This window comes from Bos taurus, chromosome 7 (genome assembly GCF_002263795.3).
Source record: "Bos taurus isolate L1 Dominette 01449 registration number 42190680 breed Hereford chromosome 7, ARS-UCD2.0, whole genome shotgun sequence".
Taxonomy (NCBI): Eukaryota; Metazoa; Chordata; class Mammalia; order Artiodactyla; family Bovidae; genus Bos; species Bos taurus.
Window position 1 is genome coordinate 65,250,374 of NC_037334.1, and position 144,179 is coordinate 65,394,552.

General features: G+C 42.5%; 2 protein-coding genes, 1 long non-coding RNA gene and 1 other non-coding gene across 9 annotated transcripts; 2 read left to right on the forward strand and 2 right to left on the reverse strand.

The window, feature by feature from the left end:
• Positions 1 to 24,056: 24,056 nt before the first annotated feature.
• On the forward strand, positions 24,057 to 46,182 carry LOC104969225 (uncharacterized). 2 transcript variants are annotated; one of them, XR_807954.4, is made up of 5 exons: positions 24,057 to 24,146; positions 24,302 to 24,411; positions 29,982 to 30,076; positions 33,844 to 33,985; positions 34,628 to 46,182. It is a non-coding gene; the product is annotated as an uncharacterized lncRNA (long non-coding RNA). The 2 variants fall into 2 exon arrangements; XR_009495326.1 differs by having other exon boundaries at positions 24,302 to 30,076.
• On the reverse strand, positions 45,075 to 80,030 carry FAM114A2 (family with sequence similarity 114 member A2). Of its 4 annotated transcripts, none has more exons than XM_005209651.5 (14): positions 79,976 to 80,030; positions 74,914 to 75,155; positions 74,508 to 74,607; positions 74,016 to 74,108; positions 70,880 to 70,971; positions 69,609 to 69,743; positions 68,946 to 69,104; positions 68,199 to 68,322; positions 63,950 to 64,029; positions 56,225 to 56,347; positions 55,580 to 55,719; positions 51,894 to 51,966; positions 48,290 to 48,343; positions 45,075 to 46,242 (listed from the first exon to the last, which is right to left on the reverse strand). In XM_005209651.5, the coding sequence occupies exons 2-14, from the start codon at positions 75,139 to 75,141 to the stop codon at positions 46,141 to 46,143; spliced, it is 1,503 nt and encodes a 500-aa protein (XP_005209708.1). In that variant the 5' UTR covers positions 75,142 to 75,155; positions 79,976 to 80,030; the 3' UTR covers positions 45,075 to 46,140.
• Positions 78,382 to 78,484, reverse strand: LOC112447577 (U6 spliceosomal RNA). The gene has a single exon (XR_003035777.1). It is a non-coding gene; the product is annotated as a U6 spliceosomal RNA (small nuclear RNA).
• Positions 80,031 to 80,059: 29 nt separating the features above from the next.
• MFAP3 (microfibril associated protein 3) lies at positions 80,060 to 97,128 on the forward strand. 2 transcript variants are annotated; one of them, XM_005209650.5, is made up of 3 exons: positions 80,060 to 80,112; positions 89,530 to 90,018; positions 92,870 to 97,128. In XM_005209650.5, the coding sequence occupies exons 2-3, from the start codon at positions 89,724 to 89,726 to the stop codon at positions 93,661 to 93,663; spliced, it is 1,089 nt and encodes a 362-aa protein (XP_005209707.1). In that variant the 5' UTR covers positions 80,060 to 80,112; positions 89,530 to 89,723; the 3' UTR covers positions 93,664 to 97,128. The 2 variants fall into 2 exon arrangements, with proteins under 2 accessions (XP_005209707.1, NP_001159991.1); NM_001166519.1 differs by lacking the exon at positions 80,060 to 80,112 and having other exon boundaries at positions 89,709 to 90,018.
• Positions 97,129 to 144,179: the final 47,051 nt, after the last annotated feature.

The window sequence follows — 144,179 nt, forward strand, 5'->3', positions numbered from 1 at the left end:
GAGGGATATTCGAGACTGATTGGCAGCCAACTCTCTAGAAAGGGACAGCCTATCAGCAAATCATGAATGGAGCCAATGTATCTTCAGCTCATTTAGCCACTTTCTGGAACTTTCCCTTCTTGAACTCTTCAAGCACCAGGCATCAATCTGACACCTGTGTGATTCTATGATAGAAGCCCAATTTACAGAGATGGGTAAATCGTGGTCCCCATTCCAAGGAGCCCCAGGCCTACAGACACCCATGTACAGTGCTGAGAATGCTGACAGGCAAGGGCAAGGATGTTTTGGTATCACTCTCCATCCAGTGTCTAGCAAAATACCTGATACTCAATAAATAGTAGGTACTCAACAAAGGTTTGTAGAATGAATAAATGAACCTAACAGAATGCAGAAGGGGGAGTAATTAATTTTGACTGGTTGTAGATGGAAGAGCAAGCACCTGGAACTATATGACTTATTCATTGAAAGACTCTGATAAGGTATAAAATGCCTGATGAGATTTGTTGCCGTTCTAAGTAGCTATTCACCTTTTCAGAATGCAGGCAGGAAATTTAAGCCAAAGGAATAAATCTCTAATGGCAAAAGTACAAACACAGCTGAGTAGGGTTTCTGAGGGTTGATTTGTTTAGTTTTTAGGGTAGAAAAGAGAACACTGAAATTTAACTCAAAATCTAATATTTGCCCCATGGAGCACCCCTTTTTTTTGCATTGCCCTCAACCCTGCCTTCCAGGAATATGTACCTATTGCAATGCTAAGTCACTTCAGTCGTGTCCGACTCTGTGTGACCCCATAGATGGCAGCCCACCAGGCTCCGCCGTCCCTGGGATTCTCCAGGCAAGAATACTGGAGTGGGTTGCCATTTCCTTCTCCAATGCATGAAAGTGAAAAGTGAAAGTGAAGTCGCTCAGTCGTGTCCGACTCTTAGCGACCTCATGGACTGCAGCCTACCAGGCTCCTCTGTCCATGGATTTTCCAGGCAAGAGTACTGGAGTGGGGTGCCATTGCCTTAATTGTTTAAAATTTGATGCCAAACACATTCACTTATTGAGATGCGCCAAAACACCAGAACATCAAAAATATGATTAATCAATTCCAGTTTACTCAAACCTTCCTCTCCAAGTATAATTAAGGATGTTGACAAAATACTAGATTGCAGATAAAATACTGAATATCCAGTTAATAATAATTTCAAACAATGAATACTCTTTTGTTCAAGTATGTCCTAAATACTGCATATAACATACATAACCTCACAGAACAGCTAAGTCCATCAATCCCAGTTGAAGGGAGAGTAATTAAACACAGTGGAGAGCTGTGTCCTTAATGAAAGTTACCATTAATCCCAATTCTCATGTGTTAATTGTTCCACACTTTCCCATATAGTCCCATATCCTTGAAATTTCATTAGTCCTACAAACATTTACCTCTCTGGGATATTCTTGTGAAATCCTTGACCAAAATGGAATGAGTCCAGATAGACAGTCCTAAGGTAAAAAGTTTAGTAGAGTTTGACTGATAAAGACAGCCTGTTACAAGCAGCCCACAGCCTGGCTCATAATAGTAACTATGGACCCCTTCGAGGTGTCCACAAACACTTCAAAGTCCCCTTAACTACTCCACAGGCCACAGGTCCCCACAAGCTGTGCCTTCTACAGCATGGACCTGCCCCCAAGACACAGTGGTTTGGAACTTTTGAAAATTTGGAAATAAGACTGAGAGATTCTAATTCAGTCTAGGCTAGGCTCTTGAATAGAGGAGATGCAAATTCAGGAACTGTCCCATGGCTACAATCTTGCATTCCCGTGGTCCAAGAAGAGGAAACTGGTCTTTAGGATTAATACAAAATAATAGACAAAAGCAGATGTTCAGAAAGGAAGAAAAAGCCCAAAAACCTTTCATTCCCCTTCCTAAAGTCCAGCTACATCTCTGTGATTTCCACAGAAACAACCCACAGCCTTACAATAAGTTCCACCCTTGTATTTAATCTAGTTCAAGTCAGTTTTTATCAACATTATGGAAAGAGTTCTAGCTAATAACTGCAATTAATCCTTTTTTTTTAACCTGTCTCTTTTCACAAGGGGTTTCAGGCACCCATGAATAAAGAATGGATGATCAGATGGATAGAGGAAGACAGACTGATTTCCTCCTAAAAGGGCAGTCTCTGATGGGTGAAGCAGCTAAAGCACCCATCCTCCTTCCCCAAACCATCTCTTCATTTCAAAACACATCAGTTGAGCACCTACTTGACTTTGAGGTCTGTTTTAAGTGCGGGAACACAGCAGTCAGTAGATTACCAAAGACTGCCCTCTTAGAATTGTTTGTATACACACATACTCACACATAGGCATGCACAGACACATACACACATGTGTGTGCACACACAGACATGCACAAGGTGGCAGTAATTCAGACCTAGATGATGATGGAAAAAGAAAGTCAAGTTCTAATCCAAACTATGACTCAAAGGAAGAAACTGAACAAGTTGACCCACTGAATGTATGGAATGAGAAAATACAGATGAAATTATTTTCATGGCCTTTGTCCAGGAGAATGTAGGTGCCATTTTAAAAAAAAACAACTATAAATCAGAAAATGTTGAAACTAATCTCCTGTTAAGCTCCATGTACAGCACAACTGTTTCTACTGCTATCTTCAAATTATCAGCCGTCCTCCATCTTTCAACAAAGTCATGTTTTCCCTAAATTTCAAAAAGGTAATTCAAAAACTAATTCAGATAACTCAGATCTAATCAGAAAAAAGAAAACATTCATAGAGATGAAAACTGATAGAATCAACTATTTAAAGAGAAAAATAAATGGAGCTCATAGGAAATGATAACTATCTCACTGTAAGCACACCAAGGGCTTCCCTGGTGGCACACCAATAAAGAATCCACCTGCAATGCAGGAAACTCAGGTTCATTCCCTTGGTCAGGAAGATCCCTTGGAGGAGGAAATGGCAACCCACTCTAGTATTCTTGCTTGGGAAATCCCATGGACAGAGGAGCCTGATGGGCCCCAGCTCAAGGGGTTGCAAGAGTCAGACATGACTTAGAGACTAAGCCACTACCAACCATAAGCATACCAAAAGAAAATTGGACCACATACGGACAAGGAAGTATAAAATAGCTAACTAGTGGCATATAGTTGCAACTACAATAGATATGCTCACAATAGAAGAAAAGAAACCTCTTCAACAATAGATTAATTTGGAGATTGATCAAATAAACTAGGTATCTATCTGTACAATGAAATCCTACCCAAAGAGTTAATATGATAATGTAAGTCTTCATATAACTACTGGAATGAAAGAGATGTCTACAGTCTGCTACATGAAACAAAGCAGTTACAAAATATCTTGGAAATTGCTGTCCCACTTTTCTCACTTTTGATGTAGGTTCCTATTTGTATGTATATTTATGTTCAGGAGAAAAAAACCTGTAAGGATATTCACAATTCACAACAATAACACATATTTTGTTGGTTGGATAATGATTGCTACTTGTTTTCTCTTTTTAAAATGTATCTTCATCTTCTGATTTTTTTTCAAAGAGAAATCTTATTAGAAAAATAGATATTAAACATCATTACTATATAAAGAACTCACTCAGTAATAGGAAAATACTATAATTCCAATAGAAATAATTGGCCAAGGATATCAGAGAGCAATTCATAAAAGAAGCTTAAATAGCATGCAAACATATGGAAAAATATTCAGCTTTACAAGTAATCAAAGAGGTGAAAATTAAAATATTTATCCCTTTCAATTTAGCAAAGGTGTTTTTTTTTGTCTTGTTTAGAATATACAGTGCAGGCAAGAGGCATTTAAGCAAACATGATCAAATACCGTTAATGGACATGTAAAGTGATACCATCCTTTTAGAAAGCAATTTTGCAATATTTTTCAAAAATCATTAAATCTTTAATTTATCCATAAACTTTGATGTAATATTTATATTTTGAGTAGTATTTTAAGACAAATCTAAGTACAAATACATATATATATATTTGTAAAATGTTTGCCATTCATTCATCTACATGCAAAATGCTTATCAAATCATGTTTATTATAAGTAGAAATTTTAAAACTAAATATCTAGCAACTAGGCTGTGGCTTGGTGTATTTTAGAATGTCATGAGACATTGTTGTTGCTGTTCGGTTCCTAAGCCATGTTTAACTCCTTAAGACCCCATGGACTGCAGCACACCAGGCTTCCCTGTCCTTCACTGTCTCCCAGAGTTTGTTCAAGCTCAAGTCCATTGAGTCAGTGATGCCATCCAACCATGTCATCCTCTGTTTTCCCCTTCTTATCTATTATATTTATGAAGAGTTCAGGATAATGCAAAGTACTTAGATTTTTAAAACATGTTAAAAAGTTGAATATATATATTTTACATATATAAGTTATATATGCATAAAAACTAAATAAAATAAGAAAAACTATAACAAATTAAAAATATCAGTGAGTAGTAGATTACTCACAGAACTGTAGGTAACTATAAGTACTTTTTTCTTCTGATGTTTAACTGTATTTTCTAAATGTTATACCATGAAGATAAACTATTGTTATAATTAAATTTTCTCCCTTTCTTCTCTAGGTTTGGTAGGTTTTCTACCCAGCACTTGAAAATTCAGTTTACCAAGAATCATTGTCATGTCATTAGCTTGTCAAAAAACCTCCTCTAGTTCCTCATTGCCTATGATACCAACTTGAAAGGCCACATTGGCATGACTTCCAAAGACTCAGTAAGCTGTACTAACCGTCTGACCTGCCTCATGTCTTACTCATCTCATAATGGCACCTATATGGTCATTCCTATTCATTCCTGGCCTCAAAACTTGGTCCAGGTTCTCTCTCCACCTAAACGGTCTATCACCTCTACCTCTCTGAGAACTATCACTCCTTGTAAGGTTCAGACAAGGTCCCACTCCTTGGGGGAGCTGGCCATGATTACTCTGGCTATTCTGATCCAGACCTTGTCTAATTCAGTCTATACTGCTTACAACTTACTTTGTCCCTTACCTTATACTTCCTTGTCTAGTTAATTGAGATGGCAATTTTCAGGTGGGCTGTATATTGGCAGGAAGAGACTCCACATAACGATGCTCACTGAAAATTTCTGGATATTTGCTAAAACAAATCAAAAATGCAAGTGCAACTGTTAGTCGCTCAGTCATGTCTGACTCTTTGAGACCCCATGGACTGTAGCCCTCCAGTCTCCTCTGCTCATGGAATTCTCCAGGCAAGAATACTGGAGTAGGTAGACATTCCCTTCTCCAGGGGATCTTCCCAACCCAGGGATCGAACCCAGGTCTCCTACATTGCAGCTGATTCTTTACCATTTGAGTCACAAGCAAAAACTTAAACCAAAGCAAAGTGGTCATGCAGAGCAAAAACCAAAGCAGCACCTCTCAGATGTGTCCCAGATAGGACCCTCAGCTACCTATAACTTTCTCCATCAAAGCTAGGCTCTTCCCTGACCTGAAAAACTTAATTTTAGATGTATTCAAGTCTCTTTGAACTACAGCCCTACATCACCATTCAGGAAGAATTTACTCAAATAATCTGTGCATGTAATGATTCCAAATGTGAGAAAATGTCACTAGATATTAGATTCTCCTGGTCCTTAAAATAATCTTAGTATCAGTGAGACCCTATTTCATCCAGGAGGGAGAAAAATGTCTTCCATACCCAGAAATCCTAGTTCTTTCAAGCACCCCAGGTAGCCACTTCCCTTTCCTTGGTTATTGGATAATTTATAAGCATAAGGCTTCATCTCCTGTGAGACTGTAAGGGTGAAAGAATGAGAACCAGTGCTCATTGATCACTCATTGTAATCATCAGGACCACCAGCATAGTAAGCATCACCAATTTTGAGCCCCTTACGTGAGCCAAGAATGTGGCATATATTATCCTCTCCTCCCAACAATGCTGTGAGGTAGATATATCACTTATGCTTTTCCAGATGCAGATACAGGGTTTTAAGGTCACTATCTCACCCAAGTTTGCAAATCTCAAAAGCAGTATGTCTGGTCACAGCCTTCAAAGCCTGTGATCTTTCCAGTACTCCATGGGCCTCTCTGTAAATCCCTCACATTCATTCCAGTGTGTGAAAGACCATCTCAGACAAGTAATCCTCCCATCTGTCTGACTGAATTCCTTCAAGCTGCTGCTTCAGATCCTCCCTTCCTCTTCTGTTCTTGGAGCAACTGGTCCCCAGATTTTAACTGCTCTTCTGCTAAAACTGTTAAATCACCCCTTGACCATCTTTTAGACTGAATCATTCTAAAAGTTTCCTAGGCCTGATTTGGAGGGGCCATTAATCATTTCCATTCTCTTGACCTCAACACTCTTTTGATTGTCTGCAGCCATCTGACATACTCTTTCCAGTTTGAAAGGTTCTTGAAATTGCCCAGGTGTTTTTAGGGGGAGGTGGGCCATGGCATTCGAGGGTAGAGAATCTTCCCATTTGTCTAAATAGAATGCCTTGTTCCTGAGAGAAGAGAGATTATAAGAAAGCTCAGAGGGCTGGGCCTAGGGAAACAGCATAGAAAATGAAAATAGATGAGTTCAAATGAAGATGAATCAGAAACATGGGATTAAATTTCCCTGAGGCCTTCAATCTTACCAGGAAATGTGCCAGATAAAATAGATTTGGATTTGATTTATCAAATGCAAAATGATTTCTTCCTTTAAAAAAAAATTAGGTAAGATGCTGAGTACCCTTCCAGATTACTCACTGTTGGAATTAAACACCACAAAGCAAGCACTGCTCCCTGACTGAGTAGGAGTCGGGTCAAGGCTGGATGCCTGCCTGTGTCTCCCTGGAGCCAGCAGTTTCCAGCAACCTGCCTCCCGTGTATGTCAGCAGAGGAGGCAGCAGGCATGTAGAAATAAGAACACCATGCTGGGACATGAATGGACCCAGAGAGTGTCACACTGAGTGCAGTAAGTCAGACAGAGAAGGAGAAATATTGTATGACATCCCTTATATGTGGAATCTAAAAAGAAGTGGTACAGATGAACTTAAGTACAAAACAGAAACAGACTCAGACTTTGAGAACGAGCTTATGGTTGCTGGGGGAATGGATGGGGAGAAGGAATAGTTAGGGAGTTGGGATAGACAAGTACACACCGCTGTATTTTAAATGGATAACCAACAAGGACCTACCGTATAGCACGTGAAACTCTGTTCAATGTTATGTGGCAGCCTGGATGGGAGAGGAGTTGGGGGAGAATGGATATATGTATATGTTTGGCTGAGTTCCTTCACTGTTCCCTGGAAACTATCACAACACTGATTGTTAATCTGCTCTACCCCAATACAAAATTAAAAGTTTTTTTTTTTTTTTTAAAGAAAGAAAGAAAGAAAAGAATACCATGCTGGGAATCAGAAGACCTGGGTTCTAGCCCCAGCTCTTTTTAACAAGTGGATAATCCTGGCAAGCCCCTTCAACCTCCCTGAGCCTCAATTTCCCAAATTTAAATCCAAGGGCTTCAGACTAATGAATCTCAAGCATCCTTTCCAGATCTCATACTTTATAATTCTCCATTGAGTATCAACAGAACTCAAAATGGGGTCCACCAAACACTGAACCAAAGAGATGCTCAGTGAAAAGATAGCTAAGTGGTCCCCTAGGTTTGGGAAATGCTGTCTATGTGAATTTCCCCTTAGAGATTCACAGTGGATATTAGCACATTAAAGATACTGTGAAACCTAATGTAAAACAAAACCCCAAATATGCCTAACTCAACCCAACAGTTCCCTAATCTTACACCACAGAACTCCTTGAGGTATTACCTCTTACCTTACAGAATACATTTTGGGAAACACTGATAAGTAAACTCCTATACCTCCTCCATCCTCACCTCCAGGGTTTGAGCCTCATGTGTACCTGTCCTGCCCAGGCACGGACAGGGGGAGCTGGAGGCTCTGAGCACTGGTGTCCTGAGTGGAACGTGTTGAGGAGCACACAGCCCCAGGATAGCCACGTGCTTGCAAACAGAACCAGGGCTAAATGGCAGGACGGTGAACTGGCTGTGTTTGGGTGCTCCTGGCGCCCTAGAGGGAAGCTGCAGGTGCTTCTTGCTGTTGTTCAGTCACTAAGTTGTGCCGACTCTTTGCGACCCCATGAACTGCAGGTGCTTACCTGTCTCTGAACATCACCTCACAGGACGGTCCTTTTCCTCAGGGCCTTGGGCGTTTCTGGGCAAACGAAGCAGGGTGGCCATCAGAAGAATGACGTTTTGAAAAACTCAGCCTTACTGAAAAAACCCACCAGGTGGCGCTAGTAGTAAAGAACCCGCATGCCAATGCAGGAGATACAAGAGACCCGGGTTCGATCCCTGGGTGGGGAAGATCCCCTGGAGGAGGGCATGCCAACCTATTCCAGTATTCTTGCTTAGACAATCCCATGGACGGAGGAGCCTGGCGGGCCACAGTCCAGGGGGTCACAAAGAGTCAGACCCTACTGAGCGACTAAGCACACACACACAGCTTCACTGAGGTGGTGCGTTAGTCTGCCAGGCTGACAGAATAAAATATTACAGACTGGGGGCTTAAACAACAGAAGCTTATTTTCTCACAGTTCTGGCAGCTGGAAGTCGGAGATCAGGGTGCCGTCAGAGCTGGTTTCTGATGAGACTTCATTTCCAGGCTTGCAGACAGTCGCTTTCTCCCAGTGTCCTCACTTGGCCTCTTGTCTGTGCCCACAAATCCCTGGTGTCCCTTTCTCTTAAGAATGTCATTAGGGGCTTCCCTGATGGTCCGGTAGTTAAGAATCTTTTTCACAATGCAGGGGATACTGATTTGTTCCCTGGTCAGGGAAGATCCCACATGCTGCGAGGCAGCCCATGCACCACAACTAATGAGCCTGAGCCCTGGAGCCTGTGAGCCACAAATATTAAAGCCTTCACACCCAGAGCCCCGTGCTCCACAACAGAAGTCACCCAATGAGAAGCCCTAGCACGGTAACTAGAGAGTAGCCCCCGCTTGTCCCAACTAGAGAAAGCCTGCTCAGCAACAAAGACCCAGCACAGCCAAAACTAACTAAATAATAACTTAAAAAAAAAAAAATGCCATTAAGGCCCCACGTTAAAAGACACTTGCTCCTTGGAAGAAAAGCTATGACAAACCTAGATAGCATATTAAAAAGCAGAGACGTTACTTTGCCAACAAAGGCCTGTCTAGTCAAAGCTATGGTTTTTCCAGTAGTCATGTATACATGTGAGAGCTGGACTATAAAGAAAGCTGAGTGCTGAAGAACTGATGCTTTTGAACTGTGGTGTTGGAGAAGACTCTTGAGAGTCTATTGGACTGCAAGGCGATCAAGCCAGTCAATCCTAAAGGAAATCAACCCTGAATATTCACTGGAAGGACTGATGCTGAAGCTGAAGCTCCAATACTTTGGCCACCTTATGCGAAAAACTGACTCATTGGAAAAGACCCTGATTCTGGGAAAGATTGAGGGCAGGAGGAGAAGGGGATGACAGAGGATGAGATGGCTGGATGGCATCACCGACTCAATGGACATGAGTTTGAGTAAACTCCGGGAGTTGGTGATGGACAGGGAAGCCTGGCGTGCTACAGTCCATAGGGTCACAAAGAGTAGGACATGAGTGAGCAACTGAACTGAACTGAAAGCCCCCGCCCTAATGACCCATTTCAACCTTAATTACTTCCTTAAAGGCCCCATCTCCAAATAGAGTCACTGATAGGGGAGTGGTAGGAAGTAGGGATTCAATTTAGGAATTTAAGAGTGGGACACAATTCAACCTGTAACAGGGGGATTCCTCTGAATTGTCACTCAGAGGGAGAGAGAAAGGTGAGTGTGGGAGTTTGAGAAACAGAAAGACTCAGAAAAGGAAGCAATAGGAAATGCCTTCCAGGGCTGAGAGGATCAAGTGGTCTGCAGGTGCCTCCTGCCCTCGCAGGCAGTGAGGCGCTTGGAGATCAAAGGGGATGTCTTGCGACATACCTTGAGAGGCTGTGCCCTGTGTGCTTTCCAGGAGCCAGCGAGGCACAGAAGATAGACAGTCACGCGCTTTCAAGACCCCGTAGGCTTGAACAACGAAGGATCAGCTGCAAGTGTGTGGACACAAGGTCTGAGCCATACACACCGCCCCCCACCAACCCCTGGTACACAAGACCTCAGGACATGCCAGGGACAAGGAAGGGCCTGAGCGATGACTGCAACGGAATCACCCACCACCCAGAACCATGGAATCTTGCAGCAGATTCAACCCGTTTTAGAAACATGAACTAGCTATTGCACACACCTGTGTTTGGAGTAAAGTTCACACCTGACACTGACATTACTAGCTGGGGGCCGGGGTATAATCCATGGGGAGTAGAGTGAGAAGCAAGGTCTCAGGGGCAGGTCCAAGCCTGGGAGAGAGAGATCTGGAGGATTTCCAGCAAGGCTGGACCACAAGAATTCGGACCAGTCAAAATTCATGACACAGGATTTGTAATAAGCAATAGAGTAAATGCTGACTCCTGCGGGACAATCAAGCCCAGTAACCCAGTAACTCCTGCGGGACAATCAAGCCCAGTAACTGAGTCCGGCTTAGCTGCCCTCTTTGACTTAGTGAAGGGAATATTAGTTTCCTGATATAAAAAATTATCACAAACTTGACGACTGAAAACAACAGGAATTCTTTCACAGTTCTGGAGGCCAGAACTCCAAAATGAAGGGTCACCTGATTTTGTTGACAAAAAAAGGGTGTTGACAGGGCCACCCTCCCTCCAAACGCTCCTGGGAGAATCTGTTCTTTGCCTCGTCCAGCCCATGGAGGCTGCAAGTGTTCCGTGCCTTGAGGCTGCATCACTCCAGTCTCAGCCTCCATCTTCACACCACCTCCTCCTCCTCAGTGTGTCTCTCAAAACTCTCCCTGCCTCCCTCTTGTAAGGATGTATGTGACTGCATCGACGGTCCACTGGATACTTCAGGGAAAATGCCCCCTCTCCAGATCTGTAGCTGAATCACAGTGTCTGCAAAATGAGGTCCATTCACAAGTTTAAGAGCTTTGACACGGATATCTGTTGCAAGGTCATTTTCAGCCCACTACAGGAGGGTCGAGACCTTGGGAAGCTTGCGACCCACCCCCTCCCCCCTCACCATAGCTCCCAGGACAAGGCCTGGGACATAGTGTGGTGGACTCTTGAGATTTGCTGAGTGAATAGTTTGTTGGAAGCAATGTGATGAGAAGTAAAGCCACGGGCTAGGCTCACCCTTGAAAGGACTTATCGGTGGACTCTAATTTTTTAAATTTTTAACTAGATAAACCTACATACAAACACAGAAGTTGAAAGTGGGGTCATGCACGGAAGGGCCCCCACCTAGAACTTCCAGGCTTTTCAATTGCTATGTGAGGAGATGAAAGAAAATGCCATTTACTTTCATAATCATTTCATAAAAGAAAGAACATTTTAACACCAAAAGGAAGGTCATTGCCTCAGAATAAAAGACAGTCCTTGAAATTAAATAAACCCAGCCTCATTAAAAATTCACACAAAGTCCTTTTTTTTTTTTTCTTTCTCAGTTTGCCACAGACAAATGAAAATTCCATCATAGACCCATTCCAGTTTGCAGATGGGCGTCTGGAAGCAATGACAGAGGAAAAACGTTAGAAGAGAAAAAGCTGAACCCAAGCAGGCCCCTGTGGGGCTCCTGGGCACAAAAGCCTTTCCTTATCCCTCGTTTCTTGCTTGTAGGAAACAGGCTTCATTCAGCCTCCATGACCTTTCCTGAGTTCCAAAGGAAGGACAGGTTCAAACAGTTGCTAATCACAGAGGGAGAGGATGAAGAGACAAGGGAGGAGCAGTGAAGAAACCCCAGCATGGGGCATGGTCCCGGTTCCTCCTCGAGGGACATACATTAACAGTATCTTTGAGCTGTTCTGCAGACACTGAAGCCCCCACCAGGTGGAAGAAGTTAACTGTACGCTGTCCACAAGCATGGAGACCACAGACCGGCTGGAACCAGAAGGTTGATGATGCTGACTTCCAATTACTTCACCACCAACCAATCAGAAGAATGTCCATGAGCTGATCACGCCCTCCTCTCTGAACCACTGCTATAAACCTCACTACCACCCTCCAGGGGGCATGCACAGTTTTGAGGGCATTAGCCTGCTGTGGCCCTTTTTCCTGGGGAAACAATCAAGCTATTCTTTTCTACTTCATCCCAGACTTTGTCTCTGAGATTCTATTTAGTACCAGGGTACAGAGGCCGAATTTCAGCTACAAATCTACTCAATTCTAAGAACGAAGGAATGAGCGTGTGTTGTTCAGACTGCCTCCTTCTCCCCACAATGCCATCAGAACTCCAGGGCATCAGCCTATCTGTGCCCTTTTCTGCCATGAAGCAGATGTGTACATTCTTCAGGAGCCTCTCCTCTTGCCAGGGTCCACCCCAGGGTTGTGCCAGCAGCATCTGCTTCTTAAGGACCTGTCTGTTCCCCATCCCTGGGCCCATGTGAGGTGAGCTCCAGGTGCTACTGTCGGGGAAGCCACTAAGGAAGGAGGTGCATTCCCCCAGGTGCTATGTGGCCAGGGGGATTTCACAACACCTCAGAGAAAGAAGCCACTGGAACCTAAGAGTCAAGCCTGTGAAGTCCCTGGAGTGATGCCAGAGGTCGCCTCTGATCCCTGGGAAGAACTCAGGACTCTGCCTGGGAATTTACACAACCATCAGGGCTTCTCAGGTGGCACAATGGTAAATAATCCGCCTGCCAAAGCAGGAGATGCAGGAGACAAGGGTTCGACCCCTGGGTCAGGAAGATCCCTTGGAGAAAGGAATGGCTACCCACTCCAGTATTCTTGCCTGGAGAATCCCCATGGACAGAGGAGCCTGGCAGCTACAGTCCATGTGGTTGCAAAGAGTCAGACATGACTGAGCATGCATGCACGCATGCTAGAGGACAAAAAAAGACCAAGTTCCTTGGAAATGAGCCGGATGAGGGGCGAAAGGAGGAGGACAAGCTAGGTGCTGTCCAGTGTGTATAAGCCTTCAGTTATGCTCAGATAGATTGCCTATTTCCATGGCACATTAAAAAAAATTCAATTATGTAAGATGAGTAAGTTATAGAGATCTGTACCTACAGTTAACTATACTGTATGTACACTTAAACATTTGTTGAGGTAGGCCTCATTATCTATTCTAACCACAATTTTTAAAAATAAAGAAAATAATTTTTTAAGCTAGACTCTTTAACCCAGTAACCCTACTGCCAGGAATTATGAGAAAACACCAGAGATCCACCTGCATTTTAGGTGTAAGACTGTTCGCTCTAGTTACATGTAACAGGAAAGCACTGGGGAAACCGGAAATGCCAACGTGCTGGATTATCTTACAGCTAATACAGGTTACCCTGTAAAAAAAGAATTCTTAATTACGTTTAGAAAACAGTGACAGAATAATAAGTTGAGATACTCTCTGGTGGTGTTGTCACTGTGTAGAAGCATTGGCGAGGACAGAAGCTACTGTGGCTTGCTCTCCCTGCGTTCCTTCCTTGCCCACACAAGCCGCGGCTCCGCTTGCTGGCCTCAGGGGAGACTGGTGATGCAAGGCAACCTCCTTTCTGGGTTTTAGTTCTAAATTCTAAAGTCACTGGGGCGATCTGCAGGGGGAAAGGGAGAAGCTGTTGACAGGGAGAGAGAAGTGAGAGGAGAGAGGGGAGACCAGGTTTTGCAGGTGCTCGTTGCCCCTCCTCGCTTCCCGGGTCTCCCCTCCTCTGCACCACAGGGCGTGGGAGGCACCGGGAGAAGGGTGGCAGCCTGCCCCGGGGGCTTTCCCTGAGTTCCAGCCCCGCACTGTCAGTCTTGACGAAAGTTCCCTGAGCAAACCCAGCACAGAACCTGCAGCAGGCTCACCATGAAGGGACACCTGGCAATGGGCCCATAGCCCAGCAAAGGACCCGGGACAAGACTCATTATTTCCAGGCCAGTCCTAGGGAGGCCCAAGGTGCGGACATGGAGAGCCCACCAATGGGGCAGGGTGGATATGCTAAAGGAGAAAATATTTGATTTAAAGATCTAATCTGCCTCTGCTTACATGCCCAGGTTTATGGAATAACATCCATACTGACTGCAGTAGTAAAGTGAAAAACACACGTCATAAAATAGTGTGACCTGCATCATCCCATGAGAAAGATGATGCCATTTTCTCCATTTCACAGATGGAGGCACAAGGAAATCAAGCAGCTCCCTGGATGGAGGCCATGCAGCTGCCAAGTGTCAGAACCAGGTTTTGAACCCAGGTTGTCCAAGTCGAGTGCCCCTCACCCTCCACAGTCCCTACCTCACACGCATGCAAGTGCACCCCACAGAAACATATGGACTACAAGGGTCATAGTCTAACCTCGTTAGCTATTTTTTATAACAAACATACATTTCTTTCACAGTTAGAGAAAATTCAGTTCAGTTCAGTTCAGTCGCTCAGTCGTGTCCAACTCTTTGCGACCCCATGAATCGTAGCACACCAGGCCTCCCTGTCCATCACCAACTCCAAGCTATATTTAAAATAAGGAGTGGGGGGGGAGGCCTCTGTGTTCTCTGAAGTCCCAGGAAGCACCCAGAGCTCAGAACAGCCCCAAGGGAGAGCAAGTCGTAAGTCGGCACACCCTACCCCTACTCCTGCAGGCTCGGGACCCTGCTCCTTCCCCAGCAGGATGAGTCCAGCTGCCTCTTTGGGGCCCAGGAGAGAAAGTCACATGGACACAGAGGTCAGCTGAGCTGCCTTCTCCCCTCAAGAACCCACCTGCCAATGCAGGAGGCATAAGAGACAAGGGTTTGATCCCTGGAGGAGGGCATGGTGATCCATTCCAGTACTCTTGCCTGGAGAATCCCATGGACAGTGGAGCCTGGCAGGCTACAGTCCATGGGGTCACAAAGAGTCAGACATGACTGAAGCGACTTAGCTCACAAAAGGGACCCCAAAAGGCAGCTCCACAGCACTTCTTCCCCTCTATGCTCCAGACTCCAGGCCCTGAATCTGCTGGCTCACTGGCTGGGTGGGAGGACTCCTGGGGGCCCTCGGGATGCATAACATTTGGCTGTGCAGGAGCTGCCCTCCCAGCCCAGCTCCAGCCCTGATGTCAAATCCCAGTCAATGAGACCAGAGCTGGTGAAGGAGGCTCAGATTCCACTGAGGGGGGAAGGTCTACTAAATGCCCCCTTGAGAGGGGAGGGCAGAAACTTCCCTGATAGCCAGGAACCAGGTCAGCCCCAGGGCAGAGATATGTCAAGAGCCCGTTGACTGCCAGTTCCATTCAGCCTCTGACAGCTCGGTCCTCCTGTAGCAGCCTCAGTGGGCCCTTCTTGGCTGCCCTATCTCTTCACAGCTGGGATGGCTCTCTGACTTGTTCTAATAGGCTTTCTCTCCTCCTCCTGATGGACAGTCTGTCCTAAGCACCCATTCCAGGAGTTCCCAGAGCACAGGAGCCTTTTCCTGCCTCAGAGCCTCTGCTGGACCTCCTGCTTGGCACACATCGTAGGACAGGCTGGGTCTTCAGGTCTCAGCTTGGAGTTACCGCCACCACAGCCCCCTGAACACCCTAAGTAGGGAGCCAGGTCCTGAGTGCAACATTCCCTGGCCAGACATCACCAACTCAAAGATGAAACTGGTCCAGAGTTGGTGGGTGAATGGCTATGGCACTGGACTCCTGGGCTAGACGATGCTGGGGAGTAATGGGAACGGTATTAGACCAGAGAATGGGTGCCTAATCCAAAAGGGACAGCCAGCATCAGCCTCAGTCAGGGTGCTGCCTTGTAGAAATGTAAGCTATGCTGTTGAATTTCTAGTTCTCAAGAGGAGTCAGAAACCTGGATTTCCATGGGAACCCCTTAGGTAATTTCTATCGGCTTCAAGCACTGCCGAAGGCACCAGCAGGTTCCCCTGAGTCTCTAGGGTTGAGCCCCACCACTGCAGCCAGGGCTTCCCCCCGGGATCAGGCCCCTTACCCATCTCCTCGCCACTGTCCTTGGCTCCACACCCCACCCCCAGGATGTGCGTGGTGGTCCCCACACTGGCCTCGCTGACCCCACTGTTCAGACGGTAAAGCTGGTGGCCCCACCTCTTACCCTACTGAAGGAAAGACCCTTACAGGATTTTTCCAAGTCTGCCAACACCGTACAAGTGCCCAGGAGCATCGGTGCCAAATCACCAGGGAACACAGACAAATGCCACCCCCACCCCTCGAGTTGGTGAGCTGTTTCCTACCACATCCTGCCCTCCCACCCACAATCTGCAAACCAGCATAGTCTGGAGCAGATCCCAGCATTTTTCCCAGTTCTGGAACTCAGTTCCTAAACTCCCTGGGAAGGGACTTCCAGCTGGAATAAGGCTGTCCATCTCCCCACCTCTTCAGGTTCTTCATCCACGACTCCACAGAAAGATAGCCAAGGTTCCAGCTGCAGAGCATACAGCAGGGGCACAGTGGCACCTTCTCTGGCTGGCCGGTCTAGTGAGGAGATGTCCCATCCCCAACACCAGCTTCCAGGCTGAAATCGATGTGCAAAGACGGGGTTCATCCATTAGTTCAAAAATTTCAGCAAACCCATTTGGCAGGGGCTGAGCCATGCCCAGCACCAGGTGGGCTGTACTAGCTAGCTGGGTAAGGTCAGCTGACACTACCATCTCCTTTCACAAATGAGGAAACTGAGGTACAAGCTTTAAGTAACTTTCCCAAAGTCACACGGCCAGTAAGTGGCAGAAGTGGTATTGAACCCCAGCCCATGGAGGCTCTCATGCTTTAATGCTGCCCAGTACTTGTCACAAAACTACTGGGGCACTTCTACACTTATCCACGTAGAAACATGCTCACGATCTGTTATAAAGAGAAAGTGGCAGAAGAATACACAGAGATCAATCCCTTTGGGAGAAATACACACATATGAACATGCAGTTGCACAGGCTAGAACATGAAAAGTCATGTCCCAGTGACAAGGCGGCGGAGGACCGTGGGCCAGACAGACCTTAGCTGGGTCCTTGCTACTCCATTCTCTCCTCCTGTGCCAGCTGCCCACAAGTCACTTACCCTTGCAAAGCCTCAGTTTCCTCATCTGTAAATGAGAAGCATCTATCACCATTCGTGTTGATAAAGACCATCTAGCACACTGCTTCATTTACATGAAATGTCCAGAAAAAGTAAAACTATGGAAAGAGCAAATAGATTAGTGGCTGCCTGGGGCTGAAGGTTGGGAATGAGGATTAACTATAACCAGTCCTGAGGGATTTTACTGGGGCACTGGAAGTATTCAACAATTGGACTGTGCTGATGGTTGTACAACTCTGTAAATTTACTTAAAAGTCTCTGCATTAAAATGACTGATTAATTAAAATGTGTGGATTTTATGGCATATAAATCATACCTCAATAAAGTTCTTAAAAAATTATATGGAGTGGTGCACAGCAGACCCTCAGCATGTAGAGGTGGTTACTGCCATTATGATTGTTAACTGAATTGTTGACAGGCTTATGAAGTGGTATTCCAAGTGAATTAAAATGTTTCTGCTTATCCATATTTTTTTATGTTTGTACAATAAACACGTATTTCTTGAATAATAAAAAGAGAAAGAGAAAAACAGTTACACTAAAATATCCTTGAAGAGAAGGATCCTATTATCATGGGGTTGATTTTAATTTTCTTCCTTTGGTTTATTTTCTCTTTGGCAACAGTGACTATGTACTGCTTGGGTAAAACACTGTTGTTTTCACATAGAGCTTATTTTATGTTCAACCCCAGGCTAGACACTGTGATGTACGCACACAGGAAGGTGAGAGAATGTCTGCTAGGGTCTTTTCATCTGGAGTGGAGGCAGGACAGGTAAAGGACAGATCTAGAAAGTTGAAGAACAAGAAGACAGCCTGTGCTAAGAAGCCAATGTGTGCCCCTGGCAGGGCTAGAGGACCCCACCGAGGAGAAACTCCTGCAGGCCGAGAGCTGAGCGGCCAGGGAAGAGGGCCTGGAAGACAGCCAAAGAAGAGTAATGTCTATTCCCTCCATAAATATTAACTGAGCACTGATTGTATTCTAGACCACGTTATGAGCTGGGAATTCATGATGACAGGACTGACAGGCTCACTGCCCCACGATGCCATCCCTGCGCCCGGCCACACCAGCCCGGTTCTGAACACTGCTGCTACTGCTGCCAAGTCGCTTCAGTCGTGTCTGACTCTATGTGACCCCATAGACGGCAGCCCACCAGGCTCCCCGTCCCTGGGATTCTCCAGGCAAGAACACTGGAGTGGGTTGCCATTTCCTTCTCCAATACATGAAAGTGAAACCGTGAAAGTAAAGTCGCTCAGTCGTGTCCAACTCTTAGCAACCCCACAGACCGCAGCCTACCAGGCTCCTCCGTCCATGGGATTTTCCAGGCAAGAGTACTGGAGTGGGGTGCCATTGCCTTCTCCAGGCTCTGAACACAGCACCCGCCAAACATCCTGTGCCTGGAGACGGGGAGGGCAGGGACTCCCCCACTCATCCACAGCTGCCGGAGGCCTGAGAATAAGAGGAGGCCCAGAATTATGAGATGGCCTGAATTCACAAGCCAGCAATGCTGCTAATTCCCCGATGTATATCTCTTCCTTCTCCACGCATCACTTTCCCCATCAGTTTAAATGAGAGGGTAAAGATTAAGTGCGCAGCTCCGAAGCCAGAAACCTGCAGGTCCCAGCCGGGCTCTGCCAGTGAACCAGCACCCTGACCTTCACCAGGCGGCTTAGCTTCTCGGAGCTCCAGTTTCCTCCTCTGAACAAATAGGTGACATGACAGCACCTAACTCGGAGAGGGCTTGGGGGTAGAGGGAATTAAACTAGGTAACGCATAGAAAGCATGTCGGGAAGCCAGATGAATAACTGGGCAAACGTAGAGCACAGCTGCAGCTGGCTTCTACCAGATGAGGGTTAGAGGAGACCCGGAATTCCTGGGGCAGCCCAGCCACGAAGATCAGATCTGAGGTAACAGACAGCATCAGCTCAGCAAATGCAGATTTAATAGCCTAGTTTGGCTAGAATGTGGGAGGGAAACAGGCTGCAAAGCCACCTGAGGAAAACAATAGAGGATGGTTCTCCAGTTAGCGGTTCCTCTTCCCCCTCCCCCGCCCCTCTTACCCACGAACTCAGTCCAGCACTGCCCCCTGCTGGAGCTTTGCAGGAAAGACACCTTCCCACTGGTTGTTGAGTCGCCCGGTCCTGCCGGACTCTGCGACCCCATGGACTGCAGCACACCAGGCCTCCCTGTCCCTCACCATCTCCCGGAGTTTGCCCAAGTTCATGTCTATTGCATCAATGATGCCATCCATCCATCTCGTCCTCTGACGCCCTCTTCTCCTTCTGCCCTCAATCCTTCCCAACATCAGGGGCTTTTCCACTGAGTCCGCGGGTCCTCCGATTAGCCGCTCCCACCCTTGCCCACATACTCAGTCCAACACTGCCACCTGCTGGAGCTCTGCAAGAACGACACCTTTCCCATTGGCTGGAGATCTTTAATTCCAGCCTGAAAAGATGGAGTCGGAGATGCGGGAGGAGGGGGTCATGCAGATAATTCCATCAGAAGAGATTTGAGCTCCGGAGCTGAGAGACTCAAGTTCAAAGACAGACTTTTGTAGTTGCCAGCCATGAGACTTTGGATAAACTATTTAACTTCCCTAAGACTCAATTTTCTCAACTATGCAACAGGAATAACAATGTCTCCTTGTAGGAAGACAATGCATGTAAAGTACCTGATCCAATGAGAACTCAATAAAGGGTTTTTTTCCCGTTGGATTTCTCCTCCCACCACACCACACCTCTGGGGTTTAGAAAGTGAGGTATAGTGCAGGGGTGTATCATCATCCCTGAATGCTTGTCAAAAACACAGATGCTCCAATTATTAGAGAAATGCAAGCCAAAACTACAATAAGGTACCGCCTCACACCAGTCAGAATGGCCATCATTAACGAGTCTTCAAATAAAAGCTGGAGAGGATGTGGATAAAAGGGAACCTTCCTACACTGTTGGTGGGAATGTAAGTTGGTGCAACCACTGTGGAAAACAGTGTAGAAGTCCTCAGAAAACTAAAAACAGAACCAACATATGATCTCGCAATCCCACTCTTGGGCACATATCCAGAGAAAACAGGAATTTGAAAAGATATATGCGCCCCAGCGTTCACTGCAGCACTGTTTACAATAGCCAAGACATAGAAGCAACCTAAACGTCCATCGACAGATGGAGAAAGATGTGGTATATATATAGATGTGTCTATATATATATGAATATTACTCAGCCTTAAAAAATGCCATTTGCAGCAACATGGTTGCAGCTAGAGATTATCATACTAAGTGAGTCAGAAAGAGAAAGACAAATACCATATTACACCACTTACGCATGGAATTTAAAATATGACGCAGATGAACCTAAGAAAGAGAAACAGAATCACGGGCACAGAACAGCAGACTGGTAGCTGCCGAGGGGGAGAGGGGTGGAGGAGGGGTGGAGTGGGAGATTGGAGTTGGCAGATGCAGGCTTTCAAAGATGGAATGGATAAGCAGCAAGTGCCTACTATATGACACAGAGAACTATGTTCAATATCTTATGATAAATTATAATGGAAAAAGAATATTTTATATATATGTATTTGAGGCACTTTGCTATATAGCAGTAATTAACACAACACTGTAAGTCAACTATACTTCAGTTAGAAGAAATACAGATGCTCAGGCACCACTGAAGTTGCTCTGGATCTCCTTTCTGGGGATGATGGCCTAAGAATCTGCATTTTAGCTAAGTCTCATGTAACTCTTACACTCCAAGGTTTAGAGTCACCAGCATGGTGCAAAGAATACCAGGGCAGGAGTTGTAGTTCTACCAGAAGGGCATGTCCTTTGGCCTCTCTCAGCTTCTGTTTCCCTGCCCATGAAATGTGGCCAAGAGTCCTGGCCAGCAGTCCTCACAGTGGGGGGCAGGAGGATGCCCTTTGGAGACTGTGGTGCCCATATTAGCAAGAGAAGCAGGGGTGGTCAGGATAGCAGGGGCTGACAGCTGATGGGGAGAGGAGGAGCAGGCACAGCTCATTGACCTCTCTTTCCAGGAAGGGCCAGAAAGCCTGGGTATGCAGGCACATGAGCCTGACTCTCAGCCCCCACAGAGCCTGTCACCTGCAAGCTACGTAACCCATCCCACCAGGTAAAAGGTAGGAGACAGAATTCCACCTTTGGCACGCCAGCCCCCTCCAGCAGCCACCACAGTAGGCTGGTCCTTTCTGAGAAGCGGGTCAGAAGCGAGGGGAAGAATCTGGGGTGTGCCTGGGTTATGCTGCCAGGGAGAGCAGCAGCCCCTCCACTTCCCTGCACCCTCCCAGGTCACCTTCCTCTCCCCCATCTCCTGGCTGGACTCACAGCCTCCCTGAACCCTGGAGACAGATGGAGTATTCACTTTGCAAATAGTAAAATCAAGGCCCACAAAAGGGATAAGAGGCCCTTGCCCAGCACACTGGCCTGGGACAGGAAGCAAGCTAGATTCCAGAATCTATGTGCTTTCTGGTACAGGGGTCGCCACTTATCCATGGGGGATTCATTCCAAGAGCCCCAGGGATGCCTGAAACCAGATAGTACCAAATCCTGTACATATCAATACTATGATTTTTCCTATGACTACATACCTATGATAAAGTTTAGGCACAGGAAGAGATTAGCAATAACTAGCAATAAAATAGAACAATTATAACAATATACTGTAATAAAAGTTACATGAACGTGGCCTTACTCTCTCTCAAAATATCTTATTGGACAAGTTTAACGCGTTTTCCATCTTAACTGAGCACTTATCCCGCACTGTGGTAGCAAAATTTGCAATTTGAGGCACAACAGTAAAACTAGCACAAATTGCTTTTTCCTTCTTCTCAATTTCACGGATAGAAGATTCATTCTTACCACAGATATTAGCAACCTCAGCAAACAATTGCATCTTTATTAAGTCAAGACATTTCCCCTTTTCCCTTAAACAGAGCATTTTATCACTTCACTTTGGTATATCCGAATTGCCAGCATCACTGCTCTGGGGCTTTGGGGTCATTAGTAAGTCAAATAAGGATGACTTGGACACAAGCACCGAGAGACCGCAAAGTGGTCTGAAGCGAAGTTGGTTACTGAGTGACTAATGGACAAGTTAGCTGAACACAAGGGTGATTCACACGCTGAGCAGGACAGAGAGGGACAACCCGAGATTTCGCCACACTACTCGGGACAGCATGCAATTCAAAACTTATGAGTTATTTACTTCCGGAATTTTCCATTTAATATTTTTGGACCTCAGTTGACCACAGAAAGGAAACTGCTGCAAGTAAAAGCGAGGATAATGGGGGACTGTACACAAATGACATGTAATTTTCAAAGTTACTCAGAAATACTTACTTAGAAGGCTCCTCTACTGCTGGTCTGGCTCGTGGCCACTGTCCTGACTTGCCGCCGTCCTGGGTACCCAGACGCCCTCCTGGTGTTCAGGCGACTCGGACACTCCCGGACCCCTGATTCTGTAGAAACCCACTTCAAGTCTTCACCATCATCAAAAGCTCCATGTGAAAATGACAGGTTTTCTGGAGGGGTTTGCTCCTTGGTAGATTCATGGCTCAGTGCCAGAACAAAGCCCTGGGCAAATGGAAAGTACAGCGTGGAGAAAGGGGCTGGAGAAGAGGCAGGCACCCATTCACCCAGTGAAGCCTGAAGGTCCCTCTGCAGGTTTTGGGTACAGTGAGAACAACACAATCCCCAGAGTCCAAGACACAGATGCTGCCTCCCTCCCAAGTTAGCTGTGGGGGAGGAGAGCACAGGAGGGCTCCTCCTACCCAGGGACCCTGGTGGTCCCACTGGCTTGGAGTCCCTCTCAGCCACAAGCTCCATTCATCACCCCTTGTCACCCTTCTAGGTCCAGCTCTTAGTGGACCTTCCCTGGAGTGGCCTCCCAGAATCCCAGTTCTCCTCCCACCCCACCCCAGAGCTGGATATGAGCTCTCCTTCCATCCTGCATCCCTCCCCCTCCCCTGTGTATCCATCACATCCACCCAGAGCCCAGGTCTGATCCCCTCAGGGACCTCTCAGGGTCTTGGAGATGCAAAAAAATTTTTTCTAAAAGCGTGAGTGAGCGAGTGAGGTCAGTCAAGGATAGAAGGGGCTAGCTATTCCACAGTCCTGACTCTGTAAAGGAAGCTGATTGGTGACAGGGTGAATCCAGGCAGGTGAATGCGAGTAATTTGGGTTTATCTTGTCTACCTGAGAAGCCACCTGGCAGGCAGCACCACCAAATGCAGGTGGCCGGGTATGAGACCACAGGAAGAGTGAACAACTGGAGATCATGGTCAGTGGTGGCTGGGTTACCCAGTGGGTTCAGGCAGTGTTTCTACACAACGGGTCCATGGAAGCCCAATTTGAGAGATGATCTGTAAGAACAGAGGCCACGGTTAGATTTGTTTAGTGAATGCAGCACATTCCTCCTCTTTTTACAGACCCACAGCACTAAGGTACTGAGCAGTTGTGCTGCAAAGTCAGCAGTTTAACCACATTGAATTATTTTTGCTTGTTTGTTTGTTTCAGTAAAATCTGTTTCACATCCCAAGGAACTAGTGTGTCCACAGGACACACCCAGAACACAAGAGAGTGCTAGTTATTTAGGTGTCTGTCTTTCAAGGAGGCAATCTATGATGGTCTGGAACATGTTTCTTCCTCTGTCAAAAAAGAAAAAGAAAGAAACAAAAATCTGTATTTTACAAGAATTACCGCTTTAAAACAAAAGGACAAAATTCCAATGGTGGACGGTTAGGTACCAGTCAGCCACGTGGGAAGGGGAAGGAATCTGCCATAAAAGCTCTTTTGCCCTCTGTCCTTGACTGTAGATGTGGCCTTTTAACAAGTGACTTTTCTGGGCCCCCTGTTCCTGTTTTGTAAACAGTCACAAGGATCAAATGAGTTACTCGTGACTAGCTCTTATTGTCGCAAACATACAAATTTAGTGATTTCCTTTTCCATTCACATGATAAGCTTGATAGGCTTATAACTTAGTAAAATAGCCCTTTGTGTGACATAATTTTGGAACAGAGAACATTTACAAAGGGAGGATTCATCTGAGTCTGGGTTGCTGCTAGGAAGACTTTCTGGAGGAGTGGAAAGGTGAGTAGGGTGTGGCCTGGGTAGGGAGGACGGTACCCAATAAATAAATAAATAAGAAAGGACTGTCCCCGGAAGGGAAGGGTGTCAAGTGAATACAGGCATGGAGGTGCCGATGAAAAGAACCTGGGCCTTGTTCACTCAGCTGTCGTTCTCAGTCAGAGTCCGCTCCCAGGAAGACTGCTGCTGACCAGAGGCGAGCCGACCACTGGGAGCTGGCAGCTCTGCTCTGTCTGCTGAAAAAGAGAACCATCTCCAAGTTGAGGAGGTAACGAGCACTGACAGGTGGTCCCCTGAGCAGAAGGCAGCGTTTGCTCCCCCAGTGTGCAGCATTTGCTCCCAGGCAGCTCTGTGAGCTTCCCACCGCCACCCCCTCCCAGAAACCCCTCCAGGGCCAGGCTGGTTGGGAACTGCATCACTGAGAGAGGCAGAAATCCAGTGGAGCTCACTCAAGTGAAAGGTGGTTGGGGAGAGATTCGGGGCATCTCGGGGAAGGCAGACAAGGGCAGGGGGCAGCGAGACTTTGGGGAAGAATGGAAAAATACTGAGTGCCAGGGGCTCTGTCTGACTTCTTCTCTTTCATTGTCTAAGTCAATCTCCGTCCCCTCTCTCTCCCTCCCTCTCTCTCACACGTCTCTATTCCAGTCCCTCCCTCCATGTCTCTCTGTGTTTTTATCCCCGTATTTCTATCTCTTTGTGTATATGTATGTGTGTGTATCTCTGTCTCTCTCTGATGTTTGTTGCAATCTTTTTCACTCTCTAAGTGCCCCTCTTTCCCTCTCCCTCTCTCTCACTGCACAGTCTCCCACCTCTAGTTTCTCTCTGCTGGTCCTCTTCCTCTATTTGCTCCTCAGCATACGTGGTACACACATCACCACCACAACCCCCAACCCTGGAGTCTGCTTGACCTCTTAGCCCAGTGCTGAAGAGCATCAGTGACCCACTGTCTTTCAAGAGAAAATCTGAATGACCCAACTCAGAGAGCTCTGCTGGCCAGGGAGAATCCCGTGATGACACCATGATGGCTTCTTTTAAGAAGGGGTCTCAGAGGGGTGTTGGCCTTCAGTGTGGCTTTTCCAGCAGGACAGAACTGCACTGCACAGTGGGAATGGCACCCACCAGGAGTCATGGGATTGGGTCTCCTATGGGCACCCATGGAACAGCCGTGTGAGCTGAGGCAAGCCACTGCCCTCTCTGGGTCTCAAATATCCCATCTATAAAAGGAGCAGTTGGATAAGGTGTTCTGTTAAGAATACTTCCAGACCCCAAATTCTATGATGTTCTCTTTACAAAACAGGTCTGGAGACCAGGAAAAAGACAGGAGAACCTGAAAAGTGACAGAAGAGTGTTAAGAAAAGAAAAACTATGTCCTATCAGAAACGATTGGTTAGTGTGTGTCCAGGGCAGGCTTTGAGGATGGCAGGGCAGGAGGTGGGGGCAGGGGGTCAGGGCCAATGGTAACAGCTGTCATTCCCAGTGTGGAGAGGGGGGCCAATGGCTCCTCTTCACCTGCCGAGGCTGTTGTAGGTGCAGATTCCAGGCCTCTCCCCACTGGTCTGATGCAATGCGTCACCCTTTGTGACTATGGTACAGGAGGTCTCAGAACCACCCTTTCCAATCACTGAGTGGGACTTTTTGAAGGGTTAGAGCTGCTTGAGGAGAAACTGGGCTTCCTAGAAAAGGTAGTGATCCCTCCACCTTTGGGAGTATGCAAGCAAGGCAAGGCTGCTCTAGATGACCTCATCTCTAGATGCTAGACCTGTAGATCTAGACTTCAACTCTAGATGCTCTAGATGACCTCAACAGGGCTGCTCTAGAGGACCATCTTGCCTCCTGTTTCCTCAACACTCTGAAGTGCAAACAGAATCAAGACTGTACTGGGAACTCAAGACTCAGGTGGAAAAAAAACTTTCCTTTCTTTCTGAGGCTGCTTATCTAGATCTCACTCATCCAAGCGAGAGCCCGTGGATCTTTAAAAAAAAAAAAAAAAACACTTATTAATTTGGCTGCAGCAGGTCTTAGCTGCAGCACATGGGATCTTAGATCTTCGTTGCAGCCTGAAAGATTTTCAGTTGCAGCCTGTGGAATCTTTAACTGTGGCATGTGGGATCTAGTCCCCTGACCAGGGATTAAACCTGAGCCCCGTCCCCCACCCTGCATTGAGAGCATGGAGTCTTAGCCACAGGACCACCAGGGAAGACCCAAGGCCATGGATCTTATGTCCAGACAAGGGGCAGGAAGAGAGTTGGCTAAACTGATCCTCCTCTGCCTCTCCCATTATAGCTCCTGAGCTTTCAAAGCCTAGAATCCAGGTCAGTGGGGAGTAACTCTAAGATACTGTCTTGGACTAGGACTCACTCATCTTTCAGAAATAAGCAGAATCTGGGTGGAAGGAGGGAGTTCAGCTATAGACTCTGTCCTGCGATCCTGAAGCCAGGACATTAGAAGAATGGCTCATCTCCCGTCTCCAAGGCGGGCCCCACGGCCTGTGCACTAACTGGGCTCCAGCTAGCACCTGGCATCCTATGTGGCTTGGGAGGACCTAAATAGAGGCGGTAACTTAAAGCTCTTTATTAAAGGGCTCAAGAACTCACAAAGCACCTCACACCAACTAATCCGTTTAATCTTCTCAGGAATCTGGTATAGGGGTTGGTTGAGTGTCGGAAGGGGAAACTGAGGTTCAGAGAGGCTGGGAGTGGTACAGATCTGAAAGAGACACAGATCTCCACCTCCCTCTTTCTTCTGTGCCCCCTACTCCTCCAGGAAAGCCCTGGCATGGAGAGGTAGATGGACACCCCACCCAGTCAGAGCAGAAGCTGGGACCAGGAGAGAGTGGATCCCATGGAAGCAAGTGGATGGAGCAGCGTGCTTATTAAGTAGATAGGCCTGTCTCAGGAGGACAAGGAGAGTGACCAGCTGGGATGGAATCCTTGGAGAAAGGGGTAGGAGTCAGCTAGGCAGACAGGAGGCCCGAGGGTTTGGGTGTCAGGGGACCTGGGACCTATGTGTGATGCGTGTAGCCTGGAGCAAGTCCCTACTTCTTCCCAGACCTCCGTGTCCCCACCTGTTCTTTGGAGTGGCTGGACTCCATGGTCTCCACTGTCCATCCTTCTCTGGCACTGGGGATTTTCCCTCCCTGAGTCATCACCCACCCACTAGCAGCATAAGGCCAGTGTGACTCAGAGGCCACAGAAATTCCCTGGGCTTTCAGGTCACCTCTGGTTCTGCCCGCAGGCATCCCTAATCCCCAGAGCGACGACCAGAAGTTTCCTAGAAGCCTCAGTATTACCTGAAGTCCGTAGTGGATGGACACACTGCCAAAGGCTGCAGTGATGGGGATTGGCCAGAAGATGGAGCCAAATGCCCTGAAAACCTAAGTTTGACCTTGTGAGTTTTTGTTTCTAGCAGTACAGGTGCAGAAACTAAACCATAAACACTGTAAGAGATGTACTTAAGGCATTCTACCTGCTCACTGGCAGAACTGGAAACCAAGCCCCTCTCTCCTACCCTTGGATCTTTCTACCCTCCCTTCATCTCTGCTTATGCCGCAGGATTCTGGTTGAGTTGAGTTCATCCCAAGACGCCCTGATCTAGTTGTAGCTCATTTGCGTTAGGTTTATGGCACTGGAGAGGCCCTGAGGGAGAGACAGTGAACCTTTAAGTGGATGGGGTCTGGCTTTCATGTTTCATGTGGATAGGCAATATGTTCATACACACTCATATAGCCCACCCACTCCACCACTGTGTTAACTTTGGGAAGTCTCTGATGCTCCTTAAACCTGTTTTTCTCATCTATAATTTAGAATTTCTCATCTATAATTATAGATGTATTGTGTTGTGATGTTAAGTAATTGAGAAGCACTCTAGGCACCCTGCCTATGATATAGTTGGGGCAGTAAGGACCAGGAAAGTGGACACTGCAACAAAGAGACATAGATTTTAGTCCAAATTCTGACACTAGCTTCTTGAAGTCTCTGACCTTAACTATAAATGGCTGCTGTCAGATTCCTTCTAGAGAGCTGGTAAAGGTGTAAGGAAGAACCCCTACCCTCAGCATCAAAGGCTACAAGGGGAGGATCGAGGAGGAAGAAGTAAGCAGAGAAAAAGGATGGGGTGGCATCACAATTTTCCTACTGTAAGACCTCTCCAAGAGCTGCCCAAGGCAGAAGGCAGCTGCATCCATTAATCTGCTTCTTCACACGCTTCAAAGAGAAGTTGGTTAGGAAAGTAAATTTCTAGAGGAAAGGGAGAATGTTATTTGGGGATGCTGCTGCTTGGACATAGGACTCAGGCCAGTGACTCTTTGAGGAAGCTAGGACCGTGCCCCTGCCCGGCTGAGGTGAGGCTGGAGAGGAATCAGGAGCAGATTCCTTGGTCTGATACGAGGAATCACAAGGACTGAATCAGACCAGTCCTTGGTCTGAGAACAAGGACAGCATCCTGTAAATCAACATGCCTTATGAAGCCCACAGTCCTGCTTCCCCAGCCTCTCAACCCTACTCAGTAATTTGTATGTGGTTTTTGAGTCCTCTTATACAGCCATTTGACATTGACAGGTCCATTCACAAAGTACTGAAGTCAATTCACAGTTGGCCAACAACTTCCTTTCTGGGTCCTCTTATCCCTGAGCATAGCCAGCCTCCCCCACTCCAGGACATCTGCTGGCCAGGAGAAGCTTAAAGCTGGACAGCACAGTCACCCCAGAGAGAGTGTCCACATGAACTGTGGGCCCGGCAAGTCTCATTTCCTGAGTTCTGACACAGAGAGGGTACAGGGGCCTCTCCACCTTCTCAACCTTCTGCTGCTACTTCTCACAGGACATACTCTTCAGCTTCCCCTTCTCTTTCTCATGCTCCTTCTCTTTCATCATCTTTGCCAAACTCTGGAGCGGGTGGTGGAGAGAAAGCATGCACAGATGAGACACTGGCTTGACAGTGTGACCTGAACTCATCAGGGTCTGTTCCTCCCATGCCTACCTCTCCTGTGCCCCTTCCCCCTCTCACATGCTCAGTTTTTGCAACTTTCTCAGAGCACTTTCATACCGAGTATCACATCTGAGCCCTACTGCCATTTTCAGAAGTGGGTAGGATGGGGATTATGGACCCATTTCACGGAGATATAAACCGAGATCCAAGGAAGAAAAGTGGCATCTGTAAAAGCAAGAAAGGAAATTGGTGCCATGGGGGAACTAGAATCTAGGATTTCTCCCACACGGTCCAGGGTCCTTCCCCAACTAAGTAGACCATGATGGTTGTTGAGGGAAACAGCCAGCTCCCCCATCAACATTGACTGGTGGCCCTAGTTAAGCACCTCCCCAGGTAGGACCTGGAGTCTCTGCCTGTGAGGGAAACTTTGAGGTCAGCCTTTGGGCTCCTGCAGGCTGTGGGAAGGGATGCTGGGTGCCTGGTATATGTAATGACAAGTGAGTGTCCACGGGTGATGTGTGTGCACGTAGCATGCCCGAGCTCGGCCATTCACCCTTCAACAACCCACGTGTGTATGTCCCCGTGCCCATTTCTGCTCATGGCTGGCATGGCCTCTCACTCCAGTATTGTTCGTCCGGGGCTCCAGACTTCCTGATAAACATTTGTTGTCATTGTTTAGCCGCTCAGTGATTTCTGATTCTTTTGTGGCCCCATGGACTGTATCCCGCCAGGCTCCTCCATCCATGGGATTCTCCAAGCAAGAATACTGGAGTGGGTTGCCATTTCCTTCTCCAGGGGATCTTCCTGACCCAGGGATCGAAACTGCGTCTCCTGCACTGGCAGGCTAATTCTTCACCACTGAGCCACCAGTGAAGCCCCTGATAAACATTATTTTTTTCTAAATGCTAATCAGACCTCAGAAACCCTGGGAAGAGTCTGCTGAGCTGGCTGTTTCTCCCACCAGCCCCGCAGAAGGTCATGCCCAGGATACAGAGAAAAAAATCCCAGGTAAGGAGTAACTCGCACTTTAGGACAAAATCTATCTTGAGTGAAATTTCTTGCTTCTCTGCACACCAACCTGAGAACAAATAGATGGACAGCAACTGGCATCTTCCTGGCACATTCTAGCTTACAGAGGGTGTTTATGGATATTGTCTATGATGGGCAGCCGTATGAGGTCAGCATTGCTAGCCCCACTCGACAGATGAGGAAACAGAGGCCCAGGGAGGTGAGAGGAATTTCCCAAGAACCCATGGAATCAGTGCTCACATACAGTTCTCTTTGCCTAAAACCTCTGATATCTCTCAACAAAGGAAGGAGCTGCGTCAGGTGGAGAGCCAGGCTGGGGTGCAGAATAAGGACCATTTGCCACTCTTTGTGTTCCTTTTCTCTGCCTCCCTGAGCCAGGCCTCCAACAGCCCGGAAGCCTGGAGGACCCCCCTGTTTATATGAAGCCCCATGGGGAGGTTGCCTCCAGGCCCAAGTGCACATTCTCCAGGGACGACTGCCAGGAAAGGCTACCCCTCCATTCCTCATGACTCATCCCTGCCCGGTGCCCATGAGACTGCTCTGCTTCTCAGCCGTGGTCTCAGGATTCTCTGAGAACGTTGACACCTCCCTTCTTTCCACCTCCACCAGACAACTTACTAGAGCAGCAAAGACAAGGCCAGATCAGACAGCACTGGGCTTTAAATATGGGATTTCAGACTGCAGAGGACTGGAAATGATAGTTGTGTGGATGTGAAAACTGAGGCCCGAGTGGGCAGGGACTTGCTGAGAATCTGTTGGGAGCTTAAAGGCAGAGCTGGGCTGGAACCCAGGTCCAGGAACCCACCACCAGCACACCTGGCCAGACATTGGCCCTGCTTCCCACCATCCTGTGATCACAGGAACTGATTTTCACAGCCTCTCGTGAGCTGCCCAAGGACTTCTCTTCCTCCCCAGGGAATCTGCCCTCTGGTTTGGGGACACCTCCGCTTAGGTTTGGAAGGAGGCATCTACCCTGGTGAGAAGAGGAAATTAGTTTCTCAAAGCCCCAGCCAGTTCAGAGACCTAGGGGCTCCTTTCCAATGCACCTTTGACTCACAAACTCTCATGGGTGCATACTTCTCAAGTCTCCCTGCCCATAGACGCCTGGAGGAACTGGACTTTCTCTGCACAGCCCTGGTGGACAGAACTAGGGCCAGTAGGTGGAGTTTATACAGAGGCAGATTCCAGCTCCACATAAAACAGAACTTTGTATAATCAGAACTGTTCCCAAATGGAATGGGCTGTCTCCTGAGGTGGTGAGCTCCCCAACACTAGAGGCAACCAACCTGCTAGGGGATCCTACTAATAGAATAGAGTTCCTCAAAGTGTAGCCCACCTGTATCAGAATGAATTATCTGGGATTATTCTTAAAAGGGCAAAGTCCTGGGACCCACTCAACAATCACTGAATCAGGCTGAGTGTGGGCTAGGATCTACCTTTCTAACAAGCTCCCAGGTACTTCTGATGTAGGATTCTGGTTCACAAATGAATGTTTGAGAATCCCTGCTCCAGAAGAATAGCAGATGGAATCTACTCCCTTTCGCCTCTGAAATTCTATGATTCTATCCTCTGAAATGCATATCTCCCCTCCTTATTTGTGTTGTACAAGGACCATCCTAAAGACAGATTATTAAGTTACAAAGTCACAGCTCCATGATGGGAAATGGCTGGCAGGGGAAGTGTGTGGGGGCAGACCAACCACAAAGGCAGCTGTTAATTCTCTGCCCCCCAACCCAGTGCTGACCTGAAGTGATAGCCTAATATTGCAGATCCTTGACTATCTAAGACTCCATGGTCCCACTCAATTTTATCTCAACACCATAGTATCTAAGGCCCAAATTCACTAGTCATAGCAGAAGCCAAGAGAACAGAGGAAATATCCACTTACCAATCTGGAGCTCGAGGGCAAACTGGTCTCTTTGCTGCGCTGGCAGATACTTTCCTGGGCGTCTCTATTTTGCATGCTTTCTACGCTTCCTTTTTTCAGCCCTGAGGTGAACTAACTCATTGTTCATACTTCGTAAGGCATCACAGTCATATCATGACAGATGTTTCCAGCCAAAGCCTGGGGCTCAGTTCCACCCCTTTGGTCTCCCTGTCAGTGGCAAGCACACCCTCCATAAATTGGGGATGAATTTTATGCCAGCCTTCACACTGCTCTCCCCTCTGACCCAGGAAATAATCACTTATGTGTTCAAAGATGCATATAAAATGGTAACAACTATAGCATTATCAAAATAATAGGCCTAAAAGAATAACCTTCGCTAACACACATACAGTACTTGTTTCATTTCCTAAACACTTTATAATAATTTATTTATTTAATAATTTATTTAATAATTTATTTAATCAGCACTATGACCCATGAGCCAAGTATTGTGATTATCCCCAGGTTAGAACTTGTACATTCCCTTCAAGAAACTGAAAAATAATTTGAAACAACCTGAGTATCTGACAATAAGGGATTTGCCAAATAAACTATGGAACTTCTCTAAAATAGAATATTATGAAGCTATTATAAATGAGGTTAAAAATGTTTAATAAGCCACAAATATGCTTATATATTTGGTAGTATAAAAAGCACAAGAAATAAAACTACATATAACTGAATTTGGGGTGAATGTGCATATGAAATAAAAGCATATTGTGGTTAGGTCCTTGGCAGGGAAGGCTTCCTGGAGGAGGCTGGCATGGAGCTGGGGTTTGTTCAGAAAGCTGGTAGGGGGCTGGGGCAAGGGCTGTGCTCCTGAGGGGAGACGTCCTGATGGGAAAAGCATGAGCTGTTGCCACTCACAATCTCAGGTAACAATGTCAGAGGACGCGCAGGACTTAAGATGCTTAACACTGCCTAAGAGTTTGGAGATCACGGTTCACTTCTGACTGTTACCAGCTGCACAGTGAACATGGCCAAGTACTATCCCTTCTCTGGGCCTCAGTTTCCCCATTGGTACAAAGGTGATAATAACACTTTTCCAACTCTCCTATGAACCAGGCTGGAAATGCAAAGCTCAAGTGAGGACTTAAGCTTGAGAATTCCTAATGAGCCATAGCAAAGCTGGACTCTCTCTCCTAACCACTTACTGAGGGCTTACTGTGGACCACAGACCAGGCCAAAGGCTTGTCGGCACATACAGGGCCAGCTTCATGGGTGTGTGATCAGTTCAACGCACAAGGCCCATGCTCAGAAGGGCCTGTGCTTGGGGGTTTAATGCTCTGTGGCTACCATCGTGAAATGCTTAATAATTTTATCTTTGGACTGGACTCTTAGAAGCAATGTCAGATGGACAATGAACATGTGCTGGGGTCTTGGAGCCTCCACTAACACATGGCCCAACTCACTTTGTCTCAGGGCTTCCCCTGTGGCTCAGTTGGTAAAGAATCCGCGTGCAACGCGGGAGACCTGGGTTCGATCCCTGGGTGGGAAGATTCCCTGGAGAAGGGAAAGGCTACCCACTCCAGTATTCTGGCCTGGAGAATTCCGTGGACTGTATAGCCCATGGGGTCACGAAGAGTCGGACATGACTGAGCGATTTTCACTTATTCACTTGCACTTGGGGCCCCAGGCGCCTGTGAGGGTCTACGCTAGCCTGCCAAGTATCCTTGTGCTTGATTCAACACCAAAATAAAACACCATGGCATGCTGAGAGAGGAACCATGGGCGCCTGCCTGCTCAGTTGTGTCTGACTCTGCGACCCCATGGACTGTATTAAAGCCTACCAGGCTCCTTCATCCATGGAATTTTCCAGGCAAGAACAGTGGAGTAAGTTGCCATTTCCTCCTCCATGGGGATCCTCCCGACCCAGGAATCTAAGCCACGTCTCCTGCATTGGCGAGTGGATTCTTTATCACTGGAACTACCCAGGAAGCCCTGAAGAACCATGGAAGAAGGTAAAAAGCTCTATTCTTGCTTTTTGAACAGAGAAGCCCATTTCCATTTTGCACTGGAGCCCATAAATTAAATTGCCTGGGAAAATCCAGACATTCCTATAAGGAATGTGCTTGTTTTCTTCCATTTCACAGACAAGGAAGTTGCTCTTAAGAGTTTATGGGGCCTAAGGTAACATAGCTGGAAGTATTAATAGCTTAGACAGAATTTGAACCCAAGTCAATTGGAGTCCAGAGCCTGGACTGGACTCCAGCCCGGGTGGGGAGCCCCTCCAGAACAGTAGTCCCTGATGCCCTCTAACCACAATCAAGGCCATCACAATTCATACCAGGGTCAGCGTCTCACCTAGATGGAGAAGGCAGAGACCCCCTAGAGGCAATGAGAGGCTTAGGAAAGCGTTCACACCTTGAAATACTCTTCATTAGCTGAGATAGTCTGACCCAACCTCAGCTGGCTGTATGAGATTCCTCTGCCTCCTGGGGAAGCTGAGCAGAACCCAGAAAAACCCACATTTCAGCAGAGCCACCTACAACCGAGCAAACAGACACTCCTCTCAACCCCTCCAGACCTCAGATACCCCACCTTAAAACAGGTGTGAGGCTTCTCTGGTGGCACAGTGGATAAGAATCTGCCTGCCAATACAGGAGACATGGGTTCAGTGCCTGGTCGGGGAAGATCCCACATGCCGTGGAACAACTGAGCCCATGCACCACAACTACTGAGCCTGTGCTATGGAGCCCAGGGGCTGCAGCAGCTGAGCCCGTGTGCTGCAACTACTGAAGCCTGCACCCTACAGCCAGTTCTCTGCAACAAGGGAAGCCACCACAATGAGAAGTCCACCCACGGCAACTAGAGAGTAACCCCCACTCGCCACACCTGAGTAAAGCCTGAGGATCAACGAAGACCCAGCACAGCCAAAAATAAGTAAAATTATTTCTTTCAAACGGGTGTGGAAATACTTTTGTGCAAGTTTTATACACAGGGAAGGTGATACAGTCATTGCCATATGACTTTGCCCACATCAGCAAGGACTTGCCAGAAGCTGACTGCTTTTATGGTCCTGATGATTTGTCTAGGTGTGTGGTATTATGGGCACTGGGACTGAAAATATGAGCCAGGGCATCTTTTGGGGTAGGGAGGAGAGCAGAAGGCAAGAAGGAGACTTTGGAGAAACCCAGAATTCAGAGGAATATCATTTGGTTTGCAAATGCTTTGTTTGAGATCCCAGAGCTCTTCCTGCTAGTCTCTACGTTAAATCTCACTATTGTGGGGTGGGGATCTGAAGTCCGCCCAGCAGCCTGAATTCAGGATGAGGGAAATAAGCAGATCTAGCTGATTCAGACTGGTTGGGATGGCCAGAATGAAGCTTGTTCTGGCGTTTACTTCCCCTGCTGCATCTCTCAAGCTTGCAAACCAGAGATGTTGGCTCCTTTAATCAGGAAACAGGACCACAGATGGGGACAGTGTGGGGAGCAGATTCTGCACTGGAACTGAGTTCCAAGGGCTTTATCACCTCAGTCCTCACTCTGGAAGTTAGGGATTACTGCCCGTATTCCACAGTGGAAGAGACAGTCTCAGAATGGGAATCATTTACTCAAGAATATCTTTTAACATTCTAGGCCCCATGGTGCCAATTCTTCTTTAAGTGCTCTCATATACAGTGTCTTAAGAGATGCACAAAGGTGTTATGAGATGAACAGAGGCAGATCCTAGTATTCCCATATTATAGGTGAGGAAGCTGAGACTCAAAAAGAAAAACTAACGGACTAAGGCAAGAAGTCCCGTTTCTCCATTCTCTGCCCCCTGGAGGTCCTAGAGCCTAATGAAGACAAAAACTACTCTGGCTTGCAGAATACCAGGAAGCTTTGGGGACCTTATAATATCCGCAGACATCTTAGAGTCATAATCATTGGAGCTAACATTTATGGAGGGATTTCTGTGGCCAGGCACTGTGCCAAGCACCTGTGTAACACCTCACCCAACTCTGGGATGGATGCCAACCCGATATTACAGGGCATGAAACAGCAGAGAGGTTCAACAACTTGTCAGGTCACAAAGCCTGGGGCTGGGAAATGAACTGAGGCTCTGTGGCTCCAGGGCTCACCCTTGCTCTAAAACATCTTGCCATTCTGCCTCCTCAGGGAAAGTGATCAGGGTAAGGATTGCAAGCTGAAGTGGATTTTAAGCAGCTGCTGACAGCCGATGGGCCCGCCCACTCTAGGGAGAAGCGTTCTCTCACCCTAATTTCATTTGAGTGACCCCCTTTTTAAGACATGCTAACCCTGAAGTATAGAACCAAAAACCACCCAAAGGTAGTCTCCTTAAGCCCAGAGGAACTTCGAAATGCAGAAGAAAACCCCTCAGCAGTAATTCTGCTTGTTTGTGGTGTTGTATGTTATCTGTCCTCTCCTGTTGGATCTTGGTATTTATCTTGGCTAACAGGGGTCCTATCCTGGTTTCCTTCCTATGGTATATTAACAGCACCAGCTGCTTTTCCAGGAGGGCTTAATGTGAAATTGAATGAACCAGAATACCAATATTTTATCATCCTATTGCTTGTCTTGGAGAAGGCAATGGCACCCCACTCCAGTACTCTTGCCTGGAAAATCCCATGGACGCAGGAGCCTGGTAGGTTGCAGTCCATGGGGCCACTAAGAGTCGGACACGACTAAGCGACTTCACTTTCACTTTTCACTTTCATGCACTTTTCACTTTCATTCTCCAGTGTTCTTGCCTGGAGAATCCCAGGGACGGGGCAGCCTGGTGGGCTGCCGTCCATGGGGTCACAGAGAGTCGGACACGACTGAGGTGACTTAGCAGCAGCAGCAGCACTGCTTGTCTTTCAAGTAATCAAGAGACAGGCTATGATATACATTCAACCATCAGGACTCTTTAGAGATCCTAAGTCTACTGGAGAGAGAGGGCTTATTATTCAGATTTAATTAGGCTATAACAGGAAGTCCTAAGTCAGTCACATCCCTTTGAAGGGTAAAAAATAATTTCCTTACCCTCTCTGACCCTCAGCCTGCCCAGACTTATCTTCTTCCCTGTAGGGCAAGATTGGCAGTTCTTACATTATTTCCTTACTACCCCCTGATAGGTTCAGGTGAGAACTAGCTAATTGGCTCAGCATCCATTAGAGCCATGGAGAATCCAGACCCAACAACCCAATCTCCTCTTTTCACGGCTGAGAACCAAGCTGCCATCGGTGCAGTGGCTATAAAGGCAGGCAGAGCTGGTGGTGAGTCTGCTTGCCACACCAACCCCCCAACCCCCACCACACACCATATAACCTCAGGCTAATGTCTTCACCTCTGCAGGCCATCATAACAGTTCTGGCTTTGTTGGGCTGTTGTGAAAATAAATAGCATAATGTACTTAAAACCTTCAGCACACTAGCCTGACACATAGTAATCACTGTTAACATTATCTATTATCAAGATTAATACACTGAAAGTGTCTCCATATAAATCTTGAGTTAGAAACTAAACCAGCATTACAATCCCGCTGTCCTGGGTAGCTTCTGTTCAAACCTTTGTTTATAAATAACTTTAATTCATAATGCTTCTTTCACCCATTTGATGCAGAATCTGGCTTTGATAATGCTGGAAGCAGAATTCCACAAATATCTTTTCGACTAAATGGGTGGATTTCAATGAACAGTTCAGTCGCTCAGTTGTGTATGACTCTGTGACCCCATGGACTGAAGCATTCCAGGCTTCCCTGTCCATCACCAACTCCCGGAGCTTGTTCAAACTCATGTTCATCAGGTCAGTGATGCCATCCAACCATCTCATCCTGTCGTCCCCTTCTCCTCCTGCCTTCAATCTTTCCCTGCATCAGCGTCTTTTCCAATGAGTCGGTTCTTCGCATCAGGTGACCAAAGTATTGGAGCTTCAGCATCAGTCCTTGCAAAGAATATTCAGCACTGATTTCCCTTAGGATTGACAGGTTTGATCTCCTTGTAGTCTAAGGGACTTGCAAGAGTCTTCTCCAGCACTACAGTTCGAAAGCATGAATTCTTTGGCGCTCAGCTTTCTTCATGGTCCAACCCTCATATCCATACATGACTACTGGAAAAACCATAGCATTGACTAGACAGACCTTTGTTGGTAATGTCTCTGCTTTTTCATATGCTATCTAGGTTTGTCATAGCTTTTCTTCCAAGGAGCACGTGTCTTTTAATTTCATGGCTGCAGTCACCATCTGCAGTGACAATGGATTAAAATTATCCCAAGAAACTTCTCAAACACTTTCCACTTTGGAACCTGCTCCCCAAGGACCTGCTTATGAAGAGGAGCCAGATGGTGCTATACTTACTACCGTTCCTGCTTCTGAGCCCCTGTAACAGGGACAGTCACCTGAGAGGCCCCGAGGCCTTTGTTAAACCCAGGAAGTGGGCAATGTTTCTTGACTCTTTGGCTCTGTTGGCCCAAAGCCCTCGTTTTTTTAAAAAATTGAAAGAAGTATTGAGATAACTGTAGATTCACGTTTGATTATAAGAAACAAAGTCTGTGTATGTTTTACCCAATTCCTCCCAATGGTGACATCTTACAACACTAAAATTTCCCAACCAGGATACACATTGATACAATCTATCTGCCTCATTCAGATTCCTCAGGTTTCCTGTATGCAGTATGTGTGTATGTGTGTGTGCATTTAGTCTATATACCTTACTTCATGACTAGATCCCTGTGGCCACCATTACAGCCAAGTTAGTCCATCACCACAAGGATGATGTTGTTCTTTTAAAAACATACCTACCTACCTCTTCCCCTATCCCCATTCCTAACCCCCTACAGCTATTCATCTGTTCTTCATTTCTGTAACTTTGTCATTCCTGTTACAGAAATGGAATTATATACCTTAAGCAGTTTTGAGGAGATTGGATTTTTTTCACTCAGTGTAATTCCCTTGAGATTCAGCCAAGATCTTACATGTAGTTTGCTTGTTCCTTTTGACTGCTGAGTAGCAACCCATGGTGGGGACACACCACCATTTAATTATTCACTCACTAAAGGACATCTCCAAACCAAGCTTCCAGTTTGGAGCTATTACAAATAAAGCTGTTATGAACATTCATGTACTCCTCTATCCACTTTGATCACTAATTGATACAGATGCTCTTACTTCACTGAGATCTTTGTTCCTGCGGCTGCAAACATGACTCATCACCACACCATCCTTTCTGTGCCAGCTCCTAGTGGCTTTGGATAATCTGCCCAGACGCTCCCCTACAGACACTTATCACTAGATGGGCACCTTCAAGCCTTTCTCCTAAAAGAAATAAAATAGAACAAACATGAGTTTGCAAGCCAGACAACGTGGGCTCACATGGCAGGGGCTCTGCTATTTACCGTGGTGAAGTCTCACGAGAGTCACTTAATGCTCAATCTGTTTCATAATCATAATAAAGTAGCTGATAGCTGGGAAGGTTTCTTTATCGACAGCTTTTGGTGGCAGTGTAATGTAATGGCTAAAAACAGGAACTCTGGTACCAAGCTGCCTGGGTTTGAATCCTGACTCTATCACCTGTTGGGTATGAGATCTCAGGCAAGTTATTTAACCTCCTTGTGCCTCAGTTTTTCCATCTGTAAACAGTTCCTATCTCATCAAAATTAAAGTAATACGCACAAAACAAATGTTCACAACAGTGCCTGGCACATAGCATATACTAAGCATTAGTTCCCACTGCTGTGTGGCAGACACTATTCTAAGCACTTTATGCAGATTATTTTATTTAATCCTATCAATGACTTTATTTATTAGTGCTATTATAAGATCAGTTTTACAGATGACAAAGCTGCAATTTTAAGGGATTAAGTCACTTGCTCAGGATCACATGGTTGGAAAATGAGGGAACTGAGAATCCATTTTGAGCCTGTCTTTGCTTCTCACCTCTATGCCACCCTGAAGGCCCATGAACTGGAAATGGCAGTGCCCTGCCTCGAGCAGTTATCAGGATTTACAAAGAAGTGTCTTTCATGGTGCCTGGGAGTCAACCTGCTCCATACGTGTTAGTGACCCCTTGTAACTACTGGTGGCTGATGAACAATACATCACTCTATAGTTCCATATACAGCAGAAACAGGCCTAAGACACAAACCACCAAAACAGAAATCTGAGGGTTTTGAGGATGCATCTTCAAACATTTACAATGTGACCTGCCCAACAATCACAACCACATTTGGGATGAGTCCATCCAACTCAGCCTCAAAATCCCTTACAACAGAGCAGCTGCCTCACTTCTTTCTCAGGTTTTACAGCTACCATGCAGAGATCACTCAGTGGCATCCACGGAGTTCCTACAGGATAGAAGCTACACATTCTGCAGTCTGCTCCCTGCAGCCCTTATCCCAGTAAACATGTACAGAACCCCAGGGAGGCTCTGGTGTAATGGAGTGACAAGGTCAGCATCCAAAGACCCAGGTTCAAGTCTCCACTGAGCCTTCTATCAAGCCATGTGACTTTGGGGGTCACTTCCTTCTATGAGGCCTCAATGTCCCCAGCTGTGAAATGAGCATTTTCCACCTTGTTGTTGTTCAGTAGCTCAGTCATGTACGACTCTCTGTAACACCATGGAATGCACCACGCCAGGCTTTCCTGTCCTTCACCATGCCTGGACTTTGCTCGAACTCATGTCCATTGAGTCAGTGATGCCATCCAACCACCACTTCCTCTGTCACCCTCTTCTCCTCCTGCCCTCAGTCTTTCCCAGTATCAAGGTATTTTCCAACGAGCCAGCTCTTCGCATCAGGTGGCCGAAGTATCGGAGATTCAGCTTCAGCATCAGTACTTCCAATGAATATTCACAACTGATTTCCTTTAGGATTGACTGGTTTCATCTCCTTGTTGTTCAAGGGACTCTCATCTTCTCCCACACCACAGTTCAAAAGCATCTATTCTTTGGTGCTCAGTCTTCTTTGTGGTCCAACTCTCACATCCATACGTGACTACCAAAAAAACCACAGCTTTGACCATGTGGACCTTTGTCAGCAAAGTAATGTCTCCGCTTTTTAATATGCAGTCTAGGTTTCCATTGCTTTTCTTCCAAGGAGCAAGCATCTTTTAATTTCATGGCTGTAGTCCCCATCCACAGTGATTTTGGAGCTCAAGAAAATAAAGTCTGTCACTGTTTCCATTGTTTCCCCATCTATTTGCCATGAAGTGATGCGACCAGATGACATGATCTTAATTTCCTGAATGCTGAGTTTTAAACCAGCCACACTCTTCTTTCACCTTCATCAAGAGGCTCTTTAGTTTCTCTGCTTTCTGCCATTAGGGTGGTATCACCTGCATATCTGAGGTCATTGGTATTTCTCCCAGCAATCTTGATTCCAGCTTGTGCTTCATCCAGCCCATCATTTCGCATGTACTCTGCATATAAATTAAATCAACAGGGACAATATACAGCCTTGACGTACTCCTTCCCCAATTTTGAACCAGTCTGTTGTTCCATGTCTGCTTCTAACTGTTGCTTCTTGACCTGCATACAGATTTCTCAAGAGGCAGGTACGGTGGTACTGTATTCCCATCTTTAAGAATTTTCCAGTTTGTTGTGTGAAAGGTTTTAGCATAATCAATGAAGCAGATGTTTTTTTGGAATTCCCTTGCTTTTTCTATGATCCAACGAACACTGGCAATTTGATCTCTCATCCCTCTGCCTTTTCTAAATCCAGCTTGTACATCTGGAATTTCTCAGTCCATGTACTACTGAAGCCTAGCTTGAAGGATTTTGAGCATAACCTTGCTACCATATGAAATGAGTACAACTGTCGGTAGTTTGAACATTCTTTGGGATTGGAATGAAAACTGACCTTTTCCAGTTCTGTGGCCACTGCTGTTTTTCAAATTTGCTGGCATATTGAGTGCAGCACTTTCACAGCATTATCTTTTAGGATTTGAAATAGCTCAGCTGGAATTCCACCACCTCCACTAGCTTTGTCTGTAGTGATGCTTCCTAAGGCCCACTTGACTTCACACTCCAGGATGTCTGGCTCTAGGTGAGTGATCACACCATCATGGTTATCTGGATTAAGACCTTTTCTGTACAGTTCTTCTGTGTATTCTTGTCACCTCTTCTTAATATCTTCTGCTTCTGTTAAGTCCATACCATTTCTACTGGTTAGGATTTGGTGCTCTTACTGCTGTGGCTCAGGTTCAATTCCTGGTCAGGGAAGCCTTTCTTCTTGAGTTCCAAAGAACAGCAAGGAGAGATGAGAAAGTCTTCTTAAGTGAACAATGCAAAGAAATAGAAGGAAACAACAGAATGGGAAAGACTAGAGATCTCTCCAAGAAAATTAGATACCAAGGGAACATTTAACACAAAGATGGACACAATTAAGGACAGAAATGGTATGGACCTAACAGAAGCAGAAGTTTCCACCTTATATGTTTGATATTCTAGCTCCATATTCTCTAGTAGCAGGAAAGCACTAAGGATCCTGTTCTTTTTCCTTCCCTTGCTCCTTTTTCTTCATTCTTTCTTACAGTCAGACAGTACTTCCTACCATGTGCCAGACCCAATACCAAGAGCTGGGAATGCAATGGTGAGCAAAACAAACACAGAAAAACAGGTACTTAAGCGTTTGTTGATTTACTGAATGCTCTAAATGCTTTTATTGTTGTTATTTAGTCACTCAGTCATGGCCAACTTTTTTGCAACTCCATGGACTGTCACCCACCAGGCTCCTCCATCCATGGGATTTCCCAGGCAAGAATACTAGAGTGGGCTATTTCCTTCACCAGGGGATCCTCCCGACCCAGGGATCGAACCTGCATCTCCTGCATTGGCAGGCAATTCTTTACCACTGATTCTTACCACCTGAGAAGCCCCTCTAAACGCCTAAGAATACTCAATTCTTACTTTGAAACTTTTGCTTCAACATACATGCTAACCATGCAGTTTTCATTATGCTCAGTAATGTAACTGGAAGCAACAAACGAAGAGCAGGCTGTACTAAAGAGAAGTTCTTCAGTTATGACATAAACAGCCACAATTATGATGTAAACAACTCAGGCTTAAACAAGTTTGGCTGAAATTGGCTGAACTGTCTGGTAGAAACTTTGTGACAGATTATTCCAATTTTTAAAATGTGCTTTAAAAAATTAACGATACTGGTACATGTACAGCAGATTTGGGAAAACGACTTCCCTTTAGAACAGCTTAAGAGCATAGCACTGGCCAGTGTGTACACTGGAGATAAATGTGGGGTTGACATTAGTTTATGAACATTTCTATTTCCTTTAGATCAAATTAATGAAGTCTCTTAATCACAGCCTTTAAAAAATCCAATAGTAGGAAGAGGAACATTTACTCTAGTAATAACATTTAATCTATCAAGGTGCTAAGTGAATTGGGAAGAGGTGGGTGGCACATACTAAGACATAGTGGTAAATCTTTGATACCAGAAAATTTAAAGGAAGTAGCACCAAAAAGGGAGACGCCAATGGCACCCCACTCTAGTACTCTTGCCTGGAAAATCCCCTGGACAGAGAAGCCTGGTGGGCTGCAGTCCATGGGGTTGCTAAGAGTCGGACACGACTGAGCGACTTCACTTTCACTTTTCACTTTCATGCATTGGAGAAGGAAATGGCAATCCACTCCAGTGTTCTTGCCTGGAGAATCCTAGGGATGGGGGAGCCTGCGGGCTGCCGTCTATGGGGTCGCACAGAGTCAGACACAACTGAAGCGACTTAGCAGCAGCAGCACCAAAAAAAAGTAGGGATCGTCACGAAACTACATCATGTACTCACTCCAAATGGGATAATGAAGCATGCATCATCCAAAACCATCACCATAATCCAACAGGTTCCAATATGCCCCCTCAACCTACCTACTTCACCTATCAATGAATGTTTACGTTTTTATTTCCTCAACTCTACTACATCAAGGAACTTTCATTTTTTTTCATTATATTCTAGGTGAAAGGTAGGCAACTGTTATGTAGAATCAACTGGCCCTTTCATCACCTCATTGGTGGTCTCCATAATCCACTGAAACACATGTGGGTGGGCGGGTGAAGCTGATGAGAGGGATGAGAGAAGAAGAAGAGGCGGTAAGTCACATTGGCCTTTTGTAGGGTCTAATCTAAATAGGTGAAAATGGGGGCTGCAATCTGGACAGATGCATAAACAGTCACTGTTCTATCCCCGACTCTATACCCCTTTCTTGAAGAAAAACCTTAGATATGTTTCCAGATAGAAGAGTAAAAGCTGAAAATTGCCCTTATATGAGAGTCCAAACAGGTAATAGCGTGACCAGTTTCCAAACCTTGCTCAAAAGAATACTATGTTCAGTTCAGACAGAGCAACTAAGTTTGAGGCACACATTAGGGCTGGGAACACCAGCTTTATTTACCATAACACAACCGCTTTTCTGAAATTACAGAATTGCTCACTTTGGGAACAGTGAAATGTGTCTATTAAAAAAAATACTCAAAAACTTTTCTCATCATGTTAGAACATAGTATAAGCAGAGTTAACATTTTCGTGATGTCGGTGATTCCAAATCTGCCTAGCTTAACAAATTGCCCCCTACCCCAAATAAGGTGCACATAGAAATAGTCTTGATATCAATCTATGTTATAGCTTCACTTTGCTATTTCTTCGGTCTGGGAAAATACTGGGGCTTACATTTGGAAAACTAAATAAAAGCATAAACTGACAGAATTATTACATTTTACTTAAAGGTTTAAAAGATATGGGGCAGAGCTCATAAAAGTTACCTGAAACATTAAAAATCACCAAGTTGGAGAACCTTTTTTTTTTTTTCAAAAGAGTGGATAGCAAAATAGCTGTTGCTACTGCTGCTGCTAAGTCGCTTCAGTTGTGTCCGACTCTGTGCGACCTCATAGATGGCAGCCCACCAGACTCCCCGGTCCCTGGGATTCTGAAGGCAAGAACACTGGAGTGGGTTGCCATTTCCTTCTCCAATGCATGAAAGTGAAGAGTGAAAGTGAAGTCGCTCAGTCGTGTCCAACTCTCAGCAGCCCCATGGACTGCAGCCTACCAGGCTCCTGCGTCCATGGGATTTTCCAGAGGACTTATAAATCTTTTAAATTGCTGAAGAAAGCAAAAGAAGGCTTAGAATCTGAAGGATAAAAGTTATATTTATAAACATGCTAAAGAATACATGAAAAGAAACCAAAAAAAAATGAAGAAAAATATACTGTGTCTTAATCCTATTATACATGAACATCATTTTCATGGGACTCTACAATCCATTTCAACCAAGTAACAAAATCTCCATCACTGAAAGAGCTTCAACCCTCCTTTGGAGCTAGCTATTACAGAATTCATCCTGCATACAGGGTATGAGTGAAAAACATCCTAGAAACTCAGAATATCTACAAACATCAAACTGTTTCTCCAAATTGCATTTCTTTGTCTTGAATCCGGTAGAGTGGGAGGCAACAACAATTTGAAGCTTACCATCGTGGGACAGGAGAGCAACTTGAAGTCAAAGGACACTTGGCTATAGTTAATTAATGTGGCTATAGGTAGGTATATTCCATAAGCTTCTCCTCAATGCCACTGAGAATTAAAGAGTAGATGAAATTTTCTAGCCAATTCCAAAAATCCATGTAATCAAGGGCAATCACTACAGAGTTTATACATACTCAGTTTTCTTAAAAGCAATAGATTTTATTATAGAAAGGAGAAAGAAAATGGCATTAACAGATCAAGCACATAAATTCCAAAATACTGAATTCCTTTTCCTCTTTTTTTTTAATTTCTTTTCCTCTTGCTTAACAACCAATTATATCCATGGACTATAAAATGACATCCATGACAAAAATATTAGTGTTTTACATATTGCCAAAGAAAGATCAATATCTTTGCCTGAGTATCCCATTAACTTTCGCCTGGAGCTATTATTTTTGAACTGTCTATAAAACTTTCTTTTCAAATAATTTATTAATTATAACAACTGGGAAGAGCAGTGTGAGGACCTGAATACTTCAGTCAAGCAGTGAAGACAACAAACTTCCTTCAAATCTGCTCTCCTGCCAGCATTTTTATATACCAAAATAACCTTTCTCCCTCACTTCTGCAGGGCTACGCAGAAGTGAGTGGCATTTCTCAGCCATCACAAGTCTCAGGTAGAATCTTCTCTGTTCCTCAATGTTCAGACAAAGGCCTCTGGACATGAAGCTCATGCCTCTGGTAATTCAGTCTTGTTCTCAATAAAAGAGATCTCCAATACAGGTAAAAGTAGCTGAAAGGCATCCTGAATGTAGGAAGCACTGTTTGATGCCTACAGGGATAAGAAATGAAAAATAAGAAAATGAAAATATTGCTGTCTCTTAAAAGAGAAAATATAAGACAACAAAAACCAAACTAATTTTTATAATCTAACTGAATCTATAGCCTGGCAAATAAGAATACAGACTTAATCATTGCACTGAAGTTAAAAGGAAAAGAATGATCCAGCTCTTAAGATGATATGATAGCACAAAAAAAAGAATGTCACCATTTTTGTCCAACTGGTCCATCAAAAATAACAGCCATTTTTTGGCATCATGCTCAGATTCAGCATTCAAAGCTTACTGATTCCTTGAATGAGTGGGTAAATCCTGTCACAAGCATTTTACTCAATTACTCAAAGAGGATTTCAGAAGGCTATGAATTCTAAATCAACAGAATTTATAGTCCGTTGTGACTGCTCCTCTTCCATGGACTCAGCACAGTTGTGAACATGTGACAGGTGCTCACAAGTATAAACAAAGAATACTACTTTTAAAGATGATAAAGTACAGATATGTTTCTGTCTAGTACAAGAGATGTATTTATGAAAAGCTAGGATTCATTATGCCCAGAGTTTACCAGACTTCATTAATATCTGACAACTTCTGACTTTCTAGAAGAACAGAGTTCATTACATTAAAAAAAAAAAAAGTATAACTTCAAGGACAAGAGTGTTCAAATCTATAAGCAAGAACAACCAACTCAAAAATAGCAGAAGGGTACCCATATCAAGTGTGTTAACCCTTTTTTGATTTATCAGTAGCATAATTTAAATGGTTATTTTAACTTCAATGTGACATCTGATGCCAAACTTTCAAGCCAAAAGAGACCTCACAACACATCTAGTTAAATCTCTTATTCTGTATATAAATATAACAAGACTGCCGAGAAGGTAAATGCCTGGTCAATGATCATACTGCAAATCAGGGGAGATCCAGAACAGGACTGGGCTCCTGGTTTGCAAGCTCCTTTCATCTATACCACTCTGTCATCTATTAAATCATAAACATATTTAATTGCTTAAGTGATCAGAATGATTTCTTTGACTATTAAAGGAAAATGATTCAGTTAAGGAATGAAAGGCATTCCCTCATTGGTAATATTAAAAGAATCTAAAACTAAAGAAGTAACAGTCTGGTGGCAAAAATATTTAATTCATATTTAAAACCTAACTGATTATCAAATGTATTTTTCCCCTTAGACTTAGATAATATGCTTTAAATAGGTAATCAAACATCTAAATTTTTGCACAATTAATTTACAAGATAGAGTTCTTAAACCACAGAATCCAGAAAGCATCCCATATGGAGGGACTATAATCCATCCATGGATTTAAACCACCCACCTCCTTAAATCTAATGAATTGAAAAGGGTTATATAAACACATGTACCCTTTTGACAAAATAAAGAAAATTCCCAGGCAAGGAAAAAGACAAAATGTTTTATTTTTGTTTTGTAACTAATCTCCTCTGCATGAACCTTAGCCCTTCAAGTAGCAATACTAGCCTATTTGTAATTTCCAGCCCCTCATGTTTACCAGCTGGTCTCCAGAAGATGTTTCATTACTGAGAATTGTCCACTAATTACCAAGGGGTAGTACTAAGTAATGACAGCCTAACTGCTTCTTCCTCTGCACTTTACCTGGCATCTTTATGCTTTGTAATTAAAGGACAGGAAATATGTATCAAATATACATCATTTTGGTCATACCTGCATCAACACAGTAAAATAGTTTTAAAAAAGCCAAAAAATAAAACTTAGAAGTGAAGTGAAAGTCGCTCAGTCATGTCCAACTCTTTGCGACCCCATGGACTATACAGTCCACGGAATTCTCCAGGCCAGAATACTGGAGTGGGTAGCCTTTCCCTTCTTCAGGGGATCTTCCCAACCCAGGGACTGAACCCAGGTCTCCCACATTGCAGGTGGATTCTTTACCAGCCGAGCCACAAGGGAAGCCCCCCCACCAAAAAAAAAAAACACTTAAGAAGAGTTATTAATACACAATGCCCTAGAAGTTAGAGACTTAAAAAATAATAATAATAATTAGTACTACTAACCTCTAGAAATACTGCAGTGATTAATGGATTAAGGACATCAGCCTTTTCCTTCACCTAGAACAAAGGATAATATGTTAAGGGAGCATAGCATATTTAAAAAAGAAAAAATAGGTAAAGTATGACCCCACTTTGAAACACACCCATACACACCCATACATAAATATAAGCATAGAAAAAGTCTGAATCAGATCAGGAAGGACTTTAAATTTCCTTCTTTCTATCCTTCTGTGATATCCAAGTTGAGAGTGTACTCCTTCGTAGTTTTTACTGACTTTAAAAAGTATCTTCATTTCAGAAGGGGATAGAAATGGTCTATTTGACCATGAAAACCAGAAAAAATTTTAAAACAAAATCTGCAGATATAAAACTTGTGCTCAAAAGACTCAATTGATTTTTTAAGATATACCATTTGGAAAACATGAAAACAAATAATGCAAATTTAATACTTCCATGTATTAGCTAGCACCTCAGAACCAACTTGCTGTGACATCTTTATGAAATACATGGAAAAATTTAGCCTCAGAAGATTAACTTTAGGAAACCCAGAAATTCTTTTAAAGAAAATACTAAGAGGAAAAAAGAAGCTATATAACAGAATTGTCCCCTACAGGAAAAATCTAAACTCAAAGTGAGAAAAATTAATTTGGGCCATGCTCTTAACTAAAATAAATGTAAAGGCCCAGAATAACTTTGCTGCCATACTGATACTTACCACAAGCTGATTTTTTTTCAATTGAGGTATAACTGACATATAACAGTATATAAACTGCAGGTATTTTTGCAGATGTACAACATAATGACTGTTATCTGCATACACAGCAAAATGAGGACAGTAAGACCAGTCAACATCTATCACTATACATAAATCATTTTTTTCTTGTGATGAGAACTTTTAAAAACTCTCTTAGCAACTTTCAAATATGCAATAGGCACTATTAACTACAGACACCATGCTGTGCATTACATCCCCAATGCTGTACATTATTTATTTATAACTGAAAGTTTGCATCTTTTGACTCACTTTACCCATGTGGCCCAGCCCCACCACTTGCCTCTGGCAACCACCTATCTGTTCTCTGTATGGATGAGCTTGGTTTACTACAAAATGATTATTTGTCCATTTAAAATGCCCTTGATTTTGTCCCAATTCATGATTACTGATGTCTGAATCATCTTCCTTAGTTCACACACCTTCAGTAAATTTTTACAATTCCTTAAACCAGAACAAAACAAACAAACAAAAAAAAAAACTTTAGCTTTAACTACAACTCTTCTACTGGCTGCCAACTGCAAAATATTAGAGTTACCATAGTCAAAGTAAGGCGCTGCCCTTAAGACTAGAGTCAAACTTCGGAATTCTTATCTTATAAAGTCTACATTCTCATCACAGGTCTCAGGAGAGCAGCACAAAATATACTGAAGATTGTATATAAAAGAACAAAAATGAGTTGCAAAATTCAGTTAGATGTAGATAAACTGATCCTAAAATTCAGATGTAATTGCACAGGGCCCAAAACAGACAAAAAAAAAGTCTTGAAAAAGAATAACAAAGTTGGAAAACTTACACTGCTTGATTTCAAAACCTACTACAAAGCTACAGTAGTCTATATTGGCATAAAGATACACACAGATCAATGCAATAGAAATAAGAGCCCAGAAAGAAATCCACATGTCTACAGTCAGTTGATATTAGACAGAGAGGGGCTAAGACAATTCAAAACAGGAAAATTTTTCAACAAACGGTGCTGGGAATACTGGATATCCACACGCAAAAAAAAATAAAGTTGGGCCCCTACCTCACATCCTACACAAAAAAATGGATAACAGACATAAACATAAGAGCTGCAACACAGAAGTCTTAGGAAAAAAACATGAATAAATCCTCATAATCTTGGGTGAGGCAATGATTCTTTAGATACAATACCAAAAGAACAAGTGATAAAAGAAAATATTGACAATTTGGATTATATCACTATTCACTATCAAGAAAGTGAGAGAATAGCCCATGGACTGGCAGAAAACATGTGCATATCATATATTTGAAAGGAATTTGTATCTAGAAAAACTAAAGAACTTCTATAACTCAATGTTGTTCAGTTGCTCAGTTATATCTGACTCTTTGCAACCCATGGATGGCAGCACATCAGGCTTCCCTGTCCTTCACCATCTCCTTCAGTCATGTCTGACTCTTTACAACCCCATGAACTGTAGCCCACCAGGCTCCTCTGTCTGTGGGATTCTCAATGCAAGAATACTGGAGTGGGTTGCCATTCCTTTCTCCAGGGGATCTTCCCAACCCGGGGATCAAACCCAGGTCTCCTACATTGCAGGTAGATTCTTCACTGTCTGAGTTACAGGGAAGCCCCCTATAACTCAATAATAAATCGTAAATAATAAAAGACAAGTAATTAAAATCAGAATAAATAAGAAATAATAAACATCCCAATTTAGAAACTAACAATAAAAAGATAACCTTAAAGACAGGCAAAGGACTTGAAATGACATTTCTTTAACAAAGACATACAAATTGCTAACAAGCACATGAAAAGATGCTCAACATAATTAGCCAACAGGGAAATGCAAAAAAAAAAAAAAAAACCAATAATGAGATAATACTTCACACCTACTAGCTCAGGTAAAATTTTTAAAAACAAAACAGAAAACACCAAGTGTCAACAAGGATGTGGAGAAACTGGAACCCTCATACATTGCTGGCAGGGGTGTAAAATGGTACAACTACTTTGGAAAACAGTCTGACAGTTCCTTAATGGTCTGTATTACCCATATGACCCAGAAATTCTACTCCTAACTATCCACCCAAGAGAAATAAAAACATATATGCATGTTTATAGTAACAACATTCATTATAATCAAAAAGCATAGACAATCTGAATGTCTATCAACTGATGAACAGATAAATAAGATATATCCATAAAATACGAGTACTATTTAGTAATAAAAAGGAAATACTGATACAATGTGGACAAATCTCAAAAACATTATGCTAAGTGAAAGAAGGGCTTCCCAGGTGATTCAGTGGTAAAGAATCTGCCTGTCAGGAAGGAGACGCAGGTTTGATCCCTGGGTTAGGAAGATCCCCTGGAAAAGGAAATGGCAACCCATGCCAGTATTCTTACCTGAGAAATTCCATGGACAGAAGAGCCTGGTGGGCTATAGTCCATGAGGTCGCAGAGTCATATACAACTTAGCAACTAAACCACCACAAACAAGTGAAAGAAACCAGACACAAACACCACAATACTGAGTGATCCCATTTATAGTAAATGCCCAGAATAGGACAATCTATAGACAGAAAATATATTAATGTTGCTTAAGGTTAGAAGTATATAGAGGGTAAGGGAAAAGTAAGTGATTGCTAATGGTGTGAGGTTTTCTGAGAGGTGATGAAAAAGATCTAAAATTAGATTATGGTGATGGCTACACAGCTCTGTAAATATATTAAAAATCACTAAAATGTACACTTAAATCGGCAAATTTTTAAGATATGCCTGTTTTAAATTTAAATGTCTGTTAAAACATTTTAAAATGTCTGTTTTAACAAAACAAAACAGACATTAGCCCAATAAAAGTCATGAATTCTTACCCCAGCAGTTGTTAGGCAGGTGGTGAACTCTTTAGACAGACAGGACAATTCTTTACACAACAAAACTGTCATCCTAGAAAAGAAGGGAAAAGAGAAGGGTTCTTTTCTGTTTTATTATTTTCTCTCTGTTTTTTAAAATAAAGCTACTACCAGAAAAAAAAAAAAAAACCCACACCTGATACTAAATGTGAAAGAAGGCAGCTTTTAAAGCAAGTATTTGGAGGCCCATACTACAGGAAGAGAAGGTTTAGTCCTTAGAGAAATATTTTTCTACAAAATTCTCTGGAAAAAACTATGCTTTCAAATTAAATCAAAAGAAATAACTAAGATACATTTTAAGGATACAAGGTAGTACCTGAAAGATCCTACTTTTCATTTAGAAAAATAGTTAAATATTTATTCATTCATTCAACACATACTGAAAGGCTTCTATGTGCCAGGTACTTCTGAGCACTGGGGATATATTAGTAAACAAGCAAAGTACCAGTGTTCATGAATACTGACTTACTTGCTGATTAAGAGGGAGACTATAAATATAGAAAGAGATGGGTATTTGTATATGTTTATAGTTATGTATGTATACATTTATACATAGACACATAAACATATAGATATATTTATACATACATAATATGCACTAAATGGTGATATGAGCTAAGAAAATAAAGAATTCAAAAATATATCAGGAAAAGGCAAATCAAAGCCACAGTAAGACAGTAACATTACACTGAGTGAAATAAGTCAGATACAAAAAGACAAATATGGTATCACTTATATGGGGAATCTTAAAAAAAACTTATTTACAAAACAGAAGTAGAGTCATGGATATAGGAAACAAACTTATGGTTACCAGGGTGGTGAGGGATAAACTGGAAGATTGGGACTGATGTATACATACTACTATATATAAAATACATAACTAATAATAACCTGCTATACATAGAACAAGGAACTCTACTTAGTACTCTAATGGCCTACATGGGAAAAGAATCTTAAAAAAAAAAAAGTGGACATATGCACAGCTGATTCAGTTTGCTGTACCCCTGAAATTAGTACAACACTGTAAATCAACTACACTCCAATGAAAGTTTTTTTAATTTTTAAAAATTTAAAATTTTTTTAGAAAACTACAATGAGATATCACCTCATACCTGTCAGAATGGCTGTCATCAAAAAGAACACAAATAACAAATGTTAGCAACAATGTGGAAAAAGGGGTACCCTTGTAACTGATGGTGGCAATGTAAATTGGTGTAGCCACTGTGGGAATAGTATAGTTTTCTCAAAAAACTAAAAATAGGACTACCATGTGACCCAACAATTCCACTCCTGGGTATATATCAAAAAAGAACAAAAACACTAACTCAAAAAGATACATGCACTCCAATGTTCATAACAGTATTATTCATAATTGCCAAGATATGGAAGTGACCTGAGTGTCTATCAACAGATGAATGGATATAGATGCAGTATACATACACAATGGAATACTACTTGGCCATAAACAAAGAATGAAATTCTGCCATTTGCAACAACACGGATGGACTAAGAGGACACAAGTCAGATAGAGAAAGACAAATACTGTATGATATCACATATATGGAATAAAAAACATACAACTATTGAATAAAATAAACCAGAGGCAGACTCACATATATGGAGAACACAGTGGTTACCAGTAGGGAGAGGGAGGGAGGGGCAATATGTAGGTGAGGGAGTGGGAAGTACAAACTATTGGGTGTTAAGACAGGCTCAAGGATGTACTATACAACATGGGTAATAAAGCCAATATTCTGTAATAACTGTGAATCTTTATACTTTTTAAAGGTAATCTTTAAAAACTGTATAAAACTTTTTTTTAATTAAAAAAATTAAAAAACAAAACAAAATGGGCTTCCTTGGTGGTCAAGTGGTTAAGAATCCACCTGCCAACGTATGGGTCACAGGTTCAATCCCTGGTCCAGGAAGACCCCACATGCCGTAAAGTCACTAAGCCTGTGAACCACAACTACTGAAGCCCAGGCGCCTAGAGCCTGAGATCTGCAACGAGAAGCCACTGTAATGAGAACACTGCACACCACACTGAAGGGTAGCCCCCAACTTGCCACAACTAGAGAAAGCCTGTGCACAGCAATGAAGACCCAATGCAGCCAAAAATAAAATAAATAAATAAATCTTAATAAATAAATAAATAAAATATAAATCCAAACCTTGAGGAAGTTAAATTGATCTATGTGATACTGAAACAGTCAGAGGGGAAAAAAGAATGAGAAAATGGTTGAAGATAGCATTTTAGACTGGAGGTGAAAAAAGGAACCTCTTAGAAGTAAAAACTGAATTCAGTGAGGGGAAGAGCCATGACTTGAAAAGCATTCCAAGCAGTGGAAATAGCTACTTTCCCAAAGAACAGGATGCTGTAGGTTTGTGAATCCCTCATCCTAAGGATGGGGCTTCCTTGGTGGCTCAGACAGTAAAGTGTCTGCCTGTAATGCAGGAGCCCTGGGTTCGACCTCCAGGTAGGGAAGATCCCCTGGAGAAGGAAATGGCAAACCACTCCAGAACTCTTGCCTGGACAATTCCATGGATGGAGGAGCCTGGTCAGCTATAGTCCATGGGATCGCAAAGAGTCGCACATGACTGAGCAACTTCACTTCTCATCCTAAAAATGTTTAAAACAAGACTAAGCCCCCTCCTTATGGGATGTTGTAGAGGGGCAGCAAAAGTGTAGTGAAGAAGAGGCCCAGAGACCATCAAGGGTCTCTTCTAATCCTAATACACTAGACACTCTCACTCACGTTTTTTTCCCAATGAAAATTCTCATTATTTTTTTGGGAGATTTAGTTAGAAAACAGTAGGATTTTGTTTTCTCCCTCTTGTGACTATAGAAAACAGTAGGGTTTTTTTTTCCTCCTGTGATTATCTACATTCTATTATTTTTAAAAATTTTGTTCAAAATCATCAATATAGTAAAAAACAAACCAAAAAAAAAAAAAGGGTTTGAAACTTAGACCTGGGTTTAAATCCCAGTCTGCAAAACTTGGCAATTTACTTAAGTCTGTGTTTCCTCATTTTTAAAGCTGGACTGATCACTTATCTTAAAGTTTGTTTTAAAGATTACTAATGATACATTTACATGTATCCCTTAGCATGGAGAAGGCAATGGCAGCCCACTCCAGTACTCTTGCCTGGAAAATCCCATGGACGGAGGAGCCTGGTAGGCTGCCATCTGGGGTCACTAAGAGTCAGACACGACTAAGCGACTTCACTTCACTTCATTTAGCATGGTACCTGGCATATAGTTAGCACTCAAAATCTAGCAACTGTTATGCAATGTAGACTCAGCACAACCAAAAATAAATAATTTTTTTTAAAAATTTAAAAAAACTGAGGTTCTCAGAACTATTTTCTGTTTTCACTTATGTACAATTCTACTCCAAATAAGGCCAATAATCTGGGGAAATAAATAGTTTTCAGAGTATGAGTTGGTTAATTAAAAAGGGTAAATTTCTAATGCAGATTTAAGGCTCAATGAAAATAAACAAAATCCAAAATAAACCTCAAAGATGTGAATGGTGCAACGTGAATAACATCTTATTGAGAGGAAAGTTTCTAAAACTTTGGAAAGAAAACTGAGAAAACTCTTACAGCAATATGCTTCCTTTTAAAGGGATACTTATTACACTTACTGGCAAAGGGCTCTGCTCCTTTCTATGGTTGTTACTTCCTGTTTCCGGCCATGTAGAACCAGAGCCGCTGTTTTGTGAAAAAGTTCAATTGAGCAGGCAGTCAGTTCTGCTAGGCTTCGGATTGCAAATGCATGGATATCCTGGATGGAAAACAAAACAAAGCATAACAAGTCTGAGCACTTGGCTTTTTTTATACAAGAGGAAATGACACCACCTTGCTTCTCCCATACTGAAGTATTCAGTACCTTGAAAGCAACGAAGACTAGTATCTGCCCGTCAATAAACCTCCTCTTCTTCTAGAGTTGTTACATAATTTTATAACTGGGCTCACAGAGGTAAAAAAGAGGCTCCCATGAAGTGTGACCATGTGACCAAGTTTTAGTCAAACGATAAGAATAAAAAGTGTCAGATGTTAGCTTCTGGGAATGTTCTCATGACGCCACATACATGCACCCTTTGCCTCTTTTTCTTCACTCTTTCCATCCTATAGTTTGGAACTAAGATGCTGGGATCTTGGATCACAAAGCAGAAATTATGGATAGCAGTACAACAAAAATAGAAATTGCTTAGGGCCTTCTCTTACGTATCGATACTCCCATCTCAAATTAAAAAAAAAAAAAAAAGCCTTAGTTGTTTTCATTTTACCTCTATTGATTTGTTATTGATCTGTTCAGTGTTTTCTGCTTCCAACTGTTTTTCTCCTTCTTCCTTCTCTTTCAACGGTTTGGCCAGAGATGTCCTGATCCACTCATAGGCTGTATTTCTTGCCTAAATAAGAAAAAGATTACAGTCAGCCCTCTATATCCACAGGCTCCACATCTTCAGAGTTAATCAACCATGGTCTGAAAATATTCAGAAAAAAAAAAATCCAGAAAGTTCCAAAAAGCAAAACCCGAGTTTGCCAAAGGCTGGCAACTTCAACAGCATTTATATTGCTTTTACAACTATATACACACCATTTACACTGTATTAGGTATTATAAGTAATCAAGAGATGATTTAACATATACTAGAGGATGTACATGGGTTATATGCAAATATTACACCATTTTGTATCAGGGAATTGAGCATCCCTGAATTTTGGTATCAAGAGGGGTCCCTGGAAGCAGGATACTTCTGAGGCTGTCAAGGGATAACTGTATAGTCCAACAGCAATTTAATTTAGCTCACCAAGATTCCTGTGCCTCCACCAGAAACATATTAGCACAATGAAAGTCAGCGTTCTTGTTCTCACCCGAACATACTATTGAACTTCTCAGTGCTGAACTCACCAGATCTCTATAAAACTCTTAACATCTATGACCACTCATTCCCTCTTGAATTCTCTAATCCTTTGGCTGTTTTTAAACTCAGGTGTAACTTACATAAAGTGCACAAATTTTCAGAGTATGACAGGTTACATGTGTACACATTTATGTTTATGTGACCCAGATCAAGATACAGAACATTCCCATCCCTCTAGAAAGTCCCCCATACCCCTTCCTAGTCAGTACTGATCAAACCAAATAGCAGTCATGGCTCTCTACTTCTCTCACCCTACTCTCTTCTCTCTCCATCAGTCCTAACTCAGTAATTTTAACTATTCCCTATCTGCTGCTGACTCCTGAATCCTTATCTCCAGCACTAACTTCTCCTGAAAACAACATATTCCAACTCCTTGCTTGACATACATATCAGGATATCCTATGGCATCTGTATCATGTATAACATGGACAAAATTTAATTAAATGTCATCTTTCTCTCCCTACCCCTAATTTTTTCATCTTCTCTTATTCCCTTGAGCTTTAGAAGAACCACCAGTCATCCAAGCCAAAATACCTGAGCCATCCTAGATTCTTCCTTTCCAAGCACCAACATGGTCTGATTTTAGCCTACGTATTTCTCCAATTTGCCTCTCCTCTTCCTGTTACCACCACAGGAGTCCAGATATACTTTATGGCAATAGCACTCTGGTCTCCCTGCTTCCAATTTGGCTCATCTTAAAATCCATCTTCCACAGTGGTACCAGTGACCTATCTAAGCCCATAGCTGATTTCTCCGCTTCTCTTCAATGGCTCCCCATCAACTAGATCATGCTCTTTGACATGATCTAAAAAGTGCCCATGATCTAGTCTACCTACCTCTCCAGCTTCTCTCACCACTTTCCACTTTATGAACTGATAATAATGTCCGGTAATGTGCCTGTTCTTTCATGTTATTTACTTAGTCCAGAGTGTCTTTCCCATTTTTCCCCCTTAAATCAAGGCAACTCAATTTTCTTTCAATTCTCCATCCAAACACTGTCTGCTCCAAGTAACTTTCAAAGACATCTCAGGAGATGGGCACCTCAACAACCCTTTTATGTATGCCTACAGTCCCCTAAATACCTTTTCAACTTGTTGTTTGGTTCTAGGTTGTGTCCGACTCTTGCAACCCATGGACTGTAGCCCACCAGGCTCCTAAGTCCATGGGATTTCCCAGGGAAGAATACTGGAGTGAGTTGCCATTTCCTTCCCCAAGGGATCTTCCCAACCCAGTGACTGAACCCAGGTCTCCTTGCATTGGCAGGCAGATTCTTTACCACTGAGCCACCAAGGAAGCCCCAGCTTTCTAGTTTCTTGAGCTAATAAATATGCCTTTCTCTTAATCCAGTCTGATTTAAGTTTCTGTCATTTGCAACTGAGAGAGTCCAGGTTTCTAAGGAAATGTTTACTGTCATTACATGAGTTAACCCACTTGAGTGACTTTATATAGACAGAATGTGTTCAGAGTTGTAACTAAGCAATAGGAATCCAAAGAAGACCTTGAGAGTCATTCCAACTGAAAACTGAGAGAATCGAAGGCTTTATTACAGACATAGTATTAGGGCTGAGCCTTTAAGGATCAATAAGTGGTGCCATAACCAAGGGTACACATGAATGAGCTAGAGTAGAATCTATGTACTCGACATTCACTTCAAGGTTCTTTCCTCTGTAATACAGGGACTCCCAGAAGTCCCTCAGGTATAATCTGGCTCTGATCTATAACCTTCCCACTACTTATGCATTTTATGCATTAACCTTCAAAATTAAAAAATAAATAAAAACATTAACTATATAAAGGTTTGGAAGCAAGAAAACACAAGGTGTACTGAGAAAACTGTCAGATAACTGGTAAGACCAGATAACAGGGCACATTCATTCATTTGTTACAAATATGTAGCACATACTGTCCTAGATGCTGGGAATATAGTGACTAACACAAACTATGGCCCTGATCTTTATTCTACTACCAAAGTACAATTAACAAGCAAACATGTAAATGTGTGAAGAAAATAAAATGGAGTGCTAAAGAGTGTAGAGTGGGTGAGTAGAAAGCAGATTCCATTTGGGTGGGCAGGAAATCTCTGAGGAGCAATATCTGAGCTGAATTATGAAATGTAAGAGGTATTAGCCATATAAAATATTTAGACAATGAAAGACATAAGCAGAGGGAAACCAAATTGGTATATTCAAGGAACAGAACCAAGGCCAATATGGGAGAAGTGTGATAAAAGATGAGGTTGGGGAGGTAAAATTTATATAGAAGAGAACAGTGAAAGATGAGGCTGTTAAGAATTCTAACAGTTGACGAATAGTCTAAATATATGTGAAAGTCTTTACAATTTCTTTGAGGAGATAAAATGAGAGGAAAAAACAGACACTGATTTATGTGAGATGGAAAAAAGAAAAATAAAGAGATAAGGCCATATAAAACAGAAAGAAAACTGATACTATAAATTTAACATACTTAAGAATCATTTTAGTAGGCATAATATATACTTAAAATAACCTCTCTAGTAATAAATACATTAAGTGATGTTATTACAGTCTATTGTATCAACTCAGTGTAATTTATCATCCTTTTCAAAAAAATACCAACGGTAGCCACCCTCCACACCCAGATCAGTCTGGAACTAGTCTGAGATCTAGACTCATCAGTGCTTGTTGCTGTTGTCAGTTGCTCAGTTGTGTCCGACTCTTTGCAACCCCATGGACTGTAGCCCATAAGCTGTCACTCTCCTGTCCATGGAATTCTCCAGGCAAGGGAACTGGAGTTTGCAGCCATTCCCTTCTCCAGGGGATCTTCCTGACCCACGGATCAAACCCAGGTCTCCTGCATTGCAGGCAGATTCCTTACCATCTGAGCCTCTAGACTCATGCTTAGTCATGTCCAACTCTTTTCGACCCATGGACTGTAGCCCGCCAGGCTCCTCTGTCTGTGGGGATTTTTCAGGCAAGAATACTGGAGTGGGTTGCCATTTCCTCCTCCAGGGGATCTTCCCGACCCAGTGATACAACCTGCAACTCCTGCACTGCAGGCAGATTATTTAACCACTGAGCCATTAGGGAAGACCTAAAAATTAAAAGGCACCTTTGAGCCTAGCTTCTGCAACAGCTTATTTATTTATTTATTTTGCTTAAAAAAAGTGAGGCCTGAAGAAGGAATGGGATTTGCCCATATCACATGTGAGGGTCAGAATAAGAATCAGAATTGTGCTTTCAGATTTTTACTTCATTGCTTTTCCTCTGAATCATACAGACTCTCATATAAATTCCTGGAAATAATCAGGCCCTTATCCTTAATCATTGTATATCTTAAGTCTCAAAACCCAAAATATAAACAATATGAAAACTGCTTTCAGAGAATGACTAGGACTAATAACTTATTATTATAATCTCTTTGAGCAAAGAGTCTATGTCTCTTTCATTACTTTTTCCCTAGCACCTAGCAAAATAAAGGTTTATTGTAAACATATATTTATTGAACATCTAAATGTATAACACACTGAGATAGCTTCTTCAGGACCATAAACAATGTATATTTACTATGGGCCAGGCACTTTTAAGAGCTCTGTGTGTATTAACACATTAAATCTTTACAGGAACCCTACATTATCCCTGCCTCACAGACAGAGAAGCTGAGGCACAGAGAGATTGAGCAACTTGTTTAAGACTGCACAGAAAGTAAGATGGCAGAGGTGGGATCTTAAGAACAATAAAGCATATCACAGATCCAGCCTTGACGAAATTTAACTGTTAGAATGGGAGGTAAGATACACACATTTAAAAACAAATAAGAACCAATGATAATTTTATGAAGTACATCTGCACAGTTAAGTGAATAAAGTGCTACATGGAGTATACATATAGTATGTATACTTTTATATAAGAAGGAGATTAAAAAAATATATCTGTTATCTAAAAAAGAAACATAGGAAGGATATGCTGGAAAACAAGAAAGTTCAAAATATAAAAGGAGAGTGGAGAATGGAGTAGATAGGAATTGAGAGGGAGCGACACTTCTGTGTATATTTTTTTGAAGTTGTGACTTGAAAACATGTTAATACTCTACATATTCAAAGATGAAATCAAATTAACCAGAGGAGACAGTAAATAAATCATAAATTTTTTTGTAGATTGGTTTTATAGTAGTATGGGCAAGCATACATTTCAAATGCATTACAGAATAGAGGAAAGTAGAAAGTGTGGTAATGTTACTGGGAGACAGAGTTCTTACTGTGAAAGAGACAAATGTAAAATGGGGAGAGGCAAGGAAGAACCCATAAAAATGGACTGAAACTGGGGTTATTGGTATGAACTCATGATCTCTAAAATAAGTATATGAGTATACACATTTACACACATGCATACACTTATGCATATACACAGGGTGGTGCACATGTGTGTAGTTAAATACATTTCCTAGCTCTGCAGCTTCCCAGGTGGCACTACTGGTAAAGAACTTGCCTGCCAACTCAAGAGACATAAGACTCACAGGTTCGATCCCTGGGTTGGGAAGATTCCCTAGAGGAGAGCATGGCAATCCCTTCTAGTATTCTTGCCTGGAAAATCCCATGGATGAGGAGTCTGGTGAGCTATAGTCCTTAGGGTCACAAAGAGCTGGATGCGACTGAAGCAACTTAACACATGCACACAGCTCTGCCAACAAACACACACACACACACACACACACACACAGCTCTGCCAACAAGCCTAGAAGCAAAGATACCCTAAGCAAATGAATACATCTAGCACCCAAGTTTTGGCTTGAAATAGCAAAAAGGAACCATGGCTCCTTGAATTTCAGGTTGATTCTAGGGAGAAATATGGAAGGCACAAGATCTTGTTATGCCCCCAAATAAGGAAGTACTCAAAGACTAATAGGGACACATCACACAGGAGTCAGCTTGAAGGACAATTTGAACACCAAAGTAATTAAGGACAGTAATGAATTACAAACCAATGGGGAAAAAAATAGAAACCCATGAGACCATACCAATAACAGATAACAAAGAGACAAAGGGAGAAGGGAAAGTTCTTAACTCTTCAGCAGCTGACAGCCAACTGGTAAATGTGAAGCACGTACTGGGATTGAAACAAATCATCATTTGGCAATCCTCACAGTAAAGACTGGTGCATCAAGAATCATGAATAGTTGCTAAATCTAGAATGCTAAATTATGAGCAGCAGGGTATTTGTATGGTCTTAAAAATGTCTCCCCACAGAAAGCTCATTAGCAGCACAGGAACAAAATCATAACCATACAGTAAGAAATCAGACAACACCCCACCAATCAGGGACAGATGGACATCATGTGCCTCGAGATATGTTGTACCCTGTGCAGGATACAACATTATTTATGAGCTCTTTCAGCTGAGAATGCATAACCTGACTTTAATCATGAGAAAACATCAGATAACCCTCAAGTAAGGAATACTCTACTTCTATAAAGGGAGAAGGGGCTTGTATTTCTCAAAAATGTCAAAATCATAAAGGACAAAGAAAGGCTAAGGACTATTCCATATTAAAGGAGACTAAACAAACAAAAACAAAGCAAATACAGATTAAGAGAGACAGAGTATGTGACAAAGAAATACAATTTATGATCATGTTCTTGCTCCAACATTAGAGGAAAAAAATGAAGGACATTATCAGGTCATGACAAAACTGGAATGCAGACAACAGACTAAAGTATGATATCAATGTTAAATTTATTGCAGTTGATAATTAGTGTGGTTATGTAAGGGAATATCCATATTCTTAAGAGACACATATTGAAATATTTAGGAGTACAGGGCTATCATACTTATAATTTACTCTAAAAAAAACAGTCCCAGGGACTTCCCTGGCAGTCCAGTGGTTAAGATTCCGTGCTTTCACTGTGGAAGGCATGGGTTTGATCCCTGGTTGTGGAACTAAAGACCCTGCATTGCACATGACAGGGCCAGAAATAATCCCAACAATAGTTATAACATGTGTGTGCATGTGTGTATGAGGGAGGTAGAGAGAAAGGGATAGAAAAAGAGAACATATTTGCAAGCACAAATGATTAAGTAAATGAAGTAAAATGTTATCAGGTACATCTGCATAAAAGGTATATGAATGGCTATTTGTACTATTCTTGCAACTTTTTTCTAAGCTGGATATTATTTCCAAAACAAAAACATTATGATCCAAGCTATAGAATGCTATAGACAAGATGAGGGAGAGGAGCTGCTGAGGCGAGGTGCTGAAAGCTTTCTTGGAGAATGCAGCATTTTCACTGGTAATGACAGAGCAATGCATAACTTCCCTCAAGCATCATATTTCTTACCCTGGGGTATGCAAGAGATGACTCTGATGTCTATTTAATGGCTGTAAGTTCTCCCTGGCCAGGAAGCAATGTGTACCTGCTGCTGATTCTAAGACGTTTCTCGAGATTAGGAGAAGAGAGTGAAGAGGCAGCAGGCAGCCCAAGACCCAGAGAATAGTTCCCAAGAGCTGGCACACTGGCGTAAATGGTAGGCAGGTCCTACTCTGCTAACAGTCTCTCCCAACCCACTCTGAGCTCTGACCAAAGTCCTTCCATGCTCCAGTTGTGTGACGACAGCTCAGGCACCACCACCAAAGAGCAAGGTCCAGGCCAAGAACTCTCATTTCCACAAGCTAAACGGTCATTATCTGAGTTACTGGGTTCTGGGAAATGGCAACCTCTAGCTACCTAATTGCAGGGGTCATGCCATCATCTGTGAATCACTCAGAGCCCTGAGAACATCAACAGAGTGAGACCTCAATAGAGAACTAGCCCATTGGTATCACAATGGCTGGTGAGCACAACCAATGGCTGGGGCCTAATTTAAGCTTTTAGACAAGCAAAGCAATCCATATGAAAACAGGTGAGGATGGCAGACGTGTAGGGGCGTTGGGGGTGGGAAGCGCAGTGTGAGTTTAGCACACTAACCTGTGAAACCAAGAAGCGGATACAAGGTATGGATCTCAGAATGTACCCTTGGTGTTGGTGACATCCTTGCCAGGAATTTACAACCTTACATTCTTTATCCACTAAATATACGTATGTAAAAAACTGAAACTCACCAAGAGGAAAAACTTACCCTGGCAAGTTTCTCTGGTTTGGAGGAGACATGCAGCTGGGAAAATAGCTCTGTTATCTCTTTGGTAAAGTCTTCATCCCCTAGAAAAACAAGTCCCATGTAAAACACTGTACAAAGACTGGAGTGGATCATTGCAGGGGAAGAAAAGAGAAATAGTAGCAGCAGCAGTAGTACTAACAGCAGAAGCGAATTATACGAGCAAGGTGCTTTAGTGGTTACAAAATCCTTTTTAATGTATATTTTATTATGAATTCTTTTAATGGGCTTGTTAAAAAAAAAAAGGCATCATTATCCCATTTTAGAGATGAAGAAAATAGGGCCTGAAGAGGTTAATTTTACATCCCCCAAATCGCATAACAAATTAGGAGTCAAACCTTGCCCTTCCCACCCCCAATCCACAGCCTGTGCTCTTTGTATTCCGTCCTATAAGCATGAATGGAGAACTGATGAAGGCAGAGTACTAACCGAGTACTACGCATGTGCTTCCCAAGAAACTAAATTTAAGTTGGAACATAAAAGATGAGTACAAGTTAGCCAAGAGAATGGCTTCAGGCAGAGAAAACAAGTACAAAGATCCAGAAAGCAAGGCAAGAAGTTCCATACGTTGGGATCGTCCTGATGGAAGAAGGAGAAGAGGGATAGAATGAAGCTAGGCAAGTAAGCAGGATTCAGGTATTAAGGGATGTCATGGTGAAGCCATGGTGAAGAATTCAGAACTTTTCACAAAGAGAATGAGGAGCTGCTGAATGATTTTAAACAGACAGGTAAATCCAATTAAAATTTTAGAAAGATCACGTTAGCTTCCTGGTAGGAATGGAATCAAAGAGAAACATGAAGGAAAGCAGGAAGGCTGAGGCAATAATCCAGGATCCAGATAAGAATAGTGGTAGATAGTAAGAAAGGAAGAGGAAAAAGGATTCCAAGATGTTGGAAGGATGGTGAGGAAGCTATTGGAATAAGCTTGATGAGCAATGATGTGGAACATGGAATACTTAATACCTGAGAAACACGCAAGCAAATGGGTGAGTCAAGATCAAAAACAATCAACACATCCAAACAAATGACAGGAAATTCTCTGTTTCTCTCTATTCATCTAAATCCTAGCCAATCTCCTCTTTGAAGCAGAGCCCAAGTGTTTTCTGCACCAAAGACTACAGAGAGAACTCTTGTATACAGAAATCTCCTAGCACTTACAATCTATGTGAGTATCTCTCAGTCACTAGTTCATGGTTACCAAAGCAAATTATTACAGCTTCATACCTGCTTTCCTCCCCAAAATCCTTAGGGGGAAGAAAATCTGCCTTGATTCTTCTCTATCTGCTAGTCTTTTGTCCTCGCTTGGGATTCAAAGCAGACCATTCAAATCGTTTAGTGATCCCAGGTATAACACAGTTTGGGAAAAACTGACCTCACTCAATGATACAACTGTGACCTTTGTAACTTGTTTAAACAATTCCTAATCATATCCTACTAAAAATCTGACTCTTAGCAGGGAATTTTGTTTTCCCAGCAAAGCTCTAAATTATTTGGGATCAAGGGATGAATATGCATCCAAGTGGGATGCAAGCATCTCAAAGAGTAAGTGTAGGAGGGAAAAAAAATGACTTTTACTTATAGCCATTTGTCTCACTCTTTAAGAAGTTATTTTCTAGGATACACTTTAAAATGTAAATTAACATATTATTATGGGGACATGTTTATAATTTATACACATTCAAATATACACACACACACACACACACATATTAGGGTTTAAGTGCTCAAAAAACTTTTACTGCTGAAGGTTAATCAAAAAATGTATTTGCAATATGTACAGACCTGGTATTAGGCTTAGTGAAATAAGTGAAACAGAGAAAGATAAAAACTATGTTATCACTTATATGTGGAATCTAAAAAACAAAACAAATAAGTATTTTTTGAAAAGATAAAATACAGGGGGGGAAATGGAGATCTTTGTCATGTACTCCCCATCAATTTGAGCATAAAAAGCAGTTGTTGTATTAGAACAAAAGTATACAAAGACAAAAGGAAGACAGGGTTGGTGCTTTGGGGGGACTCAGAAGACAGGCTGGCACCACAAGCAGGAAGTATCCTACAAAAATGAAGGGATCAGGTACATAAGGTAGAAGGGCAAAGGCTAAGGATGCTGACAGAAACTGAAGATGATCAATATCACCAGAATCGGGCTCTGTGGTTTTCTCTCCTCTATCCTACCATCACTTTTTTTTTTTAAACTTCATTGAGATATAATTAAATACCAAGGTCAGTGTTGCATTCTCACCCAGAATCACTATGGAGGTCTGTTGGAAAGGGTGGCATGCAGCACTCCAATGCTGTCTTTGAAGAATCCTGATCTCTGGCAAACAGGTAGGGAATAAAAATCTCATAGACACAAATCCATCTGTTTAGAAATTCCCTAGAGTCCTCTGAATGGTATTTAAAATCAGGATTTCTGATTACTATACAAAGTGAGATGTTGACTAAATTAAACAAATACTGTTAATGGTATTATGTACAAATAACCTAAATTAAGTTCATAAAATAACCAGGAATTGGTTAGGAATAATGGAGCAACTCGGAGAAGGCAATGGCACCCCACTCCAGTACTCTTGCCTGGAAAATCCCATGGGCGGAGGAGCCTGGTAGGCTGCAGTCCATGGGGTCGCTAAGAGTCAGACACAACTGAGCGACTTTACTTTCACTTTTCACATTCATGCCTTGGAGAAGGAAATGGCAACCCACTCCAGTGTGCTTGCCTGGAGAATCCCAGGGACGGGGGAGCCTGGTGGGCTGCCGTCTCTGGGGTCGCAGAGTCGGACACGACTGAAGTGACTTAGCAGCAATGGAGCAACTTAAGCAAATCAAAAATCAATTTATAGGTGTCCTGCTAAGTGAGACTTTGAAAATGAACATCTTTATTTATTTACTCCTGCTATTCTAATAACGAAAATAATAGCCACCATTTGTTGAGTGTTTACTATGAGCCACACATTAAACATAACATTTCATTGAGTCCTTATAACAAACTGAGAGGGATTAGCCACCTCTACTTATAGTTGAGGAAACAGAAGCTCAGGGTTAAGTAACTTCCCAAGTCACAAGGCTTAATAAATGGCAGATCTTGATTTAGAACCCAGGTCTAACTCCAAAATCCATCCTTTTATCTACCATGCTTACTGTCTTCTCAGTATGTCAAGACAGCTTTAAAAATTCATATTCAAGGACCATTTCGTATCAGGACTCTTTACACAGAGTAAGATACTATATAAATATTATCTATTTAGCAAGATATTATATAACCAGACAAATGGTTTAAGAAGATGTGGTACATACAGGGCTCTGGGATAACCTAGAGGAGTGGGATGGGGTGGGAGGCAGGAGGGAGACAGGAGGGGACATATGTATACCTATGGCTGATTCATGTTGATGTACGGCAGAAACCAACACAACATTGTAAAGCAATTATCCTCCAAATAAAAATAAATAAAATATATTCCACATCACCCATTAAAATTACCACAGACCAGAATAGATCCCTGCCCAATATTCATTAATTAATACCCCATTAGGTAGGAGGCCATAAAAGAAAAAAAAATCTATGCTATCAGCTTACATTGAGACAGGGCATATTGTGCCTTGCCCCAACCCTTTAACACTCCCCATCTGCTGGTTAAAAAATCTAATGGCAAAAGTTAGAGATTTGTAAAAGACTTGAGATCTATCAATGCTATTATTCTTTGCCATTCTGTAGTGCCAAACCCCCATATCTTACTGTCCTATATTTCTAAAATAGTGACTTGTTTTCTGTGATAGATCTCTATAGTGCATTCTTCAGTATCTCTGTACATTCTGGTGACCAATATCCTTTTGCCTTCATCACTTGGAATGAACAATAATATATAGGGACTCTAATGCCACAGGGCTATGCTGAAAGCCCCACTTATTTTCCCAGATATTAAAAGCTGACCTTGATGATCTAGATTTTCCTCACAAGTCAGTCCTAATACAATACACAGACCATTTGCTGCCATGTTCAAGTTCTTTGATAAATAGCCAACAAGATACCCTGTACTTACTTCAGAAGCTAGTTTCAAAGGTATATAAAGTGTCCAAGGAAAAATTATAATTTTGCAAGACTAGTATAAAATATTTAGGACATATGATGGTTATATATGTACTGACATCTACATACGTACAGCACATAAACACACTGTATCTTTCCCACTCAAAGGCTGGATTTCCATATTACCTTTCTTCTCTTCCTCCTCTTCCTCACAGAGCTCTGCTAGGGAAAATGCTTCTTTGAGTTGCTCCAATTCAAGTTTCAGAGTCTCTAACTCTTCTCCACTTAGAGAATTAAGAATAGACTTCACCTGAATTGATATAAGATAATAAGCATGAAAAAGAAAAACACTCTCAAATGCAAAAGAGGTTATAGACCATAGTAAAATGAAAATTATGAATTCACAAGCTCTTAAGAACCTTAACACAAGAGGAAAGATAGGGAGAATTTGTGCTTCCAAAAACAATATAAACCACTGCAGCCATACCACCCTGAATGTACTTCATCTAGTGAAAAACAATATAAATCAGAAATGTATAGAAATTAGTGCTTAACTCAGCTTAAAAATTAGGAGAAAATGAAATAGTCTTGAATCAATTAAAAGCTAACAGGTAACTAAATCCAAATCAGCATCTTAAGCCAAAGAAACTTGAAAAAAAGAACAAGATGAAGGACAAATAATAGATGTACTATTAAGACATCTTTGTTAATCTGTCCATTTGTCTTTAAAAATTTAGAGAAACAACACTTGACTCATTCTTTTCTAGCAATTAATTCAAATATTAATTTGTTTGTTTTGGCATAGTATTTTCAGAGTGTCTCATGCCTCTACCTGACATACATTTCATTTTCCAACTGCACAAAGGCAAAGAGACTATGCAGTGTGCTTTTGCTGAAAGACTACCCCAGATGAAATTTTTGGTTTGGAATTACCTTTATTTCACTTTCTCGAGAGAGCATCTCCAGAGCTTCTAGATGTGAAAGGCCTTGAAATTCATCAAAGAGTAGCCCATAATGAGTTTTCTTGTCTGTTTCCATGGTAACCTCATTGGAAGTCCATAGTTCTTCTTTCTCCTTTGCCTCTCGTAAAACCTGAAAGAGAGATGGAGGCATTATACTGCAATACATAACAAAAGCTTAAGGATGAGTTTTGAAAGTCGAGGGAAGCAAAACTGAGATGAATAACACTGCTCTTTCATTATGGAACTGTGATTCAAATCAGATAGGCTCAGGAGCTGCAGGGAAAATATGATCACATAACTTGCTCCTACACAGGGTAAATAACACCCTAGGAACCAAGTATTTTTCTGAACGTGGTTTTTACTATTAATCTAATAAACAACCCTAAAAGGGCTTGGCATCTTATACTGCATTGAGAAGACATTCTGAGGGAAGGAAAGAGGAGGAAAAAGAACTGCGCATTTTTCTAAGCATTAGAGCTGTGCATCTCCTCACCAAAAAAAAAAAAAAAAAAACCTTAATTAAAAAAACATTCACTAAAAAGTCCTCAAAAGGAAATACTAACAAGGTCCCAAGTTAACACAGGCAAAAAATCAAAATAGAAACAGAAAGTAAACATATAAATGCAAATAGTACCTGAGACAGCGTAGAAGTCCGGTTCATCAGACCCTTGGTTCTTTTAAATCCAGGATCCCCCTCTGCTATTACATCCATTGTCTTTTTTCCAATGAATTCTAAGGCATCCAAACCCCCACTGATAACACTCTTTCCCTAGGAAACACATGTAACCTCGTCACAATAATGTTGAAGAAAGACACCTGCATGTTTTGATCATGTAAAATAGTGGATAACAATACCAAATGGCAAGAAAGTGGGGCAACTAAAACAATCATATTGTACTTATGGGAATGTAAAGCAGTATACCCACTTTGGAAAACTATGAGTATGTCTGAATATATGAATATCCTATGACCTAGCAACGGTACCCATGGTTAAAAACTCAAAAAATTGTGTAGAGGTTCATCAAAACACACACAAGAATGCTCACAGGAGTACTATTATAAAAGCTAAAAACTGAAAACTACCTCAACACTTACCAACTCTGGAATGAGTGTTACACAGTCACTCAATGAAGCACAACAAAGAAAATAGAATATACCACACAGCTATACCATGAATAAATTATACAAACATAATAATGAATGAAAGAAACCAGATACAATAGAGTACATTCTTTATGATTCTTTATACAGCAAGCAAAATTAATGTATGTTGGTAGAAGACAGAAGTGTAGCTATCTTAGAGGGCAATAGAGGGAGGCATAGAAGACAGGGAGACAGCACAGGGAGACATCTGATATACCACCATGCTGTTTCTCAGTCTGAATATGAGCACATTGTGAAAATTAAAACCAAACACTTACGATTTCATTTTTCTGAATATAGATTATACTAAGTAAAAAGTTAAAATAAAAAGTACTAGCTATTGTCATGCAGGAGATATTAAGCTTCCTATATAATCCTTTCAAAAATGTTTCTGATCATCTATGCCTTTATAAGTACTCATCATAAACATCTCATTTTCCCTTCATCTAAAAGATGTAATTATGAGAAAAATATTTTTGTAAAGCAGAGAGGTTTTTCTAGGATCAACAAACTAAGAATTCTTAGTCCATAAAATATTATGTACATTACCTCTCCATTACTCATCTCCTCCTCCCTCTTTTACTTCTAAGTTTTTCAAGTAGCTCTCACTCTACACTTAAGATCAAAGTGAATGATCTTCGGCAATTTGAACTACCATAAGAGTAATCAGTCCCCACAACTTTTAAGGAAAAAGAAAGAGAGAGAGACAAGACCCATTATAATCATGGAAGGAAGCAGGCCACCTTGGCAATTTTTACTCACTGTGCTCTGAACAGCAGTAGAGATGGTCGAGAATACCCCAAACGGCCCACTCATTGGAGAGGAGTTTCCATTCTCTTTGGCACTTGTCTCTCCTATAGTAGGGAAGGGATGTGTAAATAGGTTTGCTTTATTAGCATCTATATGAATTTTTTAAAATCAGATCTTACTTCCAACATACAAGGCCTTAGCATTTTTCAAGCATTTTAAACCATTTGCCTATTTAAAATATAAGCTAAGGCAACTTTTTTTCATTTTCATTTCAAAACAAAATCCAGTCTTTTGAACAACCTACTGATTATATACAAGAGACAACATGATTTTCTGCACAAGGTAAAACCACAGGGTCAGAAAACAGGTCAGTGGTCACTGAGAGTGGAGAACTGGTGGAGGGGAGTGACTACAAAGGGGCATGGGGGGTGTGGTGTAAAAATATTCTTGTGTCCTGTCTATACAGATATAGGAAATATTCTATATCTGAATAATCACAATGGACTATGATTACACAGTGTAAAGAGGATTTAATGCTTGTCAAAATACATAAAACTATAAACAGTTGGTCCTCTGTTCTGTGATGTCAAACCTGTGGATACTCATTTTTATATAAAGGACTTGAGCATCTGAGGATTTTGATATCTATTGGAGGGCTCCTGGAACCAATCTCCATGGATATTACAGGATGACTATACCTAAAGAGAGCAAACTTTATGTAAATTATTAACTCAATAAATCTGATTTTTTTTTCAAATCCAGGCTATTTTAAACTTTATCCTAGAAAATTATGCTTCTTCATAAGATTCAGACATGCATTAGGGAGATTTTTTTTTAATCTGTACTATTAACACTAAAATCTATTATAGGAGATCAACAAATAATCTACTGTAGGGAGGACTTTTGCTTCCAACTATGATGGATTATCTGATGTCAGACTTGCCCTTCTACCACAACATCTAGAAAAGTAGACAAAATATGAAGAACAATTATCTCCAGATACTAGACAACAGACTATACTGGACTATGGTTCAGGAGAGAAAAGAAAAAAATGAAGAGAATTCTCATTGGTTTGCTTTCCAGACCACAGCACAAGGAAGGGAAACCCAAGCAGAGCATGGTAGTCTTACTAAGTGGAAGAAACAGGCAAGAAAGCTGAAGCACCTGGAATTTGCAGGTCAGAGTACAAGTACACCTCATTTTATTGCACTTTACTGCACTCTTCAGATAATGCTTTTTTTTTTTTTAACAAACTGAAGGTTTGTGTAACCCTCCATTGTCAGATAATGGTTAGTATTTTTCATTAATGAAGTATTTTTTAATTAAGGTATATACACTTTTTTTAAGATATAATGCTACTGCACACTTAATAGGTTATAACATAGTATAAATTTTTACATATGCTTGAAAACTAAAAAAAAAAAACTTGTGAGACTCGCTTTATTGCAATATTCACTTTATTGAAGTGGCCTGAAACTGAACCCACAATATCTTCAGACTTTACTGTACTGAAGAGGAGGGAGCTACAGAGGTAAAGATTTCCAGCTATCTACACAGGCATGCCCTTGAGTCTTGGGCTGAATACTAAGCTATTCTTATATTGGAAGACTCCATGATACTGGGCAAAGAATGACCATGAAGCTATAAACTAAACAATGCCCAAAGCTCATGCTAGGCTGAGGGGTACTTGACTTCCAAACAATCAAGTAGACAGACCTAGTTAAACACCTAGAAATTAGATAGAAACCTCAGAAGGATTAGAGGCTTAGTAGCTAAGCTAACTAGCACTTATAAAGGCTACCCTAGATTCACCCTAAAGCAGCTTAAAATGAAGTCTTAAAAACATCAACCTAATCTACAAATGGGCTTCCCTGGTAGCTCAGCTGGTAATGAATCGGCCTGCAATGCAGAAAACCCCGGTTCGATTCCTGGGTCAGGAAGATTCCCTGAAGAAGGGATAGGCTACCCACGCCAGCATTCTTGGGCTTCTCCAGTGGCTCAGACGGTAAATAATCCACCTGCAATGTGGGAGACCTGGGTTCGATCCCTGGGTTGGAAAGATCCCCTGGAAGAAGACATGGCAACCCAATCCAGTAATCTTGCCTGGAGAACCCCATGGACAGAGAAGCCTGGCAGACTGCAGTCCATTGGGTCATAGAGTCGGACATGACTGAGCAACTAAGCATGCACACAAGCTACAAATATCTTCACTGCCCTCCAAACAAAACTCACTCCCTTTAAAAGACAACAAAATCCACTCAACTATGTAACATTTTTAATTTCGAGAATCAAAGAAATGAAAAATGTGATCCATAACCAAGAAAAAATACTACTCAACAAAAATAGATTCAGATGTCAGAGATGACAGTATTAGCAGACAGGGACACTAAAATAAATACATCAGAAGGTGAGAAACGGAAAATTCAAAGAAAAAAGAAACAAATGGAATTTCTAGAATTGAAAATATAATGAAAGTAAAACTGAACATCATTCAGTCGTGTCTTATTCTTTGCAACCCCATGGATTGTAACCTGCCAGACTCCTCTCTCCATGAAATTCTTCAGGCCAGAACACTGGAGTAGGTAGCTGTTCCCTTCTCCAGGGGAGCTTCCCAACCCAGGGATGGAATCCAGGTCCTTTTAAAAGTCACTGAGTGGACTTAATAGCATTAGACACAGCAAAAGATTAGCAAAGCCACAACAAAAACTATGCAAACTGAAGGACAGGAAAAAAAGGCTTAAAAAAATGAACCAAACTTTAGTGACAGGGCAACAACACCAAAACTAATACATTAAAATATTTTTTCAAGCCACAACAGATTCACATTCAGCTAACTCTTATTAGACTCTTACTCAATTGTGCCAAGCAAAAAGGTAGACAATTTTTACATTCTATATTCATGGTTTTATTTAATGTTTATAACAGTCCTCTGCAATATAAAATATCATCCCCTTGCATAAATAATGAAAAACAGACACCTAAGTGGTTAAAGGACATATATCTCTGTCAGTCAAAGATTTCAAGTCTCCTTTCTCATCAGTCCCATGACACCCTGAACATCACAATCCATAAACATCTACTGAAGAAATGAGCTGAACTATTCCATTTCAATCCATAATTCTAGGCTGTAACATTTCCATATACTGACCTGTTGCATACTGGACTTCCGTTGAAATTTCACTAGGACTAGGGATTCCAAGGGAAGTCTCTGCCTTCTCAATGACATTTGAAATACCTTGTCCTGATGAGAAAAATGATAACATTTTCATATTTGAATATTACTTGCAATTAGCCACCAAAACTTAAGAAACAAACCAAAATTCAAACCCACAGATTTTAAAATTCATTACAAGACTTTACTTTGACCTTATATAACTGATTTTGGGGAGTTTATCCTTATCTCCTCCCCCCAAAAATTGATTATCACTAAATAATAGTTTTATATTTATAATTCCTAAATGTCAACCTTCTAATGAAAATTATAAATTTTAGTGGCAATATAAATCAGCCCATCGTTCTAATGCATCCTCAAACTATAAAGCCTCTGCATAATCATGGAAGAATGATTAACAAAGTCATTTTTAACACAGATCTGTAGCAAAATATGCACAAAAATTAACAAAATGACTGATGACCTTACCTACTGTGGCTACTGTAGCTGAGGCTGAGGACAGCAAGGACTTGCCCCAACTGCCCCAATAGCCCCATCCGGACTGGGGTACATCTTTGGAAACAGTCTCCTATTTTTCCCAGTAGCCAGAAAAACCAAAGAAAAATGGAAAAATTAGAGGGAAGTCAGAGTGCATACACAAGGTAGCTAATTATTGGCCAAAAGTATGGCTGAACAAATACATACTGTGTGGCTCAAGAAATGTACTGACTGGCAGATGTATGTTAACTGCATGTAAGCATTTATAGAACTGAGAAAATTTAGTGTTTTATGGTTTTAAAAGGAAGTAAATAAGTATAATCCCAAGTTTGTTTTGATTCCATATTCCTTTTAGCCCCAATATTTTTTAATTTCAGTGTTTTAATAGATACTCTACTTTGCCTGCAGCCTGTGATGCCTGAACAGGGAGAACTTCTGTCTCAAGGTCACTGGAAGGTTTGGACTCTGGTCTTTTCCGAGTAGAAGCTACAGGTTCTGATTTACTCTCCGACTTGGCACTCTGGTCAACTGACTCAAAATTCTTGACTGGCTCACAGTTCTCATCTTCACGGATAGGAGTTGCTTCAGTTATCACTGCAGTCTCAAGATCATCTTTATTCGACATGATTAGATCATTGCCTGGTAAAATAAAAGCCCCCCCACCCCAAAAAATTAATTATAGGCTTTTTTTACTTGTTACTTGTTTAAACTTTTTGAGATTATCACTAAGTCACATGCAGGTGTAAGAAATAATAGAGCTCTAATGTACTCTTCACCCAATTTTCCCCAAGGTAACAGTTTGTGTAACTATAGCATTTCATAACCAGGATACCGATATGTACCGATATGTACCATCCCCTGATCTAACTCAAAATTTCACCAGCTTTACACTCATTCATGCGAGCATAATTACTTCCATGAAATTTTATCACATGCACAGATTCATATAATCATTACCACAGTCAGGATACAGAATAATTCAATTACAATGATCCCTTGTGTTTTAGCTATCTTTAGCCACTCCCACCCACCTCCTAACCCACAGCAATCACTGACACTCTCCATCTCTATACTTTTGTCATTTCAAGATGTTATATAAATGCAGTCACACAGCATGTAACCTTTTGAGACTGAGTTTTTTAACTCAGCAAAAGTCCCTCAAGATCCATGCAAGCTGCTGCATTAGTAGTTTCTCCCTCTTCATTGCTGAGCAGTGTTCCTTGGTATGGGTGCATCTCAGTTGTTTCACCACTCACCTGCTGAAGGATGCCCGGGCTGTTTCCAGTTTAGGCCTATTACAACTAAAATGCCTATAAACATTTATATACAGGTTTTTATGGGAATATAAGCTTTCGTTTCCCTGGAATAAATGACCAGTGCATGCTTAATTTTGTAAGAAGCTGTGTGAAAGTGAAGTCGCTCAGTTGTGTCCGACTCTGTGACCCCATGGACCTGCCAAGCGTCGTGGTCCATGGGATTCTCCAGGCAAGAATACTGGAGTGGGCTGCCATCTCCTTCTCCAGGGGATCTTCCCAACCCAGGGATCAAACCCGAGTCTCCTGCATCGCAGACAGACACTTTACCGTCTGAGCCGCTAGTGGCAATCTTGGACTTAAGAAGCTGCCGTACTCTTTTCCAAAGTAGTTGAACTATTTTACATTTCTACCAGCAATATACGAGAAATCAAGTTTCTTTTTATTCTCATCAGCATTTGGCAGTGTTATTTTTTATTTGAACCATTCTGATATAGGTGCGCTAATATGGGTTTAAGCTTTACATTGCATTTCTCTAATGGTAATGATACTGAACATCTTTTCATGTGCTTGCCATCTGTATATCCTCTTCAGTGAAACAGCTATTTTTATCTTTTGCTCGCTTTCTAATTGGACTTTTTTTTTACTGTTAAGTTTTGAGAGCTCAATTCAAGTCCTTTGTCAGATATGTGCTTCGTAAATATTTTATTTTAGTTTGTAGCTTATCTTTTCAACCTCTTCATAATTTTTCACAGAGCAAAACTTTTAAATTTCAATGAAGTCCAATTTATTAACTTTTCCTTTAATTGACATTTTTTTAAAAACCTTATTAGTTCTTAATCATCCCTACCTCAATTTTTCAAAGAGAAGATTATGAAATTTCAGCTATCAGGATAAGATTTACATCACGCCAGCTTTTGAATAGCAAAGTTAACCAATTCAATTCCTTCCAGAAGTACAGATCTTTAGCGATTAAAGCAAAGATATTACTGGTGTATTTACAAACAGGAGATGCTGGTTTCTGAGATAACAAAGTATCACCAGAGGAGGAAAAGAAATGCATTTCACACATACATACACACACCCAGACCTTAAGTATAAATAAGCACATATCTTGTACCTATATATACTAACCACGGGCTTTCCTAGTGGCTCAGATGGTAAAGAGTCCACCTGCAATGCAGGAGACCCAGGTTCAATGCCTGGGCTGGGAAGATTCCCTGGAGAAGGGAATGGCAACCCACTCCAGTATTCTTGCTGGAGAATTCCATGGACACAGGGGCAGTTTATGAGGTTGCAAAGAGTCAGAGGAGACTAACTCACACACACACAATCTAACCACATAATTAGATCCAATCCATCAATGCCATCAAAACATTTCTAACATACTAAAAATGAGAGACATAATAACAACTAAGGCAGCCTGTAAACAGCACTATAACTGAGGTACACAGAAAATTTTAAAGGACAGGCAGCAAGGAAAAGTATGCAAGGATCAGGAAATAACATTCAACTTTAAATACCTTTAAAAACTTTAAATAGCACAGAACAGTGATCACAAACTGGAATTCTGAGTTCCAAATCAAGCCTACAGAGGTTTTTGTTTGGCCTGCAGAGTGTTTAATGCTTTTTTATACTAATTGGTTTAACATTTTAAAATCAGACTTCATATACAAATAGAAATCTCCAACTTCCTTTGTAAAACCGAAAGATCTGACAACACTGGGCCCACATTCAACTTGGTAATAACTGCTGCTGCTGCTGCTGCTAAGTCACTTCAGTCGTGTCCGACTCTGTGCGACCCCACAGACCCACCAGGCTCCCCCGTCCCTGGGATTCTCCAGGCAAGAACACTGGAGTGGGTTGCCATTTCCTTCTCCAATGCATGAAGGTGAAAACTGAAAGTGTTAAGTCGCTCAGTCGTGTCCGACTCTTAGCGACCCCAAGGACTGCAGCCTACCAGGCTCCTCTGCCCATGGGATTTTCCAGGCAACAGTACTGGAGTGGGGTGCCACTGCCTTCTCCGTGGTAATAACTAGCTCATGCCAAATATTTGCTAGGATCTTTTAGACAGGGTAGTGCTCTCTAGATCCCCATAACCTCCACCCAACTCCACTTGACTCATTTATGTTACCTGAGTAACCTCTGTAGGCATCTGAACTTGTAACATCTGCCTTAAAGGGAACTTAGGATTTTGGTCTTTTTTAGTTTTTTTTTTTATTACAAAAGCATGATAACACATTTACAGGAGACTTGGGAAAACTGAACAAGGTTACGTATGGATCCACTATATATTACAATTATTTTTTTAAGTAGATAAACCAAGATTTTTAGTCAGAGTTTCAATATAAAACTCTCAAAAATTAATAGAATGAATATACAGAGAAATAGAAGGATATTAATAGAATGAATATCCACTAATAGAATGAATTAGAGAAATGAATATCCATTAATAGAATGAATATAGAGAGAAACAGAAGGTCTACTACCTGTAAAGCACTGTGAATCAAACCAACATAATTAAGATTTATACAATTTTCACATAATAGTAGAATGCAAATTCTATTCAAGTTCCCATGGACTATAAACTGCAAGACACTGGAGCATAGCCAAAAAATTTGGAAGGCTTCACAAATTTGGGAGTCATTCTTGAGCAGGGCCCCTGATAATCTTCTCTGGATGGTTCCAATTTTAGTATATTAGCTGCCAAAGCCAGCACAAGGGCACTTAGGATTTTGACAGATCAAGACGCCAAAGAGAGAATTCAAGGGTGTGGAAACAACACAAAGGAAAGCTCAAAGGTCTGAAAGTGTGGAATGCAGACAGATACTGGAAGTAGTTGTTATGAGAAGGAGAATGATGAGGAGGCATAAAGCTAGAAAGATAGATTTATATAACATCATAGATCCTAGACCATAGAGAATATGATAAACCATACATTATATGATACATTATACACTTCTAAAACATCAAGGAAATCAGTCTGAATATTCATTGGAAGGACTGATGTTGAAGCTGAAACTCCAATACTTTGGCCACCTGATGCGAAGAGCTGACTCATTTGAAAAGACCCTGATTCTGGGAAAGATTGAAGGCAAGAGGAGAATGGGGCACAGAGGATGAGACGATTGGATGGCATCACCAACTCAACGGACATGAGTTTCAGTAAACTCCGGGAGCTGGTGATGGACAGGGAGGTCTGGCATGCTCCAGTCCATGGGGTCGCAAAGAGTCAGACACGACTGAGGGACTGAACTGAACTGAACCGTATGACAAGTTTTGGAGACTGGGAATTAATTTAAGACAATTTCTGCCTACTTACAGGGGCCTAACAGGAAAGGCTACAGAGTTGCTATTTTGTTGCTGTTTTAATTAAATTATTTATTTAGGCCACACAGCGTGGTTTGTAGGATCTTAGTTGCCCTGGTCCCCAGTCCGGGGCAGTGAGGGTGCAGAGTCTCAATCACTGGACCACCAGAGAACTCCCAGAGCTACACAGTTCTTGCACAAAGTTCCATCAATGTTTCCTGTAGCTGAATACACATATTTACTTTTTCTTTTACCATCTTTTTGCTATCCGTGTGCTCTCGCCAAGCTACAAAACACAGTGGTATGTACTTAACACACATATTAGATGTTATATATAGTATATAGTAATATAATGGGCTCTGGAGTTAGGCTGACACTCTTCCAACTCTATACCTGAGTGACTGTGGGATTAGTCACCTATCTGCGTCTCTGGTTCCACATCTGTAAAACCTACATGCCAGAGTTCCTAGAAAGACAAAACGACCCAGTGGACGTGAGGGGTTCGGAACAGAGCCTGGCACATAATCGCTCACGGGTAAACAGCAGCTGTTAGTACGAAGTGGTTGCCTGGAGCATTACTATCTTTACTAAATAACCACGTGTCTCGAGACGGACAAAATCTGCTCTCCCTTCTTCCCAATTACAAGACCGAGTGCCCAACGGGAGTTCTGGCGTAAACCTGGGCTCCTAAGTTCTCCGACGCTGACAACGACGAGAATTCCTCACACGGGCTTAGCGTTTCAATAACCAAAGGACTTCCGCAGCATCAGCGTCCACCGCGAGGGGCCAGCCGCCCAGCCCCAGGCTGCTTCCTCCCGTTCCTCGGCGACCCCAGGACCTCACACCCGGCCCGCCTCCTCCGGGAAAGCCCCTCACCCAGGCCGCCTCCTCCCTCACCGCCGCCACTGCCTTCTCCGACAAGCTGCTCCTACTGCCCCGGAAGTCCTCTTTCAGGGTGGAGACGGCCTCGCTTAACCGAGAGAACTTCCGGGTCAAGCAGCAGCTCCGGCCGGAAGGAGCTCGGCAGGCGTCTGGTGAGTGAGGGCTAGTTTGGGGTCGCTGTAGGGGGTGTGGAGGGTTTAGTGGGGCACCCGAGACGTGGGTTTGAGCCAGTGGGTTAGGGTACAAGGTAAAAGAAGCTGGAGTATCCGTGGCCGTTTTGCAAGCCTGGCTTGGACTGCTGCAGGCATTCGGCCATCCTGTATTTACTGAGCTCCACCTACCTGCCAGACACTAATCTGGGCTTTTGGGACACCCTGGTTTACGAGAGACTGTGGCTTTGTGCTCAAGTAGTTGACAGCCTAGTGGAGAAAACCGACCATAAACAAGTTTACAAGCAAACACGGTTATCTAAGATAGTAGTGCGTGCTTTAAAGAAAATTAAGCAGAACAAAGTGATGGAACGAAGCGAGGGGTAAATCTTATGAAGAGCTGCTGATGAGTATTAGGAGCAGAAGAAATAGCAACTGCAAAGGCCTTATCATGGGAACAGACTGAGCCAGGTTAAGGAAAAGGCAAAGGGCCACTGTGAGTGGACCGAAAAGAGGAAGATGAGACCAGGAACTTAAACTGGCCAAATTTTGTAGGGTTTGTGAGCCAAGATAAGAATTTTGACTTTTATTTGAAAAGCAGTGGAAAGGCATTTGAAGGCTTCTGTGCTGAAGAGTAACATGCTGTGATTTATGACTTTAGCTTACCCCTGACCCCTCATCAAAAAGATGTACCTCTTCAGTTGCTCTTGGGCAATGAGAATGCGTGAAACCAAACTGATAGCCAGAAAAAAGTTACAGACACCCTCATTGTACAGATGTACAGATGTGAAAAAAGTCCCAGAGAGGTGAAGGCACCTGACCTTTTAAGAACCCGAGACTTCTAACTCAATTTGATGTTTTCAGAGTTATTTTAATATCTATACATAATAACTGTCACTTCCTAAAACCCTTCAGATAGTTTATTTGCTTTAATGGTGATCCTCTAAATTTAGGGGCATCAGTATCACCTGGGAGCATGTTAAAAATGTGTATTCTCCCCAAACTAAAAACACTATAAGTATAAAATAGGTGTTTTCTTCTGATCTTCTGTTGTAATGGAAAGTGCATAGAATTTGGAGTTTAAGAATAGAAATTTGGAAACCGCTTGCTGCTGCTGCTGCTGCTAAGTCGCTTCAGTCGTGTCCGACTCTGTGCGACCCCATAGACAGCAGCCCACCAGGCTCCCCTGTCCCTGGGATTCTCCAGGCAAGAACACGAGTGGGTTGCCATTTCCTTCTCCAGTGCATGAAAGTGAAAAGTGAAAGTGAAGTCGCTCAGTTGTGTCCGACCCTCAGCAACCCCATGGACTGCAGCCTTCCAGGCTCCTCTGTCCATGGGATTTTCCAGGCAAGAGTACTGGAGTGGGGTGCCATTGCCGCTTAATTGTGTCTTAATCTTATCTTTTAAATAGTGTTGATGATAATTGTAGTGAAAATTGTTCCAAGTTTTTGATCTTAGAATGTCTTGAGACTTTTAAAACTTTTTGAGAATATTGAAGAGGTTTTGTTTGTGTGGCTTATATCTATTATTATGCCATTTTAGATGTCAAAACAGTTTTCCAAAGAGTTATTTATTTAAAATAATTAAATTCATTACATGTTAACATAAAAGGCATGTCTATGAAGAATAGTTTGCCCGCAAAAAAAATTTTTGAGAGAATGGCATTGTTTTGCATTTTTACAAGTTTCTTTAATATCTGACTTAATGGACGACAGCTAGATTGTCATACCTCCTTTGCATTCATTCTCTTGTGATATCATTCATTATGTAGCCTCTGGAAAACAGCACCTATTGTGTGAGAATGAGAGTGAAAGGGCAAATAATGTTCTAGTGTTGTTACGAAAATCATTTTGAAGACGTCTCAGGGACCCCCAGGGACCCGTGCAACACATTTTGCAAATTGCTGAATAACAATATGGTTATGAAAAATTAAAAGATATATGGGCTAAGTTTGCGTGGGACCAAGAAATCTGCATCTTTAATAAGCACCCCAGATTAATTTAAGTGATCTAAGAATTGCATTTTGAGAAAACGAGTTATAGATCAAATTCACTCTAGAGTGTTCTGCCCACCAAAAAAAAGAGAGAAAAACTATGTTTCCATATTTCATATCTCTCCATTAACAATTTCCAGAGATTGAGACTAAAAAGTCAGTAAGACATTTATAGCAGGTCCCTTTCTGACTGCCACATTAATGGGTGTCTGAATTCAGAATGTTGATTCCACCCCCACCAAGGGGGTTTTAGACTCTTGTCTTTGGTAAGCTTACAGTCTTTTGGACATACAGATAATTCATAAAAGAAGGAAACTGCGAAGTCTTACAGTTGAGTGCTGTCAGTGTGCTAGAAGACTGACAGCAAAAGAATTCATCTGAAATCCAGAAGGAAGAGTGAGAGCTTAGGTAGGAAGGCTTCTTGAATAAGGTCAAAAACACATTGGATATTGTAGAGAAGGTCCAATTTCCACAGGAAGATGGGGAGGGCAGGAAGTTTCAAGCAGAAGGGACAATTAGAACCAAAACTTTTAAGTGGAAAGTTATTTGGAGATAATAGAGAGTGAAATAAGTATAGTTAAAGCTTTGAGCCATGACAGGGAAGCTGGGGAAATTATAGGATTTAAAGGAAAATAGGAATGATAATCAGTTTGTAAGAAAACTGAGACCGCTAAAGATTAGATTACACCTGTCACACAACTGATTAGTGACAGGTATAACTAAAGACCAGATTTGACTTCTAATCCATTCATTCCTTTAGCAAGGAATTAGTGTACATGAAGGCACAGCTGGGCTCCAACTTCGAGCTTCTCTTCTACCACCTGAATCCATTCCTGGAGAATTATGGATACCATAAAATGTGAAGCTTATTTCATGGGTAGAGGCTTTTAAAATTGCCTTGACTCTTTTGGGTTTGTGTTTAGGACCAGTTCTGAGGGGAGCAATATTTGGGACATCAGAGGGATATGGTGGGAATTAAGGAGACCCATTTAAGAATTAAGAGGATAGTGTGGTACCCAGGTAAGGTAAAAGGACCAGGTGACCTAGGGCAGGGACAGCAGGACTTAATCGAAAAACATCTAGAAGGAAGAAGGAGAAGGTGAATAATAATGGCATGAATTTAAAATGTACATTAGTTCATCTAGTGTTCACAACTACCTTATGAGGTGGTTACTGTAAATAACCTTATTCAATAGATGTATATACTAAGGCCTCTTGATCCCATAGCTTCACACAAGGATAGGATCAAGCACTCTTAATCCTAATTCGCACTCCTAACCACACAGCCATGATGATACTGTAACTTTGATCTTGCAAAACTGGAAGATTTGTATTGTGTGGCTATCATTCAAGTTATATATATGCTAGACAGGTAGATCTGAGAGTGAGAGTAAAGATCTTTTTTTTAGTTATCCTGAAGTTTGAGATACTGGGGGGTAGGGTCAGACCACAGAGGGAAAAAAAATGAGCAAGGAAATCAGTGTCTTTGTGTAGCTTCAGCAGATGCTTATGGCAAAAATGATCATAGTCAAGGGCAAAACAAATAACCCTGGGTTTGAAGCACAGCTTCAGCAAATACAGAAGAGGGTATTCCTCAGTGTGCCAGAAAATATGCTGACGTTTGAGTGCCTAAGCGCCAATGATGAGGTATGCAGTGGCTCCAAGATTCTATTGGGAGCATAAGGGCTATGTTAAGTTAGAAACTTTTTGGAAAATGGCCCTCAAAATGGTGATTTCTGTTTGTGTATTACTAACCTTTGTATGTTACAGATTGCTATAGTAAGGCTTGCGTGTAAGCAGAACAGCTTTTTGTTTGTTCTCTGAAAGGATAGAGGAGTGCTAACAGTCTGCTCTTCATTTCCTTTTTCTCCCCTTTGCCAATTCAGAATGTCACTGACCATTTGTGTGCCTTGTGTAAGGGAACTTCTCCATTTTTCAAGTGTAACAGTGCAGGCAGAGAAGAGTGGATGAGTTGTAAATACAGCTCAAATGCATTTAATTATGGAGAATGAACCATTACAATCCCAGTATTCTTGGAGCAAAAACCAGTACCATCTGGGCATCAGTGTTTTTCCTTCCTTTGAATTATCCCAGAACTATTTCTGCAAACAGCCATTTCTTCAGCCAACTTAATATTGAGCCACGAGAATGGAAATTAGCCACGTTGCTTCCTTATTCACTTCTGTTGAGAATTGGAACAGAATGGGAATATTTCTTCTCTCAGAAGTTGGCAGGCACAGCAACAAGGCAGTCTGTTAGGGATGATAACTTAGGCACTTTTCTTTTTCCTTTTTAATGATACAGCCAATATCCAGAATGGTTCTGTAGGGTAAAATCATCTATATTTCTGATTATTCATGATCCTAGAGAAGCTAACTTTTTACTGTACCTGAAAGATGAAAAAGGAGTTAGATTAAATTTAAATATCACACTCTTCTGTTATTCCTATTCATGCAGAAGACAGGTAATAAAACATTCTACTAAGTAACTTCACTCACAAGCATAGCATAGCTCTTTTTAACTATTTACAGGAAGTGGCACTTTGATTTTCCTTTTTGAACTCTTCTTAACCTCCATATGTCAGCTGCCCCATTGAGAATAGCAGGCATGATATACAAAGTCCCAAACTTAAAACTGAATTGCATTCCTAAAATTTCTGAAGTCTCCCTTTCTCTTTTGTGCTCAGAGCACAATTACACTTCTGTTAAGTACTTCTCTTATATATAGTTGTCTCTTATATATACTTGTCTTATATATAGTTAGCCCTTTCTTTTCCTGTCTTCCAGGTTTTGCTGAACTTAATCTTCTTTCTCCCACCTGACCAGTTCTCCATTTCTTTCATTGTTTGCACATTCAGTTTTCATTTTTGTGGTTTTAATTTTGAATGAAATTAGATAAAGATGTTTATTTCTTTAAAAAAAAAAAGTCTTATTGGAGCCAGGAAGTAGAACTCTGTCAAGAGCCAGAGCAGCATGTGTGAGCCTCTCTTTCTCTTCCCCTCTGTAACTCTCTCCACCACCACCACCCGCCTCCCTAGACCCCGTCTCCTGGCTGCTCTTTTTCCCTTCTCCATCCCTGTTGTCCTTTAACGTGGTTGCCTCAGCTCCCTATAATCCTTCTCTTCCTCAAATGTCCCTAACCCACAGTGTCTCAGTCCACATTCCAAGGGAACATTCTTCTTAGTGAGTTGACTTCCTCCTGGATCCAAGAAGGCAGAGCTCCAAAAAAGAAACAACAAAGGCTCTCTGGCACAAACTCAGGACATGGTGAAAACAATGTAACGTCCTGTTAGTCTCCAAGGTCCGTTTACAATGCCTGTTTGATCCATATTTTTGTCAACTATTTGCACTGAGAGAGGAGTGTGAAATTTAAAATTAAAGACTGAAATTACCTTATGATGTTACCCCTTCCCCCTCCAAAATATTTAAGTGGTTTCATGGTATTCCAAGTAAAAGTGTTTTATATATCTTAAATAATGGTTTTGCTGTAAAGTGTTGATTTTAGCACTCGAAGTGATATCAACAATAATAATAACTAGAGTTAACAGTGATTACTGTTACCAGACTCTGTTTTTCACATACTGTCTTTTTCAGACCTTGCAATAATCTTGTGGAAGTAGATGCTATTATTTTCCCTCATTTAAAGATGAGGGAACTGAGGCATAGAGAGATTAAGTCATTAACAGAAGTCGAAAGGCTGATTAGAGTCGAGCCTAGGAAACCTGGTTAGAGAGTCTGTTCACTGAAGTTCTCTGCCACTCTGCCTATCAGAGGCCTGCAAGCATGAGTTTCTAGGGTGAACTTAATCCAGAGTGGAATCTGAGTGATAGCTCTTTTGTGCTGAAAGTGTTCAGACAGTCGAGCACCATTAGGTAGGGCTGTTACAGAGGAAATGAAGAAGTATATTAGTGGTTGCTAGTCCATGAGCCTTGTGCCTCAGAATCACCCAGAGAGCTAATTAAAAACCGTAATTCCAAGGTCCAAACCCAGAGATTTTTATTCACTGGTCTGGGGTGGGACCCAGTAATCTTTATTTTTAACAAGTTCTTTAGGAGATTGAGATGTTCAACCTGGTTTGGAAACTGTACTTGGTTATCTTTTATTCCTACCATTATTTCCTGGGACACGATGGTAAGTGAAGACATTGAGGGTTAGTGGTCGGTTCAAGGAATGCATTTAGGCATTATGCCTTTAAGATCTTTTGAGGTTACTAGCAGTAGCTCTTTTTGTCTCAGAGAATAATCACAAGTGCTAGTAAGTGCACGTAAGTCTGAATAATTACGATCCCTGTTGTATAACATTTGTCAGTTTACAAAGATCCATCACATACTTGATCAAATTTAAACTATTCATCATTAAGTATTTATTGAGTATGTGCTAGTTATGACACATAGCGTTAAAAAATACAGTCCTTGTGCTTAAGAGGCTCATAGGTGAGATGGAGTAGACTGCCTGGCAGTACAGAGCCAGGTGAGTCGTGTACTGGTGAGGGCCACAGGGCTCAGGGAATAGCCGTCTTGCATTCAGGTGAACTCCTGATCTGGATGGGAAGAAGCAGCAGGCCTTGCGAGGAGGCTCGGGGAAGCTGCGTAAAGAAGGAATTCCATAAAAGTAAATAAATAAATAAAAAAAAAAAAAGGAATTCCACACTGCAATAATACTGCCAGGACACTTGCCCCACAGCCCCCTCATGTGGAGGCTATTCGTTCCTCTGAAATGCTTACATCTCAGAGCAGGGAGAGTGAGTCCATTTCTTCCATTCCTGGTGTCTTCTTCCTTGATCTTGGGGTGACAGTAGCATCCCCACAGGTGATCTACCTCACTTTTGAGCCTTTTAGTTCTTTGACTGCTTCACCTTGGACAATTCTTAATTATAGTGAATTTCCTTCACTCACTTCAGCCTCCCACTCCAGTTCCCAAAGTCTTATCTCCAGTTTTTATCTTGGGCCAAACTGCTCCTCTTCAGGATCAGGAATGAGACCCATGACTCTCTGGCCACCGTCTCTCATTATGACTGCTTGTAGCTCTTTTTCTTGACTACCTTGCTAACCAATGACTGATCTGCTTTTTCTCTGCCCCATGTCCCTTTACCTCGATGGCTCTCCCCAACATTCTCCATTCCCATTTACCCCCCAAGTCTTGTCACACACCTTACTTTCTCAGGGAAGCTTTCTGCAACATGGTTAGCTCCCTATAGCATCCTGTACTTTCCTTTGGGTAGCATTTAGTGTATTTTGAATATATTTAATGACCATGTCCTCCACCTGACTGAGTTCCATGAAGGCAGAGACAGTGTCTGTGGTACAGTAGGTTGGCACATAGTAGGTACTCAGTAGACACTGTTGAATAGATGAAAATGTATACCCCTAGTCTAAGATAGTGGGTTGTAGACTCAGTGGTAGGAAGCAGTGGGGAGGAAAGGAATGGCAGGATAAGAAGTGAGGTACTATTAGAATAAACAAGTTGTGGAGGTTTGTTTTGTTTTCTCTACAAAGAGAGCAGGCCTGCAGCTCAGAGCCTTCAACAGATAGAAGTTTCTCTGCAAGTTAATAACATGGCTTTGTTTGCATTGTGCCTAGTGTACAGTTACTTTTATCCAGATTTTGTGAAAGACAATGAGTTTAAGAAAAGCAGAAATAATAATTTATGAAAAGCATAAAATATAATTTTAAGAAAAGCATAAAAAATAATAAAAAGATACAGTTTTTAAACAAATCATGACAGTAGAAGAAATGAATGAAATTTGGGAAATGCCAACTTGGACAAAGCCACAGAATCTCCTTATGGAAGTCCTGGGTGAAACTTGGAGTACTTTTCAGCACATTCATTTCCTATCACCATTGAGAACCAGTAGTCTAGAATAAAGAACAAAAATCTTATCTGCCAGTTGTAGTAGAAAAGAAGTTGAGAACTATCAAGCCTGAGCACAGTGCCTGGTTTACTTCAGTCATTCTGTAAGCTTTTATTTCCATTGTTTCCACTCTCAACTCCCTCCCAATAGAGGCCAGGATTCTCCTGCTTACTATATAATATGAAGAGCAAGTCAGGGTGAAGAGGTTAGATCAGATCACTTCTGTAATCCCCTTCAGTGCCCAAGAGCTTTGTGTCATTTTAATGGGATTTGGGGAAGAAATGAAAACATACAGTGTTCATCTATTATGTATAGCAAACTCTGAAGTTCTTTGTTTTACTTCAAATGGTCCCTCCTTAAATTTGCAAGATAGAGAAAATTATTGTCATCATCTAACCATCCTTTCAAGGACTAATGAAATTTATATGATATTTACAACTTAACTGTCAAATTTAGACTCTGAGCAGTTTAATGGCAAAATACAGTGATCTGTTGCTTTTTGTGTTACATGATCAAGCAGCTTTTGTATGAATATACAGGGAAGTAAGTGTCATTTCCAAAACTCTTTAGTTTGGCCCTTACAAGAAATAAAGTTAGGTGTTTCATCCCATATTTTATAGAAATTGAAATATTTCTGTAAGAGTCAGTGATTTTAAAAGAGGAATCAGATGACCAGGAAGTTGATCATAATCACATAGATTCTTGAAATGGGATATTATTTTGCTTTTATTTGTGATATTTTACTCTTCTGAATGTGTCTAACAATCTTTCTCTGTAGTTTGTATTTCTGCTAACTAGACATTTAAGGTGTCAGTTCCTCCCATAGCTAGTTTATAGACTTTGAGTTAGAAATTTGGTATTCTTACAAGCTTATTAAATATACTGTATCTTATCTCTTGATATTGAAAAAATTATTAAAGGAAAATTCTTTTGTTTAATGTTCTTACCCAAGAGGAAAGTTCTATAGCCTCAAAAGCCAGTAACTATTTATTTATGCATAGTGGTGCAATTTTCTAATATTACAAAAAAAACTACTTCAGGTAGCCCTGCGTTATTTATATCTAATGTCTATATACTTGAATTACTCAAATTTTGAACTCCATGGTTATAATTATTATGTAGCAGTTGATTTACATTATTGATATAACAGCAGATGGTAATGGTGCAGGTTGGAATAAAAGATCATTAAGTTAAATATTTTAGCCTTCATTGGCTCCCTCTTGCATGGAATTTGTCAGAGTGAAATAGAATCACAACATTTCAGAACTAGAAGAGCCCTTAGAGATTGTCTCATCTAGTCCCCATTTGACACATGAGAAAACAAGCATAGCTATTTGCCAAGGGCTTACAGCTAGTTATTAGCAAAGCTAATACCGGAATCTAGATCTGCCATTTTCCAGTTCAGTGTTTTTTCTGCTGACTCTGTTGAAATTTTTAGGTGGTATTTTCACTGTTTCACTTCATAATATTTATGTCAGTTATTCTAATCAGTTTCACATCTATTTATTTCTCGAACATAAAGCTTCACTCCATTATGAGTCTTTGTTGGTTAAATTTTGTATCTGGCTCTCTTTCAGGTTGGTCTCCACTCGTATCTTTTAATCTTGAAGACTCCAGAATATACCTGGATCTACCTGTTTGGTTTTTTTTTTTTTTTTTTTTTTTTTTGGAAAATTCCAGTACCAAGCAATCAATGACCCACTGTGCTCTTGTTATAATATAGAAGCTATTGAGTTCTCCAAATATAAACGAGATTTTCTCCCATTTTCCCATGAAGCCACTTTGTTGTTTATCCACTTTAGTGGTGAGTGTTATTGTGCCAGCTGCTTTTGCTTTGGAAGATGTAGACTTCAACCAGATGATCCCACTGGGAACAAATCACAGTTCTTCCAATGCATCATTTCTTCCAAGTTTTGAACTCTCAGCAGATTCCCACTCAGGTGATGACGTCATCATAGCCAGAGAGGGAACTAGTGTTTCAATCAAGTGTCTTCTCACAGTCGACCACTATGAACCGGTCTCTTGGTACAACTCAAAAGGACAGCAGCTGGATGACAGAGACAGAGGTAATTATCCCAAAGCATAATTAGTCAAGATTACTCATTTCCTGTTACTTCAATCTTGGTTTTATGGCATATTCAACAAGGAATATCCAAGATGAGGTACTGCAATAAATAGTTAAAACTTTTGAAAGGCCCAGGGTATTATACCTATCAGGAAAAGTGAAATAATGGTAATTACTGAACCAGAAGAAGAAAAAAAATAAAGTATAGTTACAAATTTAAGAAGTGTTCACATAATGATGGTGAGCTGTTTCCTCCCCTCTTGGCGAACTGGTTTCCTTCTTCATTCAAGGTTGGCTCCATCAGGGTTGCTGCACACAGCTGTGTGGACTGTGTACTGCACAGCTCCAGGAGCACCATTTACCTAGACTGTACTGTGAGTAGTACAGTGTGCTGGCCCTGTATGAGTAGATCAAGAAGGATTTTGGTTAAGTGAACTTGTCATAAATAATTTTTTTGTTTTTACTCAGAAATGAATTACTAAAAATGTTGGAGGAAATCCCGGATGTTTTTGAAAATGGTTATAAAGATCAGTACATAAAAGTTTTAACTCCCTCTGAGAATCAGAAGGGCATGGAGGAGGAACTTTATAAGCCCTTCCAGCTCATTTCTCTTTTTAATTCTGTACCTTAACTGCATGAAAATAGGAAAGTTTCTCTTTACATATTTTTGTGTCTCAGTCTTAAAAAATCACACAAACATCATAGTAAGGTGACCAAGGTCTACCTTTTGACAGGTTTTTATTTGATTTTGCTATTTAAGAACCTGTGTACACATCTTAATCAGAATATTGTTTCCTTTAACTAGTGTTCTGTTAGATTTTTTTTTTGAAGACTACCTGTGTTAAAACACCTTAGAAAGAAATCGCCATGAAATATCAATGGGGTAAAGATTAAATTATGGTATCCTCACAAGCTACATTTTGGAAAAGGCCTGCTTATATTTTCTGTTAGAAAGATAGTCTAATCTCTTGGCTATTTATCTTAGACTGGAAAACAGAAAAGGAGACAGATGGTGCTTCCTTCTAAAGTATATGCTAAACATTTTAACCTTCTACAGACTGAGAAACTGGCCACCAAGGAATTGAAGAGTTAGAATGTTAGAAAGAACAGAGCTTCTTAAGAATATAGATCTGTTAAATCAGAATGTCTAGAGTGGTGCCCTGAACATGTATTTTGAACATGATTTGGGGTTCCCTATTTGGAGCCTTATCTTTTTTGGCCCTAGGGTCCTGACAAACACATCTAAGATGTGAGTTACTCAGTAAGTGTGATTATTATAGACTGGTCGTATAAACAGATTTTAGGAGACCAGCCAAGTAGAATGGCAGTTTTATTTTTCTATTTTGCCTTTACTTTGAAAACCACTAACATCTATCACTGATGCTTTCAGCAGCAGCTCTGGACAATTGTATTAAATTTTATGAATCTCAAGTGAGAGGAGTTTAAAAAGCATGTCAGTCTAGTATAAGGTTCATAAATCTTGAGCTATTATCAGCAAGTGAGCTAGAGAGTTTAGATTGTGGTTATAGTGGTTGATGAATGGAGTCTATGTATATAGTTCATCATACTGTGGATTCACAAGATATCTTTTTTATAGCTCCAGGTTTATAGACAGAAGCTTGTAAAATAATGACTATATTCATAGCTACATGTTTTCCTTCTCTTTTTACATTAGTAAAAATATAACTACAGAATTTAGATAAATGTTGATGTAGATAAGAATGGGCACGGTCCACAGTGCTTACTAATTGAAGTGCCCCTAAATCCTGAACCGTAGAATCTCAGAGATGAAAGGGAGCTAGAAAATTAGGCACTGAAGCAGTGCTTAACAAGCAGTCCCCCAGCCTCCTCTGGGCCACTACCTGTAGGCATGGGGACCCATACCCTCCACCCCATGTTAGCCCATCTATCCTGTCTTTGAATGGCAGTTAAAGCATTTGTATAGTTAAAGCACAGAGCACACTGAGGACTTAGAGGTGAGAACTGTGCAGGCAGAGCCAAGTTATTCAAGGCTGTTGGTCCTTGTGCTTTGGTTTTCATACTCATATACATTTGTATACACATTCCTGAATGAAGATACCTTCGTGTATGGGAGAAAGGCAGCATGTTTTCAATTTAAAGTAGAAGCCTAGGCATGTTAGGGCAACTTTTATTCTGTCTGCCAAGCTGTTCATTTACCCTCACTTGTGAGACATTGCTTTTGGCTTGTGCTTTATTTACTCTGGCCAGAAAATCAAGATGTTATCATCAACCAACCTTTTCTAACAAGACAAATTAACATGTATAAGGCATGCCAGATTAGCCAGTTAGTAATTGAACAAATACATTAAATTGGTAGGGTTTTGTTTGTCTTTTCTTAAGTAAATAAGTAAACAGTAAATTATTGAAAGTTAAAAAGGAAGTAAAAATTACTCATTACCCTATAAATAGCCATTGTTTTGTATTTCTGAGACATAGCCTTCTAGTTTATGAGAATGTGTAGGTAGAGACTGTGATATAGACACATACACACATATATATAAACATTTCTTTTTAAGGTTAGTCACTTAGCATTATGTTGACACACCTGTCTCCCTGAAAGGTGTCTTACATCTAGCAGTGAAAAGGCAGCCACAATAATCGTTAGTTTCAGGAAGATCTTGATTCCCTTTTTTAAGTTCCAGCCTGTTTAAAATTCAGACTCTGAACGTAAAAGTCTGCCCTGTCTTACATCATTTAACAAAATAGCAGAACCTAATAGATGAGTTGATGTAACGTGCTCTCATGAAGAGGTGGAATATTGATAAGGTAGTTTGCGTATTTAGTAATAGTACTCTTTATGCTGTAATTTTTTATTTCTGTTGGGTTATCAGGTGGAAAATGGTTGGTTTCTGATAACTTCCTGAATATCACCAACGTAGCCTTTGCTGACCGTGGGCTCTATACATGTCATATCACCTCTCCAACCCGTGCCTCCTACTCGGTCACCCTGCGTGTTATCTTCACCTCGGGAGACATGAGTGTCTACTACATGGTTGTTTGCCTGATTGCCTTTACAATCACTCTCATCTTGAATGTTACACGGCTGTGCATGATGAGCAGCCATCTTCGTAAAACTGAGAAAGCCATCAATGAATTCTTCCGAACTGAAGGGGCAGAGAAACTCCAGAAGGCCTTTGAGATTGCAAAACGCATCCCCATCATCACCTCGGCCAAGACTCTGGAACTTGCCAAAGTCACGCAATTTAAAACCATGGAGTTTGCTCGTTATATCGAAGAACTGGCAAGAAGCGTCCCTCTGCCACCCCTTATTCTAAACTGCCGGGCCTTTGTAGAGGAGATGTTTGAGGCTGTGCGAGTGGATGACCCTGATGAGATGGGAGAGAGAATTAAAGAGAGACCTGCCTTGAATGCGCAAGATGGCATCTTTGTCATTAACCCAGAGATGGGCCGGAGTAATTCACCAGGAGGAGATTCAGATGATGGTTCCCTGAGTGAACAAGGCCAGGAGATAGCAGTTCAAGTTTCTGTCCACCCTCAGTCAGAGACGAAAAGTATTGATACTGATTCTCAGGACAGCAGTCATTTCAGCCCACCTGATGATACAGGATCTACTGAATCGAACTCTAACTACAAAGATGGGTCATTTGAAAGCTGCCAACTGTGAGCTACCCTCATACCTACAAAAACAGCTTGCAGAAAAAGAACATGTTTCATGCAGAAAATAACATTTTTATCAAAAAATAAGTAGGATTTCCCCCCTCATTAATATTAAGCCTATCAGAACATGAATTATTACCAAAATCTTTCTAAAACTTCAGCATTTTTCCTTTCTGATCTTTCTCAGTCATTTTCCCCAAGCTTGATTAAATGATACACATTGAGATTTAAAGGAGCCTGAGAGATCAGTGTAACGGGGAAAGTACCACACCCAAAATTGCATGACTTCTCTTCTAGTCACAGTTCTTTCATTGCTTAAAGCTGACACTTCTCTTGAAGCCTCAGTTTTCCCGCCATTAAAAATGAGGGATTTGCACTAGATGATATCTAAAGTCCTTTCTAGCCCTCTGACTTCTTACCTACCACCTTTAAACCATAAGAATCTTCAGCTCATTTCTAAATAAACCCTTCCCTAGACTTTGAGTCCCTTTTTACAGAAAGGACCTACCTGAGATTTTATTCTGTGATTTGGATTCCCACATCAATGCGGTGCATAGAGGTGTGGGTGTTTTTCGGATGTCTTGCTGGTAGAGCATACAATTGTATATGCTCTGTTGAATCTTTCCAGTATCACCCATGAATATATTGCTATACAGATATCAGGGACCTAACTGCTCATGAGTAAGCTACTTTCCATGAGTAAATTGGTCCTTGTGAGGGTATAGCAGTCTTTTTAACTTACTGAGGTATCATTTAGCTCACTGAGCTGGCACTGATTTCTCAGCTGATCTCCCAAAGTGAAAAATTTGTTCCTAAAGAATAATGTCTTTATTGTTTTTAGAATAAGAAGCAGTGTCAAATCATCTGTCTCTGGTAAATTATGGATTTTGACATTTCTGTTAATGGAATTTCTCAGGCTTTCCCTTTTTAAAAGTACTGGACTCTACGAGACAGTTCTGTGTTTGGGATCTCATTCCAGAGGGAAACCCACAGCTGAATTCCTCTTTAGACCTCTGTCAACACTCTTTACTCTATCGTCTTAAATACGGTGCTAAAGGTTGCATGCCTCCTTACCTTGTTTGTCTTGTTTATATTTTATTGTTGCTGAGGTTTTTATTTTTGTGTACATCAGATGTAGAATTTTAAGCTAGGGCTGCTTTTGTGGCCTTTCTGAGAAGCACTAACCTGAAATAAGATTAGAGAATGGTGTGTGCTGTGTGTTACTATATTAAATATATAGATACAGATATATAGGTATATATATACACACACATACAAATGATCTAGACATAAAGAGGGAGAAAAATTATGAATGATGCCACTTGATTCAACTGTGTATAATAAACACTTCGGACAGTATTTGTTGCCTGGCTGAGATCTGATATAATGGAATTGTAAATACTCTTCAGAGTCATTTCTTCAACTACAGTAAGCTTGGCGTCATATAATTTTAAGAACTTGGCAATGGAGCTCTGTGTGCTTCACATTTCTTCATTTGGCTTCTGATTACTGAAGCTTTACTTGAACTAGAGGTTCCTGAGGGAAATGTTCAGGGGAGGTTTTATCAGGATTTTAATTTAAGGTTTCAAATGGAGGAAGGCAGGAAATTTGAAGTGTGGCCAGATAGAACTCCTGCCTCCCTTTGTGAAGGCTTATCAGAAGTAATACATCTGGTTCTGGATAGCACAAATGAATCAATATGCAGTTTTATCAGGTGGCATTTCAGATAAAGACGATAATGCTGCCTTTTCTGTCTCTCAGGCTGTTTCCATGGAAACCTCCAGAGCCAAACAGAAGCTACCAATCATTTAGCCAAATCTTGTCTTGGCTCATAGACCTGTATTCCTTTAAAGAAAACTGTTTTCATACATTTGGCTATGAGAACAAGGGCTCTGGAACATGCCCTAGATTATAGAACACTTCTTCCCTTCCCAGAATGTTTCTCTTGAGAATTTAAAATTCTTTAAAATCCTTTTCTAAGGTCTGAGTCTGTCCCCTAAATGTCCCTCAGATCTTTAGATAACACTTCATAACCTGTACCTATATAGCAGGTTTGGGGTCATTTTTAGAATGTAGCTTGTCACATTAAAGAGAATGAATTTACCCCCCCATGTTTTCATAATAGACATACGTATTTGGAACCTTAAGGTAGACGTATTTAATGATCAAAGTCCTGGGAAACAGGGCTTGGGAAAAATAAGAAATATTCAGAAAAAAACTGTAAGTTGCACAATACTGTATAAGAGATATAGGCTACTCTAGTGTATCCTGGATAAATTACTTTAGAAGTGTAATGGTGACAATTTAGTTGCCAAAGTAATTGGATTACTCTGAGTATTCCAGGTTATGGTGCCACTGATAAAGTAGGTCAAAATTTAAGTGGAGCCGGTACTTTGTAAATCTGAAATAGTTGTTCACAGGAAGAAAATCACACTCGCTAACATTTTCTCTAGCTAATCAAATACTCTTCATATATAATTAATACTCCTGTTATCTTTTTGTAAAATCCTTAACCTTTTGAACTTCAGCTACAGTCTAACAGTCTTTTGACAATAGTGGTAGTGTAATTATCCTTCTGTCTTGCTAGATTTTATAATTGGTGAACATGCCTTTACTCGGCAATTTGGATTTGAAATAGTTCTGTCATCATTTATAAATTTTGTCTTGTATTGGGATTTAATGACCCTTATCATCCTTGTGAAATAAAATGGTGGCTTTGTAAAATAAATTTACCAAGACAAGGCATATAAACATTTTTAGAGATTCCTTGCCAGCTGAAATTCCTTACCAGTCAGGCATCTTTTGAACTGGTATGCTACTTGTTTATAAGCTGTTTGATAAACCTATCCTCAAAGTTGTATCTGTTCCAACACTTTAGTTCTTGAGTCTGGCCCAGTGGACATTTTTATTTCCTCCCAGCCACCTTGATATAAGTATCTTGGGAGTTGCTGACACCAAATGGTTGTGTGAAGGCTCCTGGCTTCGTCACCTCACTTAACACATATTTTTAAAGTGAAAATTCACAGCTTTCCCTTTTGTCCTCAGTGAACCCGCGCCATAGTCCTCTCCACGCCCTGCACGTTGTTTCAGCCTAGGTCAGATTTTGTATTCTGTATCCCAGAGCAGCATGGGAGCATGGCATGTTTGTTTCCAGGGCCCAGCCAGTCATGGGTGCTAGTCTTGCCTCTACACACCAGCTATTGTAACACAAGTATTGAATATATCAGATTTCCTGAATCACCATTTAAAGAATACAATCTTTTCTCTCCTAGGCCAGCAATGTTAAAAATGCTAAGCCTTATGCATAACCTCTAGGTTCTCAACACATTTCATAAAAGTAAATGAATTACTTAATATGGTTCAGATGATGTTTAAATAGTTACCTTTTTAATGAATACTTATAATTTTGTCCTTTTTTTAAAAAAAAAAAGTTGTACTTGAATGTAATGCATTAAATGTTCAGTGGAGTATATTTTGTTTGTCTGAAGTCTTCTGTAGAGATGTATTCATTTTTATGTTGGTGGAATTTGATGTTAATGATTTTGAGCAGGGGTAAATTTGAAGTCAATTTGGATGCTACTATGTCTACCCATTTAAATTTTACAGATGTTTACTAAGCATCTGTATGTTCTCGGTGCTATGAGCCATACTGAGATGGGTGTCCTGCCTACAGTTGGCATGAGAGTGAAGTTACCAGACCATCCTCACCTGGCGCAAGTACAGCAGTTTCCCATTTCTAAAATAAAGCCATTCTTAGGAAAGGCAGAGCTTGAGTAAAGGCCTAGAGGTAATTTAGCACATGTTTTAGAGCAGTGGTCCCCAACCTTTTTGGCACCAGGGGCAGACAGAGCAGGGGAAGTGGGTGGGTGAGTGTGAGGGTGGGCAGGATGATTTCAGGATGATTTTTATAAGACGTGCACAACCCGAATCCCTCATATGTGAAGTTCACAGTAGGGTTCTCACTCCTATGAGAATCCAATGCCACCACTGACCTGACAGGAGGTGGAGCTCAGGCAGCAATGTGATGAATGGGGAGTGGCTATAAATTCAGAGGAAGCTTGACTCGTTCCCCCAGCGCTCACCTCCTGCTGTGCAGCCCAGGCCACCGACAGAGGGGTAACAGTCTGAGGCTGGGGCAGTTGGGGACCCCTGTCTTACAGAGCTTATGATTAGTGTGTAGGGTTTGTGATGAGGTGTGGCAGTGGGGAGAGCAAATGTCTGCAGTCCCATGGCAGTGAAGCAGGCATGGAAAAGCACAGGATCTCAGGAGACAGGCAAAAGAACAAGTAGAGGTCAACTCATTTCTTAAATGCCACAGACTCCTTAGAATGACCATTTAGCCCCTATCTTGGGACTTGGCCTCTCTGGACTTCAGTAAAGTGGAGTTGGTAACACCTACCTCACAAAATTAACATGAGGATTAAATACAGCAACATGTCAGCAAATACTGTGCAAGCTATGACATGCAATATAGTGTTCAGTTGTTCAGTCGCTCAGTCGTGTCCGACTCTTTGCAACCCCGTGAATTGCAGCACGCCAGGCCTCCCTATCCATCACCAACTCCCGGAGTTCACCCAGACTCAACGTCCATCAAGTCAGCGATGCCATCCAGCCATCTCATCCTCTGTCATCCCCTTCTCCTCCTGCCCCCAAACCCTCCCAGCATCAGAGTCTTTTCCAATGAGTCAACTCTTCGCATGAGGTGGCCAAAGTACTGGAGTTTCAGCTTTAGCATCATTCCTTCCAAAGAAATCCCAGGGCTAATCTCCTTCAGAATGGACTGATTGGATCTCCTTGCAATCCAAGGGACTCTCAAGAGTCTTCTCCAACACCACAGTTCAAAAGCATGAATTCTTCGGCACTCAGCCTTCTTCACAGTCCAACTCTCACAGTGTCTGGTAATCATGTAGCCATAGCGTCAGCTTTATTAGCAGGCATGTCCAGCTGATGACTGGTTGCACTTGGACTCAACTGAGAATTCTCCAGATGTCTCTCAGTTACAGTTGCATTTGGCTGCATGCCACAGAAACCCAGTTGTGGTGGCCTACCCAAGTAAGAGGTTTATTTTTCTTAAATAACACAAAGTCCAGAGAAACTCAGCCCTAGGCTAGAACAGCCCAAGTTTGGCATCAAGGGCTCCATCCGAGTCTTTTTTTATCAAAAGACTTCTAGATTTCTTTCCATCCTTAGCATGTAGCCTTCATCTGCACAGTCACAAGATGTTTGAGATTGGGTTCCCCAGAGAAAGGATTCCTCTGCAAGTAGTTTATCTGGAAGGTGAACCCAGGAGTGAGATGAAAAAGAGCCAGTACAGGATGAGTTCATTATTTCTCTGAGCAACTGGGCTCAGGCCCTCTGGGGGAGTCAGGACACCCTATCTGCCCCTTGTGTTTGTAGCTTACACCTCAAAGTTGTCCCATCTGAAGGCCAAGGAGCTTGGATGTTTATACACCAACTTCTGTCTGTCAGTGAGGGCTGCTTCCAGCATCACTAACTCTCTGGTACTTCCGACCAGGCTAAGCATGATCCTATAGCCAGCAGAAGCCCTCTGCCAGAGGTACAGGAGCTTTCAATAGAAAAATCTGTAGTCAATATAACAATTTCATATGAGTTTCAAAAGGTTATGGACAGAGTTCTGATGGTACCTGCTACATAGGACAGTTGCTTCCCTTCAGCATCACGTATACATTCCAGGCAGGGAGAAGGCAACAGACACAGTAGCTGAGTCTGTACCTTTGTATTAGGAAGGCAGTAGCTTTCCAGAAGCCTCACCCGACTTCACTGCCAGAACTGGGTTCCATGCTACCTGCTGTAGCTGTAAGGAAGCCTGGGAAGATGAAATTGTATGTTTTTTAACTGGACACACTTCCCCAAAGTGTTCTATTAAGAAAGGAGGGAGGAACGGAAGTTGTGGGCAACTGGTAATTGCAACAAGTTCATCTTCATGTGAATTACAGGAGTAAAATGCAATTCTGTGGTGGGTAAAATTGCAGGCTATGTTCCTTGATATTCACATGTGTGGACGACAAATGTCACCTGCTATATCTGTAAACAAAGGATGGTGCAGCCATCAAGCCATCAGCCACTTCAGCCTTCCCCAGTTGCGCACCATAAGGGGATTCAGGATGGAGACTAGCAGGATACTGGCCTTAGATAGGTAAGGTGCCTATCAAAGGGATGATTTCAGTGACCCAGACTCACATCTTCCCAGACATAGAGAAGGGTTCAGTTCACTAAATTGAGATATCTGGGTTTTCTTTGATTTACAGTAAGCTTCTGCAGTAACCTTTCTGCTTTTGTTGCAAAAACATGTACCTGGCTCCTCTGTTACTTCTTCAGAACAATCCCTCAGAGCTCTCTGGGAGCCTGGATCCTGGACTTAAGTCCTCAGTATAAAGTCCTTGGAGTCCACTGAATAAAACATAATTCTCAACTTTTAGGTTGTGGTGGTGGTTTTTTGTTGTTTTTTTTCAGTTGACACATGCAAGAATCAAGCATTAAATCTTAGGTTAAATCTTCAAGTCATCACTTATATTATCTCCAATTGGCTCAAACAGCAGACAGACAAGTTATGGGTTTCTGTTGGGGCATAATTGGCTTATCTTAACCTATTTATTCATGAACAGATATGTACTGGCCACCTGCTATGAGCAAGCAATAACAAAAATCCTAGGGGACAAGCTTGGCCTGTTGTTAAAAGAAAAGTAAGCCTGTGTGGCTATGAGGAAAGACTGTCAGAAAAGCATACAGGGGCCGGGAATAAGGTTAAAATATTTCAAAGTTTATTTCTTAAGAGGAAATGCTAGCAGTACCTAATTTAGAAGAGGGGATTTGGCAATGTAGGTAGGAAAGTTTGATCATTCAATAGTACTATTCATTATTGTCCTGGAGTTATCTGCAGCTGAAAAAAATTCCAATTTGCTAATTTTCTTTAAGGAATTAAACTCCTTCAGAGCTCCTTAAATCCCAATCATGTTCGTGAGTTTTCATGTTTTCACTGGAACCTATTGATTAGGAAATATATATGTAAATATACATATGTCGCTCCATCTGCCTGGATGATCATAGCTGCTGCCAGCAGGCCGCTTCTTCCTAACAGTTGGGAACACTGCTTTGCCTCCTGCTCAGCTGTATGAAGAAGGAAGACTCAAGTGTCCTAAGTGACAATAAATCAGCCTTCTAGGGGCCTCCTTACCAGAGAAGAGCCACTCTCTGGGAAAGTTTGTCCCTAAGCAGAAGGGAAGTTAATCAGGAAGAATTCCATCTGAGGGGTAGTTTTGCCATATGAATTTCATTGCTCTTTCAGAAACTACAAGCAGGTGGATGGATCATGCTTGAGGCTGCTGTGCTCAAGCCCCTGACCCTTTGAACACCTAAGGCCCTGCCTATTCAGTTTTTCAACAAATGTTTGTTGCACACAAATGAGGGATATCATCATGAGCAAAATCAGAAGTGGTGCCTGTTCTTTGGGAACTAATAGTCTATAGGAAGACAGAACCTATTCAAATAGTCACATGTAGGGTTGTTTTAGTTGCTCAGTCGTGTCCGACTCTGTGACCCCATGGACTGTGGCCCACCAGGTTCCTCTGTTCGTGGGATTTCCCAGGCAAAAAGTACTGAAGTGGATTGCCATTTCCTTCTCCAGGGGATCTTCCCAACCCAGGGATCTAACTTATGTCTACTGCTTGGCGGGCAGATTCTTTACCACTGAGTCACATGGGAAGCCCCCATATGTGGGGTAGATAGTTAAAAACTGAGAGGTGTGCTAGAAAATGAGTCTGTGAGATCTGGATCTAATCAGAGGTCAAAGAAGAATCCACTGAAGTGACACTAGAAGCAGCAGTCATTGCTTGAGGGCTTATTATGTTTCCCTCCTGAGCCAGAGACTATGAATTTAAGACCGGGATCCTACTTAGAAGGAATTTATAGACATCTTGAAAAAGGAACTATCTGAAAGAGACAGTGTGGCATCAAGCACTAAATGGATTAGCACTAGATAGGAAAAGCTGAAGGAGTTAAAGATGAAAAGTGAGTGATAATAGAGGGTGGGCAATAATATGAAGGGGGTGAGATTTGAGGCAGACCAGAGAGGCTGAACAAGACTTCGACAGGGAAGGAAAGGTGTTGATCTGGTCATGGAACTCAGAAATCTTCAATACTGTCCTACTTTCTTTGCAGTAAAAAAAAAAAAAAATGACCTCCCCATAATCTTCTGGGCTTCCCCAGTGGCTCAGCAGTAGAGAATCCACCTGTGATGCCTGGGACAAGAGTTTGATCGCTGGGTGAGGAAGATCCCCAGGAGAAGGGCATGGCAACCCACCCCAGTGTTCTTGCCTGGAGAATCCCATGGACAGAGGAGCCTGCTGGGCTACAGTCTATAGGGTCACAAAGAGTCAAACACGACTGAAGTGACTTAGCAGGCATGTACATGATCTGCTCCGAGTGTGTCTTCCCAAGTCTACCTTTTAAAGACACCTCCACTCTCTTGGAAATAAAATAACATTCTACCTTTTATATTTGCTCTTTTCCTTTCCAGTTTATGAGCAACTTGAGAGATGACATCATGTATTAGTCACCTATCTTTATAGCCCTTTATTCCTTAGTGTAACACCTTTCTTACAGAAGAGACAGTAAATGTTTTGTCTAATGTAACTGGATTTTGGTTGGGAGGGAGCGAAATTGTTGTGGTATGGTGTATGACCATATTGGTTAATATAGGACTTAGGGGTGAGGACTGGGGAGGTGTGGCTGCCCCTTCTCCAACAGCCCTCTCTTCCTTGGAGACATCAGTGACGTTCAAGTTCTAAATACCATCATCACACTGGTGACTCCAATTTGATATTTCTACCTCTAAGTGCTCTCTTCCAGACTTGTGAATCTAACACTTCACGACTTGGCATCTCCAATTGGCCAGGTACCTCTAAAAGGCATCTCAAAATTAATATGTCCAAAACAGAATTTTTTATTCCCTGCCCTGATAACAAAGGAATACATTCGTTTCTATGCCCACCATCTTCTGTCAGTAAATAGCACCATCATCTAGTTATTTGCTCAAGCCCAAAATTGGTTTCATCCTTGACTCAAGTTCCCTTACTCTCAATATTCAATAGATTAGCAATTTCTCTTATTTAACTTCAGAAACCATATATCTAATCCATCCACTGCCCTCTACTTCCTTTGACATTGATGGTGTCTGGTCCAGAACACCATCCTCTCTTGCCTGTATTATTTGATGTCCCCCACTGTTGTTCCCAGGTGATCCATCCATTCTCAACAGTTCAAGCAGACTGAACTTTAAAAGCATAAACCATATGTTATCCTCGGCTTATATTCTATAGTGTCTCCCGTCACTAGAAGAAAATTCTGAAAGACAGTCCATACTCCTCACTGTGGCCTTTAAGACTCGCTATAAGCTGCTCCTCAACTGTCCACACTCCTCGCCCACCACACACCTCATTTTGCATCCCAGCCACCCTGACTTCCTTGCTGTTCCTTGAACATACCAAGCTGCTCCCACTGCAGAACCTTTGGTCATGTTCCCTCTGCCTAGAATGCCTTCCTCCAGATGTTCCCTTCACTGGTTTCTTCTTGGCATTGAGATCTCAATGATGCCATTACTGTTTCAGAGAGGCTTCCACACAATAGTAGGTATCCCCAGGGTTGGGATTAGAGTCAGGGCTAAATAACTCTAATAATAACTTTTATTTTTACCATAGTGTTTGTCACTGTTTGTCTTAGTCCATTTGGGCTACTGTGACAGAACACCATAGACCGAGTAGATCAGAATTACCTCTCACAGGTCTAGTGGCTGGGAAGTCCAAGATCAAGGTGCCAGCAGATTAAGTGTATGGTAAGAACCTGCTTCCTGGCTTGCAGATGGCTTTCTTCTTCTTGTGTCCTCATGTGGTAGAAACAGGTGAGAGAGCTCAGCATGGTCTCTTTTATAAGGACACTGATCTCATTCGTGAGGGTCTACCCCCATGACCTAATTACTTCCCAAAGACCCCCCACCTGACTACCTCCTAATACTGTCACACTGGAGATTAGATTTCAACATACAAATTTGGGGGAACACAAATATTCCATCTATCACTCCATTAGATATTTATTTACTTACTCCTTGTCTATTCCCCCTATCTACAGTATCAACTACATGAAAACAAGGACATTACCTTATTTCCTGTTATCAGCAACTAAAACAGAGCTGGGCACCAAATTGACAATCACTAAAAATTTGTTGCATCACTGATACAGGTGGATGGATGAATTCTGATTACATAAACTTAAATCATTCAGCATCTTTGCCTCAGTTTACCTCCTTCCCTGATGCAGATGGAAGGTACTATACTGCTTATCTCATCTGGAACACAAAGGACACGGTTAAGAAATGAGAAGGCTGAAGGCTTTACCACTTATTATGAGAAAAATATTGGAGTATATGGGCAGGAAGCCATTTGAAAGTGGCAATGACAGGCTAATGGAGAAAGAAATTCATTTGTTCTATTACCCGTGAACCTCCTGGGGAGTAAATAAGATGGGGGAAAATGAAATGTACCCATTTGTAATATAAAAATTCATAAATACAGCTTATGTTAATTCAGAGTAGAGTAACACTTTGTTTTGCTGGCATCAATAGGTATTTTGCTAAGTGTTTTGTTTTTCCAGATAGTTAATGTTCCCATTGTAAGAAGATTTTTTTCAGTTTGACCGCTTTAATGGAGATAGTTTTCAAATGAATTTCATTGCCACTTTCTCTGGCAGCACACTGAGTAGAGTCTTTTGTCAATAACTTGGGAATATCATTATAAGCTTACATTATCTACTTGGGTATAAAATAGTGATAAACTATGAAATCACAGATGTGTACACCTTTTATATAAATCCTGAGATCTTTTATGTATATTGCATATTTTTTTGTTTGTTTGTTTACTTACTCAACAAGTAAAACACTAGTCCCTGCAGGCTGACCACTAAGAACATTGCCCAGAGTGATAAATAAGAGAAATGTGGTTTCTGCCCTCTTGGAGCCCACAGGCTGCTGGGAAAGATTACAGTGACCCAGGAAGTACAAGGGTGACAAGAACCTCAAAAGCCTGCCCTGAGGCTTGGGAAACACCTCCCCAAAGAAATGGCCTTTAAGCTAATCCCTACTGATGAATTGCTCAGGGGAAGAATGTTCCTGGCAGGTGGAAAAGCATGTTCAGAAGGTGTGAACGACAAAGTTGCATTTGAGCAGAAAAACTAAGATGAGCAAGTCTCCTGATAATGCCATAGCATCAGGGAACCAGATTGAGGACCCCTCCTTCCATAAACACAGGCTAGGAACCTGAGACTTTATTCTAAAAATTAATGGTTTTAAAGAAGGGAGTAACAAAATCAGCATTACCCTTCAAAATACATGTTAGAAGGAAATAACCATTAAGCTCTATGCTTTCACACATATTTTTGGTTTAGAGGAAGTTAAGTGGTGCCATATATATCGACCATCCACAAAGTATGGAATTGACAAGGGCCATAGGGACAGTGCAAAAATTGAGAAGAGGACGTTCAGATTTGGGAAGTACAAGTTTCAGAAAGGAGCCTCATTATTGGAGACCTCACAATATAGTACATGTAAGAGCCCAATTTAATTCAGTTCAACATTGTCTGAAACACCTTCCATATACCCAAGAGTTAAAGGAAAGTTAAGGTGGGTGAACGTGTACTGCAAGCAGATGCCCAAGTTCAAGACCCGCCTCAGCCACTACCAGGATGGACCCTGGTGTAGGGACCCTTCGGCAAGTCTCTTCCTCCATGGACCTCAGCTTCCTCTCCCGCAGGATGAGATGATGCCTAAGCCAGCCCCTTTCCTGAAATGCTGAGATGCACATAGCTTAGCAGACAGGAGGCTCAATGCAGGGCTCCACTTGGACAGATTACTTGACTTCTTTGAAAGCCAGTTTACCTATTTGTGAATCCCCTACTTCACAGATGGCTGTGAAGTGTAAAATGCCTGGCACAGACAATGCAATCAGGAGATATAAAGATCACTCTGTAATTTTACAGCTTAATGTCTGTTGACTCACATTAGCCCACTACAGCAGGAAAAAGAATTTGGAAATAAATGTTTGCTTCAGGAAAAAAAGTGGCCCCTTATGAATTAAGAACTCATGCTACATATTACATTTTTCTGTATCCTTTGGAGATTTAGTAACATTTTGGGAACTATCTTGCACCATCCATCTGTCCAATATTTGTGCTCTGGAGTATCTTTCCTCTATGACTTGGCCACTCTATTTTGAATGTGTTGTGACACTAGCCCTAGTCTGTCTATTCTGAGCATCTTATTAAGCTGATGTTGCATGAATCAGTATAAATTCTGCTAAGAGCCAACATTTTCTTAGTTTCTGAGCATCAGTGCAGAAATGAGCTTGCATGGTTTCTTTGTGGTCTCTTTGTAAACCCCAAGGGTGTTAATAACAAGTCATATACTCAATATTTTTCTTAGTATTTTTAAATAACTGGGTTTTAAATTAGTTTAATACATGCACATTGTTTTAAAATACGAAGATTGAAGAAGGTTTTGAGGTTAAAATCTTTTTTGCTTCCTACTTTCTGTTCCCTAGTTATTATATTCCCCATATATGATCAGTATTTTATACATTGTTCCAGAAATGTTTCCCCTCCCTCCCTTTCTATATATACCCTTTGTAATTATCTTTATTTTACACAAATAAGACAATATCATCCTTCTTTTCCACCTTCCTTCCTTTGTGTATTTTTTATCATTGTATTTACTTTACACAAATGGGACTGTACTATTCAGACCTTACATCTTGGATATTTTTCCATGGGAATAGTTGTAGATCTGCCTCATCCTTTTGAGTGGCTTTCTGGAATCCTATCAACTGAATGTACCCTTTAACCAACCCCTGTTGTTGGGCATTTTAGATGTTTCCAATCTTCTGCTCTTGCAAACATTTCTGTAACAACTATCTCTGGACATATCTCTTTGCACACTTGAGAAACTTTATCTGTAACATAAGTTCTTATAAGTTTTAAAACCCAGAAGAACATCTTCCTGCATGTTCACCAAACCATCAGCCCGTCGCTGGTAATGTCAGACCTCCAAAAAGAGCTCATTCTGAGACTGGTGGCAGACTCAGGAACAATCAATATCTTGAAAGGTATTATCCACTCAGGTGGACACTCAGGTCCACTCAGGTGGACAACACAGGTACAATCAATATCTTGAAAGGTGTTATCAATCTTTATTGTGAAGATAGGTAATAATGTAGCAAAGTGCCTGATGAATATCCAACATACCATTGTTACCTGATGAATGGTGGCTTTTAGTCATGTTTCCTTTATGCTTATGAACAACCAGTGAAGAATTTATCTCCAAGGCCTGAAGATAAGCATAACTAGAGTTAATGGGTTGGTATAATATTAGCAAATTTTAGGTGGCACTACTTTTGTAAAACTCAGCCATTTATTAAAGAAGAATGTCCAATGGAACAAGAAAGTCCTTTTCGGGTAGTAAAGGAAAACCTATGAAGCATTATGCTTCAATTTTAGAAATTTTCTCTGGTTGGATTCTCCAAGAAGCCTTGACATTTTCAGCAATAGAAATCGATTCATAGCTAATAGGTATTAGTCGTGGCATTTGGGGAAAAAGAATTGCTAATTTAAATAATGTAGTATGGGTTTTGATCTTAGCAAGTCTTGAGAACACAATCAGGCATTTGGGTCCCATTCATTCATTCATAGGACAAATGTTTATTGAGCACCTGCTAGGTACCAGCAGGGTTCCAGGTTACAGGGGTGGAACATAAACTAAATAGCCACGTGACCTTGAACACGCCTCTTTCCCTTCTTCGACTTTGTCTTCCACATCTTCAAAAGAAGCTGGCTGTGCTGTATTATCTCCAAGGATCCTCCCGGATGTATCATTCTGACCCTTTCCTTCATGCATTCTTAATGGTGATCTCGATGCAGTGCTGTGCTACTTGACAGGCATAGCGCATGGAGGTACCACAGAATCCCTCACAGGAGCACTGCCAAATGTTGGCCAATGGATACTGTATTAGTTTCCTCAAACTGCTCCCACAAACGGGGTGACTTAAGACAAAAGGAATTTATTCTCTCCCAGTTCTGGAAGTTCAGGTGTGAGGTCAAGGTCATCAGGGCCATGCTCTCTCTGAAGAGTCTACAGAAGAATTCTTCCTTGCTTCTTCCCAGGTTCCGGTGTTGCCAGCAATCCTTGGTATTCCTGGGCTTGTAGCTGCATCACTGCAGTCCCTGCCTCGGTCGTCACGTGGCCTTCTCCCTGAGGGTCTGTCTGTGTATCTGTTTTCTCATATAAAAACAACCATCAGTAGAGTAGGGCCCACTGTAATCCAGAATGACCTCAGCTAGTTACACTGAAAAGACCCTCTTTCCAAATAAAGTCACATCTGAAGGTTCCAAGTGGACATAAAGCTTCAGGGGACACTGTTCAACCCAGTCAAAATACTGTTTTCTTTGCTTCTACCAAGGGTATGGACTGTTACAACAGTGTCTGCCAGCAGACCCTGAGCTGGGGGGGTCACTCAGCCTGGGGCAGAGGGGCACTCTGTGAGGAAGAGGTAGGGAGCACACCTGAGCATCAAGGCTGGCAACAAAGGAAGGAGATGTGTTGAGCAGAACCTGTGAGACTGCCTTGCAGATGGCTACAACAGGGCGAGAAAGGCCAGCTTGTGCACCCAGGATGTTCCATGTCGTAGACAGCAACATCGTGTTAGGAGGGGCAGTGGAAAGAGAAAACTGTAAGTTTTCCTCCCAGTTATAACTGGGAGACTTTCTAGTGGTGCTTTTGGCATGATTGCTTCTAATTAATTGTTGGTTGCTTTGGTATTGTTTTGAGTCATTTCTTCCCTTCTGGCTGAGCACCCAAAATGCAAGGATTTAAAAGGGCAGCCCACATGCGGGAAGGCAGACAGTGGGGCTTGGAGAGAAGGGATCAAGGGCTGTAGCTCTGGAGCCAATTCCAGGATGGAACCTCTGCTTTCCCCTCTTATTGGCAGTGTGTCTGGGAACATTCATTTATTTCTCAGAGCTCAGGCTCCTTAGGTGTAAACTGGGGATAATAATAGAAACTTCTCATAGGATGGTGGTGAGGAGAAAATGTGAGGAGAATAATTCATGTGCACCATGAATAAAACAGTGCCAGGAGCATAAAAATGTGCTTAATATATGTTTGTTGCTATTAATATATCTACTAATCTCCCTGCACTGGAAGAGTGTTCCCAACAAAAGATAGAAACATGTTTTATGCTTCTTGTATTAAAAAAAAAAAAAAAGACCATTCTTCACTCTATTCTCTTCCAACACCTACCCTTTGCAGCAAAATTTCATAAAAGATTTGTTTGTCTTCTGTGTCTCTAATTCCTCTCCTCCCATTCCATGAACAGGCCTCTGCCCCTCTCCCAGTCCCTTCACTGACACTGTTCTCAGTCAGTGCGGTTCACCGTGACCTTGATGCTGCTAAATCCAGCGATCAGTTCTCAGTCCTCACATTACTTGCCTGGTCATCCACTTGTGACAGTTGGCCACTCCCTTTCTCCTGCAACACTTTACCACTTGGGTTCCTGGGACACCTCTGGCTCTTGGAGCCTCCCTTGAACTTCTCTTTTTCATCTACACTCCCTTCCTAAGTGACTTCAGCCAGTCTTAGGGCTTTAAGTACCACCTACACCGACATCTCACACACAGAATGTCCAGCATGAACATTTCCCCTGAACCTAGTTCAGCATCTCCATTTGGATCTCAAATAGACATCCCAAAGTCAACATGTTCAAAATCTTGATTCCTGATCCTGCTCCATGGGGGAAACCTCTTCCTCCCACTGTCTTCCCCACCTTAGCAAAGAGGAAACTGTGTCCTCCCAGTTACTCAGGGTAAAAACATGACAGTCATCTGATTTTTCACTTTCTCTTTCACTCTGCATCGAATCTATCAGAAAATCTTGACAGTTCTACCTTCAGAACAGATCCAGAACCTGACTATTCATTACCTCCACTGCTGCCTCTCTGGTCTAAGCCAACATCACTCCTCGCCTGTATAATAGCAATATCCTCCTAACTCACCCATATTACGTCATTGGCTCCCAACTGAGCTTCTCCTTCTTCCCTTGATCCCTTGCAGTCTGTTCTTGACCTGGAAGCCAGAGGGGCTGCACTCTTGGCTGCATGTTAGAATCACCTGGAAAGTTTCAGAAATTTCACTGCCCAGCCCATATCGCAGACTAATTAAATTAGAATCTCTGAGGGTAGGACCAGGGCACAAGTGTGGTTTTCTTAAGTCAGATCACGTCACTCCTCTGCCCCCAAACTTCTAATGTCTTCTCACCTCAGAATAAAAGTCAGAGTCTCCAAGATGGCCCAGGGGGCCTCACGTCAGCGGTTCTCACAATGCAACAGCATCTGATTCACCTGGGGGGCTTGTTCAAACACAGGCCACTGGAACCCACTCCCAGAGTTTCTGACTCAGTGGGTCCAGAGCAAGGCCCGATAATTTACATTTCTAGCAAGTCCCCAGGTGACACTGATGCTGCCCAGCTGGGGGCCACACTTGGAGACCCAGCACCTTGTGTGATCTGGCCCCACCACCTCTCAGACAGCAGCTCTTGCTGCTCTTCCCTGACTCGGTCTATTCCATTCAAACTGGCCACCTTGTTCGTAACGCGGCCAGGTGTCCCTCACTTCAAGGCCTTTAATCCTTGCTGTAGCAACTCCCTGGGTGTCCCTCCCTCATCTCTCTCACGTCCATCTTAGGTGTCACCTATTAATGAGACTTTGCGCTTATTGCAAAGTGCTCCCCTCCCCCTCCCCCCACAAACCCTCTTCCCTGCCTTACTTTTCTATAATTCTTTTTCTATATTTCTTCTATAGTTTTTCATGTATATTTACACATATATGTATGTACATTTTCTGTCCCCTACCCACAACTCACACAAGAAAGTGTAAACCTTATGAGGGCTAAAAACTGTTTTGTTCACTGATATGTCCAGAGTGTCTAGAACCATAGCTGACACTCAATAGGTTTCAATACATACAAACAGGAAAAAATGAAGAAAACCCAGAGACAGACAGGAATGTCTTAGTTCTGCTGACAGCCACGAGAGGCCACTGTTGTGTCGCAGAATGGACAGCAAGGCTCACGGCTGCTCTGCCTCCCACATCCAAGGGCCTAATGTAGACCCTGGGTGGGAAACAGCATGTGGTACCTGGGTGGCCATGCAGGCCCAGCTGGGACCTGGGGACATGTCTGTTATTGTCTCCTAAAGCCTCATGCTCAACACCAAGCCAAGCTCCTCCTGGAGATCAGCCACAGCCCATATCCTCACTGCTTTTGGAAGGCAACACATCAGGATGAAGGCATTTGCACAAGTCCCTGATGGGGTTTGATGGATACCAGCTCCTGAGGAAAGGCTGAGAAGGAGTAAAGTCGGCCTTGTCCAGGTAGACACAGCCCAGGGGCAAAATTAGATAGCGTAGGGCAGTTACTTCAAGGTTATATCAAGAAGCCAAATTCTCAAGAATTCCAGAGGGGAGTGGTGAGGAGCCTAGCTTGAATGTATCCCTCCCTGGATCTGGGATATTCCAGGGCCTGCTCTTTCCTCCTTCTTTTTAAACATAGCCATCTATCTATCCAGATGAACTGAAGGCTCAGAAAGAATTCATTTTCATTCTCTATAACATAATATGTAAAAGCTCTGGGCTTAGGAGTTAAAAAAAGTTTTAGTTTCACTTCCAGCTATGTGTCTCAAGTCTTACCTTATCTGTTTCCTACTTGTGCTGATCAAATGATGAAATACTGTGAAAGCTCTTTATGAACCATCTAAACATCAAGATGGCAGTTTTGATGAGAGTGGGGCTGCTTTCACATATGGCACTTGAATCCAGCAGGAATTTAACAGAAGGCCCCATGCAGCATAGAATCAAAGTGAGCCAATTCAGTCGCTCAGTTGTGTCTGACTCTTTGCAACCCCATGGACTGCAGCACACCAGGCTTCCCTGTCCATCACCAAAACTCCTGGAGCCTACTTAAACTCACATCCATTGCATCAGTGATACCATCCAACCATCTCATCCTCTGGCGTCTCCTTTTCCTCCAGCCTTCAATCTTTCCCAGCATCAGGGTCTTTTCTAATGAGTCAGTTCTTTGCATCAGGTAGCCAAAGTGTTGGAGTTTTTGCTTCAGCCTGTCCTTCCAATGAATATTCAGGACTGATTTCCTTTAGGATGGACTGGTTGGATCTCCTTGCAGTCTGAGGGACTCTCAAGAGTCTTCCCCAACACCACAGTTCAAAAGCATAAATTCTTGAGGATGAAGCTTTCTTTATAGTCCAACTCTCACATCCATACATGACTACTGAAAAAAACATAGCTTTGACTAGACAGACCTTTGTTGGCAACGTAATATCTGTGTTTTTTAATATGCTGTCTAGATTGGTCATAGTTTTTCTTCCAAGGAGCAAGCGTCTTTTAATTTCATGGTTGCAGTCACCATCTGCAGTGATTTTAGAGCCCCCAAGAATAAAGTCTGACACTGTTTGCACTGTTTCCCTATCTATTTGCCATGAAGTGATGGGACCAGATACCATGATCTTAGTTTTCTGGATGTTGAGTTTTAAGCCAACTTTTTCACTCTCCTCTTTCACTTTCATCAAGAGGCTCTTAAGTTCTTCTTTTCTTTCTGCTTAGGGTTGTATCATCTGCATATCTGAGGTTATTGATATTTCTCCCAGCAATCTTGATTCCAGCTTGTGCTGCATCCATCACAGCATTTCTCATGATGTACTCTGCATATAAGTTAAATAAGCAGGGTGACAATATACAGCCTTGATGTACTCCTTTTCCTATTTGGAACCAGTCTGTTGTTCCCTGTCCAGTTCTAACTGTTGCTTCCTGGCCTGCACACAGGTTTCTCAAGAGGCAGGTCAGGTGGTCTGGTATTCCCATCTCTTTCAGAATTTTCCACAGTTTGTGGTGATCCACACAGTCAAAGGCTTTGGCGTAGTCAATAAAGCAAAAATAGATGTTTTTCTGGAATTCTCTTGCTTTTTCAATGATCGGAGGATGTTGGAAATTTGATCACTTGTTCCTCTGGCTTTTCTAAATCCAGCATGAACATCTGGAAGTTCACTGTTCATGTACTGTTGAAGCCTGGCTTGGAGAATTTTGAGCATTACTTTACTAGCGTGTGAGATGAGTGCAATTGTGCTGTAATTTGAACATTCTTGGCATGCCTTTCTTTGGAATTGGAATGAAAACTGAACTTTTCCAGTCCTGTGGCCACTGCTGAGTTTTCCAAATTTGCTGGCATATTAAGTGTAGCAGTTTCACAGCATCATCTTTTAGGATTTGAAATAGCTCAACTGGAATTCCATCACCTCCACTAGCTTTGTTCATAGTGATGCTTCCTAAGGCCCACTTGACTTCACATTCCAGGATGTCTGGATCTAGGTGAGTGATCACACCATTGTGGTTATCTGGGTCATGAAGATCTTTTTTGTACAGTTCTTCTGTGTATTCTTGCCACCTCTTCTTAATATCTTCTGCTTCTGTTAGGTCCATACCATTTCTGTCCTTTATCGAGCCCATCTTTGCATGAAATTTTCCCTTGGTATCTCTAATTTTCTTGACGAGATCTCTAGTCTTTCCCATTCTATTGTTCCCCTCTATTTCTTTGCACCGATGGCTGAGGTAGGCTTTCTTATCTTTCCTTGCTATTCTTTGGAACTCTGTATTCAAATGCGTATATCTTTCCTTTTCTCCTTTGCCTTTCACTTCTCTACTTTTCTCAGCTATTTGTAAGGCCTTGTCAGACAGCCATTTTGCCTTTTTGCATTTCTTTTTCTTGAGGATGGTCTCAATCACTGCCTCCTGTTCACTGTCACAAACTTCCATCCATAGTTCTTCAGGCACTCTGTCAGATCTAATCTCTTGAATCTATTTGTCACTTCCACTGTATAGTCGTAAGGGATTTGATTTAGGTCATACCTCAATGGTCTCATGGTTATCCCTACTTTCTTCAATTTAAGTCTGAATTTAGCAATAAGGAGTTCATAATCTGAGCCACAGTCAGCTCCCGGTCTTATTTTTGCTGACTGTATAGAGCTTCTCCTTCTTTGGCTGCAAAGAATATAATCAATCTGATTTCGGTATTGACCATCTGGTGATGTCCATGTGTAGAGTCTTCTCTTGTGTTGTTGGAAGAGGGTGTTTGCTATGACCAGCACATTCTCTTAACAAAATTCTGCTAGCCTTTGGCCTACTTCGTTTTGTCCTCCAAGGGCAAATTTGCCTGTTACTCCAGGTGTTTCTTGACTTCCTACTTTTGCATTCCAGTCCCCTATAAGGAAAAAGACGTCTTTTTTGGGTGTCGGTTCAAGAAGGTCTTGTAGGTCTTCATAGAACCATTCGATTTCAACTTCTTCAGCATTACTGTTCAGGGCATAGACTTGGATTACTGTGATACTGAATGGTTTACCTTGAAAATGGACAGAGATCATTCTGTCATTTTTGAGATTGCATCCAAGTACTACATTTTGGACTCTGGTTGACTATGATGGCTACTCCATTTCTTCTAAAGGATTCTTGTCCACAGTAGTAGATATAATGGTCATTTGAGTTAAATCCACCCATTCCAGTCCATTTTAGTTCGCTGATTCCTAAAATGTCGATATTCACTCTTGCCGTCTCCTGTCTGACCACTTCCAATTTGCCTTGATTCGTGGACCTAACATTCCAGGTTCCCATGCAATATTTCTCTTTATAGCATCAGACTTTACTTCCATCACCCATCATATCCCCAACTGGGTGTTGTATTTTTTTTGGCCCCTCCCCATCCAGGAGGCAGAGAGACAATTTTTCAACAGCCAGAGCCAGAAGGCAAGGGCTACTGCAATCTCAGCCCCAGAGACAGCATCTTCCACCAAACTTTGAGCAGGCTCCCAGCTGCTAACCACATCTTCCTGAGATCCTGGATGGTTGACATCTGCCAGCAAGGTCTCAGCCTGAGATCAGCTCTCCAAAGGAGACATACAGGACACCTGAGAAGGTGCTCTTGCGGTGCACTGGGGGAAACCAAGGTGATTAAGATGCACGGCCCACCTGGGACAGTGCTCTCACCAAGCACCCTTTGAGGGTAGATGTTCATTAAATATTACTTTAAATCTGACTCCTCACTAAAGATGAAAAAGCAAAACACTGAGAAGGTAAATGTCTTAGCTGATATTTCCCAGTGTGTTTTCCCAGACTTTGTGGTCAGTCCCTGGACTATCTCCAGATAAGGTTTTCCTCTTTGCTGCAGTTAATGGTCAAACATCTTGACTCTCGTCAGTGTCCTCTTAGCCAAGGTGGCACCTGATCAGAGAGGACCCATCAGAAGCTTTTGTTCAGCCACTCTTCCCTCTTGCTGTCTTTTCTTTTCTGCTCCCCTTCCCATAGGTTGAAAAGAATAGGACAAGGAGTAGTTAAAAGCTTTCCTTGGTCATCAAGAGAATTAAGATGAGGAGAAGGGATGACGTGGAGGGGAGAGATCTGTGGTTTGGATCATGTCTGCACTCTAGTCAAGAGCCTCTTAGCCCTAAGCCACCCACTTATGCACAGCAAGATTCACTTAGGCACTCAGTCCAGAATTGCATTTAGTATTAGAGCTGAAAGACCTCAGAGATTATTTCATTTTCAGCCAAACTTCATGCTTGGTAGGTGAGGCATCACAGGGCAATTAACCTGTCTAGAGTCTCACATTAGCAGACTCACCCCAGCCTCCCTCCCAGGGTCCTGGTTCCCTGGCCTCTTTGCCTTTTACCACTTTGTCTCCCATGACCTGGCCATTCTCTACAGGGCCGTCACCTAGGAGCTTTGCATGGGCAAGGCTGCAGTGATAGATTTTACCCTCCTAGTGCCATCTCCCCCCCCCCCACCCCCACCCCCAACACTTTTGCTCTACTGAGAACCATTTATTCAAAACATTTTTGCTGCCTCCTGGCTGCCCAGGACCCCACACTGAGGTAACCTCCTTTGACAAAAATCCATGTCCTGAAGCTTCCCCTCTGACCATTTCCCTAGCACAGTTTACCTTTCTTATATCCCAGCCAACAGTCAAATTCAAAAGGAGATCTGATATGTAAGAAGTTCCACCATGCATATGACTGAAAATGAACTCAAATGGTTGTAAGGTTGTTTATTTTTAAAATTGGGCTCCTAGAGGAACAAAATCTCTACCCAAAGAGATAAGGCCATTAGGGCAGAGAGAATTCTAGGAATTCTGATGCAGAAAACTCTCCCCAGCATGCCTCCAAGTGTCCAGTGGAGACAGCCACCAGCACTGCCTACGTGTGATACTAGCCTTGAGTTAGAGGTATGTGTGGTTTCAAGCAATAGTCTGATAGTAGTTTGGTCTCTTTCCTGAATCTAAGAAATTCCTTGGTCTTCTTATCATAGCAAATCTAAAGTCGTTTATCTCCATTTCCTTGGAGACTGTTTTAATCTATTTCTCTTTTTCACTTAGTGCATGCAGTCAAAGAGTGAAAGAAAACCAGTCTCTAGGGGGAGGGTGCCAGCTGCTCTTTGACTACTTCTTGTAGCAACTCTAGAGGCAATTAAATTCACCGCTTCCAAAAATGTCAAACACCAAACCCCAAATGCCTTATTTCCACAGGACTTTACCTCTTCCCTAAAATGCTTCCTAAGATCAATGTAAATGTTAATTGTAACAATTAAATTGGTGCTTCTGTCAGCTGTAGTAGATTTCCTCTCCATGTCATCCTGATTTGGGGTGGTCCTGAGGGATGCAGAGACCCCGATGGTCAGGAACTGGAATGACCACACACCCCTGTTTCTATCTGCTATCCTGGCATAATTGTTGATAGTGCCTTTCTCTCTCAAAGGTGTCCCTGGTTGAATGATAAGCTCTATTAAGAGCATGGGCTTGGGAGTGAGTTTGACCTGAATTCAAAGCCTAACTGGCTCTTAGTGGCTGAGTAAACTTGGACAAGTTACATAAAGTCTAGGAACCTGGGTTAGCAGATCTGTTATTCCCCACCCCCACCCCCGTTTATAAAGTCATTTGGAAGGGCTGACTTTGCACAGTGCCAAGCACATGCTAAAAGTGTGACCTGAGTTACCTCTGATTCTGGAATTAGCATCCGTGTACATCCCTCTTACCTGTGGAATCCCCACAGAGAGACTCCATTGAGGGATATTTTGAACTGGAAAAGCATAACCAGACAGACTACCACTCAAATCCCAGCTGTGCTATTTCTAGTTCTGTGACCCTGGGCAATTGAAATTAACTTTTTTAGCCTCACCTTACTCGTCTGAAGTGGGGATAAACATCTCAGGGCAGTTTCAACTTTCAAGGAGAAAATGAGGTAAAGGTATTGGAGAGCACTGTGCCCTGTGTACTAATAAAATGCTGCTTCTTATTGCTACGTTTAGGGAAGTGAGGCACAGAGAGAGAAGAAGAATTGCCCAAGTACACAACGAGGGCTCCCCAGTGAGAGAGGGGACTGTCTGGCCCTGCGCACTCTCCGCTCGGTCTTATAGTCTCTGAGAACTAGATTCTCCCTCCTCCCAAGGTCATAATCATACCCTAAGCCAGCAGCATCATTCCCAGTGCTGTATCAATCCTCCTCAGGCCCTCCCCTCCCTTACCACAGAGATTCGAAACCAGCAAAGGAATTGTCATGAGGACATGCTGCTGGCCCTGGGGTTTCTGGATTAGAACCAAATTTCATGTTTGTGGAATAGACATCAATTTGCTGGCTGTGTGACATTGAGCAAATTACTTCACCCTGCTGAGCTGCAATTTCCTCCTGTGTAAAAAGAAAATGATACCCCTTACAGGGTTAGCAGGGAACTAAAGTCATCCTGACTCCCAAACCTGTGCTTTTAACTTTGATCCTCTACGTCAAGTTCAGTGGCTGTCCAGCCCCATGGTCATATGGGAGTCAGTTAAGATGAAAGAACCCACGTTTCAGGTGTGTAAGGTTGGCTTGAAAAACTGGGGATTTGAACGAAGGTATGAGATAGAATGCTTTTGTTTTCCATACCTATGAGCCTCTAGCAGAAACTGTAACCTGCAGGTCAAGTCCCGCCTGCTGCTATTTTTGTAAATCGAGTTTTATTGGAGCACAGTCATGCCCATTTGTTTATGTACTACCTCTGGCTGCTTTCTGGCTGCTGTGGCAGAGATGAGTGGTTGCAACAGAGACCATACAAACTGCAGAGCCTAAGATATTTACTATGTAAACCTTTACAAATAAATTTGTAATTCTACTAGAGAGTAAATACCACTTAAAATTTTAATAATGATAATTACAGGAATACCTGATGCTGTCACGTGCTTGCTCTGTGCCAAGCAGCATTCTGACGGCTCTATATGTACTGTCTAATTGAATGCTTGCAACAATCCCATGGCACACACACACTTTTGTTCCCATTTGATGAGTGAAGAAACTGAAACGGAAAGAGGTTAAGTTAACTTGCTCAAAGTAAGTGACACAACTGGAATTCTAATCTAGGTAAAGTATTAGACTTCCTTAGACACTTTCACACCCATTTTCTTTCCTGATAAACTTAGTCACTCATGATATGAGAGAATTTTAGATAGTCCACAGCACATTAAAAAACATCCTCTCCTATGGTTAAAATAAAAACACTTTCCCTTTTAAATTCTCTTTAACATTATGACTCCCCCTTTTCAAAGACTGAGTAGTCTCTTCACATATAGCACTACCTTGCTAAAATTGAACTGTGTGGCTTCGGTTCATAGCATTTATTTTTACAGTCACCTTCTATTTGTGGTAAATGATCCTTGCTTTCCCTTTGCAGCAGTTTCCTTTCAAAATAAATTTATTTAGGAATAAAAAACCAAATCAACTCAATTAATAAAGAAACCAGGTTAATAAAGGTACAGATGGCGTGTAAATATGACAAAAATCATGACAAGGGCACAGAAATGAATGGCAGAGCCCAGAGCATTGGCCCAGACTCAGTTCAGCTCCCAGGCTCAGTCAGCAGCAATTTGTTATGTGGCCGTGGACACACCAGTGCCTCCTCTCCACCCCCAAGCTTCAGGTTCCTTATCTAACAAGAGAGGGAGTTGAATTAAATTATCTCTAATGTCCTATGGCATCTCAGTTTATTCTTCCCAGCCTGGAATTCACTGTTCCTTCATTTGAGCCAAGATTAAATTAGACTTGTTAGAGATCCATCCTTTCAAGTGCTGTAAACACAAAGGACTCGATGGCACTCCTTGCGTCTCTCCTTCTTAGAGTAAGCCTATTAATCCCTCCCCCAGCCCCAGACTCCTGCAGAAAAGAGAGAGGAGACAAATGCATATGGTACAAGATTCAGTTTGTACTTCCGGCCTATAAATTAAACAGGTCCATTTTGGTCAAAGGCCTTTACTAGGAGAAAGAGAAGGGTTTGACATTTCCTCATTCATAGTTATTCCACCTGGACCCAGCAGACCTGATCTGATGGGCTTTCTTTCCCACTGGAAGGCCCTGTGTCCACTCACCCAGAGACAGCCATAGTCATAAGCTCACAATGGCTGCGGGGAAAGCAATAGGATTTCTATTAGAAACCACAGGATGCAGCACTTCAAATGAGCTTCATGTCTATATGAAAAATGTCCTGAGCAGTAGTGGCAATTGTGGAAAGAGCCACTCTTCTTTCCTTTAAAGAGACTGAGGGTTAGAGGGGCACCTAGGATAGGCCAGGGGCAGTAACCTATTCACAGCACACTGCTATATTTAGTTCTTTAACCACTCCCCCACCACCCCACATCAATTCTGAGAGGTAAGAATGATCAACATTGTCATAATCATCATTTATCATTCATTTATTACACTGCTGTATAGATGAATAAATTAAGACTCAGAAAGGGTCCAGTCCCCTATAACTTCAATAGAGTCCTAACGGGTGTAGCTGTTGGGTTTCCCTGGTGATTTAGGTGGTTAAGAATCAACCTGTAATGCGGGAGACCTGGGTTCTATTCCTAGGTTGGGAAGATCTCCTGGAAGAGGGCATGGCAACCCACTCCAGTTTTCTTGCCTGGAGAATCCCCATGGACAGAGGAGACTGGCAGGCTCTAGCCCATGAGAATCACAGAGTCAGATACGACTGAGAGACTGAGCATAGCACAGCACAAAACGGGTTATCACTCCCAATTTTATATGTAAGAAACTTGAGATTCAGGGTAAGTGACAGAGCCAGGTTTTGAACCCAGGACTGATTCTCTACAAATCTTTTTCCTGTGCTTTCTCTCATGCAGGCCTTAGGCAGCTTTGACTTAAGCCTTCTAGTCCTTAGCAGGAGAGAGGGAGGGAGAGGGAGAAGCAAGCAGGCTGGATTCCAGTCAAGATGATAGTAAGAGAGGGCAAGATGATAGTAAGAGAGGTCACATCTTCATAAGGGCACCAGGCCCACCCAACAAGTCATTTTTCATCCCTCAAGTTTGTAAAAAATTTCAACACAGTCAATACAATGCACTTTCCCCCCCCAGCTATTCACGTAGTCTAGTCAAGGCTATGGTTTTTCCTGTGGTCATGTATGGATGTGAGAGTTGGACTGTGAAGAAGGCTGAGCGCCGAAGAATTCATGCTTTTGAACTGTGGTGTTGGAGAAGACTCTTGAGAGTCCCTTGGACTGCAAGGAGATCCAACCAGTCCATTCTGAAGGAGATCAGCCCTGGGATTTCTTTGGAAGGAATGATGCTAACGCTGAAACTCCAGTACTTTGGCCACCTCATGTGAAGAGTTGACTCATTGGAAAAGACCCTGATGCTGGGAGGGATTGGGGGCAGGAGGAGAAGGGGACGACAGAGGATGAGATGGCTGGATGGCATCGCTGACTTGATGGACGTTGAGTCTGGGTGAACTCCGGGAGTTGGTGATGGACAGGGAGGCCTGGTGTGCTGCGATTCATGGGGTCGCAAAGAGTCGGACACGACTGAGCGACTGATCTGATCTGATCTGATTCATGTAGACTTGAAACCACCTGCCAGTCCTTCACAACAGTAGCATATCAGGTATCTATGGCCAAAAGCCACATGGGTCCCCCCCACCACTGCCAGCAAGAAACTGGCATGGTTAAGAGCCATGTTGTCTGTCTTGATTAAAATTATTTCCCATGGGCTCTTACTTAAGCCCCATTCACAGTCTATGAAGCCCAAGTTATCTGGGTGCTAGGACATCAGTCTGCAGGGAATCTCCATCTATAGTGGGCATATTCCACTACTCCATCCATTGTGTCCCACCCAGAGCCCTTGGATCCCCTTCACCATTTCTGCAATCCCTCAGCCAGCTTCTACGTGCTCTTCTGATGAATTACCTGCTACTTTTTGCAGAGGCCTGCCTCTCCGGCTGTTGGTCTGCTCTGCCCTCGCTTCTGGAGAGCTGAAAGTGCCTGAGAACCAATGACCAACGAGGGCGGGGGTCTGAAAACTCAGCTCTCTTGCCTCAAGTCAGGGCCAGACCTAAGGTGTCACTTAACATTCCAGAGCTCCCCCAGGGGTCAGGCTGGGACTGAGCATGAAATCACAGCTTTGCCTGGCCTCTTTCTGCTGCTCACACTCCCTCACCAGTTTCTCCTTGAAGCATTCCCTTAATAAATCACATGTGAGCACAGTATCATCTCAGGGTCTCCTTCTGGGAAACCTGCCCTAAGACACCACCTCTCATCCATTATATACCTTCTTTTCCTCTAGGCCTAGAGACTGTATTCCCTTGAATAAACATCCCCTCCCCATGATCTTCATCAGTCACATTTGTGGAAGTTTATCTCATCAATATAAACATGGTAAACGGGACAACACAGTTCAAAGTTATCTACTCTATCAGCAAATTTCTACGCGATAAGAAACTAACCTGGTGGTGTTTGTGTTCATTTCCATCTTATATATAAAGTCTCTCAAATAAGGAAATTTCATTACATGTAATGGCAACCTTATCCATTCCTTTTACAGGAAAAAAAAAGTGAGAAATTTAGAGTTGGGGTTTTTGCCTTTTAAAAAATTTTCTTGGCCCATGCATTTATTAAGTGGTTCATCTATTCATTAACCATTGATAAGTTATATAACCTTTATTTTTAAAAGTAAACGTTTCCCTGCTGCTTATTAAGGTGATATACATATATCTTTTGTGAAAATATTAGAAAATACAGAAAAATATTTAATTCAAGTATAAGCTAACATCAATCAGCCCTTTTTGGTAAATTTTTACCCAATTGTTTTTTCTATACTGATATTCATGAATAATTGTGATAGACATTACTCATGTCTATCACCTGGCTCTCTTCTCCTTCTAGATACTTTAGACAATTATACTTCCTTCCCCTCCCCCCTCCCCCCCACCCTTGATATTCTGCATGGTCATATTGTTACAGAAAGAGGAGTCTAGCTGCTTGCCACTCAAAAACCAATAAGGAGGGAAGGCTGGTAGAAAGGGCAGTTTGCTTTGTTTTGGATGCCAAAAGGGAGAGCGAGTCCTGTCCAAAGGCCAACTCCTCCTGCTCCACTGACAATCAGTGAATAAGATCTTTTATCAATTTACTTATTTATGTTACATAAATAAATAGCACAGTCAGCTCTGACAGTCATCTTGCAATTGGTCATGCAGTGGCCTGATCAGCATCATCTTGATTGCCTTAAGTATAGTCAGTCTTTAGTTCCAGGGTTGGTTTGTTCCCACTTCTTTGAGGCCAATTCTTGAAATTGTGGCAGCTTATGTCATGGCTACAGGCTGGTCATCATGTAGTTAACTTCTGCCTGGTGGGGGTTTCAGTGTCTATAAGACAGCTCACAGAATATGGCACAGAATATTATCTATAGACTTTGGGAAGGAGTCCTTGGGTTTGCTTACTCACCTAACCATTATTGTTTGGTCTCATCTGACTATTTTCCTGTTTCTGCATTTTCTCACTTCTCTGATTAAACTTATTCTTTTGCTAAAATTTTTCCATAGACAAAAGGTAGGCTGAGGACATGGAGGGCAAGGACCATAGGGTCCTGCTTGGTTTCAGTATGACTTGGTTTGGTCAATGAAATGTGAGCAGGGTATTTAAGGACTTATTTGTTATTCTCCAGGCTTCCCAGGTGGCACTGGTGGTAAAGAACCCGCCTGCCAATGCAGGAGACATAAGACATATGTTCGATCCCTGGGTCAGGAAGAGCCCCTGGAGGAGGGCATGGCAACCCACTCCAGTATTCTTGCCTGGAGAATCCCCATGAACAGAGGAGCCTGGTGGGCTATGGTCCATGGAGTTCCAAAGAACTGGATATGACTGAAGCCACTTAGCACACAAGCACCTGCTAAGCTCCATGCCCTCTTTCATCACTAAGGGAAACCCTGAGCTTCAAGTTGAGATGGTGACTCTCCCATCATTTTGGGTACCTGAAAGATTATGATAGCAGAGCTGCCTGCCAACCCCAAATGGACATGTAGCATATGCAAAATATAAACTTGTTTTGAGCCATTAGAACTCAGTAGATACAATAGTTTGCTAGTGATACTGTAACAAAGTACCACAAACTGCATGGCTTAACACCCGAACTTACTGTCTGACAATTCTAAAGATTAGAGGTTCAAGTTTAAGATGTTCCTGTGGCTTGATCCTTTCTGAGGGTTGTGCAGGAGAATCTGTTCCATGCTCTCTGCTAGATTCTGGTGGTTTACTACCTATCTTGGGCATTTCTTGGCTTGTAAAAGCATTACCCTGATTTCTGCCTTCATCTTTGATTTTTTTGTTTTTGTTTTTGATGTGGACATTTTTAAACTTTTTATTGAATTTGTTACAATATTGCTTCTGTTTTATTTTTTGGCTGTGAGGAATGTGGATCTTAGCTCCCTGACCAGGGATTGAGCCTGTACTTCCTGCTTTGGAAGCAAAGTCTTAACCACTGGACCACCAGGGAAGGCCCCTCTGCCTCATCTTCACCTGGTATCTTGCAAATATACATATCTTTGTCTAAATTTCTTCTCTTTAATAAGGATACTAGTCATATTTGATTAGGGCCCACCATAATGACCTCATCTTAATTGTATAATGTAATGGCCCTACTTTCTAATAAGGTTACATTCTGACTTATTTGAAAAGACCCTGATGCTGGAAAAGATTGAGGGCAGGAGGAGAAGGGGACGACAGAGGATGAGATGGCTGGATGGCATCACCAACTCAATGGGTATGAATTTGGGCAAACTCCGGAGTTGGTGATGGACAGGGAGGCCTGGCGTGCTGCGGTTCATGGGGTGGCAAAGAGTCAGACACGACTGAGCGACTGAACTGAACTGAACTGAGTACTGGGGAGTTAGGACTTTAATATATGATTTTTAGGGAGACACAATATAACCTATAACAGTGGATATTTGTTACAGCAGTTTATTTTAGCCTAAACTGACCAATATAGCAATCATCCTTCTCATGCTGTTTTTTAACTTCCTGTTTTCACTTTATGTGGTTGAATAACTTTCCCCCAATCACATAACCAGTAAGAGGCAGAACTGGAACTCTAATCTAGGTTTTTTTGATTCAATAAAGTATATTTACAACTAGTTTCCAGAGGTTGATCCCTGACAGTTCAAGTGCATTGTAGCTCAGCACAGTACCCACCACTCCCCATTATATTCCAGAAATTGAGGGTGAAAAGTGAAAGTCACTCAGTCATGTCCAATTTTTTGCAACCCCATGGACTATATAGTCCATGGAATTCTCCAGGCAAGAATACTGGAGTGTGTAGCCTTTCTCTTCTCCAGGGTGTCTTCCCAACCGAGGGATCAAACCCAGGTCTCCCACACTGCAGACCGATTCTTTACCAGCTGAGCCCAGAAATCCAGGGTAAGTACTGCTTATCTTTGGGCTTGGCCTGTTGTGTTTCCTACACGAATCAATTTACCATTTATGTTACCTGTTGTCTCCCTGTGGGCACTGCCTTTGCAACCTTGCACTATGCTATCGTCCCTCTGTAATAGAGATTAAAATGGTAACATATGACCTTCCAGGTCACCAAAAATCCTCGAGTCATTAAGATAATCTGAGCCACTCTCACTATAAGCTCCCCTTGTCCCTGACTTTCTCCTCCCTTGAGCACAGATGAAGGAACTAGGTCCCCATTATCCATCTTGTACCTGTTTTCTGCCAAGCAAATTTCCTCTCAAAGGAATGAGCCAGTAATAAAAATATTGGATCGATTAAAGCAAATGGGTTGTCAGGTAATGGCAGCTCCTTCTGTGTACATCCTTTGTAAAAGAATCTCCCCATTACAAGGGACTCAATCAAATGGCAACTTTCATTTCTGAAGTTTGCATCTCTAGGGCAGAGAAAAGAAGAAATCCTGCTTTGCAAAGCTTATACCCAGGCAGAGAATAACAGAAGCTCTTCAATCTCTTATTGCTTTTTCCCTCTCGCCATTCCTATTGAGCATGATGTCTTTTTTATCCGACACCAAGGGGCTTTGTGTGTGTGCTACTCCTCATTAATTTGATCACAGAGGGTAGATCTAAGATGTGATTCAAGTAAATGAAAGGTTCTCCAGAAACTATCCAGGTATAGGCATTCTTTTCTAAGCTATCATCCGTGCCTTTGAATTCATTAGCTCGGCGCGCACAGCACTTCCAAAGAGGCACGTAGACCGCATACACACACCCCAGAGAGCCCGACTCTGCAGACTGGCATCAAGTCACCTTCTCCCAACCCCAGTCAACAAGACACACATCATGTTTACTCCAATTTTCTCATTAATTTTTCTGGCTGCCTGACAGTCTCTGCCTCTCTGGATTAGATTTCTGGAATTAAACTGATCTTAATGCTGCTGGAGAATGGCAGGCCCAACCCTATCCTTCCAGGCAAAAAAAAACCCCATCCCCATTTTGCAGATGAAAGCAACTGAAGATCTGCCAAGGAAAGACGTCTCTGAATTGGTGAATGCTGGGGAGACTTGCCTTAGTGTCCAGGTCAAGTGATTTGCCTAACCAGAAAGAAACAAACCCTCACCAAAATATTTCTCAGGCTGCCTGCCACTATACTGCAGTGTACAGCATTGGTCCAGGATTTAGATGAGGTGTTTTAAAATGCAGCACTTACCCAGAAGGATTGCTATAATAAGCCATTAATGCTTTAGTGCAAATGAGTTTGATCAAATTGACTTTAGCCACCTGGCAGGGTCAGGAGGGACATGGCAAGATAAATTCTAGTGAGTAAAAAGGATTCAAGAAAGGCAGCAAAGGCAGGAATAAGAAGGAATGCAGCACCGCAGGAACATCAAGTGGACATTAGGTACCAGGTGGGGGAATGAAATGGAGTGGCCAGAGAACTCAGGGAGGCAGTGCAGACAACTCTTAATCATTTAACAGTCTTGGGTAGTGGGGACTTGAGATGATGTCAAACAATCTGTGACCTTGAACAAGCCCCTTAAAAGCCTCTGACCCCATTGCAACTATCAGTATCCCCCTAAAGGCAAAGGGATGAATTAGAAGATCCCTTTCTCCACGGGGGTTCTGTGGGTCAGACTGAAGTCTGGTCAGTGAAGATGTCCTCTGGTTTAACCCTTCCAAGCCTTACCATCATCTTTAGAGCCAGGTAGACTTGGTCTCACGGAGAAGACAATGGCACCCCACTCCAGTACTCTTGCCTGGAAAATCCCATGGATGGAGGAGCCTGGTGGGCTGCAGTTCATGGGGTCACTAAGAGTTGGGCACGACTGAGCAACTTCACTTTCACTTTTCACTTTCATGCATTGGAGAAGGAAATGGCAACCCACTCCAGTGTTCTTGCCTGGAGAATCCCAGGGACGAGGGAGCCTGGTGGGCTGCCGTCTATGGGGTCACAGAGTTGGACACGACTGAAGCCACTTAATAGCAGCAGCAGCAGCAGCAGACGTGATCTCAATTCTGAGCTCCGCCACTGCACCATTCACTGGGCAGCCTTTGTTGTTGTTGTTGTTCAGTCGCTCAGTCATGATGGACTGCAGCATGACAGGCTTCCCTGTCCTTCACCATCTCTCAGAGCTTGCTCAAGCTTATGTCCATTGAGTCAGTGATGCCATCCAACCATCTCATCCTCTGTTATTCCCTTCTGTCTTTCCCAGCATCAGGGTCTTTTCCAATGAGTCGGCTCTTTGCATCAGGTAGCCAAAGTATTGGAGCTTCAGCATCAGTCCTTCCAACCTTGGGTGAGTCTAAATCTCTCTGGACTTCAAGTTTCTCATCTACAAGCCATAAAACCTACCTCACCTACCTGTCAGGAGGTTTCAATAGGGCAATGTAGGTAAATCACTTAGTAATGATGTTAGGCACAAAATACCCTCAGTAATAATAAACTAGCTTTCACGTGTCATCATCATCACCACCGCCACCGACATCGTTGCCGTCACGCCACACCCATCAGTGATTGTCTGCCTCCTGGTGGGCAGAGTCCAGCAACATCCTGGTGAAGGGAGTGGGCTCTGGAATCAAACCATCTTGGTCTCAAATCTGGGCTCTAATGAGGATCAGATATCTGATCTTGGGCAAGTTATTTATTCTCAGCTTCAGTTCCCTCATCTGTAAATGGGAATAATAAAAGTACCTACCCAAAGGTGAGGATTAAATGAGATGACCCACGCAACTTGCTGAGGATTTCAATGAATGGAAAGTCGGGAACCCCAAAAGTCCCTTTCTTATCCTCTGCTTTTCTCTGTGGCTCTCTTTTTTTGTGACAGATGTGATTGAGTAGGGAGAACGACATCCAGTTCTATGGGTGATCACAGTAGATGCAAAAAACCTTGCTTTTCAACCAAGAGACAAAGACCCCCGTGAGCCATCTCGAGCCAAATCTGGTTTCATCCAGCTTTCGTGGTAGCATTCTGCCTTTTAGGCTGCAGTACAGAAAATTAGTTCCCCTGAAGCTGTCCCCTTCAGAGTGGAACTGCAGAAGATAAAGAGCAGCCAAAGAAGTCTGAACAATGGAGTTCTTTGTCATTAATCTTTTCATTAGCACTTCAGAGCGGAGTGATAATAAGAATTCACTGTCAGCTGAGCCCCTACCTTTTAAATTTGTGTCTCCCTCCTGGAACCTTACCATCTGTCCCTCTCTTTTATTATTCTTTCCTTTTCCTCATTTTCTATCTTCCTGTTTCCTTCTGACTCAGAACTAGGCACACCCCCTTTCATCTTTTTCTATAACTAACATAATATAGGGTTGTGTGGTCAAGTGTTTATTTCTTCATCAGTGAGACATTTGTGTGTACATGCTCAGTCACCCAGTCATATCCAACTCTTTGCAACCCCATGGGCTGTTGCCTCCCAGGCTCCTCAGTCCATGGGATCTCCCTGACAAGAATACTTGAGTGGGTCGCCATGCCCTCCTCCAGGGGGGATCGAGCCGGTATCTCCTCCATTGGCTGGTGGATTCTTTACCACTGAGTCACCGAGGAAGCCTGTTCTCAAGGAGATGGACTAACACACCACGGACAGTGCTTCCAAACAACCACAATTGTTTCAGCAAGAGCTTTTTCAGAAGAATTCATCAGGCACAAAGTGCCAAATTGTGGCTGAGTGGGGCAGAGAAAGCTGTTTCACAGAAGCAGATCCTGGGCCTGAGGCATGAAAATTAAGTCTAGGCTTTCAAACAGTATAATCACTCAGCCAAGTGCAGTTCTTTGTCTTCATTCAAACAGTTGTGACTTAAACGTGCATTCGTCTGTCACACAGGAACCATATTCTTAAACTAACCAACTGAGTTGTTTCAGACGTTTGGATAGCCCTCAGTTTTTCCCTCTATATGTCAGTGACCAGGATGAAAAGGACCTTCCCCTCCTCTGGGACTCCTTAATCCCAGGGAGGGTTTAAGGTGAGGTGAGTGGAGGAATTGATTGGGAAAGTCAGTAGTAAGGCTCCTCACTCATAATATCTGTAGGATGAGGGTCCTGTGCTTACAGTCTCTAATGTTTATTCCTTGTGATTAAGGTAAGGTTTTCAAAATAACCCAGTGCCTTCCCCACCCCCCACACTCCCCACCCCCGCCCCCACCATCCCTCTCCCTGGCCAGAAACAGCAAATAAGAGAAGCATGGACTTGAAAGGCAGACCTCTCCCTACCCAATCATTGATTTGTCCTCACTCTCCCCAGAACAATGGTTGGAGCAGTTTCTGAGCGACAGCTTACAGAGACAGCATGTTACATTTAAGCCTTTTGGGTTTTGAAGCCTTTCAAGTTTGTCAAAACAATGCCACCCCCTGCTGTGTCTCTGGCATAATAATAGGCCTGCACAGGCCACATCTTGACTCAACTTCCATGTGACCATTTGAACATATGAGGATAAAAGGAGATGGAGAAGGGAGAGGGAGTTCTTCCTTCTTTCTTTTCTTTCTTTCTTTTTTTTTAATTCTTAACAAATACAGGGATCTTTTTGGCCCAGTTTTCCCTGTGATTCAATGCCATGCGCCAGTAAATCTGGATCTAAGAAGAGCCCAGTTTATCTTGGAGTATTAAGGGCTTAGTGAAGCAAAGGAAATTCACTCCCAGCATTTAGAGGAAGTTGAAGACTATCCAGTTACCTCTTTCAGGGTGGGAACAGGAAATGCTTTATTCATTGGTGTCCAACTCTTTTGCAACTCTATGGACTGTAGCCTGCCAGGCTCCATGGGATTCTTTAGGCAAGAATACTAGAGTGGGTTACCATTTCTTTCTCCAGAGGTGTGGTAGATGCACAAAAATATTTGTTGAAGGCATGAATGTTTTTACCAACACCATCTCTACCATCCCCCACCCTCTTGCCATATGGACTTTATTCTCAATAGTCCACTCCTGGTGGTGTTATCATTCATGCCAGCACCTTGGATTTTGAGGGAGCTACTTTGAATGATGCATCTTCATCTCATATTTGAGTAGTTTTTGATCTGCAGCTGAAACCATTTGTTTGTCAGCCCTGTATTTTTACAGAGGGACTACTAGAGCCAAGCTTCCAATTAGTGACAAGATGCAAAGATGAGAGATATATGGGAGAGGCCCTTGAAGAGATGACAGTTTGGTAGGGAAGACAGGGATATGGACATCTAAAGTCAAGAGAATGAGCCTGAGCAGAGATGAGTAAAGATGCAAACAGGGGCAAAAAAGGGACAAATCCTCAAGGCAACATCATCAAAGGGTTTAGAGAAATGAGAGACGTCTAGTTTGTGGGACTGGAGGTTAAGAGTGTGAACCAGTGAAAGAACTATAAAAGGAGTGTCTTTGGAGTTGTATATGTGGGTTGCCTGGAAACAAGCTAGTTAGGACCAAGATACCTCCCCCTTCACACTACCACACTACACCCAAACTCAGCTCCCCACAGGACTGATGGTTTCCTTCACCTGGTAAGGAGAACTCTAACCATCGTCCCTTCAGACACAAGTCAGGTCATGTCAGTAACAGGCTTGGGCTTTCCAGTGGCTCCTGATCACACTTGGAATAAAACCCAAAGTCCTCATCATAGCCCATGTGGCCCCTGCTGTCTGCTGCCCCTTCATCTTGTCTGCTTCCTGTACTTCCCCATCCTGGGGTTATCTCCAGTGCTTGGGCTTTAAAAGCTCTCTCCCCAGGGTCTTTGCCCTTGCTGTTTGCTCTGCTGAGAAAGCTGTTCCTTCTCCTCTTCTCATTTCTGACTTCTGCTGAGTTTTCAGCTTACATATTCTTTCCTCAAAGAGGCTTTCTTGACTCTGTGGTAGGCAGAATAACATCTGCTCCCCTACCCCCCACAAAATGTCCACATTCCGATCCCTGGAACCTATCAATCTGTCACCTCACGTGGCAAAAGGGACTTTGCAGGTGTGATTAAGAATTTTTTTTTTTTTTGGCCATGCTACGCAGCTCATAGGATCTTAGTTTCCCAAACGACAATAGAACCCATGTCCACAGGAATGAAAAAGCTGAGTCCTAACCACTGGCTTGCCAGGGAATTCCCTGATTAAGACTCTTGAGATGGGGAGATTATTCTGGATTATTTTCTTGGGCCCAGTGTCATCACAGGGGTCTTTTTATGAAAGGGAAGTGGGAAGACCAGAGTCAGAGAGGTGATGTGACAACAGACACAGAGGTTGGCATGATTCCAGGAAAGGGTCATGAACCAAAGAATATGGGTAACCTCTGAAAGCTGGTAGAGGCAAGGAAACATTCTCCCCAACACCTCCAGAAGGAAAGCAGTCCCCAGACACCTTGACCCTTAATTCAGTGAGACTGATTCTGAACTTCATTCACATCTATAACTGAAAGAGAATACACTTGTTTTGTTTTCAGCCACTAAGTTTGTGTTGATTTGTTACACCTGCAGTAGGAAACCAGTACAACCACTTATTCTAAAATATTCCCTTCCCTCTCAATAGTCTGCAACTTAGGCGTTTGTTAGTGTCCTTCCATGCATTTATCACAACTTGAAATTACTTTGATTGTTTGCTTAGTTTTGGTCCCTTTGGCTGCTAGGCTGGTCTCAAGATGACAGTGCTCAGCACACTCTAGGAGCTCGGCAGATATTTATTGAAAGACTAAATTGGTTATTGAATAATTGCCTCATTATCCATCCCAGGTGCCTTCATCTGAGCACATTGAGGTTGAAAATGTCCCTATTTAATGGTGGAACTTAGGACTGAACTCAGCCAGGTGCAAGTATTTCTCTGAAGCATAAGAAATAATCAGAGCTTTTAAGGAAATTAGGCAGCAAGCCCAATGACAAAACAGGCAATGAGCCCAATGTAAATTCATCTTCTGTTTCCTACATCCCTGCTTCTCTCAGCATCACCTGGGAACTTGTTAGAAATGCAGACTATCAGGCCTCTCCTCAGACCTAGTGAATTAGAATCTGCGTTTTAACAAGATGCCCAGGAAACCCACATGCACATGAAAGACTCAGAGAAGCGGCACTGCGTAAGTGGTTGGAGGTGGCGCTCTTCTGAAGGAGGTGCTGTGGGTATGTTTGCCACAGGCAGCTGCAATAGCATTAGCCACCTCATGGCTGTGGCTGGAGCGAGCCGACCCAACAGCTCTTTGCTGCTTCATTCCATCACCTGCTCCATATACTGAATTCTCTGACTCTGCTGGTGATACTCTTAGTCCCATCTCTCCACCCCCAGTCACCTGTCAAGTCTGTGGAGACAGGCAAACAGAGTCCATTAAGAACCACGGCTAATCAGTCTAAGAAGTCCCTTCCCACCATTGGTGATGATGATGGGCTCTGACTTTGCTGAATCCCACCCTGCCTTATTCTTCCAGAGAGTGGAAGAAGCTAGAAACTATGAAGGGCCTCTAGGCAGCTGGGTCTGTAGTTGGAGACAATAAAAATATCAAGAGTTGGGGGAAGGAATCAATAGATGGAGTGCAGGGGATTCTTAGGGCAGTGAAGCTATCCTGTTTAATACCATAATGGTGGAGGCATGTCATTACACATTTGTCAAAACCCATAGAATATACAATACCAAGAGTGAACCCTAATGTAAACTATGGACTCCTATATAGTCAATAGCCATGTATCAATATTAGCTCATCAAATGTACCACACCAATGCAAGACGCTAACAATAGAGGACACTCTATAATTGGGGAGGGACAAAGATAATGGGATATATGGGAACTCTCTATACTTTTCACTTCATTTTTCTATAAGCCCAAAACTACTTTAAAAAATCAAGTCTATTAAAAGTAATAATAAAAAAAAGGGGAAATGCAGACTGTTCAGGTTTAAATCTGGATTAGGCACTTATAAACTGGGAGATCTTAGGCAGGCTGTTTAATCTCTCAGCCTCAGTTTACTCAGCTGTATTATGAGGAGGAAATGGCAACCCACTCCAGTATTCTTGCCTGGGAAATCCCATGGACAGAGGAGCCTGGCAGGCTACAGTTCATGGGGTCACCAAGAGTTGGACACGATTTAGCAGCTAAATGACAATTACTCACCTCATAGGGCTGTTGTGAAAGACAAGTTAATGCATGAAGTGGCTAGTGTCGTTCCTGCCATCATGGAGTAAGCACACAATAAGTGTTAGGCTTGGAGAACGGGCCATAGAAGTGTTGTTTTCTGTAAATACTCAAGAAGCCTTGGAAATCTCCTATGCTGGAAAGCTGCTGTTCCAGAATCCCCCTTCAACAGTCTTCAAATGGCAACTTTCTACAGAATGGATTGTCATACAGAGATGTTAGAGGCAGGAAGATAAGTTAGGACATTATTCCAAGAGGATATGGCAGAAGAAATAGAAAAGAGGTAATGCTGTAGGAGGTGTCGATCTATGGCAGACATGGAGAGGGATCTTGGGAGAGGCCTTGTACAAAGACTGGACTTGTGAGGGTAGAGGCAGTCAGTACTGAAATCTTCAGCTGGTGAAAGAATTGGCTGGATTCCAGAGATTGTTTATCCCTCTTCCTCTCTGGCTGAAGGCAGTCCTCATGTCTGACTGCCATCAGAGAATCTTACATGATCTCCTTGCTCCGAAGCTGAAAGTGGAATTTTTATGCAGAAATTTACCTGCCAGTTGCGCTGCGGCCTTGACATCTTAAGTGGTACCTGTCCTTATGTGTCAGATTTTCCCCAGAAATATGAAAGGGATGAGCTTCCCTAATGGACATTCAGCATTCAACCAAGTGAGAGCACTGCTGGGGCTAGGGAAATGAGGTGTCTTCAGAGACAATGGTGGCACCAGCAGCAAGCATATTTTGAGTAATTGTCTCAGGGTCTTCCCACCCAGTGTCCCGTGCTCAGCCAAGCATGGTCTTCAGGAGGAAGACTGAGTGACGGATGGGTGTTTCCTCCCTGCCTCCTGAGTAACTTGAGCAAATTGCAGCTGGAAAATAGAGCTACCTCGCAATCAGCATGACCAAGCTTCAGGGAGCACAAATGTTGGCCTTTTAGATTTGAAAACAGATGGAAAAAAATTGGCATCAGACTCTCATAGGAGGAAGAACTGTAAAGGTCATGGGTACATATCTCACTGTCCCATGATTGAACCCCCTCTGTGACTTAGTGACCATGGACTTCCCTGGATAAGACTAAGGTGTATTTCCAATGATAGGCATCTGGCTACTGAATCAGGGCTACCTGGAGGATTTAGAGCTGATCCACTCATTTAGCTGAAGAATTCAAAACCCATATGAGAAATTTCACTTGCTCTAAAGTCACCCAATGAGCTGGAGGCTAACCTTCTGGGTCTTCTAGAATGCAGTCCCAGGCAAGTTCACTAGGCCTGACATGGTATCTACAAGGTGGGTTATGAGGTCAAAACTCAGTCTCTGCCCTGAGTCTAGCCATTTTTCAAGTTCCAGTTTTATTAACTAAAAAAAATGAAGCAATAATAGTACCTAACTTACTGGGATGTTCTAAGGGTTAAGTGAGAAAATAGATACTAGTACCTGGCACTGTGCCTGGCATATAGCAAGTAAACAGTACTATAAAAGGTGCTAAATATAATTAATACTGATTCTCCTTATGTTTATCTATAATCCAAGATGAATGTTAGAAAGTCATATTTACCATCCTCACTCTTTACTGCTCATCATATGGTTCTGTTTGAATCCTAGGGTCTCAGAGTCAAGATGGCTGTGAACTTCCAAGAAGACATGCTTACAGGAAACAACTCAGGATGATCAGGGCCGCCCCACCTCCTCGTACCAATCTTTTCAGTCCTGCAAACACACACACACGCACACGCACACACACAGAGGCTTCCCTGGTGGCTCAGATGGTAGAGAATCTGCCTGCAAGGCAGGAGACCTGGGTTTGATCTCTGGGTGGGGAAGATCCCCTAGAGAAGGGAATGGCAACCCACTCCAGTATTCTTGCCTGGGAAATCCCATGGACAGAGGACCCTGGCGGACTATAGTCCACAGGGTCGCAAAGAGTCAGACATGACTGAGTGACAAATATTTTCACTTTAACACACACACACACCCTGCCCCCTAAGCACTGGTCTCTGTGACTGTGCACAGTGCAGTCTTCGAGATCTCCTCTGAGATTTCCATAATACTAGCAGCTATCAGCACCTTGGACAGCAACTAAGTGATTCCACATTTCCGGATATCAGGTAGGTGTCAATCCCGACACAATACCAGGGTGGCTGAGATATTTGAGAAGAAGGAGTGCTGAGGGTTTTATCCCTTGAGATAAAATTCTTAGGGAAATTGTATAGATAAGGGAATAAAACAAACAAACAAAGAATAAAGTCTCCCAGTTGTACAGCTTTCATTCTCCTCTCGCAGAAAGCCCACTGCTTATTAAAAGTTTGAGATAGAAAAATAAAGTTGGTAGCCATTCCAAAGAAAGTGATTGGAACAAAGTAGGCACATTTCACGGGACTGGTTGATTTGCCAGCTCCCTCTCTGCAGCACTGTTACAATTACAGCTATTCTCGGAGACACAATTCATTATGGACCCATTATTCCCAGGAAGCAGAGAAGAGCAAAAATCAAAGATTTATCATCTGGCTGTGGTGCACAGAACACAGCAGGCTGCCTGCTGGGCACATCCTGGGTGGCAATTAGAAACCAGAGATCAGGGACAAATATACATTCCACTGAGCCCGACTGTCCACTCAGATGAGACGATGCTATTTGCAACAAGGAAAGAAGGCTGTTGGCCTTCTGGGCAATTTACGGTCAGCTGGCCAACAGAGGAAGAGCTGCTTCCTGGGAGATGCCAGAAGACGGAGGACCATGACCAGTGTGGAGCTCCCACTCTGGGCCAGTGCTGTGCTAGACATCTCACAAGTGTGGGAGGGGTCCTGTCAAACCTTATTTAACAGAGGACAACCCTGAGGCAGAGAGAGGTTCTTCAGGACTCTTACAGTGACAAAAACCCAATTGTGACCAACTTAAACAAAAAAGAGAAGATATTGACTAGATTCTCTAAAAGGTCTAGGGGTATGCTGGTCTTCAAGTTCAGCTGGATAGAGGGACTTAAAGCTGTCACCGTCCCATCTCCTGCCTTGACTTTTCCTTTCCCTCTGTGTTGCCATCACTCCCAGACAGGCTTTTCATTTTGGTTGTAAGATGGTGGTTGTGAACTCCTGGTTTCATCCTTCTAGTCTAGGAATGCCACAGAGAAAGAAATTCTCTTCTTTAACAGTTCCAGTAAAAGTCCCAGAACTGACGGCCACTGGCCTATCCATGGGTCACATGCCCATCTCCAAAACAAGCCCTGTGATCACTGTAGGTCAAGTCTCTGACTTGAAGTTAGTGTTCTTGACTATGTGCAAGGATCTAAAGAAACCTCCATTCTTGTTGGGAGATGAAGAAAAGTTTTTTAGGAGAAGGTGGCATTTGAGGCATGTATCAGTCAGTAACTTGGAGTTGTAAATGACAGAGATTCCACTCCTGCTGGCTTAAACAGAAATACAGGAAATTTTTTTTGTCTTGTTAAAAAAAAAAGAAAGAAAAAAACTGGGAGAGATGAAACTATAGACACAGGCCAACCCTGGAAACTGGGTTGGCAGGACTCACTCTCTGTCTCAGTCCTTCTCTTTCTGTGGGAGCTATGTGAGCACTTGAGGCTGACCCCCTAGCTTAGCCACTGTGCTGGAAAAAGAGCATTATTATTTCAGGAATTCCAACAAAAATCCCAGATGTGAATCTTATCATGTGCCCATCCTAGTGGCCCCTGATGGACACTGAATGACTGTCTTGGAGTCAGAGGAACAGGTGGATTAACTTCACCAAAAGCATACAGCATAGAACGGCATTAGGTGTGTGTGCTTTGTTGTGTCCAGTTCTTTGTGACCCCAGGGACTATAGCCTGCCAGGCTCCTCTGTCCATGGGATTTTCCAGGCAAGAATACTGTAAGTTGCCATTTCCTTCTCAAGGAGATCTTCCTGACCCAGGGATCGAACCCGTGTCCCTTGCATCTCCTGCATTACCACTGGTACCACCTGGGAAGCCCAGCATAGACTGGAGGAGGGTGCTAATCACTATAAAAACAGGTTGCTAGTACCAATAGAAGGGGTAGAAGATTAGACTGGTAAGACAAATCAATGGCTGCAGTAGGTATCTATTGTGTTCAAGAAAGCGCCCAAAAAGTGTAACTTAAGACAACTATTTGTTTAGCAGAGGATTCTGTGGTTGACAGTTTGGACTCATTCAGGCATCTGTGAACAGACATGGGGTCCGCTTGGGGCTGACTGGTCTAGGGCCCTTTGCTGAGCCATCATCTTCATTTCACAAGATTTCTCAGGCTCCCCCAGGCTATCCCAGGCTCATTCACACAGAGGCAGAAGATTTCCAAGAGAAGCTGAAAGAGTACAAGCACACTTCAGGCCTTTTCCTGCATCACATTCACTATTATCCCATTGGCCAAAACCAGTCACATGGCTGAACCCCGAGTCAGAACAGGAGGGCAGGTGGAGTCAAAGAGGGGAAGGATTTATGGTCTTTCTTGCAGTCTACTACCATGGCCATTTCAAGTAGCATCAGAATAGTCTCTGCCACATAATAGACAGTCTCTCATCTAATGAATGACAAGGATGAGAGAAGAGCATAGGCCTTCAGGCAGAGGAAACAGCATCAGCAGAGGCCCAGAGGTAGTAAATAGGGGTTCATTTGTGGTGAGCATGTATTGTGGAGTTGAAACATGTAGCAGAGGAAGCAGTGGGACTTCAGGGCCATAGCAGAGTAAGCTGCCCTAGGCGCTGAGTTTATGGGTTAGACTTAATTCTGTATTCTGGGGACAGTTGTTGAATGTGTTCAAGCAGTGACATGAGTCATTCAGCAAGTCCCCCAGCAGGGAAGCTGTAGATGGGGGACTCCTCTGGAGGACAAAATCCTGGGGAAGGGGGAGGGACAGTGACATCCTTGAAGGCACAGAGACAGAGCAGCTGCAGAGTCTGTGTGCTCCAATGGGCAGCACAGCTGAGTTTTGAGCTCATTTCGCCTTGGCATATCCCAGATCCCGAGCTTCCTCCAGCCTCCCTCAGGCTGTGAGGACTTGGAGATGCTCAGTATCCTCAGTGCCAGACAAATACTGCTTGTTTCCCATATCGGCTTGTGTGCAGCCACCCCTAGCACCTGGGACCAGCTGGCTGTTGGTCCTCCCACCCCAGATGTTTCTTAGTGGGTCTCACTCCTAGGGAGTGAGATTTTGGCCATAAGCTTCTACCTATTGCTCTGTTCTAAAATCCAAACTTTCTCTCACAGATAACCTGTCCTGGGCTTTGCCAGCCTGCACCCCTCCCTTGACGTGATGCCAGCAAATACCAAAGACCCAAGACCCGAGACCTGATGAGGCATGTCATTTCTGTGCAGAACCTCCCCAAGCCTTGTCACAAGCACAGCAGACTTTGAAAATGGCTGTGGTGGATTTTTACTCTCCTGATTTGCCTAAACATGCCTCTCAATAGCAGTGTTTTGCAGTGTGGACTTTTTTGTTTGTGTATTTTAGCAAATGAGACACATGCTGGCCTATGGCAAACAAAAACAAACCCACAGGCCACATGGTTGTCTTTTGAGAAATAGTAAGCTTCATGTCCACATCCCCAATGATCTCCCACCGCGATCCTCAGAGCAGCACTGCAGGTTAACCGAGCCATGGGCTGCACCCACAGACCCCAGCTCACAGAAGCTGGACATGGCTCCTGCAGCCTCCAGGGACACAATTTGGAAACTGCAAGTGTCTGAACTGCTGCTGCAACTAATTCAGACCCACTTTCCACCTGAGGGTGTCCTCTGGGATGGAAGGAAAGAATCATAGCATACAGTGCAGGGCCTCATTCTAAGCACTGTATACATTTTAACTCATCCAAGCACACTTGGAAGAGAGGCTTGTGAATCTGCTAAAATTCACACAGCTTTGATGATAATGCTTTCTTCATAATTAAATGCTCAAACTTATACAAAACTGAAGCTAAAATAAATAAGTGAATTTTTAAACTTCTAATACAAGTTTAAGCAAATGGAAAATTCAAGTAACTCATTGGAAAGAGCAGGAGACAGCTCAAGCATTACCTTTGCCCTAGATCTTCAAGACCCCACCCACCTGCTTCCCCTCTCTACCACAGAAGTATATATTCCCTACTCTGGGGTCCCCCTGGCAGGTGACCCGCATTTATTCCTGTACCATCACTTCTAAGGTAACATTCATAACTTCATGTTTCTCTCTCAGTAGACATGCACTTATCTTCACGTAACACAGTGCCTGGCACACAGCAGATACTCAACACCTGGCTGAAGACCAAGACTTAGAAGGGTCCCTGGGTTCTAGCCAGAACTCATAAATGCAAATAACTATAAGTAACTCTTTGCCTGGTTTGTGCATCTATATTCTCATAAAGAAAGTCTGAGACAACAGGGACTACTGATTAATTTCGAGTGGTAGGAAACTCAGAGAAGTTATATCTATAGACTCCTGAGCTCAGATGCCAAAGACTGGGAAAGCACGTGTGCTAGGCTGCACGTGGGAACCAGCCTGCCTGGCACTCCCACCCATCACTGGCACTGTGTCTGGAAGCGAAGACACTCCCTCAGTGCTCATGCTGTGGGTCTGTGGCTGCCACATGGGGCGGGGAGGTGTTACTGACTTAGCCATGGCACTTCCCTGAATCTCTGCATCATGCAAAGACTGCCAGGTGACAGCTGGCATCTTTGGCTGCCACAGTGGACCAGGCAGTGTGTGTTGCTCCAGGCACCCAGCTGGCTTTGTTGGGGAAAGACTGGTGAGATTTGCCTTCCTTCTGCTGGGTGTATTGGCTGGCAACACTCAGCAGGTGGGTGGGGGGTCATCAATGACACTGGGCTTAAAGACGATCATTTTCTGCACATGGAAGCTGGGCATTGGCATGAGCAAGGCAATCATCTGGATTCCTGACATCCCCATCCGAGGTCTTCCGCTGCCCGGTGCCTTCTGGGTCACCTACAAATAACTGGCTTCAAGTCCCCATTCCTTCTTGTGCTGCTGGGGCAAAGAATCTGATTTCTCTGAGCCATGGCTTCCTCACAAGAAAAAAGGAGAGGAAGGGGTGGGAGAAATAAGAATAGGCACCTGGCAAGGTTGTTATAAGATTCCAAGATGAAATATGTCACCTCTATACTCTAGCTAAACACCTGAACTCCTGGGTACTGATTCACTTTGCAGTCACTAGTCCTGATAATCATCTAAAAAGTGTCCTCAATCCTTCCCCATCAGTCAATCCTGTTCTATTTTCTATGTATTAGTAGCACCACAGTCCATTTAATTAAGTTTTTATTTAATAATTTGCTTATAAAATGTATATTTTAAATGTTTGTTTAGAACATTAATTAAGTTAATTCAGTGTTAAGCTGTGTGGTCTTCCCTGCCTAGAACCTAAGTTCCATGAGGGCACAAGCTTTGGGCACAGTCTTGGTCACTGCTATTTTCCCAGCACTTTAGGCAATGCCTGGCATATAGTAGGCATTTTAAAAACAAAAGTCCAATAAATTAATGTTGAATGAATGAATCACAACTCATTTTATAAATTCTAAAATTCTCCTTAGACGTTACGGATTATTATTACTATTAAGGTCAGACCAAGGGCTGCAAATGAAACAGATATCCATGAATTCAGGTATTCAAGAAACAAGCAAGAAGGGTCTACCAAGAAGATTCCTGGGGTACAATGCCAAATGAACTCTAGCTGGAGTGCACAGACTTATCATCACCATCATCATGGTTACCATTTATTGCATGCTCACTGTCTACTTGGCACTGCATTAAGTGGAGGAAAAGCTATTATGGCAAGAAAAAAGTATTTACTTGCTCTTTATATCATCTATGTATTTGAAATTGAGTTCCTCCAGAAGTAGACCCTGAGACAAAGATCAGGATGCACATAGTTTATTTGGAGATAATCTCAGGAAGTGATGATGAGGGAGTGGATTAAGAAAGACAGGGAAGGGAAAGAAGTCAATACCATGTTTATTTCTGGGAGGATGATACTGTGGACAATTGGGGCTCAAATCTTTGGAGTCCTCAGGAAGACAGTGCAGAACATGCCTCAGAGTTGCCCCATCTGAGGGATGAAGAATCTGAAGGCTCTATCCACCAACTCCTGTCCATCACACAACAGAGCCAATTCCCTGGCCTTTCTGTCCTGCCTGTGGGCAAACCAAACCGAGCAAAGTCTTTAAGAGAGAAAAAATCTCAAGTGTATTTGTGAAGAAGCAGAAGATGTGGCAGTTTGGGGACAGTGAGTGCCAAGGGACTCTAGGTGGCTCAGTGACACTGTCTGTCACACCATCTAAGGGGGTGGTCCTTGAGAACTTAAGTCTCTCTTGCTGCTGTTCTTAGATGTACCTGAAGATAATGTTAAGTGATGGCATAGGATACAAGACTAAAGGGGACAGGCTAAAGCTAACTTGCTCTGAGGATAAAAGGAACAATGAAGAAGGTTTCAGAGAGAGCATGGGGTTTAGGGGCAGATAGAGAGTGATGACCAGATGTTAGTAACATTTATGTTGCTTCTTGAGGTCACGGACTCTGTTTGGGCAGGGGTGAGTTGATAACATCAGAGTCCTACCTTGAGGGTAGTGCAGACTGAACAAAGCAGTGGTGCATGGAGATGACAACATCCAGGTAACATATGCATACTCTCGTTTAATCCTCACTGTTGTAGCTTCCCTGTATTAGTCAGCTATGGCTACAACAATGGTACACAACAAACTACCCCCTCAAAACCCAATAGCTTTTAATCAAAAGCATTTCATTTCCTAGTTCATAGGTCTGCAGGCCAGCTTGGGAGGGGCTTAGGTTCAAGCATCAGTCATTTCCAGGCTGACAGTGGTCTCCAGTCTGTTCCATGTGTGTCCTTATTCCCTGTAGACTTAGACACTTTGATGTTCATGTTCTTTCTGTGGTAGGTCATAGATGTAAGAACCAATGAACCAAACCTTGGAAGAACATTTATGGCCCCTGCTCACACCAAGTCCTTAACATTCCATTGGCCCAAGCAAGACATATGGTGAACAACAAACATAAAGTAAGAGAATATACTCCTGCGCACATATGTGCACTGCAAAGTCACATGGAAGAGTAAGGGTGTCAAGGACTGAGAACAACAATTGTATCTGCAACAGCCCCATTTTGGCTTGTGGCAAAGCCAAGGCTTCACACAGTTATTTGCCTAAAGTCACAAGTATGTGACTGGGTTTGGGATCCAGCTTTGTCTGACACCAAAATTTGTATGTGTAGGAGTTACCCCATGCCCAAGGAGCGATGGCTGCACAGGTGCAGGAGGGCTGAGAGAGGCTACCCCACGTTCAAGGTCAGGAGGGGCAACGGTGAAGAGACAGCCCTTGTCCAAGGTAAGGAGCAGCTGTGAAGAGATACCCCACGTCCAAGGTAAGAGAAACCCAAGTAAGATGGTAGGTCTTGCAAGAGGGAATCAGAGGACAGACACACTGAAACCATAATCACAGAAAACTAGTCAATCTAATCACACGGACCACAGCCTTGTCTAATTCAACAAAACTAAGCCATGCCATGTGGGGCCACCCAAGACGGGTGGGTCATGGTGGAGAGGTCTGACAGAATGTGGTCCACTGGAGACGGGAAAGGCAAACCACTTCAGTATTCTTGCCTTGAGAACCCCATGAACAGTATGAAAAGGCAAATTAATAGGATACTGAAAGCGGAACACCACAGGTTGGTAGGTGCCCAATATGCTACTGGAGATCAGTGGAGAAATAACTCCAGAAAGAATGAAGGGATGGAGCCAAAGCAAAAACAATACCCAGTTGTGGATGTGACTGGTGATAGAAGCAAGGTCTGATGCTGTAAAGAGCAACATTGCATAGGAACCTGGAATGTCAGGTCCATGAATCAAGGCAAATTGGAAGTGGTCAAACAGGTGATGGCAAGAGTGAATGTTGACATTCTAGGAATCAGCAAACTGAAATGGACTGGAATGGGTGAATTTAACTCAGATGACCATTATATCTACTCCTGCGGGCAGGAATCCCTTGGAAGAAATGGAGTAGCCATCATGGTGAGCAAAAGAGTCTAAAATTGAGTACTTGGATGCAATCTCAAAAATGACAGAATGATCTCTGTTCATTTCCAAGGCAAACCATTCAATATCACAGTAATCCAAGTCTATGCCCCAACCAGTAATGCTGAAGAAGCTGAAGTTGAACAGTTATATGAAAACCTACAAGACCTTTTAGAACTAATATCCAAAAAAGATGTCCTTTTCATTATAGGGGACTGGAATGTAAAAGTAGGAAGTCAAGAAACACCTGGAGTAACAGGCAAATTTGGCCTTGGAATATGGAATGAAGCAGGGCAAAGGCTAATAGAGTTTTGCCAAGAGAACACACTAGTCATAGCAAACACCCTCTTCCAACAACACAAGAGAAGACTCTACACATGGACATCACCAGATGGTCAACACTGAAATCAGATTCATTATATTCTTTGCAGCCAAAGATGGAGAAGCTCTATACAGTCAGCAAAAACAAGACCAGGAGCTTGACTGTGTTTCAGATCATGAACTCCTTATTGCCAAATTCAGACTTAAATTGAAGAAAGTAGGGGAAACTACTAGACCATTCAGGTATGACCTAAATCAAATCCCTTATGATTATACAGTGGAAGTGAGAAATAGATTTAAGGGACTAGATCTGATAGAGTGCCTGATGAACTATGGACAGAGGTTCATGACATTGTACAGGAGACAGGATCAAGACCATCCCCATGGAAAAGAAATGCAAAAAAGCAAAATGGCTGTCTGAGGAGGCCTTACAGATAGCTGTGAAAAGAAGAGAAGTGAAAAGCAAAGGAGAAAAGGAAAAATATAAGCATCTGAATGCAGAGTTCCAAAGAATAGCAAGGAGAGATAAGAAAGCCTTCCTCGGCGATCAATGCAAAGAAATAGAGGAAAACCACAGAATGGGAAAGACTAGAGATCTCTTCAAGAAAATGAGAGATACGAAGGGAATATTTCATGCAAAGATGGGCTTGATAAAGGACAGAAATGGTATGGACGGAACAGAAGCAGAAGATATTAAGAAGAGGTGGCAAGAATACACAGAAGAACTGTACAAAAAAGATCTTCATGACCCAGATAATCACAATGGTGTGATCACACACCTAGAGCCAGACATCCTGGAATGTGAAGTCAAGTGGGCCTTAGAAAGCATCACTATGAACAAAGCTAGTGGAGGTGATGGAATTCCATTTGAGCTATTTCAAATCCTGACAGATGATGCTGTGAAAGTGCTGCACTCCATATGCCAGCAAATTTGGAAAACTCAGCAGTGGCCACAGGACTGGAAAAGGTCAGTTTTCATGCCAATCCCAAAGAAAGGCAATGCCAAAGAATGCTCAAACTACCACACAATTGCACTCATCTCACACGCTAGTAAAGTAATGCTCAAAATTCTCCAAGCCAGGCTTCAGCAATACGTGAACTGTGAACTTCCAGATGTTCAAGCTGGTTTTCGAAAAGGCAGAGGAACCAGAGATCAAATTGCCAACATCCGCTGGATCATGGAAAAAGCAAGAGAGTTCCAGAAAAGCATCTATTTCTGCTTTATTGACTATGCCAAAGCCTTTGCCTGTG

Excerpts from the sequence above, each read along its gene's own strand:
- MFAP3 (XM_005209650.5), top strand. The coding sequence starts at position 89,724 with ATGAAGCCACTTTGTTGTTTATCCACTTTAGTGGTGAGTGTTATTGTG. Across the intron at positions 90,019-92,869 it reads GCTGGATGACAGAGACAGAG|GTGGAAAATGGTTGGTTTCT; the intron begins GTAATTATCCCA and ends TTGGGTTATCAG.
- FAM114A2 (XM_005209651.5), bottom strand. The coding sequence starts at position 75,141 with ATGTCGAATAAAGATGATCTTGAGACTGCAGTGATAACTGAAGCAACT. Across the intron at positions 68,323-68,945 it reads CTCGAGAAAGTGAAATAAAG|GTGAAGTCTATTCTTAATTC; the intron begins GTAATTCCAAAC and ends ATATCAATTCAG. Across the intron at positions 46,243-48,289 it reads TCACTGCAGTATTTCTAGAG|GCATCAAACAGTGCTTCCTA; the intron begins GTTAGTAGTACT and ends TTATCCCTGTAG.